The following is a 144,179-nucleotide window of genomic DNA, read 5'->3' as shown; positions in this document are numbered from 1 at the left end:
AGAAACCATGTTCATCTGGTTGCATCAGCACCATGGACAGCTACGCAACTTTTCACTGAGTTTTTAAGTAAATTATCTTCCTCGTTTAAAAGTCGGACAGATTTAAACAGGAATAGTTTTATCTAACGCTGCAAATTAGGCAGAAATTTGAGCTTTTTCATGTGATCTTTCTTTGGTTTTAATTCACTTTTCTGTTACAGCTAATGATCTTCAGCAGCTCCCCTAATAACGCTTATTAAAGTAAACTTGCAACATTTTTAATTCATAATTTGGTTATCATAATGCGTAGGTGGATTTTGTAACAAGTAATGAGTAAGGCTCTGTTTCCTTGCAGTTTAAGTATAAATGAATTAGAGACCCATTTCTCTTAGACGCTCCTCAAAATGGGAAAGACGAGAAACCATCCTATTCTAGAAAGGCAGTTGTCGGTGACAAGCCAAACAATTTCTGAAAAACAAATGAAGCTAAAGCACTTCTAATGTAAACTGTGTACTTTATAAAGGTGACAGATTGGGTGTATTTCTCTAAGCTGCTCTTTAAAAGGGGAAAGACAGGAGAACATATCTTTCAAACAAATAAAACACCTGATCCACTCCTGACAATTCCTACAAAATGAATTTGAATAAAAGTTTTAAAGTTGACTCTTCAGAAGTGGAAACACAAGCGAACATGACGGTAAAGTAAGGCGTTTTGAAGTCATAATTTACTTATCTACTCTTCAAAACGGAAAAGACAAGAAAACTCACCATTCAAGTAAATGTGTAAAACGGAATTTGTAGCACTTAATAATAGGATAAATGTTAACAAAGCACTTATTACATACTGTTTTAAATTGACACAAAGGACAAACTTCCTCAGCATTCAAAATAGGAAGCAGAGAGAACATGGCGCTCAAATAAAACATCTTAATTCAGGGATTGGTTGTTTATCTGGTAAAAAAAAAGAAAAAAAAGGGTAGAAAAAAAATGTCCAAACTCTTAAAACATTTATTTATTACCAGGCTTTTTTACTCATTCTTACCAGCAGCGTCAGTGAACACAGAGAACGGTGTAAACTCTTCAGTTTTGGTGACTGCCGAACCCAAAACGGACAAATAAGCTGGAGAAAATGGCTTCATTACGGCGGAGAAACCAAAGCAGCAGTGTTTTACAAGTGGCACACACTGATGCTCAGCCAGACAGATTGTTGACGAAGCAGAGGGCTCTCCTGGTTACACCACGACTCCTTAAAAAACAAAAGTCCCCCGACGAAGCTCCAGCTCGGAGCTGCCGTGGCGTAGGGGGCCGGGGTCACCGGTTCATCCGTCAGAGAAGCTCGGCGCTGATGGATGGCACTCAAAGCATCGCACGCTCAATCCGCTCTAGCCCTAACCGCTGAGAAAGGGCCTTTGCAGGCAGGGAAATAAATAAATAAACAGCAACATCAAAGGGATGTTCAAAAGAAAAACAAAGCTTGCACAGGTTCGTTTGCGAGCACACAGACACACACACACACACGCACGCACACACACACGCGGGCGCCGGCTCTCTTCCACACACACATCCGGAGAAAAGGGAGGCGGAGGGGAAAAATACAAAGGACTGAAAGCGTACACATAGTTTACTCTCCAATGACACTCAGCTCGAAGAAAACCCAGACAAACAAGGCAGAGTGGTGAAAATTGGAGTGTTTGATGGTTTGATATTCACGCTGAAGAGACTCGAAAACAAAGAGCGGGTCAAAAACTGAATAAAAAGTGAATTTTCATGTCGTTTTTGGCCTGATTCAAAACTGTGCCTCTGAACAGCCCTAATGACCTTCAATGCGTTGAAGCCGGAAACAGATCCCTTTACGTCTTAATATAGAGAGTTGGTTTACTTTGACAAAATCATCATTTACATATTAACTCAAATATCAACTGATGTTTCTGATTATTTTATTTGTTTCATGTTGTCAACACTTTCGCCGAAAAGTACCAGTTGTGTATCTGATTGACTTGAACTATTATTTTGGCGCTGGCCGTAAAACAGCCCAGACTCGCCCACATTTACAGGTTCAAAGGTTTTATAAACATCACTGATAGAAATCTGCAGGTCATCTGTCAGGTTCTCCAAGTCTCCATGACAACCATTAACAACATCTCAAACAGCAGGGTGTTTTGGAGTGAGGCAGAAAAAGACCTGCTTCTCTCCTACCATCACAAATGTGAAGCTGTGGTGTTTCCTATCTACTGTAGCTGTGTAGTTTGGGCAGCAGAGACTGAGATTTAGTTTTATGGCAAAAAGCAACATTTTTTGCCCCTGGTTGATGTCAAATCAGAGTTTTTTTGGTGTGGATGTTTGGATGTTCTCCCAGCACCTTCCCCGGTTCTCTCCAGGTACTCCAGAACCCTCCGTCACGTCACTTAGCTTTTACAAACTCTGTGTAGCAGTAACTGTGTATGAACACTGGAGTTGTTTATGTTGGGGCTTAAAATGTGGAACATGTCTTTCTCTGTAAATATAAACTGAGAGGGATTAATATTTTCTAGACTTTCTTAACTTCGACCTGCTTGTTTTCTTCCCAACTAAACTAAAAACAACCAGGCTTGGGATTGAAATGCCGAGAATTGGGGAAGAAAATGACTTGACTTAGTTATCAAGAATGTCTTTTTTATGAAAAAGGACCAAAGATTGATTTCACTGCTGCCTCTTCAACTTATAAATTATCAATTGTTTCCTAACTAAATTCCCAGATATTTAAATACACTGTATAAAAGGAGACAGTTTAGTCTCTCTTTGCTTTGGTTTCTTTCTATCTGACAAAGAATCAGAACAAATGTTTAGTTATGAATACCTAAAATATTTTTATTTGGTAGACTAAAGAAAAATTATGGTGATTTTTGCTTTCAAAATCAGAAGAATCAGAAGAAGTTATCAGATGTCTGATTTGGAAAACCCATTTGTCCCCACGTTTTAGCTGCTTGACTTCTTGACAGGTCGCTTCAATGTTTTGTCGTATTGTTCTTTTCTCACAAAACGATCAGCTTCGTAAAGTGCACCAGTCCCTCCAGCCGCAAAACGCCCACAGAGCTCAAAACTGACACCTCCGTACTTCACAGCTGACATGATGTTCTCATGCATTTTGTCCTCAAATTATATCCATTACGACCAGACACTTTCGTTTCAGTTTCATCAAATCACAAGATGTGTTTCTAGAATGTATGTTGATTATTGTTCCTGAGGGCTTTGTTGTTCAATGTTGTTTTTGTTTGTTTGTTCGTTGTTGTTTTTTGGCTTCTTCGTCTCTGAGCGGCATTTCAGCCCATGTTGGTGCAGAACTGGTTTCACTGTGAATAACGACGCTTCAACCAGCCCCTTCTCTTTTGCTTTTTTTCTCTGGTCGATTCACACTCTTCACAACAACAAAAAAACACAGAGACCCTGAAGCCTTCTTCTTCTTGAACAGTGTTATTTCTAACTTTTTACCAATTGAGCTTCACTTTCAAGGATCACCATCGGGGGGATAATTGAAACAACTTTGCGGAGGAAACCGTTAAAGAACTTTGCATGAGGTAACTTCATGCAATCAGCAGAAAGCAAGTTTTACTTGTAAAACTTCTCCCTGTGTCCGACCCAGAGGACGCTTCTATTTGTATTTACGGGCTGAGCGTTGTGAATTCTTTAAGCTTTCACTCACCACAACAAAAGAGAAAACTTTACGTCGTTTATATTTAACGGTATTTACCTTTGATTGGGTTTTTTTTTTTTTTTTTTTTCCTGCTCTTTGTATTTTTCAACCAATTCCTGGGAAGTGGAGCTAAATATTATTGTTTTCATGATGGTGGATATTGGCAGCTGGGAAGCAGATTGTGAACTCTCCGGCTGGTTAAGGGAGAACTGCTTGCATGGCCTTGAGTTAGTCAGCATGGGCCCAAGCCATGAAATATTGAGGAAGCTGCGAAGCCTCGTCTGGGGCCTCATGTAGGGTTTGCGTGTCTGCACGTGTGTGTGTGCGTGAGTGTGTATGTGGGGTGAAGAATGCATGATGGTGGAAACGGAAGATATTGTGTTTGCTCCCCGAAAACCGAAACAAACTCTTATAGCCTGTTAATGTGCTCCTGAAATGTGAAAAATCTGCTGCGATGCGTCTCGGCCTGAAAATATAGCATTCTGTCTCTTGTTTTCCCATCCAGCTCTCCCTGCTGCTCTCATCTGCCTCTTCTGCTCCCTCGAAGCAGCCGGGATCATGATGTCCGAGATTTAATCTCATCTTCATTCCCTTAATCTTTTTTGTTCATTTCCATACGCAAATCAGTTCTTCTCATCATGCTGGTTTTTCTCCTCTTTCTACTTTCTCACTTCTGTCTGTTTTTCAATCATCCGAGGGGGTTGTGCATATATATATATATATGTGTGTGTGTGTGTGTGCGTGTGTGTGTGTGTGTGTGTGTGTGTGTGTGTGTGTGTGTGTGTAGGTGTGTGTGTGCGTGTGTGTGTGTGTAGTCAGCCAGTGAGCTGAGCTACAGTACAGACAGTTTAGTACAGTTGAAAGAGCACATCAGACTCCTGCCCTGCTCTCTCTGAGGGCTGATAATATGGGCCCCTCTTACCTGTTAGGAGCTAGTGAGCCGCTGCTCCTCCCTTTAAATGAACTTCAGAGGGGGGGATCGGATTGACAGGAACACAGAGAGGGCTGCTCCGTTTGACTGGCGGTCCTGTCAAGGCGAGCCCAAGGCGCTCTCTCCGGCCCGCGCTGCTTTCTTTCCACCAGGCTGCTCCGCTTTGCTGATCAGGTCATAATAGTGCGATAATGACCCAAAAACAAACTCACACCCCAGTGCCGGCCGGAAGTTTACATACAATCATCATTCAGATTTGTGCGCTTGTGAAAATGTATTTTGAATGTGGGGGGGAATGTTCGTACAATTTGCAGTTTTATGGATTTCTATAATCAAGAGTTGGGCGCACAAGTTTAACGTTATTGTGAATCTTCTCTAAGGGTGAAAATGATCTGATTTGGGTTTATTTTAGCAACTTGCAGAGGAACCTTAAATGTTTTCTCATCAGAAACACATTTCTGCTATAGTTCTGACTGCTTATTTGATTATTTCTCTGATTCAAAATGGTAAATTTGATTAAAATTAGTGTGTTTCCTGGCTTCAATTCATCATTCAAAGACAGACTATTCAATTTGGAAACAAGTTGAGGTCAATTCTATTCCAGAAGCTTCATGCTAGCCTGCGTTATCCATTTCATAACCAAATTGTGTTGCAGTTTCAACGAGGAACCAGCGAGGCTCACACACGTCAAAAGCAGGAACATGCTAAAGATGATTTCGTGATCCGAAATGAAATTGTCAGCTGCAAAATTGGACCAGTCAAATGTTTTCTGCAGGAAATGGTCCGGTGAGGTAATGTTTGAGCTATGAAGAACCAGCTTTCAAGCATGGTGGTGACAGCGTCATGATGTGGTTGGATTTTTCTTCTGGTGGAGCTCACAAAGTGGGTAAAATATTTACAAAGGACTACTTTCAAATACTTCAACCTCATCTCAAATGAGCAGCTAGAAAAAACTCCCAGTGCCAACAGGATAATGGTCTGGAACAAAAAACTAACGCTGGTGTTTGAACGGGTAAAGTGAGCGAACACAGAGATACTCCTCAGTCCTGTTGAAGTAAAACAACCACTTTGAATAAATGTTAAATGTTTTGAAGATTGGTAGTTGAGTATCCAGCCAGAATTAAACCAGACGACTTCGGGTTGCTGACGGTTTCCTCACTATTTCCTGAAGCTCATTTTTACAAATATTATTGGGGTTGTATGTATAATTTTGACCCTGTGAGAATTTAATAAACTTTACAATAGAATAAAGCCTAATTTTCACACACATTTTGTGTTTTTAAAGCTGAAGCTTTATCTTGTCTCATCAGTTCACCCTGGGAAAAAAAATAAATAAAAGAAGAAAGCCTTTGTGCCTAAAATAAGTATATGTGAAATTCTGACAGGCATTGCAACCGTTTATGCTCCTAATGTCTCAGTCAATTGCATTTTAGCAAAAGATTACAGAACCCAAAAGCCAGCTAATTTAGCAAGTTAGCATCAACCAAGCCTTCCTATTAATCCCCTTTCCCCCCCAAAAGTGTATAAAGCTGAGTCTGGTAGCTGTTTTAGAAACCATTAAGGTCTCGTTTTCCTCCCTTGACAGATTCTGCATAGTAATAAAGTCGAAAGGAAGCTTCTCTTTAAGCCTCAGCACCGTAATAGCCCGTATGATGACACTTTATCTATAGTTTGTGCAGATAATCACCAAACTAAAGGGGGCGACCTCGGGGCTCGGGTTCACCCGCTGACACTTGACATCTTTATAATTAACTGGGAAGGTCTAATCTCTGTCTTCAAATGACGCGTGGCCACTCTCCATTTAATATGCTTATAAGCACTATGTATTATTCAAATATGCTGATGAGGCTCTGTTAGAAAACAGACTTTGTGACACAGGTTTTCTGCCCCTCTCCCGTGGCGGCCGGGGCGCAGGGGAGGCCGCTAATAGACCTGCAGGGATCGGAGATCAACAGCCCTCCTGAAATTTTTATTCCCCATGAAAGACGACAAAGTTTTCTCTCGCCGTTTTCTTTGTCTTTGTGCTGCTGCTGCTTCAGTTTGGCAAACTCAGGGAAGGACGGAGCGGATTTGTTTTAAGTGCAGAGACAACATATTTTTCTTTGGACCTTTTTGTCGGACCGTTTCGGCTTTGAGATGTTTGGAGAAACGAGCCATCTTTAGACTGAGTGAAGCAGCACAACTTTTCATATACGTGGGCTGGAGAGAAAAGAGCCTCTCATGTATACTTTTTTGGCTCGAGTTACGTTTGAGCGGCTGCTGGTCGCCGGGTCAGAGGCTTCAGTGAGCCGGTAACCGCTACACGAATCCCCCCTCCGTCCTCACCGGAGCCTCTCAGCTGCGGCGGCGCCTTGACACTTTCTCTCAACCTTCTCTCCTCTCAGTTTGAGGAGGGAGGAAAGTCAGACCCGTCTGCTGTGTGCTTTCTGTCTAAAACGAGGTTTTGTGCTTTCGCCTTTTTCCCTTCGATCCATATTCATGACTCGCTCGCAAATTACAAAATCAATACAGCGCCGTGATTACACTGTGGGGAGGTCATCCGGTCCTGCTATTTGGAAATCTTACATGCACATATCAACTTGGTTAAATAAACAAAGCATCACAAAAATATTGTAATGAATGCATTAGGGGGAGAGGATCATTAAAACAGGAATATTCATTCCATCTTCTGCCAGATTTTTGATAGCACAGTTTTACTTGTGCTGTTGATGATCTACAAACAGATCGCTTCATATTTGATAAAAATCCGTCTTTAATCTGCAGTGCTCTGGGTTTCTAAACCTGAAAACAGCACTGTGATGTTTCTGCTGTGAACTGTGAGCGTTGTTATCCTCTTTGTAAAGTAACTCAGCAATAGTTTCCGTCCGTACTGCACTCACTCCACCCCCATCTGCACGATTTAACATCTATGGGTGATAAGTAAGTAATATAATTCTGCATATGCCCTTTATTTCAGGTTCATCCTCGTGTTTGTTGATACCGAAATTGCCTAATCAACCTATTTGTTCCTTCAAGGTTATAAATGAGTGTTTGCATGTAGTGAATGCATTTTAGGTTTTCTTCCTGCCATCCATTGGGACTTATTGAGTGTTTTGGGGTTTTTTCTGTTGATCCCAGGCCTCCAAATCTTTGCTGCTGTCTCCTCTGCCTGGAGCCAGCCCCAAGCCTCTGCACCGCCTCCCACCGAGCTCCCTCCGTTTCTGGCCTCGTCTCCAGCTCCCTGCTTGTCCGGCTAACCGCTGCATCGCCCGTCTCCTGGAACTAAACTGTGGGATTTCCAGTTCCAATGAAACCTTTCTGTGCTTCTAATTAATTTTTATTTTGCCCTAAAATTTGCTGCATAACTTTTAAAGGAATTACCTAATGATGAGACAAAAGTGGAACTTTTTGGAAGGTGTTCCTTTTACAGCTAACGATTTTTTTTTTTTTTACAAAGTAATCATTCTAATAATCAAACATGGTGGTGGGAGTTTGCTGGTCTGGAGCTCATTTGCTTTTTCAGAACCTGCACACGTTCGTCATAGTTGATGGAACCATGATTCCTGCTCTTTGGTCATCACTTTATAACATTTTCTGAAGTAAATCAGATGGTCCGCCTTTGAATTGTTCATAAAAAACAAAAAACAAATCGAAGGTTTTAAAGTGGTCTCGTCAAAGTCTGGAATTAAATCGGATTAAAACGTTGCCATGGGACCTTAAACAGGCTAATTGAATTATAACAATGCTGCAAAGAAGACAAAAGTTTCTTCATGAAAGTTACATGAAAGATTTATTGTCAGTTTAGACAGTTAAGTAAATGTGTATAAGCTACAACAACAAGCAGATTGAGCTGACTGAGCAGCTGACAGTGTCAGCAGCCCACACTGAAATGAACTTGTTGTAATTTTGGTTGTTTTACTGGACAAAATGAACATTTTGTAGATATTAAGCACAGTGGAAGTACAAAACAACTTTATAGCCGATTCTTTACATTTACCAGTGCTTGGATGGAGTCTTAACCTACAGCTGTACACGCCATTTGAAAAGTCTGCTTGTATCTGTCCTGGTGAAACAAGTCCAAACAATGCTGTTGTTTTCATCAACAGATATGTAAAAAGGGATCAATTATTTTAAAAAAGTAAAACTGTCCAGTGCAGCTTAGATTTACACATTTACTGTAGCCTCTGTGTAAAAGTTGAGAAAGGCACAGATCTGAACTTTTTGTCCCTTTTTCTCTTTGTTCTGATGTGAAAGTTAAAAGCATCCACTGTTCTGTTTGGTGTGCCCGAAAGGAGTACAGTAGTTTACCTCTTATTATTATTATAATATTTTTTTTCTATTCTAAACTCCTTTTTGTTTTTTCAAAACTGAGGAATAAGTGACAATTTTATAGAAACATTTCTAGGGAACTTTGTAAATTGGAAAATGGATGATTTTGCAGCTTGTGTATTTTCACCTATTGTTAGACATCAATCGGTAGAAAACAACCCTGTTTCCTCTCATTATTCTCTGCTTTTTAGAGACAGCTTCGTCACATCTCACTCAACGAGGCTTTTCAATTCTGGTTCACCTACATCCTAGATGTGATCACATCTGAATAATATTTTAAACAGCTACGTGGTTTCACTGCGCTGGCTACGATGTCAATGCGCCTCTGCTTTGGTTGAGACAGCTTCACTTTTGCGGTGATCACTTTACAGAGCAGGATTATGTTGGGAAAAGAGAGAATCAGTATGAAGATGAGACACTCGGTGCTCTTCCATCTGTCCAGGTGAGCCTCCAGTAAAGCCAGCCACACTTTTTAAAGCCTTTATAACCGTTTAGTTGTTTTACGGTTAAATTAATGAGCATGACAGGTAGCCCCTACTCTACACCTGCTTTCAAGCTCTGACAGGTTGGATTTGGAGCGTCGGTTCACGGCAATTTTCACGTTTCTCTGGCGATTTTCAGTCACGTTCAGGTGTCGGCTCTCGTCAGGCCACTAAAGGAGGCTCATCCTGAAGTCACTCTGTTATTTTTCTTTGTGCAGAGAGTCATTGCACTGTTAGGAGACAAACCTTTGGCTAATTGTGAAGTCCAAAGTGTGCTGAAGTGGGTTCTAATCAAGGACTAGTCATCTATACTTAGAACCTGACTTGTTTCTGAAGTCAAAGTTCCAAAATTCAGCGTAAAGCTCCCACACTCGGCTTCGGTTGGGGCCTTTCTGCATGAAGAGGCCCCCAGTCCATCATCTAAGGACTAATCAACCTAACAGTTATGTTTTTGGACTGTGGGAGGAAGCCGGAGTACCTGGAAGGAACCCATGCATGCAAACTCAATGCAGGAACACCGGAGACTTAAAATGGAACCCAGAAACGTCCTGCTGCGCGGCAAACTGCACCACAAAATTCACAAAAGCGTAATGCGTTATTTCTATGCGTGAAGACGAACAACTTCTAGTCTAACAGAGAAAGTTGTGACAATCTTTCCATCTAAATCAATAAAAATGGAAACGAAATCAATATTACTCAGAGTGCAAGTGAAAAGAACTTAATGCCATCTCATCCTTATCTTCATGCTGTCTGCGAGTGACATTTGAAAAAGCCCTGTTTCACTCTGTGTCTATATTTATTGCATCCCATAGCACACGGCACCGTTGCCAATTATTGGTCCGTATAGACACGATCAACACGACTGAGAATCTGAATAAAAAGTGCCAGACAGCAATGATGTGCTGCACAAATATGCGTGGGACGTACAAGATGTCTTGTGCATCTGTTCAGAGTGTGTGTCCGCCAACCAGCCGTTTTTGCAGATGCATCAAGAAGAACTTTAAGAAAAGAAACAAAAGAGAAAGACCTCCAGGCCAACAGGCCTTTTGGCAGCCATATCTGCAGACTGATTTGTTACTTTTCTCACATCCACCTGTTGTTTGTCATGGGGCCTAATTAGAGGGCTGCCGTTTACGTCGTGATGCGACGTCACTCGTTCAAAGAGAAGGGGAAATATTTGTTGCTGTCGGCACCATAGGGTGTCATGCAAAACTTTGGTGCATTTAGGATAGTCTTATCTCACTTTATAATTTAACAAGCGAGCTATTTATGCCCTCCCTCCCCCACTCCCACCGACTCCTCTTTATCGCTTCCACACATCCACTTTCCCTCTCCAAATCTCCCCCCTTCTCTTTTCCGTTTCTAGGCCCGCGCAGATTGTCACTGTTATTTACCAAATATAGCCTGACAAAGAAGAAGTAGGATTTTTTACTGATTGAAGATCAAAGTGGTAAAGTCTCCTCCTCGAAGCCCGCCCCTTCTATTAGCCGCCCTTAAGAACAGAGGAAAACATCAATTTCTCACACATCAATGGCGGCTTCCTAATCAATTGAAAAAGACACTTGTATGGGGATGCAAATCTTATCTTTGTCTTATTAGGGCTTTCAGAAGATGCATGTCGGGATTTAATGTTACAAAATAAAAGGGGGTCGCTTTTTTTAATCTAAAGATGCAGAGGCGTTAGTAATGGTCCAAATCAAAGCCCAGAGACTGTGGTAATTACTGGAGGAGTTTGCCTATCCTTATTAATATTGATCAAATATTACTGTGATCTGATCCCCGGGCTTATGATGAATTTGGAAGGTGGTTAACGAGCACAAAGAGGAACACAGCATTCGTTTTCCACCCATCCACCAACGGCGAGTAAATGCCCGCTTTCCTCTGCTCATGACAGTAAATTTGAGGTGGGGGGGGGAAGCAGTCGTCTTGCGTCTGCCTCAAGTCCTAACAAGGTGATGCGTCCTCGACTGGGAAAAGACATCTGTGTCAAAGGGAATTCAAGGTTGCGTCTTTTTTATTGGTGCGACGATGATGACGATGATGTGTCGAGCTTTCAAATGGCCCTAAACAAGCATGGCGTCCGGAGGGCGAAAGGGTCGCACAGAACAGGCTGATTCATCCACCTACAGATGATCACAGACTGCTAAAAGATCCTCAGTTTGAAGTGTAAATAAGGCAAAGCTCAAAAGTGTTGCTGGTAGAGGCCGCGGCTCCTCCGTAATGCGTCCCCAGTTCTGGAGAGCTCGAGTAACACCTCAGCGGTAGTTAAGCACAAGATTTCATGCCCTGAAATATGTATCCGATAGCACGCGGGACGGTGGAAAGGTGGAAAACTCATTAATGTTTATTTCATTTGCAATTCATATATCGGAAAACCTCCAGCTATGAGCACATAAACAAAAGCGAGAGGGAGCGATGCAGTCACCCATGTGGAAAGCATTGATTCTTCCTCACTTGAAGCCTTCAGGAGCATATCGGACAGAAAACTTTAGGCCAATTGATTTTCCTGCATTAATTTCTCAATTAGGAGCTTCGAAGGAGACCATGAGGGCTCCAGCCAAAACACTGAAGCTTTGGGGTGTTCATTACACGACCGCAACGCATCTGATCTGCCTATAACACAGATCTGTCTGTGTGATTAGGATGATGTTTTTGGAATCAATTTTTGGGAAGAAAAGCAAATACCTAAGAGGTGATCAATATTTGAACCAAGTATGCCCTTAAACTTTTTACACTCCCACCCCTACATTGGTGGAGTGTTAGAACAAAAGGCTGATGGACCTTTGAGAGCAGCTGTGAGCAAAGAGTGTGTGTTGTATTGACAACAAAGAGCTTTACGGGCAAAAAGAAAAATTACACGGAAAATTTGTACTTTGTAGCATCTTTCTGCTTTTTGTTATTTGATTTCTTTGTCGTTTTTGTACAAAAATAAAATACAACTGTTGTCTCTAAGTTGTCTTAGAGCATCAAGTTGACAAGAAATTTGATATTTTCCTTTGGAAATGAATTCAGATAAAACAAAGTCACAGAGCATTTGGCTTAGAAAATGAAATACAGTTTTTACAAAAAGTTAAGAAGATTTTAAACTTTAAATCACTGGTTTGCATATTTGTAGTGCTTTTTCAGCTGATGAAATAGAGGCTGATTCTTATTTCATATGATATTAGTACAAAAAATGAAAACTCTTGTGCATCTAGCGGTGGCTAGTTTCTTGTTTCAGGAGGTTGAGTGACCAATGCAGATAAAAGAGGCTGGTCAGCCCCTGAACTACATTAGACGTAGCTTCTGCATTGTGCTAAGATGGTTTCCACTGTATTTATTAATGGATATTAAGTATTTATAGAGGTATTTGCAGGCGACTGTGGTCCCTAACTCTGGCACAGACTCTGGGTCCACTGGAATGAGCTAAACATAGATTTAAAGGATGGCTTTAGCGAAGGGCCAAGGGTGACTGTCAAATGGTTGGCGGTTCAATCTCCAATTTTCCATGTTAATATGCCAAAGTGATCTTAACCAAGTCAGTGAACTGCATTTTTCTCTGTGAGGTGTTTGTAGGATGGAGCAGCGTCTCGATTCCTCTACAAGAGCGTAACCTGACAGGCGGGGAGGGGACAGAAAACCAACAGGGTCGTGGTAACTTGTGAGCAACTAGATTGGCAGCAGACTTTATTTGTGGATATGCCCAATTTATGAACAACAAAATCTCAACCGCCGCTTTCAATCTGCATCAAGACCATAGTAGTTGGTGAGATGACTAGATGGACACCAGTAACTCCATGGTCCTTGATGCCCAAACCTATTTATTTATTGTGACAGAAGAGCAGATACAGCGTCTGCGTTGAACAGAGATTTTGGAGAAACTGGCCTCCCGAAGGTAGACACGCAAAATGACACCATCGGAGCATCGACCACTGCTCCCACATCCCCGTCCACATTCCTGCCCATTTTCACTCCCATATAGAGGAGACACAACCCTAGTTGGCTAGAACCGAACTAGACATTAACTGTCTAGAGTGACAATGGAGAAGCGGCTTGTCTCTGCTGATCGCCTTAAACATCCAATCCCCACTCTGAAACATGGTAGATGCAGCATTATTCTGTGGGGATGCTCTTCTTCAGCTGGGATAGGGAAGCTGGTTAGAGTTGATAGGAAGATGGACGGAGTTTAATGCAGGGCAGTCCTGGAAAGAAACCCTGATAGAAGCTGCAATAGACTTGAAAGGGTTCAGATCAAAGCATTTTCATGTGTAAAGACCCAAACAAGAACTGAGACATTTGTTCTCTTACCCAGGGCTGCACGAACAAACGGACATCATTCTGTTCTTGCAGCTCCTTCCTGACACATAATCTGGGCAGAGCTTTTTTCTCGTGTGGTATCTGACAACCACTATGTACGTATGTTGCAGTGGGTGGGACCTATCAGGACTTAAAAGGAGCTTTTTCACTTGATTGCTTGTGATGTATGAAATGTCATGCATTCTTGATCTTGATATCAACATACATTTCTCTGTTGTTCTTGCAGAGCGGTGCATTGGGCTTTGGAGATCAGCTCAAGTCCGGGCCTAAATCGAGCTGAGAGTCTGCGGTAGGTATGAAGAGTGTTTTTCATGGAAGAGTGATCTCTGGTCAGAACATTGAGCTTTTTGGCACTCCAGGTGAAGTTAGCCTTAAAACAAAGAGAAGAGTATGGTGTTTTGGGGCCTGGCTTTAAAGGCAGTTTTGGACACACCAGAGAATTTTAAATTAAAAAATGAAGAAAAGGATCTGAAATATTTGGCTAAATCAACACAGAAATGGTTCAGATAAGATAACACCAATATTCAAGTCCTAAATCTCAATCCTACAGAAAATCTGTGTTGTAAACTAAAGAGAAGAGAGATTTTGAAAAGAGGATTTCTTTCTCCATATGCTCTGACCTTGTGAAACATCATAGGGGAACCAATAAGTGTGGAACTGTGATGAAAAAACATACCTTTTGAAGGTTTTTTACACACAATCTGCAAACGAACGGATTCATACACACGTTACTGTGTCCTCTGGCTTTTTCAGCATTTTGCATTTAGATGCATGTATAGCAACATGTTACAGTTAGTTGACTGTGTTGTGCAAAGTGAAAACATATTGGTGTCTCTCACACTGAGGTCATTTTCTACATTTCTTCTATATTTTCTTTCGACAATCAACAAAATAAAAGCCTCGGTTTTACCGCATTGGTTCAACAAAACGGAGAAAGCCTCAATATTTCTGATATAATAGGAGAGTTTGCGTACAAGTGGATATATTTCACACACAGATCAAGTGACTGGATACCGTTTTCCTGCTTATGTTGTGAAAACATAATGACTGTAATGTGAGACGGCAGCGGGAAAGATCCTTTGCATCCACTCTAACCTGCTCTCAGCTTAACCTTGGATGATGTTTAGCTTCCTTTCGTCTCGTTTTGCACAAAAAAAAGTCTCATTAATGGGCTCATCTGCCATTATGTTAATAAAACCACGACCAAATGAACACGACGTTGCTTCGATTTACGCAGAGATGCGACTTGTTTGACTCAAGGTCACGGCTCGGTCGCGTCGCTCGGTAACAAGTGCAGATGTTAAAGATGCGATTGGTCCGTTCCAAGAACTTATACCGTTAAATGGAGACAAACTGTGCTTTATACGTGAGTAAATGAGCAGTAATGTCAAGTTCAAATGAGTAATTGCGTTTTATTTGTTTCTTTAGAACGACGGGGAGAAAATGTGAGTTTTCTAACTCATGTTGTTTACCTTGGAAATTCTACTGACAAATAGTCTCAAAACTTCTCAAAACCCAACTTAAACAGAAACTTTCAAGAAGACACAATGGACATAATGACTCTTCATTCGGAACAGCCCAAAAGGTCAACTTGCCTTCGCTGTGATTTTAATTAAATCCCCATTGTCAGAAAAATGAAGCAGACACATTTTGCCTCTTTCTCTGCTCTCACAATAGCAACTCCTGCTTCCTGTTTGAGGAAGTACCTTCTATAAGATGCTCTCAGCCTCTTAACCAAAAATCAGAAAAGGAGTTCCTCCCCATTAGCAGAGCATAGATGTGTATGGTCCACCTCACATGACCGCAAGAAAAGGAAAGTTAACCATTTTAGGGACACAAAGCAAGGGCCAGCAGGAAGCTTCATGTTTGTTCTCTAGTCTGCTTTTCAGTTTGGTTTGGCTCTGGGGAAGAGGTCGGAGATCGAGTTTGTTGTGTGAGTTTCCTTTTAGAAGGGCATGATTTGACACCTACAGCATCTCAAATTCATGAGGAACTCCCAACTGTGACTGATAGACTGACTGATGTTCAGAGCTCATGTCCATCGGTTAGACGGGAGGTCAAGCTCACGAAAAGAGCAGCAGAGGGATTAATAACGCATCATTTGGTTTAATTATATACTGTGACTGTAGAAGAATCTCTTGAAAAAACGATTGGCACTCTTTCAGGTTTAGGCATGTTGCTCGTAATTCTGAAATGGAAGGAAAAGGACACAAATCTGAAAAGTGTGGCATGTAATATGTCTCTTCCTGCTTTTTGGAACAGATTTGTATCATTTCTGTTCGTTACCTTTCGGTAACACTTTATTTGACGGGGTGTGCATAAGACTGACATTACACCGTCATAAACATGACATAACATCTGTTATGAACATGAAGGAGTCTTTATGAATGTCTATGACTGTTGTCATAAAGTGTGATTTGGTAAATAATGACATTTTTATTGCAAAGTTGCCCTAAAAGTTGCTTTAAAAGTCCATTAGAAGTGCTAACTTTGCATTGTTTTATACAACACTTTAACACTTTGACATGTATTTCACTTTGGATTTTTGCTTGAGTCATAAGTTATTTTTCTTTCAGTTTACAAGTATCAACAACTTTGTGTTGGTTAATTGCAAAATAACAGTAAAATAATGAAATACCTACGTTTTATTGACAAGCCAGCACCACAGCTTCCTTCCTGCATTAAGACATGAATCAGAGAATAAAAATCCCCTTTGGCAACCTGACGCCTGATGCCTTCATTGCAAAGCCGGTGTGAAAACATTTCTCAAACCAACAACCCATTGGCTTCCACAGCACTGACCTTTCAGTAACATTTAGCAGCTAGCCGGCAGCGGCTTGGCTCGCCTCTCCCTGCGAGATGCTGCCATGACGGACAGGTGAGTGTGTTTGTTGTGTGTCTGTGTGTTGGGTGTTGGCCTGCAGACCTGCAGCAGCAGAGCGTACATAAGTCGCCTCGTCTCTCAGGTGGATTCCACGTTTAGAGAGTCCGGGGCCGTGCCTGTGACCTTGATTAATGACTATCGCATCCGTTTCTGAAAAACGCTTGCCTGTTTGTTTTGGAGGCGGCGGGAGACAGCACACATAGCCGCCCGATACGTTTCCCACGATGCCGGGGAGGGAGGATCTGGAGACACTCAGCTCCGCCATGTTGGGTTATGAAAAAGCATGTTTGGCCTGCATTGATCAGAAGGTTTAAATATTGATTAATAAACTTTGAACCCAAAGAAAACCTGTGATTTTCTGACGGGTGCAGACACACGGCCTTCTTTATTGTGGTGTTGTGCTTCATCCTGATTGATAATCTGTTTATTTCTGTGCAATATGTCAGCAATAACTGACCACCAGCAGGAGAACACCGGCTACAACATTATGTGCGTTATTTTTGTTTGTCCAAGTAGTTTAAAGAGGAATCTATAAGCAACCTTTTATTTTTAAAGCACTATATTCTGTTGCGGGAATTGATTTTCTATTATAGTAACGAGAAGAAACATATATGATTATACAGCGCCTTAGCGTCAACGTGCAAAACGAGCGGGAACAACGATAAGTGGACAATTTGAGGAATACTGACATTTACATATATTCATCTTCTGATTTGTTTTTACTCTACCAATTATCTACAGCATGAAACATGCTGTCCATAATCAGATAATTCTGCTTTCCAATCCCTGTTTTAAAAGTAATGACAAGCACCATTAGTTTTGCAGTAATTGCAGCTAACTGCTGTATTATCCCACTGGTTAAATTTACATTAGCTGTTCTGTCAGCAAATGGCAAATATGTTATACAGCATGAGTCCCAACAATGGGGAACATTTACACTCGACTAAAAGCAGCTGAGGTTAAACAGAGAGTTCCACTTAGGGAGGGAAAAAAAACCTGCAGTAATAAACATGTTACATAAAACAAGCTAAGTTTGTGTGTGTGTGTCTGTGTGGAAAAAAAAAAAAAAAGACAGAAAATGTCCAGCAGTAAAATGTTAATCAACTAATGAGGGACCTTTTTACTGGCCATGGCTGGCACCATGGATGCTTGATAGATAATTAACAGTTTGGGAGAGAAATGTGCTGCTGATGCTCGAGGTAAAAGTTAGTTAGACACAAATGTTTTTTGTTTTTTTTTGTTTTTGTTTCGTGCTGCAAATTTGAAAGAACGCAATTTCCGTTGCCTGCGTGGTAGTTGTGAACGAATTAGCCATGTTGGAAAGTGAAAATGTTTACAAATACTTATTTAACCCTCCTGTTGTCCTCATTTTCTGTGTATAGGGAAAACACATACAAATCTCGGTCATTTTGACCCGAGAACAACGCAAAACTTATGTTTTATACTCGGAGAACTATTTGGATACAGTCGATTTAAACAACCTCATAGCTTCAAAATCTGTAGTTGTAATACAATCAGAGAATGAATTAAAGTGCAAACCCATCCTCTAAAAATCAGGAATTTGCCTCAGAAGTTCTTTAATTATGATTTCAGCATTTCACTGCAACCTAGGCTTGGTAAGCATGTATAAAAACCTTTGAAATGAATCCATGTTTTGCTGCAGTAGCCTAATCTCACAATGAAATGAATGCTACAGTTCTTTAATATTCTATTTTACCTCTTTCGCCATACTGCTCAATGCGACGAGATAAACTTAGGACAACTTTGCGGTTGTTTAAAATGTTTTAATTAATGCTCTGACAAGTTTAGGCAAGAAGTTATTCTCTTGTAGCCATTTCTGGAATAATGAGCATCATTACACCGCTGCTTTACGTATACAACATGTGCTCTTATCTTTTCAATTTTAAAAAATGGGTAAAACAAAGAATATTGCGATTTACGTCATACTGCAGAGAAACAGGAAGCCCAGGATCACTACTTACTAAGTTGATATTTTTAAATGTCTGTACAGTTAGAGATAGTCAACAGAAGTTTAACTTCCATTGGAAATGATTGCTATTATTTTACTTTGTTGAGATTTATTGTTTTATTCCACTCTTTATTCAGCTGTTTAGACTACTTTATGTGGATTATTGCTGCTTTAAATGATCAGTCTGCTTTAGAAAAAAAAACTTTTACTTGACTTGAAATGTGCAAGGAGAAAACATTTGATCTGTAAGAAAAACATCAATTCCAATCTGAAGTTGGCCTGGAAGAACATAGACCAAGACCAGGACAAACAAGTCTAAAATTAAATTACTTATTGCTGCTTTAAATGATCAGTCTGCTTTAGAAAAAAAACAAACTTTTACTTGACTTGAAATGTGCAAGGAGAAAACATTTGATCTGTAAGAAAAACATTAATTCCAATCTGAAGTTGGCCTGGAAGAACATAGACAAAGACCAGGACAAACAAGTCTAAAATTAAATTACTTATACATCAGAACAGAGGACTTGTTTGACATAAACCAAATGCAGCATTCAAGAAAAGAAACTCATTCCAACTGTGAAGCCTGGAGACCTAAGTATCGTGCTTTTGGGCCCTTTTTATGCAGCAACACCTGACCGGCTAAACTACACAGACTATCTGAGGGCTGCTGAGAAAAATATGAGAACATCTGCAAACATAAATAAACAAGATTCAGCTAAAGCACCAGGCGCTGCATCATGGCTATGGCTCAAAACGTGTCAGTAAATCCGTCAATGACAGGCTGAGAATTAAGAACAGGAAACTAGCGGTTGTTTCCCAGCCCAATAAATATGATTAACTTAACACTTAGAGGTTGGGTTTTCAATGCAAGATTATAGAACTGCAAAAAGAAAAAAGAAAAAAAGATGAATTTATTTCAAGAATTTTACTCAAATGTGTGCCACAGCTGCAAAACAAGGCTGATTTAAATAAAACAGGGCTGATTAAATGTGGAGAGTGCTGATGGAATGAAAGTTATCACATTTTAGGAATGAGGAAAAAGGAAAATGGTTAAAAAAAAAACTTTTATAATGTACAAAACAACACATAAAACAGGAAGAACAAAGTTATATATATACATAATGATTTAAATTTGACATGCAGGTTGCGGAGCATTTTGTAATGTTTTTATTTCTCTCAACATTGTTGAAAAGTTATTTACCTAAAGAAAAACACATGCACTGAGGAAAAAAACAATTATGGCTCAAATATATTCTCTTTGACGCTTCAGAAGGACAAAGAGAACAAAAATCCCTTCAAAGTTTTCAGTGAGGTCACACAGTTAGATAGGGTGCATATGTTTTACATTTTATAACCTAAAAATTAGATTTTTTTTTTCTTTTCTTTTGACAGAAGAAGTGATGGCTTCACTGGGAATCAATAAATTCATGATCAGGGCTGTCAAGGGATCAGACGCCGGTGTTGCCTCTTGAGATGAGAGTGACGGCTCTTTGGTTTTTTACCAAGCAGCCGCCACCAGGGGCAGAGGTGAACACGCAAAAGCCACAGCAAACATAAATAACACCAACGGACGCCGAGCATGCGTCTGCTCCCTCATCCTGAGCCGTGGGGGCAGCAGCAGCAGCAGCAGCAGCAGCAAAGCCTATCATCTTGTTATTAAAGGGTCCTGTAGATTAGAATCACTGGGGCGGCATCAGAGGCAGGTGTCTCCACGGCACGCGTGATAACACGCTGCCAGCCCCACCAGTAAACTCTCCGGTACCTGCTGAGGCAATCCGGGTGGAGGCCAGCTTGGAGCCCCCTCTGCTTTGGTCTGGGATGCGCGGGGTCCAGATTTCGAGGGCCCCTTAACAGCAGGGTGCCTCTTCTTCCTCCATCAGCTGCCTGAACACAGACAAGACTGGATGAGAACCGGTGCCTGCAGCCCCTCTCTCTTTTCCCCTCACGCCCTCCCCATACGTCGCTGTCTGGGCTGCAGCCAGCCAACACAAGCGCTGCTTTCACCTCATCCAGATAAAGCACATCAGCGATCACTGAGCGCAGTCGTCTGCTTTTATGGGAGCTGCCTGGCCTGGGCGCGTCTGGGAGCAGACTCCCAGCGTTTTGCTGCTGCATGCGTGCACAATGATTCCCCATCGGTGCTCCCTGACAACCCCGCTGACAGCAGATACAGAGGAATTAGTGTCATAATATTTAGTTTTCGCGCGTCTTACAGCATGAAGGCATCAGACAATATTTCTTCATCAACAATTCTGTGTTCTTGTTTTGATCTTGCTCTGCTTGATTTTGCAAGACTGCAAGTGTCACCTGCATGGATGTTTTAGCTCAATTTCTTGTAGCTAGAGCTGAATTAATTGATGTTTTTTTTTGTTGTTGCTGTTGTTGTTGTTGTTGGTGTGTGTGTGTGTGATTGCAGCATCAAATTTCTGGCAGATACCAGAAGCTGCATTTTCCCCACTGATCTGATAAGGTAACTGAGTCACAGCTGCTGAGCTCATCACTGATATGTACCTCCAGCTAACAGGGTTAGCAGGCATGGACTCTGCTATTAATTTTAACATATATTTCGGATGACGATAAGGTGTTTTTAAAATGGCTATTTAATCATTTTTTCTGCTTTTTATATAATTGTGTCGTACCAGTTTATTATTTGATACATAAAATATAAACTGATCTGGCTTCAATTAATGAGATGTCCTGTTTTTTTTTTAAATAACCAATAGAAAACATAGTTCTATTAGTTGTAACCATTCAGTTAAAAATCCCTTTTTTGTATCTTTTTAAAGGTTCAGCTAGACTAAAATAAGACGTGGAAATGGAGCATCCAATTCAGAATCTGTTATTTGTGTCCAGTCTGGCTGCTGCTGAGAGAGGAAAAAAAAAGGAAAAATAAAATAAATAAATAAATAAATAAAAACAGCTCAGTCTTCTTCTGCCAGTGAGGAATTCAGGTGCGTCCCAGAGGACATCACACCTGTCAAGAAAGTAGGATGCAATAACACCCTCCATCCCAAAAAATAGATCTAAGGAAACATTAGCCAATATAATGAAAAATAGATCTAAGGAGCTGACAAAGCAGATAAAATGATAATGCTAAAAACAGCTCAGAGTAATTCTGCTTCTGATACAGGCCTTGAGTATTTAGTTGGCGTAAGAAAAAGGAAAGAAGGGGGAAAACAGAATGGATTTGGGGGAGAAAAATAATTAACATTTAGATGTAATATTTAGTTCATTTGGTGCGTGTATGACAGACTAGATGGGAATAAACTGCAAAAGACCTGTCGAAGGTATTGAGTGCCAAAGGTGTCACAATATCATCTATCATCCCTAAAAGCATTAACAAATAATTATTGAGATGTAATGAAATATGTAATGACTAAAATAAAATTATGAATAATGAAATACTAATAGCTAAAAGCCATTAATCAAGCATTTTTTAGTTGTATATTAAAGCCACATATAATTATTTCCTTTTCAGTTCTTGACGCAGTGGACTAAGCAATAATTTAAATTAATTTTAAGATCAGTTGTAATATTTGGAGCATTTATAGCCCTGACTGCTAAATCTGATAGGTGAAACTCAACCAGGGCCGGATTGAGGAAAATTTGGGGGCTTGGGCTAGAATCAATTTTGGTGCCTCACCCATGCAAAAAAAACAAACAAAAAAGACATATTGATAGTTAAATACACATCAACAACCATTGTTTACATGAATACAGTTTTTATTCACTGATATGATCTTTGTATTTCTCTTTTCTAGCAAGTTCCTTACAAACAAACAAACAAACATTCTAGAAATTACTTCACCTAAAAAAATATTACAAAATGCTGCAGTAGCTATGTCATACCGGTCTGTTGTGGTGTAACATGGTCACTGAGATACAGTAGAAATTAAGAGAGAGAATTAGGAGAATATATTTTAAGCTTGATCTTATATCTGGCATGGACATGTAATAAAAAAGGACCTGAGGTTACTGTAGGTACTTAACATAAAAAAACATAAAACATCAGATAGAAGATGATAAAATAACAAAAACAACTTTCATGATATATATGGGGTTATAGTTATGTTTTTAATATATAAATTAAACATTTATTAATAAAAAAAACAACAAAAAAACAAAAACATACTGCCCCTGTAAGCATTATTACACACAACTGTGAATGAATTTACCATGTTAAATATATGACTTTGTTATTTGCATTTTTCCCCCCAAAATAAATAATCCGGGAATTATTTATTCTGATTGTGCCATGATGGGCTTTAACCTTCTGACCCACATGCAAATCAACAAGTCCGAAATAAAGGTAAGGAGTTTTATTTCCTTGCAATAACAGAAAAGTAGTTCTCCTTGATCCTTCCAGGAGCGATTGAGTGGTGCGGAGGGAGCAGCGGGCAGGCAGACTTGCAGGTGATCCACACGAGAGGAGACAGCAATGGAACAGATCCCGTAGGTGAATCCAGAACTGATCTAGAAACGGAAACACAAGGACTTTAAACCACTGGAAAAATATCAAAGAGACAGATCAAAAACAAGTACTATGGACTACAGGAGAGGGCTGAGAGACTACCGGTGCACGTTAATCATCCAGCACTGAGTGAAGGTTCTGCTGCTCCTTTATCCCCACCACTGATGGGGCTGATGAGGTCCACCTGTGTAGGCTGCCCAGGTTCCTCACCAAGATCTTCGCTGGAAAGATGCATCACTCACACTCACACACACACACACACACGGGAACCCTGACACTACCCCCCTTTTAAAGACCGCCTCCAGGCGGTCCGGATGAAGATGACCGATGCGAATCTTCAAAATCCCTAATAAGATCAGGGTCCAGAATGAAGGAACGTGGGACCCATGACCGTTCCTCAGGTCCATAACCCTGCCAATCCACAAGATACTGGAACCCCCTTCCCCGGCGACGAATAGCCAGAATCCTCGTGACGTCATATGCAGGGTGACCATCAACCTCCCGGGCGGGTGGTGGGGGTCTGGAAGGAGGGCAGAAAGGGCTGGAACGGGTCGGTTTAATAAGAGAAACGTGAAACACAGGGTGGATCTTTAACCCATCAGGAAGCCTGAGGCGTACGGCTGAAGGACTGAGAACAGAGGTTATTTCAAAGGGACCAATAAAGCGAGGGGAAAGCTTACGATTGGATGATTTGAGATTGATGTCACGAGTGGAGAGCCAAACCTCTTGTCCAGGAGAATATGACGGTGCCGGGGTTCTCTTACGGTCTGCCCATCTGCGGTTGTCCTCGGCTGTCCGGTTGAGAGCCGCATTGGTCTGTGTCCAGATGTGTCTACAACGGCGGATGTGATGGCGAACAGAAGTGACGGATGCTTGTAGCTCATCTGAAGGAAACAGAGGGGGCTGATAACCAAGAGAGGACTCAAAAGGTGATAGGCCCGTGGCTGTTGAGGTGTGGCTGTTGTGGGCATACTCCACCCAAGGCAAGTGCACACTCCAGGATGAAGGGTGCGACGAACAGAGACAACGAAGGGTAGCTTCAAGCTCCTGATTCAGACGCTCAGTCTGACCATTAGTCTGGGGATGAAACCCAGAAGTGAGGGCAACCTTAGCTCCTAGAGCGGTGCCAAACTCCTTCCAAACTCTTGAAACAAACTGTGGACCCCTGTCTGACAGAATCTCAGAGGGGATACCATGCAGACGAAACACATGTTTAGTTAGAAGATGGGCAGTTTGCATGGCAGTAGGAAGTTTACGTAAGGGAACCAGATGGCAAGCCTTAGAGAAGCGGTCAATGATTGTTAGAATGGTGGTGAAACCCTTTGAAGGTGGTAGCCCAGTAACAAAATCCAAAGCTATGTGCGACCAGGGACGTTTGGGAACTGGAAGAGGTTGAAGCAACCCACTGGGGGGTTGATTGCGGGTCTTATTGCGAGCGCAGATGGGACAGGCAAGCACATAGTCCTTGACATCTCTATACAACGACGGCCACCAAAAGTTTCGTCTGATCAGAGAGATTGTTCTGTTAATGCCAGGATGGCAAGAAAATTTTGCAGTATGGGCCCAATGAATGAGACGAGCTCTGACAGATGAAGGAACGTACAAACGGTTGGGTGGTCTATTTATGGGACCGGGTTCAGTCTGTTGAGCAGCCAGTACCTGGTCTCTAATCTGCCAAGAAAGAGTTCCAACAACACATGATGGTGAAATAACAGTGGTTTCAGGCATGTCATGATCAGGGGAGAACTGTCTCGAAAGTGCATCTGGCTTGGTGTTTTTGGATCCAGGTCTATAAGAGATAGTAAAGTTGAACCTGGAGAAAAAGAGGGACCAGCGAGACTGTCTGGGATTTAATCTCTTGGCCTGTTGAAGGTAGGCTAGATTCTTGTGATCTGTCCAGACAACAATGGGATGCTCCGCCCCTCTAACCAGTGACGCCATTCATCAAAAGCCATCTTTATTGCCAGGAGTTCTCTATCACCCACATCATAGTTTTTCTCCGCTGGTGAGAGACGACGGGAGAAAAATGCACAGGGGTGCAGTTTGTCATCACTAGAAGAAATCTGTGACAGGACCGCCCCTACCCCAGAATCAGAGGCATCCACCTCTACAACAAACTGTTTCAATGGGTCTGGTTGAATGAGGATGGGTACATTGGCAAACCTCCTCTTCAAATCTAAGAAACTTTGCTCAGCTTCCGGTGACCAACTGAAATTAACCTTGGTGGAAGTGAGACGGGTAAGGGGAAGAACAGTTTGGCTATAGTTTTTAATGAACCGACGGTAGAAATTAGCAAACCCCAGAAAACGTTGAAGCTGCTTGCGGGATGTGGGAGTCGGCCAGTGCAAGACCGCTTGAACCTTTGCTGGGTCCGTCTTCACCTGCCCGCTCCCCAAAACATAACCCAGAAATGTCACTGATGAGGCATGAAACTCGCATTTCTCCGCCTTGACGAACAGCCGATTCTCCAAAAGACGCTGAAGAACCAGGCGGACATGTCTCTTGTGTTCCTCTAAAGATCTTGAAAAAATGAGAATGTCGTCAAGATAAACAAAGACAAACTGATTAAGGTAGTCCCTGAGGACATCATTGACTAATGATTGGAACACTGCTGGTGCGTTCATGAGGCCAAAGGGCATAACTAAATACTCAAAATGGCCAAGTGGTGTCCTGAACGCTGTTTTCCACTCGTCTCCCTCCCTCATTCTGATCAAGTGGTAAGCATTACGGAGGTCGAGTTTGGTAAAAATGGTGGCTCCCTGAACGAGTTCAAAAGCAGAGGCAAGTAATGGCAGTGGATATTTATTCTTTGCGGTGATTTGGTTTAAAGCCCTGTAGTCAATACATGGTCTGACTGTTCCGTCCTTCTTACCAACGAAGAAAAACCCGGCTCCCACAGGTGAGGTTGATGAACGAATGATGCCAGCAGCAAGGGACTCACTGATGTATCTCTCCATGCTCTCCCTCTCTGGTTTGGATATGCTGTACAAACGGCTGGTGGGTAGTGGTGCTCCTGGAAGTAGGTCAATGGTACAATCGTATGGACGGTGAGGAGGGAGAGAGAGAGCTTTAGACTTACTGAAAACCATGCGAAGGTCATGGTATTCAGACGGAACACTGGTCAGGTCAGCAGGAGAGGGTTCATCTGCAGGATGAGAAACAACTAAAGGGAGAGCAGAGTGAAGACACGATGATAAACAGTATGTGCTCCAAGACTCTACCTGGCCACTCCTCCAATTAAGGTGTGGATTATGACTGAGAAGCCATGGATAACCTAAAACCACTGGGGACTGAGGTGAAGGGAATACAAAAAAGGTTATTGTCTCACGATGATTTCCTGAAACTAAAAGCTCAATGGGTACTGTGCGATGGGTAATGACAGGTAGGGCTTTACCATTCAGTGCAGAAACCAAGACTGGGACTTGAAGAGGAACGGTGGGTACCTGGAGTTGATTAACCAGGTTACCGTCAATAAGGTTTTGTTCACAACCAGAATCTATTAAAACAGATGTCTGAAAGGACCGATTACTAGTTATCAGGGAACATGGTAGAGTTAAACGGGAAGCCTTCCTTGAGTTGCCCACCACTTCTCCCGTGGCTAATGATGGGCTCTGTCTTTTGGCAGGTTCTTACAGTCAGCAATGTAATGCCCTGTTTGACCACAGTAGAGGCAGGCACCTGTCCTCATGCGTCGCTGCCGTTCTTCGGGAGTTAGTCTGGTTCTTCCTATTTGCATAGGTTCCTCAGGGGTTTGATCTTGATTAGTGGGGGTAACGTTAAATTCCACTCTGTTTGGGCAAATATTCAGTTCTCTCTTGGATCGGGTTCTGTCTCTGACCCTATTGTCGATCTTAATAGCCATTGAGATTAGATCCTCTAATGAGGCTGGGTCATCTCGGTAAGCTACTTCATCCTTTATGTTCTCGTTCAGAGCTTGTAGAAAGGCTCCCTTCAATGCCTCCGTGTTCCAACCAGACGAGGCTGCCAGGGTTCTAAAGTCAATAGCAAAATCCGCTACTGCTTGACGACCCTGCTTTAAATTCCACAGCTTGCGGGTAATGTCAGAACGTGATTCTGTATACCCAAATGTTTGTTTAAATGCGGACACAAACGAATCATAAGTCCCCTGAAAAAAGACTTGTTGTCCAAACTTAGCCTCCGCCCATCTTAGCGCTCTTCCCCTTAACAAGCCAATTACATACGAGATCTTTGCAGCATCTGTCTGAAAACTTTGGGGCGAAAAAGAAAAAACTAAAGAACATTGTAATAAAAATCCCCCACATTTACCTATCTCACCTGAATAGGGCTCAGGCGTGGGTGGGGAGACCTCTCTGAGACGCACGGACACTGGAGGTGTCTGTGCAGGGCTGGCGGAGGCGCTGGCTTGAGAAGGGAGTGGATCTGCAGCAGGAGGTGGCCCCAAAGCAGGGGATGGGCCAGCAGAAACTAGCTTTTGGTGAAGATCTTTCAACATTCCAGCAAATTGATCTAAACGCTGGTTGGTAATAGTTTGTTGATCGTATAACGAGTGCAGCATAGTGTCATGACGGACCAGTACAGCATGATCTTGTTGTGGGTCGGGAGTTGATTCTGCTGGGTCAAGTTGGCTGGATGATTCTGCCATGATGGGCTTTAACCTTCTGACCCACATGCAAATCAACAAGTCCGAAATAAAGGTAAGGAGTTTTATTTCCTTGCAATAACAGAAAAGTAGTTCTCCTTGATCCTTCCAGGAGCGATTGAGTGGTGCGGAGGGAGCAGCGGGCAGGCAGACTTGCAGGTGATCCACACGAGAGGAGACAGCAATGGAACAGATCCCGTAGGTGAATCCAGAACTGATCTAGAAACGGAAACACAAGGACTTTAAACCACTGGAAAAATATCAAAGAGACAGATCAAAAACAAGTACTATGGACTACAGGAGAGGGCTGAGAGACTACCGGTGCACGTTAATCATCCAGCACTGAGTGAAGGTTCTGCTGCTCCTTTATCCCCACCACTGATGGGGCTGATGAGGTCCACCTGTGTAGGCTGCCCAGGTTCCTCACCAAGATCTTCGCTGGAAAGATGCATCACTCACACTCACACACACACACACACACGGGAACCCTGACAGATTGGATTGTTCCATTTTTGGAGCGCCTTGTTTTATTTGATAACCATCAAATCAATAAACATGCAATAACCACACATTATTCTCAAAATAAAATACATGTTTTTCCAATCAAAATATGTACTGCATTATGTACTTTTAATAAATTATCTATTTTGTTAAATGATTAATTGCATATTAAGATAGTCAGAGATTTATTTATCTTAAATTTGTGGAACCTTTGAATGTATATATTGTTATTGTCCAGTTTCTTCTGGATTTAAATCACATACCAGTTATAGTGTCGTAAGTAGAAAATATTTTCTTACAGTGTAAACAAAGGGGGATCCACAACTTTCTTGTGATCAAAAAATTGGGGCATTTCCTTCATATCGGTTTTATGTAGAACTATGAAAATTTACACGTAAATCTTGGCAGGTCAAAGGAAAAAAAAAATCTCTTGAATTCTTACCCTAAATCCAACAGGAAGTCAGCCATGTTTTTTTTATTTATCAGAGCTGCAAATAAAAAAAGTCTTGCTAACTCTTCCTGTGTATCTTGATGACTTGAGTCAATGTTTCTTTCATAACATTCCTTCAAAGTCATTAAAAGCCTAAGTTTTTGTCAATGGGGTTGACTGTTGTTGCTTTAAGTTCTGGGGAGGGAAGGCAGGCTTTGTGCCGCCCCTCATGGCATACCACCCTGCGTGGTGAGCCATCTTGTCCATTTCAAAAACTGACATGTCAGGAATAAATCTTTTATTTATTCTTTCGCCTTATATAATTATGGCACTTTTGGAGCTCCATAAAAAGTGCCTTCTTTTCATTGCTTCCTTTTTTTTCGCGCTGAGAGACCGCCCATATGTGCGTTTAATCCACATTTGCAAGCAACTCCTATATCTTCCTGCTATTTTACCATTACTGTCCTACTCCCAAACTGGCATTTTCACTCCTCACATGCTTTTTCGCTGCAGCCGGCTTCCTCCAACCAGCACTCCCTCTCCCTCTCCCTCTCTCTCTCTCTCTCCCTCTTTTTTTTCCTCCTATTTATGAAAACGTCACTTCAAGTCCCTCCCTGTTTGAATCTCATTAGTTTCTTGTGTGTTTCTCCCTGTCAATAATCCCGAATCCAGACTCTCTCTATTTCCATCCCTCTCTATCTGTCAATCAGCGCCGCCTTTGAACTGAAAACCACTCCGACCAACTTCAACTCACTCAATCCGAGCGGCTCGGCTCCTTCTCCGGCTTCCCCATTTTTCTGCCAACATTTTTCCCCCTTCTTTTTTCCCCCCCTTGTGTTTTTGAGTTTTATATACCAGAGCTTTTGGAAAACGCCAATACGAAGACCCTCTCTTTTAAAAAGAAAACCCCCCAAAAACTTCAACTCTCGGACTTTCGAGCTCGCAGAGATCAAGGGTTTGAAACTTTTTGGTGGTTTTTTTCGACCCGAGAACGATTCTTCTGCTCGGGGGAAAAATGCCGCAGCTCAACGGCGGTGGAGGGGACGATCTGGGCGCAAACGATGAGATGATTTCGTTCAAAGACGAAGGGGAGCAGGAGGAGAAAATCTCGGAGAACTCCTCGGCAGAAAGGGATTTAGCAGACGTCAAATCTTCGCTCGTAAACGAGTCGGAAACGAATCAGAACAGCTCTTCGGACTCGGAGGTAAGTTCGGATCGATCGGCTCCGTTAAGTTCGCATTACATGTTTGAGGGGGTGGCCTACATTTCTTAGCACACTTTGATAGAGTTCACCATGAAAGCCCCCTATAACTTTTAACGCAATCCTTGTGTTTCGTTGCATTTCAAGGCGGAAAGACGGCCTCCGCCTAGATCTGAAACTTTCAGAGACAAAACAAGGGAAAGTTTAGAAGAGGGTGAGTTTCTTGCTTTAATCTCCTATCTTTGTTTTTTGTTTTTTCCCTCAACCATGACATTATGTGTTTTAAACAGAGGAAGGAGTCTCCTGCAGCCTTCTTCCTCAAATACAATTTCCAACGATTAAAAAAAAACCACATTCCAAGGCCAGTTTATTAAAAGTTTTCCTCTTCTCCCCTCCACCCCCCGCCATGTTAGCTGCGAAAAGGCAAGATGGAGGGCTGTTCAAGAGCCCACCGTACCCGGGCTATCCGTTTATAATGATCCCCGATCTCACCAGCCCCTACCTCCCCAACGGATCACTTTCTCCAACAGCACGCACAGTAAGTTCACTTATTTTACCAGCTGGATATCTGCACACACACTCTTCCTCTCACACACTCTCTCTCTCTCTCTCTCTCTCACTCACACACACACCGAGGCTCCAAAGCAGTGTTGTCACCCAGAAAAAGCTGAAAAAAGGGGGGGAAAAAAATTGTGGAAGCCAAGTTTTCCAACTCCTCCTGAAGTGTACAGCACCGCGCTCTTGAACATGGAAGCTAACATGCTAACTGTGCTAATGAATTCAAAAAATAAATTGAAATCATAAATGGCAGGGGAAATTGAGTGAAAATTTTTGTTCAATTAAATATATTGTATTTTTCTATTTATTTTTAATAGCAATATTTGGCCGTGTTGTATTAAAATTAGGTTAAAAGTGCGTGAACCCCCCACCCCCTTCCTCCTAAATAATGCAACTGATTTGTGTTTGCATGGCCTCATCAAAAATGCCCTTTTTTTATTTCCCCACTAACACTACAGGGAGCTGCACTTTTACACCGGCTCTCTAACACACTGAACAGTGTTTTTTAAAAAAGCAACACATATGCAAATAAGCTTTTGAAAGGGATTTGCATGGATATTTTTTTTTAAGTTGCATGCTTGCTTTTTGCAAAAAGAAAAATAAAAAAAATCAATGTGTAATGTATTGGTATTAAATGCAAACTTACTGTTTAGGCTGTGATTTATTTAACATGAGTGATTGCTCCGTTTTGCATGCTACCGCTTTTGCTTCCCGAAAGGAATCTGCTGCCTTTTTTCTTTTCCATTTTTTTTTAACCCAAAATCATTTAAAGCTCTGTTACCAAACAAATTCATGTTATTTATTTTGACACAATCAGCCCTGTTGTAATTATGCACCCTCACTCATTTAGCTCAGCTGGTCCCATGGGGCCAAAGACAAGCCATGAGCAGCATAATTTCTTCTTCTCTTATTTATTACATTTTTTTTTTTTGAAGCGTGGCTGTGTTTTAGGAACCTGTCATCTCTTTCTACAAGGTTAAGGCAAACCCCAGGCTCTAGGAAATTTGACCCACAACTGCTCAACTGATATTCGTTACCTCCATGTTTTTGGTTTTTGTTGTGCACGCCTTGAAAAATGAACTCGCACCTTGGCACATAATGCTTTCTTTTGTGCTTGACACAATTTCTGCCCGTGGTCTCACGTGAGGCTGCCCACTATGTCTTCATATCTCTTTATGTGATGGTGTGTGTGCATGCGTGTGTGTGTGTGTGTGTGTGTCTTCCGCACAGGAGAGCACATTTTGTCAGCCTCGATAATGCTGCCGGCTGGTATGTGGAATTAGTCACTCGTTACTCTCATCATCAGGCTCTGACACAAACTCGCATTCACAGCGTCGAGGCTGATTTTAAAGTGAAGGACTTCCTTGTTTCAATAGAGCAGCTTTTTTTGTTGTTGTTTTTCTTTATGAATATTACAGCAATGTGTCCTGCAGCCTGGCGAGCGCTTGCTGCCATCATGCAACAGTTAGATAAAACAGCACATTTTGCAATGCGTCTAAAGAGATGCTCCTCTGAGACGCGGTCCACCTTTGCTCTGCTCATCCTGCCCATGAATCTCCCATTTTCACACCGATCTGACAAAAGGAAGGGTGTGTTTGTTTTTGTTTTTGTTTTAAATTGTGCGCTGTGATTTATTACCCGTGTCATCATAGCAAAACTAAGACGAGGAGTTGCTTATTTGCACGCAGCGACACGACATTAAAGCCGATAATCACAACGAACGCACCTGAATATTATTATTATTATTATTATTTTTATTTTTTATTTTTTTTCGGGCTCCTACTGTACCACCTCGCCCCGGCCCCCCCCCCTCCGTCTGCGGCGCCCTGTGTGTCCGAGCTGCTGGAGCTTTTGAAGTCGGCGGTGGCTGTAATATAAATCTATTAAATTTAAAGCCGGGATAAATAATTCACCTGGACATTGATTAGCTGTCTTCCTCCCTAACATGTCACGTTAGGTTCCGAATATGACTGCTGCCGGTGTTATTAGAATGAGACTGTCTTGTCATACGAAGCCTTTGATTCTCGGATTTTTCCTCCACATCTGTTCCCTTTCGGTTTCCTCGGCGATGTGTGTCTGCTGAATATAATTGAGACGATTTAAACAGATGTCTAAATTGGAAATAGAAAATATTTCCTCCTCCACATCCATCAGGATGCATTTCTCCTAATCTGTTTGGACATCTCAAATTGTTTGTGTTATTTCTGTGTTTGCGGGACCCAAGAGGTGGGGAAAAAAAAACGATTCCTGCCTGACCTCTGGGAGCCATAACCGGCGAGAATTTGTTTTTCCTACCACCTAAATCCGAGGAGGCTCACAATTTAGTATCATTTAAGCAATTTGACATGAAGCTGTGCCCGGGCTTTAAAAGCTCTCCTCCTCTCGTCTCCTAAGCCCAGTGGTCTGCCCCCTCCTCCCTAAAACCCCCCACACAAAGGCCTGCTGAATCACTGGGTGCAGGTTGAATTGGGGAAGTGGCCTGCCAAGTTCAACCCCCGGTTTTCCATCTCCTTTTGCGTTCACCTTTTGTTTCCTGCCGTTGCTAACGCAGGGGCTTCTAGGGGAGAACATAAAAAAAAAAAAAAAAAAAAAGAGGAAGAAGCTGGCGGGTTAACTCCGGTGCTGTGGGCTAACATCACACCTCAACAGGTCTGGAGACGCTGAGGCCGAGGGAGGGAAGAATTGGGGGGGATCTGGGCGGCCAGCTCTCCTGCTTCGAGCCGTAAATCCGCCCCACATTTTTATTTTTTTTTAGTGCCTCTTGGACTTGTGAATGTTAAGATATTTAACGCCACTCCTGGCCCTCCGTATTTCTCCGTGCCCGCTGAGACATTTGGCGGGGGTTTTGAGTTTCGACATGTAATTACGATTAGTTTATAAAAGAACAAGTAGGAGGTTGGGTAGACTTGTGGGAGAGGGGGGATGAAAACGCTACCTGAAATGAAAAAAAAAAAGACTCTTGCTGAAGGTGGTAAAAAGGCTTCCTTTGCTTTGTTTCTTTTTTCCTTTCTTTCTTGTTTTTTTTTTTACTAAATCCACTCCAACTCACCCTCACTAATTTTCATCCAATAGGAAATAACATAATTCTAAGTGAATGCAACACCTCCTTTTTGTGCCAGACCGTATTGGTGTGGCCTTATCTGTAATAAAGTGACAGCAGACCGTATCTTTCCAACAACACGTGAGCAACATAAGCATAACAATGGCATATCATATGGATTATGTGTGTTTGGCTGGTGTGAATGGAATTTTTGGCTGCGACGAGGAGGAAAAGATGGGTTTTAATGCGGATTTGAGGGGATAGGGCCCACACCTTATCAAATTGGCTTTACATGTTAATCGGGCCTAATTGGTGTCCGCGGGGCTGTTTTTAAAAAAAAAAAAAAATTTTATGGCACAACATTGCTGCTGGGGTTTTTTTTCTCCCTCCCCTCCGAGCTGCAGAATTTACTCGGAAGGTTGCGCTCCTTTTGTCTTGCAAATCACTTTTGTTTACAAAGTATGGCGGAAGCAGCTCCCGCTCTCCGATTCACCCCCACCTCCCCACTCTCTCTCTCTGTCTCTCTCTCTCCTCCTCTCTCTGTCTCTTTCTCTCTTCATTCTGTGCGAGCATAAGAGGAAAAATAAAAAAAAGGTCCTTATTTTTTATTTATTTTCTTCGACTTAATAAACACCCATAAAAAAGTACAATCTGCTTTGGATTTAAGGAGTTAAGTTGGAGAGCTGGAAGTGGGAGGGAGCTGGGAAGCAAAGTTTGGCACCATTAAACTGAAATTGGGGTCTGCTTGACATTAGCGGTGTGCAGCAACATTCTCGGAGCTTAATTAGTCCAAACTGTAATTGTTCATGGTCTGCCAATAGGAGTAAGGCTCTGGAATATATATATATATATATATATATATAAAAAAAGAAGTGGTGTTGCTCTAAATCGGCCAGGGTTTTTATTTTATTTTTTTATTTTTTTGAAAAACAATAAATCATTCGCATATTTGCGCCGTGATTCAGTTCGAGGCTCGACCTCTCCCATCTCGACATGTGGTAAATTGTAAAGTCAATGAATCGCAGATGTAGGGACGGCGAGGAGGGGTGGAGCGGGGCAGGAGGAGGGGAGTGGGGGGGGGTCAGTACAGTGAGGTTTTGTTAGCGCCTGGTGAATGAATGGAAAAAAAAAATATTTGTGCTGTAAATATTTACAGAGGACGTGTGTGTGTGTGTGGAAAATATAAAATATAAGTGGGGCTTTAATTGTCTAATGCCGATGATGTCAGCACATCGTTGATCTGTCTCGCTGCTCAAAACAACACGGAGGCAAAAAAAAAAAAAAAAACCTGGCGGGGTGTGTTTCTCATCAGATTTTAAACTAGTGCGAAGGGAGCAGTGGCTCCCTGGTGGCACTGCGAGCCGGGTTTGGGTGTAGCAGCTGCACTCAAGTCTGGTTTGAACCTCCTGGTTTTTTTTGTGTGTTTTTTTTTCCTTTTCTTTTAAATTAAATCACTGACTTCAGGGTTTTTAATGCAATAGCTGCTAATCTGAGGCCTAATTTTGACTGCGGTGTGACAGATTACGCCTGTTACTCATTAACACAGAGAGCAGGCCGGTCAAACGAATTATTCTTTAAATGAACAAATCCATTTTCACCTTTTTGTATCTCTCCTTGTTTCTGTCAGTGAGCCTGCTCTGCTTTTCTGTATCTGAGTGAGGGAGGAAGGAGGGGGGGGGGGGGGAGTGGAAGGCATTAGTTAGTTAAGCAGCTGTGCACTGGGGTCTCTCCCCCCCCCACCCCCCGGTAAGAGTGAGCGTAACCCTCTTCCTCTTCTGCTTTCTCCTTTGCCTCTTCGGTGAATTTCTATAGAGCGAAACACAAAGATAGCACTGTACATCTGGAATGCAACTTGTGTCATCTGTTAAATATAGGGTAGCATTACCGTGGCCCTCGGCGCTCGGGGTGGGGGTCGAGTGGGGGGTGTGTGTGCTCCATCGAACATGGAAATGAAGCGATTCTGTGTGCCTACGTGAGCATGTAGCGACCGGCTAAATCTGTGTACAGGTGTTGTGTTTATTATTTACCGCTTCTCGTTAGTCAGCAGTTCCAACTCGCTTTATTTGTGTTGCACCGAATTACAACAGATGTTGAGTCAAATTATTTCACATCATGCCCAATTCGTATCCAGATGCATGGGGTCTAAAACAATCCCAACACGTTTACATCCAAGAGTGCAGAAGCTTTGACAGCACATCTATCTTTAGTTTTATTTTTTGCCTCAAGAAAATGTGTGTTTTGAATAAATGGTGAAGGTGGTCTTTACAAATCGTACATACTTGGAGGACTGTGAATTGTTATTAGGAGGCCCTGATACCTGTGCAGGTGTTGCCAGTCCTTTCAAATCATCTTCTTAAGCAATGCCTTAAAAAATACAAACCAGACATGTGCGCTTTACCTCATCCAGAGTAGGTCATCTTACGTCTTTTTATAGATTATCTCTGAATGAAAAATAAGCAGAAATTAGTGTCGTATAGGAGTAAATAGAGTGAAGAGAATATAGAAACGTTTAGGATCAAAGAGCAGAGAGAGAAGGGCAAGCGTCATATCCCCTACTTCAACGTCTCTCTGATCGGCTTTCTAACCAAACGGTCAGATAGAGATTGAAAGAGGAGTGGCAAAAGCAGATGAGGTGGATTAGCAGAGCTAGCCAATAACTGATGGTTTCATCCAGGACATGTTACTGTGGAATATGAACTCTGCTGTCCTCATATTGAGCTGTTAGCATGTCAGGACAGTCATGGGGTTGTCATATAGCAGCTGTCTTCAATCAGAGGCCTCTTTAAGTTTGTTGTAAGACTGACTGCTACATTTTATAAGGCATTACTGAACTGGACTGAATCAAAAGTAAGTTTTCATTGGAACAAGATTGTTCCCTAATGGTTACCTGTGTCGTTTAGGTTCACAGGTGAATTAAGTTGTTCAAAAACCTGTTTTTACAAGAATAACATGTACAAACTACCAGTATTCTTCAAATGTTGTTGTGTTAGCTACATTTTTTGAAAGTTTTTTTTTTTTTTTTTTAAGAAATTCGGCTGAAAACAATAATGCCAATTCCCCTGTTGATCCCAGTGCTTCTGAGATTTTTCACATTAAGCTCACGTCACTTCTGAAGCAAATTTCCCAGTGGCTCATCCCACATCGGGATTCCAAAAAAATGTAGGTCATTTTAAATTTTAGCTACAGAAAAGAATTATGAATTTCCAATATAAAAAAAAAAAAAAGTGCCAAAACTATCACCTCTATCCTTCGGATTTCCTTTCTCAGCATAAAAAAAACCAACGTGTAGTCGGAACTGCACTTTGCTGAAACGTAAAAAATAAAATAGATTGATCCATCAGTGTTTGTCCCCCCCCCCCAAAAAAGAAAACGCCAAAACAACTGTGCTGCTAATTTTACTGGTGCAAAACATTTAAAGAGATTCTGTTTTTCAGCTCAATCTGGGTTGTTTTTATTGCTCCCTGAGCGCTGCAGCTCCTACAACCAGGTATCCACCCTCATGTCTCTGCTTATCTTTTCATGTCTCTCTCCTCATCAAACATAGCGTCACATGGAGTCGTTCATACGTCTTTATTACTCAGACAAGTCCTGCTCCTCCTCCTGTCGGAAAACAACAGTTTTTAAACACCAATATTTTAATTCCTCAGCACTTTTATATAATGATTTTTTTAACTTTGGCATCTGCGTAGCAAGATTTTTCGCTGACTTATAAGAATGGTCGTCGACGGCTGATGTAAAATTTTAAACGTATTTGGCTTTATTAGGCACCAATCAGCCTAACCTTTTGCAAACTTGCAGAAAACGGCGATAAGATGAACTGAAGTGATTGTTGAAGATTTTATATTTTTTATTGGCACTGCAGCAGCACTCCGTCTACAGAAAAGATAAAGGTAATGACTATTGATTTACTTCTTTTAGATAGAAAGGTTATGGGAGGGGTTTGGGTTAGACCTGGTTTCGGGAGATTATCACCCTGACTTTTCTGTATATATATATATATATATATATATTTTTTTTTCCACAGAAAAGAAAAATGCTGTTTTTCAGAAAGCGTGCATCTGACTTCGTGTTTACAGCTTTCAAGTGAAGCATTCTTTCAGCTCAGACACGAGTCCAGAAATACTTTCGCTATGTGCGTTCTTTTGCCTGCCTGAATGGTTCTGTAAGTTCATTCATAATGGGTCCAGTAGCCAAATGAGTTCACCAGCAGAGGAGTGGGAGGGAGCGGAGAAAAGCGGGAAATGTGTGTTAGGCCTCTGCGTGTGTGAGTGAAGGGCCCACGGTTGGGGATGGAGGGGGGGGTGGGTTCGGGGGTCGGCCGCACAAAAGCCGCCTGAATAGACCGCATAATTGCTGTTAATGCCAGGGCAATGAGAGCAGCGACAGTTCCTGGTTAGATGTCCAAACAATAGTGCCCCTGGGCTTCACATTTATCTTCCTGTGTGTGAAGGAGAAGAAAACGGGAAAGAGGAGGGATTGGAACAGGAGAGTTCAGTTTTCAATCATCGCTTGACGACTGAGCATGTGTTCATGTGTGTGGCTTCTGCCTTTGAATGCACTCCCCCCCCCACCTCCTTACCGGCCCTCCTGCACTTCCCGCTTTGCTTCCACGTTTCTGTTTCCCACCGCCGTCATCGTCAGAATAAACGCAACCTTAAAAGCTGTGGGGGGTTGGGGGGTCCGCTGCGATGCTGGAGGAATTCCGGTAGCGTAGGCCTTCTGTTTGGACTGCAGAGTGTGTTTGGAAGGGGTCAAAGTGCACCGGCACTGACATGAATTTCACTGAGAAAGGAAGCCCCCCCACCTTTTCCCTTCCTCCTCCTCGTAACTATTTTTATTACAACAACTGATAAAGAATCCTCGAGTCTCCTTTGGAGATTTTCTTTTTTTTTTCCCCCAGATTATGCATGTGTCTGCGCACACGGGGAGGAGGTGCCACGCTGCCATCTCAGCTCTTAATGATCACATTGGGCCAGATAATGACTAGCTGTGCCAGTGTGCAGGGAACACCTGTGGTACACCAGCCTGTTATGGATGCGGTAAAAATGCCCTGGAACATAATATCGAGGAGGAAGAATCTCACTCATGCTTATTTCATCTTTTAATACCCTCACCACTTGTTTTTATCTGCTGTTTTTTTTTTGGCTCTGTGAAGCATAATTACCCTCTTACCTTACAAACTAATAAGAATTTGTACATAAAATTGGAAGCAATTTTAACTAATAACTTTGGAATTGTTTGTTGCAAACAAAATCTTACATTAATTGTATGTGGTGGACCGGCACAAACAAGCAGATAGAAAATTGTTCAAAATCTGAAAAGTGTGGCGTGTATTTATATTCATTCTCCCTTCGTCCTGCTACCGATAAAGGTGCTACACTTTTCCTTCAGATGTTACCTTGCAGCTCGCCAAAAGCCATGTGGAGGACATCGAGAAAAAGTGATCAAGTCAAATTGACAGTGAAAGATGGTTGTGGAAGCATCATTCTGTGGGGGGAATAGAAACTGACCTGTGGCCTAAGGTTGTAGTTGATGATGGTCGTAGTTGGTTGGACAATAATGGAAGAAAACTCTTTAGGCAACGAAATATTGAAGACAACTATTGTGCAATTACAATGTTGTGGTTTAAAAGGGTTAGCGTCAAAATGTGAGATCCTACAAAGTAGTCGGAGTGCACAGCACTGACTTACAGTGGTTGAATGCAAATCATGCCACACTTTTCAGATTTGTATGGTAAAAATGTGAAAGCCATGTTTTTTTTTCTTCCTCTTTTTTTCACAATTGTACACCACATTGTGCAGATCTATCACATAAAGTCTAGTAAAATGCCTGGAGATTTGTGGTTGTAACATGACAAATGTGAAAAAAATTCAAGGGCTGTGAATAGTTTAGCAAGCCATTGTGTTTATTCACCGTCTCTTCGGCCGCACAGGGTCTGCAACATATTATGAAAACTGTTTTCTTTTGTATCCAGTTTATATCTCTGCTCTTAAAGCAGCCAGGGGATTTTCAGCATGCAGATAATCTGCTCACAAATGGCTCAGATGGGGAAGGAGGCAAAAGCGTGTGCTAAACACATAATGGCCAGAGTTTAAGGTGATAAAATTCCAGTCGATGTATTTTTAATCTCACTAATTAAACTTTTAATTGTGGCCAGATAAGCTCCGAGGAGCGAGAGCGCGGTTGCGTACGTGGGGTTTTTGGAAGGAAGAGGGGAGTCTGCTAATGAGGTGAGCGTCCGCTTGTTTAGCTGTGGTATTATTTTTATTTAAAAAAAAAAAAAAGTTGTGGATCTGGTGCTGGCTGCAAAAGGTGAGGGTAAAGCTTTAAGGGTGCAAGCAGAAATAATTTCATCTACTAATCTGGGGATTATGTCAGGATTTGGAACAGAAAAAATGTTGGCAAGATTACTTGAAAATGCACAAGGCTAATAAAATGAACCCCCCTTTACCCTAGCAATGTGGAACTGCGCTGGATTTCTCTTCTCAGCCCCCCCTTTCTGGTTGATGAACCAATTCCAATGGAAAACAGATTAAGAGTAAATTCCCATGTGAGCTCTTTAACCAGCTGTTAGAAACCTATTTACACACAATAATAAAGCGCCTCTTATAAAGAGACAGCTGTCAACTTGTGTACAGCACTAAATAACATGTCATGTGAAGAGGCTGTCACGTCCGCACATGCTGAGTTTGGTTTGTTGGGTTTTAGAACGCAGCATTGAGCAAGGCGACTGCTAATAACATTTTAAACCATTTCATTCAATTTATTTCCTCTCCTTTCATGCCCACTTTTGAAGTCTTACTTTGGAATATAATTATATAATTTAGATTTTTACCATGGCTGTTGTCACCCGCTCATTGTGTATTCAGTCCTCCGCGGTTAGAGGCCAGCGTGACAGCAGCGCTCAGGGTCAACTCCGAAAGTGAACAAATTGACTCGTGGAAGTGAATTGTCAATTGTCATTCTCCCCCGAGGGGTCAGGAGTGAAAGGAGCGTCTTGTTTGGACAACTGTCCCGAGGTGAGATGAGTGGCCCTTGCCGTCCGGCCTGAAGGGACGGACAGAGATGGACTCGCAGGTGGAAAACCAACCAAGTGGACTGGCAGACAAACACATAGGCAACAGGGGATGTGGCATTGCTGAGGCGGAAAACAATGGAATCTGGCCACCCTGAAATTGCTGTTTGATTGGAATAATGACCCGCAGTCGGCAGCTCAGCCTGTGTCCAGAATGAGGAAAACTGCGATTGGAGCCATCCCATAATAAAAAAACACAAGCCTGAATGAATGACAGCTGATTCACTAGATCTCTGTGTTAAACATTAAACACAGATTGGTCCAGCACATGTTTCCAGAACTTAAATTTACATGCTTTGGCTCAGGCGAACGTCAGAGTGAATGTTTTACATTCTGGTTTCTGGAAGATGAGTCCTGATCCTGAGTGGAATAAAAGTCTTATTCCAGCAGGTTCCCCACTAACTGTCCCTTTATTAAAACCTCAGGTTTGGCATGAAAAACACCAAAGTAACCAATGGGGATCTCTGAATATTGGGATCTACAAGAAGTCTAACACCCTCCGGAGTCCCTGATGATAATGTTTATATACATTTTAAAATACATTTTAACAGTGGTGGTAGGCAGACTAACGCTAATAGCGGAGCTAATATTTTTTTGTTCAGTGCTTTACCATTTTTGCTAACTTTGAAGACTGAGTTTTGGTGTAATGCTTTAGCGTTACTGGAACTGATAGTTGTGCTTAGTGGTTGGGTCAACATACTTTTCATATATTATTTATTTATTTATTATTATCAAGTTGCCTTGCCTTGTTTATCACAGTTCTGGTTATTATAAGCTTTTGCTGTAGATATGGCCACGTCTAAGATCAACACGTTCCTGATTTACTTGAATGACACGTTCTGTCATCTTTCACATTTTGAAGAATGGCTAAGCAAAACTTGCCTCTAGCTTCAAATATACACGCCAGCAAAACTGAGATCCATATGCCACTTATTAAAGTCACGATTTTAGTATAAATTACAAAGCCATATTTATTTAACTGGAAATGGTATGGGTGCAAGTAATTGTGGGGCTTGTGATTTACTAAAAAAATAATATCCTTAGTTCAGGTGAAATTTTCAGTGAAACTGTCCTGATGCAGTTTTTCCACATTTTTGGTGCCAAGAAGTGTGCAGGGGGTGCAAATGAGAAACAAAAATAAAACATATTGGTTGTTTGATCAGTTTAGATTTTTAGATTTGAGTTTTTTTTTTTTTTTTTTTTTCAGCTCTTTTAAAAATTCTAAAGTAGTCCGTTTTATTGTTTTCATTTTAGTCCCTTTATGAATCCGCTTTCTTGCATAAAGGTGTTTACTGTCCCTTGGTAAGTAAGCCAAAGGTCAAGTTCCGTGCAGCAGTTATAATGAAAGTTTAGGGTGGAGACTAGCATCGCTAAACAGACATGGCCTTTGTGTCATGTGATGCACGTCACCATGCACTTTAGAACCAGGAGGCTTTTTTATCTCCTCTTTACTGCTTCCTCTATCTTTATTGTCTGCCTTGCTTTGCATATTTCAAATAACAATAAAGATAAATTTCCAGCTTTGTCATTATATACGGAATCAAGCAGTTTCAGGAAGGATCCTTCAGGGTTGGGATGATTTTCACTAATCTCTCTTCCTTGGGAGGTCCACCGGACCGTATCGGTCAGCAATTACCAGCAGTTAGCGTCCCAGGCCCTCGGGAGCGTTTTCCAGGAGATGAATCTAGGCTTGGATGTGTATAAAAGCTCTTTGTTTGTTGTGGATGACCCTTGCCGGTGTAAGGCCTGTGTCTGTCTCTGCTCAGGCGGGCGGGCCAGCCTGCAGTTAGGATGCAGCAGCTGGCCGGGGCCCAGGCACAGGAATGCTGTGTGTGCTATTTGAACAGTGACTTGTCTCAGTGCAAGGCCTGAAGGACTGGAGGGAAGGAAGTTGCTGCATGTTTACATAGCTGAATTGTCCATTGCCCCCTTACCCCCTCTTCCAGTGTCTAATGCACTTCTGTTCAAACACTCACAAGTGTGGAGATGACCCCCACTGATGCTCACAGCTCTGCTTCTTCTGGTCTGAATCAGTCTGTGAATAACTGGACCTTTTAGCTGCTACTTTCTTCCCTGCTGTGGGTGTTTGCTGTTTTAACCTGGAGGCTTGGATGGTAGATAAAAGAAGTATTACAGGGCTCTGTTCGTCACTCTGAGACAGATGAGGAAGGTAACCCATAGACAAATGAAGAGATGGAAAGCATCTTATTGCTCTTAGCGAGGGCCTGTCCAGCAAGGGTCCAGACATTGACGTACGGTGGCGGTGTCAGGCTAATTGTTGTTTGAATTACCTGTTATGATCCAATGACAAATCTCTCACACTCTTGCCACCAGAGCGGAAAATGTATCCGGGGGATTGGCATGATCTTTGTGCGGGTGTGTAAACTTGGCTTCAACAAGATGGATAAATGCAATTATTGGACAGACCTGGAAAGGAGAAAATCAATTTAAAGCCCGTAAAGCTAAGCAGGGGCCGTGGTTAATTCATTTGGCCAATTTACGGGTGATGTACGAGTGTCAGGGCACATTAGTCAGGCAGGGGAATGGATGAGTGTGTGTTGGACCAGTAAGACAGAGAGGAGGAGGGGGCTTCAAGCGAAGATGCTCTCAGGATGCGGAGCAGTCTCCTTGAGACCCGGCTGCACTCTCTTCCCAACTCCATGATGCTTGGCGTCTCAGCGGACAAGGCCAATGGAGCTTGCTTGTAGAAATGACAAAAAGATTCACTGAGCGCACCGAGTGGGAGGGAAGCGGAATTGCTTTGCAAATGAGGTGCGGAAACGTGGCTGTGGTCTGCTGGGCAGCAGACTGAGTGCCAGAGTGTTTTGCCATACCAAGAGCTCAATCAGGTCCTGTCAGCAACCTCCCATCTCACCACCATCACCACCACCCCAAGTTAAATGAGTGCTTTTCCTCTATGCAGCAGGTGTACCCATGCTAGACCCAAGCAATTTCAGCTTCCAGCTTTGATTCACTAAGTAGTAAATAACACTGACATCGAGTGCCCTAAATTTGATTCTTAATGCTTTGAGTGGTTTTGCCTAGGGTTCCTTGTATCTGTTAAAGATCGCGGCACACTGACATTAGATCGCTTTAGCCTGCCTGGTCTGTTAAACAGCCATTGTTTTGGTGGTACAAAACCCACTGAATGGTTACACAAGCTGAGTGGTATGCAAAAACAGTGGTTAGAGCGTAGCCGGGCGGGTGCGAGGCGTTGAGGGAAGCTTTGGTTTACAGCTTCAAGCCGCAGCCTGAATCGTAGGCAGGGTTTCTCTATCAGACAGAAAGTGGGAGAGAGAGAGAGAAGTGAGAGAATATGACCTCCCTCGCTGCAAAGCCAAAGCTGTTTAAGTGGCTGCCATCGTGCTCGAGTGCCTCTCTGTTTAGTTGGTCGGATTGTGATCCGTGTCAGGGAAAGTGCACGTTAGCATGTGTCACCTGACTGCGAAGCAGTCGTCCTCAAGAAACCGGAGTCGGAGTGAATGCCAAGGCTTTTTAAAGACAGGTGCCACCCATGCCTGCCGCACAGCAGCTGGGGGAGAAGACTGCACGGTCCACGGTTATGTGTGGGCCACTGGCAAACGGCATCAACAAGAATCCTTGGACAGAAGGAATTCAATAAAACACATTCATTCATCTGTCTCTGCATTGACAAACTGCAGTCAATGACCCTACTTTTTGTCACTGCAGTGATATAAATCTCTCAGTATTTACGTGTAAGCATCTAAAATATGTGTTTCATTGCATTAGATTGTTTTTTTTCCATTCTGATCAAAAGCACAACTGATCAATGGAGCAGGAAACCAGTGTTCTTCTCTCTGTTTAAAGGTGATATAGTTTGGAAGTTCTTCTCATACAAGATTCACGACTTTCCCCCCCACCACCTTTTTTAGATAAACATAAATTCTTCAAAATCCAAGATCTTGAGCTGCAAATTTGCAGGTCTTGGCATCGTATTCTCCAGATTTGCCTAGGAGTTTCTTCCCAAGTGCTTACTGCCGCCCCTCTCCCTCCCCATGGGAGAACAACTGCTGTCTACCATCTATTAGCCAGTGGAATTCCTCACCCTGACTCAGACAGGGGGAAAAAATCTTGGAAGTGCTCTCAGTGATCCTGGATATCATTTTACAATTGGGAAAACGGGCCTCTAAACTGTTCCCAGTCAGAAGAGGTCTTTCAGATTTGTTATAATCAGCAGTTCTACAAGATAAACGCAACAGGTTTTTACCCCTTTGCTTCAGTCAGCTTTGAAAAATTTCCCACCTGTACATAAGTAGCAGGGATATTGTGATAGAATTTCAGGTATTGAGTCGAGACATTCCGATTGGGATCAAGGCATATTACATGATCTGCATCTGTGTTCCTGATAGGAATGAACTCCCAACTCTTCGCTCCCATGCAGCGGAAATTTTCAAAGCTAATTTTAAGCAACCATGGACTACTTTTATTTGCATGTCTTTGAAAACTGTGTTTTGCAACATTCATTTGTTGATCTAGTATTTCTGACAACTGACGATTGTCAGAGAAATACTAGCTAGTCGTCTCCCATTCAGAGATCATTTTGACATTTACGAGTCGAGTCAGCACACTCATTTTGCCGTCATTTAGGTCTGTGGCTGTGGTAAATCATAAACAGGCCGGCAGACGCCCCGCTGAACGTCAGACCTGAACTTGAGGGGGAATCTTGTCTCTCGCTGTGAGCCAGCTGAGCTTCCTGGCCAGAGATAGCGATGCTGCGGTCATAAACGCTGGGAAACTCAACCTCTAATTGTTCACAGAAACCGTTGGCAGGATGAGCGAAAAAACGATGAGCGAAGAGGAAGGCATCTACAGGGAACTGGGGTGGATGTAGAGATGAGACTGCTCGCACTTGCCGATCATGGCTTTTCAGGAAAAGAGGCGAGCCTGCAGGGTTTCTTTCCCAACGTTGAACCGGTCGCCCTTAAGAGGAAAAGAAAACTCTGGAAAACCAGAACCCTGCCTTTTTGTCTCTTTCTCTCCCTCTCTTCTTTTCCTGACCCTCTTTTAAGAAACAGACACTTTCCTAACATTTTAAATTGCCCTTGTCATGCGGTTTCCTCAGCGGAGCTGCCGGGAGCCGGCTGTTTCCACATGGGCCGATGTTCTGTACCAGTTCTGGTTTTCAGAAAAGAGAAGATCTGTTTTTTCTGGCACTCAGCACCGCTGCATTAAACTTCCAATTTTTCCCAAAAGCTAACAGAGTCACGCTTGTAGTCTTCACGCTTTTTGATCCGAGTCACAGTTGCTTGGGAAGTACATCTGCCTCTCTGTCCCAACCCTCCCCCCCCCTGCCTGACGCATCCCAAATCCCGTTTTTGCGGTGTTTTTCACTGTGCCACATTTTGGTAAATAACGTAAGTAATGATTCAATTGAGCATAAAGTAATTGAGCTGCGGCCTGCTTGCCATCTGTCTGGTGAGATTACCACTTTCTGTGTAATTAATCGTGTGACCTTGTGGCCAGTGGGCAGCCGCTGCCAAAGAGCCAGGCTGTCTTGCTTGAAGTGAGGGGAACTCTGGCTCGGTGGGAGGTGGGGTGAGAGTTGTTGTGCCGTTTTAAAAGTTTAACCCCAGCTGCTAAAGATAGCACAGGCTGATGTGAGCTGAGCTTAAGTGGCAGAATGGTTGTCTCCTGCATGCATACACACACCAACGAGCCCACGTCAAAGCCCAAGTCGCCAAGCCTCGCTCAATTTGGTAACTCCAGAGTCTCCCCGCTTAGGTCGGCATGATCCCTGTGTGCAGGCACTGTAACCGGGAGAGTATAGACTTGGGTCAAAGAGTGTGTGTTTGTGTGTTTCTGTGTGTGCTGCTGGGGTCATGGTAGGCTGGATAGAGACTGCTGATTTTATGTGTGGTTTGCTGAGCTCCTGAGGTTTGGTTTCTCTTGGACAGAGTCCAGAGACTCCAGGGCCTGTTTCTCCTCAGCTCTCACGTGAGCCTGACATGATTGGATTTCGGTCCCGATCTGGTTGTTTTGCGCTGTGCACAGGACATTAAAGACAAGGGGAAGATAGGGGAGCTAATGAGTCTTTGAGTCAGCGTGTGTTGAACTCGGTGGATGTTGATGTGCGGTTTTTGTGCTTTATCCTCTACGTAACCTAATGCGGTTTCACACACACCATGCTGAGAAGAGGAAGTAAAACCTCTGTAGTACCGCGATGACGTGCAGTCTACACACACACACGCACACACGCACACACACACGCACACACACACACACACACACACACACACACACACACACACACACACACACACACACACACACACACACACACACACACACACACACACACACACAGACTATGCAACTGAACTGTAGTGATTCTTGCTTGAATGGCACTCTCTGTGAGCCCTTTCTGATATAACAACTCCCAATAAATGCACCGCATCTTTTCCTAACGTAAATCTGTTAATAATCCAGTGGAGTTGTGGTTGTTTTTGTCCTGCAGAACATAAACCATTTCAATACTTGAAATATTACTTCAATTGATGGATTTACTCCCTCTTTTCACACATCAGCGATTTATTCTCTATCTCACAACTAAAAGTAACAGAAAAATTGAACCAGTTCACAATATGTAGCACTTTCCTTTCATGACACTTCATTCAAAAGTTCCTGATACATGCTGCCTTCCTTACACGGTGTTTACTGGAGGATACAGATTTAGCTTGGCAATTTGTTTTTATTCCTGTAAATGCATTGGAAATACTGTAAGTAACAGCTCCAGAAAACTGCCCAGGTTCCTGGAAATGATTCTTGTTGCTCAAACACACACAGAGTCTGTAATCAATAATTTGGCTCAGCCTTGACCACTATAGTCAAAATGCCCTTTTTTTTTTTTTTTAGATATTTTATCAAAAACAGTTTTAAGCAATCTTTGTTCTTTGTATTTTAGAGTTTTGCTAGAGATTAAATGTTGTCCAAATTTCTTAAAGAAATTGAAATAGTGGTGTAATTCAAAGATGACTTTAAAGTTGTGAATTAGATACCACCATACTGTCATTGGCCACCAACAGTGTTCAGCTACTGACACTCATTCTTCCGCATAGCTAAACATGCAAAAAGCAATAGAAAATTTGTTTGATGGCAACTGACAGACATTTGCTTTTTTGTTTTGATTTCTTTGGGTCAACTGCTCCTAAGCTGTGCCGCCCTGGGCAATGAGCCGTATCGACCATACAAAAAAATCCCAATGCACCTGAAAGAGAGACATCAACATGATTTACTCTGTGAAGCCTGGATGTTTTTTTTTTTTTGCAGTACTCTCTAGCTTACAGCTCAGAAGGGGGAAAAAAATCCTCCTTTTTTTTTCTTTCCCCCACCAGACAAAAATAAGCAATTTAATTACTATGGTTTACATTGGTGCCGCCACAGTACGACTGGTAGGACCCAGCTAGGGTGGCACTGGCCGCTGGGGATGGGGACGAGGTCTGGGCTGGCCTCCAGGGAAATTATAGGGTGGCGTTGAGGGCGGGATGGGGGACTGAATCCGTCTTCCACTCCCAGCTAGGACAGCTTCTGTTTGCAAGTTTCTGTTTCACTTTCAAAGCAGGTCGATGAACTGAGTTCAGCTGGGTAAACACTTTGTTTGCAGTTATTCAAAGCTCTGCTTATCTGCTCATTATCCAGAAAAATAGATAATTTTCTGCCATATATCAATGCACATCTGTTTTTTTTTTTTTTTTAGCCTCTTCAGCCAGCTCTTGTCTTCCTTTCTTTTTCCACTTCCCTCTGGCCAGCCATCCCTCCCCTCTGCCTTTTTCTCCCTCTCAGTATGTGCTCTGATTACCTCTCCAAACTGGCAATAAGTTGATTGCTTTACAGAGATGATGTAAGCCTCTGCCCTAGGGTACATCAGGTTGGATTTCTCTCGCTTTATCTTGTAAAGCCTAAATTAACAGCTGGTTTGGTTGGAGTTCTCCTGGATCTGACTAAAGGATTAGGCTTGGTTCTCATGCGAGTCAATCTGGTTTGATTTATTGCGGGTCTATCAAAAAAGATCAATGGGAGTCCTTTTGAAAGTAAATCCTTAATCGCTCTTTGCACTTACGTGTCATCATTGTGAATTTTCTTCCCCCCGTCTTGTGTCTCTTGCGCTCTGCTTTCTACATTTCTCACTCCCTAATTCTTATTCTGTCCTTATGCTGCTGCCCTGTCTGTTTTTATTTCTTTTTCTTACCTCCTATACCATTCCAAACCCCATCTGAGGCAGCAATACGCCCTTGTCAGTGGTATTTCTTGCGGTTTTTCTGTACTTACTAGCCAAACATCCAAGTTTTGGATCTTCTGGGTGTAATCAGTCCAAGTACAACCTTGCTGGTTCCCAACTTACCTTTTATTTTAAGCAAATAAAGCCTGCCGTTTACTCTGGCTCTTAAAGTGTTATAGAAGGTGAGGAGTTTTTCATTTGTGGATCTATTAATCTCGGATTTCCCTGTCAGTATAAGTGGACACAACCGTTGGGACCGAGATGCCTCGACTGGTGAGAGTGAATATGAGATGTTCTGATATTTTTAGTTTGGAAATTCTACACACTAAAATACGAGGGTCCCTGCGAGTCACTAAATCAACTGAGCAGCTTTGGCTTTCACCTGCCAGCAGCATTTGGTTTTTCAGATTTTCAGTCTCCCACCTCCCACTGCAAACGTTGGCTTATAAAGCGAGTTTATGGAAATAAGTCACTCATGTAGTAAAGTTGTTTGGTGTTCACTTCCCTATTGGTCTTCTGTTTGCTCCCTGTGTTAATTGATGCAAAAAACAGTTTTGTCTTGCAAAAGTACACATATGCCTTGAGCTTTTATGCTATAACCTTAAACTTTAATGTTTTTTTTTTTATTATAGTTATATGTGATGGATCGAGATGATGCAGGACATAATTGTAAAGTGGCAGTAAAATAATGTACAGTGAATCTCTGCCTATTACTGGTTCAGCATTTGCGAATTTTTTTCTGAGAAACCTTACTCCAGATATTTCACAGATTTTGTAGTGTATATCTAAGCTATTTGACAGAAAATGCAACCTGGATAACTGAAGTAACTTGCATACTTGATAACGATCTTTGTGTATCTGTTAGCCATTCAATTTCCTTGGTGATTGGCTGTCCCCGCAAGAGCAGAAATAAGGAACACTGTGGACTTTAGTCTCTGTGATTGTGCTAAGATGGTTCTGACTGTGCGTAATAATGCATAATAAGGCATATTTGGTGTTTGGGCAGATATAAATGCTTCTAAATGGAGTCAAGTATTTAGCTATTTGCGGCAGCTGTGGTTCCTAACCCCTGCAAATTCTGGAAGTCCTTCATATTGCTTTTAATTATTCTCTTCTATATAAACATCTGAAGCGCAGTTGTATCCAGCCCCCTTTATTGTGATGCCCTTTATTAAATTTTAGTGCAACCAATAGCTTTTAGTAAATCCTTAGTATTCTGTGTAAGCTAAGCTCAGTGCAAGTGTGTGAAGAGCTCAGGGATTCGTTAGAGAATCGTGAAGACAAAGGGTTAAAGGTTGAAGCAGAGTTACCAAAGAGATGGAGATTTGTCGCTATATTTAGCTGCTTTTCAGAAAAAGAAAAAAAAAAAAGGTACTTGCCAAAATCAGAATTGGCAGGTCAGGGTTTTAAAAAGATTGGTAATCAGCCAGAAAGCTTTACCTCTAGTTAGACGGTCTAGAGCTAAGTCCAATTGAGAAACAGTTGCAAGAAATTAAAACAATGCTTTCCATTCAATTTGTTTGCAATGGTTGAACATGCACTGAAACACCAACTGATAGACATTTTCACCTATGTGCTCGAGGAAAACTTCGGCTAAAAAGTGGCATGTTCTGGTGTGTCCAGCTGCCATGTTGTTAGGTCTGCAGGTTGACCGGGGTTACGGGGTATGGGAGGGAGGCTGAGGGTGTGTGTGTGTGTGTACGAGAGCGCGGGCGAGCGAGAGAGAGAGAGAGAGAGAGACAAGAGGGGGGAGCGAGATCGACGTGATACGTGGGAAGGAAGGGCTTGCTGTCAGCCAGCTGGACCTCTTAATCCCACAGCCTTGGGGAAAGGGTGTGTTTGTGTGTGTGTGTGTTTGTGTGGAGTGTGTTTGTCTCGTGGAGGTTTGTCAGTTTCAACACACCTCTGCTCTACTCTTTGGCCCAGCTGAGCCCACGGTGTGTGTCTCCGCTCCAGTGAGACACAATCGGGGTTTCATGTGCTCTGTGTGTTTACTGTAGTCGTCGCTTTAACGGCGCACCTTACAGTACATTCATGTCAAGACGACACAGTCCCTCAACCTCTTGATGTCGGAGAGTAGCCGGGGGTTGGGTGTAAAGTGGAACGTCGGGGTGGTGGTGGTGGTGTTGGGGCGTTTGTGTGTGTTGTAAAGGTGCAACAAACACTCCCAACACCCACTGCTCCACCCAGTTTCTCTAAAATTTGTGTGTGTGCACTTTATTCCCGTCTACGTCATGACTGTAACGAGCTGCCGGATTGCGTCACCGTCGTGTCATTCATTAGACACAAAACGCAGCATTAGCCACATTCCATGCAAGCTTCCTGCACCTCGTGTTCTACGTCTCTTCCTCTTTGCCAGACTCCCTCTCTTTTGGCGTAGACTTTTGCATATATAACAGGCTGGCAGGCTAAGAGCTTGGGACTTCCCCACGCCACACTCCAAGCCTTTGATCCTTTGCTTTGGAGGTAACATCAAAAGGAGAGGCATAGAAAGGCAGCTACTACTGTGAAGTTCAATGTTCAACTTGATGGCTTGGCTGAGGGCTTTTTTTTTTTTTCCTCCTCTCTTCTCCTCCCCCCATACCTCACCTCCCTCCTCCCGTTGCTCCCTCGATCCCTTCGCTGCATCCCTCAGCTGACAAAAACACACAGTTTGTAGCCGAGGGTTTTTTTTTTTTTTTTTTTTTTTGTTACTCTGACCTCGCTTCCATAGCTATCCGACATAAAACAAGATCCCAACCCCATAAAAATTCAGGTGGACCAATGGTGTACACAAAATACTCAGATGTGTCTTCTTTTAGGGAAAGCGCGCCCCTTCTGTGTGGCTATCATGCAGGATTAGCAGCTTGTTGCATTCATGCAGAGCCAGTTATCTTGCTGGAGCAAAGGTGTAAAGGTCAGCAAAGGGTAACTGCTTTAAGGCACAGATTTCTGTTTGGCTTCGTTGTTGGACGTTGTTTTTACCCCGGATGTTTGGGCTGTTTGATTTTCATGTCTGATAATTGGATCTTAGAAAATCCCTAACCTTTATTCTGTTGGAAGTCTATTAGCATCCTGTAACTTACGTCCACTCCGTATTAAACAAGGACTCGACTCAGAAAGCAAACCTGTTTCACAAGGTAGTTTAGAGTGTGGGAGGTCTTAAGAGACCTGCACAAAATCACACGTTAGGAGTCAATCCTCGGACAAATCGCTGTCGAATGCGGACTTGTCCGCAGCCCAGTTGTTATCCTGAGAATAATGAGAGTTAGTCGTTCTTTTTCAGCCTTTCTCTCAGGTTAATTCGGTTGAATAAAGGGTCCTATTCAGCTATTCTTACTCAAGATTACCTAAACGGTGAGCTTAGGCTTTTAGAGAGAGGCATACAGCGTCTACCACACGTACTGGCATCCCGATAAAGGTGCATACGTTTTAGAAATGCACCGAGCAAAGATTTATGGTAGACTTCTGACCTGCCGATACCGTGCTTTGCTGATTCCAACATATCCTTAAGAATGTTCATTCAGATCGGTCATTATTTATTTGTTTTAGGAGCAGAGGCAACATCACGCTTTGCATTAAAGAGCTGTCGCCATAAAACAGGGTTTTACTAATTAATCCCTGAGTCTCGGTCTGTGTTGTCGCTGCATGAATTAATAGTCAGCATGTCTCTCCAGAAAAAATACCATGTGTACCTTGTGTACACTTTGTGAACACGAGTTGTACCTCAAAAAATGGTGTCGTTAGCGCAACCATAACCATGTTGCTTTTTGTGTGTTTCTGAGCTTCTGATCAACGAAACTGGGCTGGTCAAGCTGGAAATCATCAGATTTTGATTGTGTGCAAGAGCCCTAAAATATTTTGCCCTAATGGAGATTTGCTGACCCCAAGATGCCACCCTTTGCTGCAGTTCACACACGCCTCCCTTACCGTCCTCCTTACTCAGCGTTGTGACAGGAGAAGCTCCTGGTTCGGCCTGCTGTCGTTAAATGTGACAGAGTTTAGGGAAGCAACCCTTTTTCGGCAGCCATATCCTGACTTATAAAGGTCAACATACTATGAAATGTCCTGAATGGCATGTTCTCTTGTGTTCTCCATTTTGAAAAGTGACAATTAGAAATTGACCTTTGTGTGGCCGTATTGATTCTCCCCAGGAACAACAAGAAATGGATTACTGATAGAAAGTTTCTAGGTTTTTATCATCCTAAAACAGGAGAGTATTAAAAGAAATAGTTGTGCTACAATTGTCATAAGAATTAAGAAGTGCAAAAGTGGTTGCATCTTGAATATATTTAACTTTTTTAACAGTTATGTGTCAATGTGGGTCTTTATCCTGCTGCTACATGAATGTACTTAAATTGAAGGTGGCATTTTTTTTTAGATGTCAATATTGTGTAGCTGGAATAAATAATATGTGCTAAAAGTACATGCACTAAACAGAAACTGGCATTTGAAAGTGAATATCCCTATAAGCTCAATGGATTTTTGACAAAGAGCATCGATAATTGGACCTTTAAACTCCGCTTTATGGATAAATGTTCCAAGGTGGTACATTCGTAGAAGAGCTGGGGGTTAGTTCTGTGGCTTTTTCCAGCTGCTGTGATGCTGTTTTGACATATAACGCTTGCAATGAGGAAAAACAAACGATTTTCATAATGAACAACTCAGCCGACTTCCTCTTACCGACTCTCTAAATGAAGAAAGTGAGACGAAGCTGAGGAATTCAGGTCAAAGCCGTGTTTTTCTGAGGATGTTATCAACTGTATTTAAATGACACCGACTTGATGAGGTGATCTAGAAAGCCGAGGTACGCCACTAAATGTTTTTTTTTTCTTGTATCCTTCATGATCGTCGCCGTCTGACTGTGCCAATTAGCAAAGGCGTGTGGCCTGTCTTTCTTCTCGTCTTTTCTCCTCTCTTCCCCCCCCCCACTCCTTCTCTCTCTCTCTCTCTCTCTCTCTATAGATAGGCAGACACCGCTGCACGCACCCCGAGCACACATTCGGCGTATCATTAGCTTAGTGTGCGGGGAGGCGTGCGAGCCCGGGCTCTCTCCTGCCTTATCTCCATGTCAATCACAGCGTGTGTGTGAACATCAGTTGTAATGATCTCCATCCAGCCTGTCGGTGCGTGTTAGCGCCCGGCTTCCCTCGCCCCCGGAGCAAGCCGTTCCCCAGCTAATAGATGCAAAATTAAGCTGATCAATAGATGGCCTCGGCTCATTATTGACACGTTATCGCGGCGTGGGATTTTTGTCTGAGTTTTTTTTTTTTTTTTTATATATAGACCTAGCCGGGCGATGCAAGAGAGCAGGGAGCACTTTTTTGAAAGAAAAAAAAAAAGGGGGGTGTGGGGGGGGGAAAGAAGTTAGCTGTCTTCTACAAATGATGCAGACCACTTTATTCCAGACTCGCAATGATGCTGCGGATAATCTGTTCTCACTCAATATTTTTAGCGTAATGCGCGAGACGCCAAAGCCTCTCCTGGATGCGTAATCGTCTGCTTAGTGGAAGGAAATGAGATGTAGACTTTGCAAAACGGCATATTAAAGATTCATCAATAATTGGCATGTGTGCTGCTGTTTGTGTTGAGGCAGGAGGGAGGAGGGGGGGGGGATCTTATGGCCGGATCACCACGTGATTGAGCTAAGTGGTAATTAGCTATGAGAGGTGCGTGTGTGTTTCTGAGTATGTGGTTGCAGCTGTGTGTGTGCAGATTCATGAAGATGTGCAAAACAGCCACTGAGTTGATTTGGAGGTGAGAGCGGGGGCCTTCGTGGTCAGGTCATCTATGGGTTGGGTGGGTTTTGGTGGTGGCGGGGGTGACCTAGCCCTAGTTGCACCACCACCCTCACCTGACCCTCTTCAGGTCTTTTTTTTTCGTCTTGGGAGCATCAGCCATTTTAATGAGCTCCAATAACCAAGTCCTTATTACTTATTTATTCATTAAGCTGTCGTGGCAAAGCAGCGCTACCCTACTGTGTGAGTGAGCATGTAATTGCTTCTGTGGGATCTTTTTGCAGCATCACTGTAAATACCCTAACAAGCTAATCCGACAGAAAACAGATAGCTTGAAGACGAATTATCCCAGTTGTTTGGTTTGGGTTGGTTTTGTTGGGTTGAAACCATTAAAATCTCGGGTTGTACGTATGCTGAGGGAGTGGGCCTCATGAATATGGAGGCTGAACTGCTTCAAGGCGTACATGCACACATGAACGAGGCTAAAAAAAAACCCCAGCTGTTTCGTATGATTCTCCTCTTCATATTAATTGTCTGCTGGTATATGCGTGTGATTCCTTCGACGTGCTGCTTTCTGATTGATGAATTCGCGTAGGTGGAATTGTGTGATAGCGCGCAGTGCTCTCAGAATATCGGAAGTCTTTGTTAAGCCTACCACTGTGTGTGTACACATTCTCTCCCTCTGAGGCATGTTTCGTAGCTTCCTTATATCCAGTCTGCCGTTTAACTAATTCATTGTGAACTCTCGCGGAACAAAACCAGACACCCAACATCAAGGGCAGCGTTCAGCTCTCCTCTAGCACAATAGCAAACGCAGCGCTCTCTGGCAGAATGTGGGCGCTGCAGTCGGCTTTACTCCTTCTCCTTCAGCACAGCTCAACTGCTGTTCGCAATTTTTTAGTTCTCCTCTGTACACCCCTGAGCCTTTTTCTTGCAAACAAAGGTAAGTGTGTAGTAAGTGTATGGGTTTCCCAATCTTTTTTCTTCCCAATCACCATTCCTCGGGGGGGTCTCTGACACACCTTGGGCTGTAAACACTCCTGTTCACCTCAATATTGGTCTTCACTGTGTAGAGGGCTCGATCTCAGAAGGGTTTCACTGGTGTTATTGGCACGCAGGCATTAGTTGATTACGTTTGGGATGTAGTAGTCATAGTAGTGGAATAGTTTTGGGAAATAATAGCAGAAATGCATGGAGAAGTTGACTGGTGACCCAAATCAGACAATTTTCAGCTCGATCACACCTGACCGATTGGAAATGCCAAAATTCTAAATTTTTCTTTGTAGTAATCCAAACAAAACTTTGATGTTTAGTTGGACTCACTCTTTGGCGGTGATGTTGATTGAATAATTCTCAATGTTAGCTAAGAACAAGATTTAAGAAGCTATTTAAATGGACGCCATATTTAGTTCATGATGCGTTTTGTGAGAGAGTGAACATTTCTGTGTTCTGTTTCTTTCTGACCTATCTGGAGTCAAACGTCCAGATAGGGGATGCAATAAGTGGTAATTGGCCAGTAACTGAAATTGGTTAGTTTTCCCTCTTGACTGGCTCCGACTGGTGATCATCAGATCAATTGTGGCTATAAATTGAAGCATTGTCGATATGCAACGTCCCATGAAAGACTGGTTGGAAATTTACTACGCCAATTATGATCCCTGAAACAAATTTTTGCTATGCTCAAACAAAGATTGTATCAGATTTGGCAAATCCAGAACAAAAACAGGAAATTGTCATCAACAGTAAAAAACGTCTCTATTCCATCATTTTTGTCGAGTGAAGTTAATCCCTTCCACAGAGGATGTGGCTCTTGGACTCATTAATCATACTGTTTTTTTAAAGGTGGCCCTTAAATAGACGAAAATAAGCTCTTCACAAAAATACTTGATATGGACCCATCAACTCTGTTACTTCACTTCGATTACCACCTTAAGCATTTTAAGACAACTCGGTTAAAGAGTATGTTTGGCCATTTGTTGTCCCAACCATCGTGGAAGCTATTGAAAGCACCACAGAGCTCAGCCTTTATTAGTATCTGTGGCACTCAGAACAGATCTGTGACTGTAACTCTGGGTAACAAGAGAAACACCTGAAGGAAATGTCATTCTGCTGCAGCTCATGATGCTTCAGTCTGACTGTTCATTAGCAAGACTGGTGGAAGACCAACCAACTCCTGCTGGCCTTTACCAGCCCCCCACAGACCTCCAGCCCCCACCGCCCATGCCATTATTTATAGAGCAACCAAGAGGAACTCTTAATGACTCTGGACAGTTGTAAAGACAGAGCAGTGCAAAAGTCAGACATAGAATCCTGTTTTCTTTCCGAACCTGTTGGGAAGTTGGTGCATTCTGGGGTTTTATGTCCTTTATGCTTAAATGCATCTAATGTCAAAAAAGAGCAAGAGGCCATTTTTGGTAAACATTTGTCGTAAAGAAGTGTGTCGCCTTGCCTTGTGCAATCCTTTGAAACGTCTCGGTCAATCAGCTGGTGTTTGAACAGCACATTTGCCCACACCTGCTAAGTAAACAGTGTCAGAGTGGAGCCTTGCTTATCACATGGACCGGTGTTCAAGAGAGCAAAACTAACTACCAGAACAGGCTTGATAAAAGTCAAGTGTCCATGGAAACATGTTAAAAGGACAACACAGAGACATATAAGCTAAAAACTAAGTACTTCTGTTTTTCCTCAAAGGCTGCACAACGCTCTGAGGTATTTTTAACAATAGCAGTTGCACAAACCTGCGTACAGCTTCATTTTAGAGGGCATGCAAACTCTGGGTCTGGTGGAAGGGAAAAGAAAGGTCACATGCCCCCACCACCCCGCCTACCCACCCTCGCGGAAAGACATGCTTCTATGAAAGCATCAGGATCGTTTTTTTCTGTTTGGGAAAAAAAAAAGAAGAAGAGAAAGGGAGTTTGGGGTTGAGATGGAGATTGCCGGCAAAGAAGGTTGGAGGTGAGGTTTCGGTTCAGGTCGGCGGCCCCAGCACTGCCAGAGCCGGTGGAACCCCCAAGCGGTTCTGGCTTTGGAGTAAATACGGACCCAGCGGACCCCCTTCCCGCCCCAGGGCAAGCAAACCCCAGGCCTTCCCACATTTCACTTTTATTTTCCTGGTTGCAAAATGCCTCTGGCTATCAGAGCAGGTGGGGCAGTTTTTTTTTTCCCCCTTTAATATTTACTCATAAAATGTGCATTAGTAGAACCAAAGGATCCGTGATGGGCCCTCTAGTGTTGGCTAACTTTCTTTCAGTTTTATCAAGGAATTCTTTCACTGCTTTTATTTGGTTCACTCCTGTAAAGACAAAGCCTGTATGAGACCCAACTGTGTGTTCATACCCCTTGAACTCTTGTGGTCATGTTACAACCACAAACTTTGATATATTTTATAGGTTTTCTTGTAACAGAGCAACACGAAGTAGTGCAGAATTATGAAGTAGATGGAAAATGTTCCAATGTTTTTCACATTGTTTACAAACAAAAATCTGAAAAGTGTGGGATCTGTGTATATTTAGCCCATTTAAGTTAATACTTTGCAGAACCACATTTGGCTCTAATTACAGCTGCAAGTGTTTATTGTTCGTTGAACTTTTTAACAATTTCTTTTTGCCAAACAGCTTTCGGCCAGGTAGATTAGATGGAGAGTGTTTGTAAACATAAACACTCTCCATGTGCCAAGACACTTTCATGTCTTGGCACAGATTTTTAATTGAATTTATGTCTGGTCTTTGGCTGAGCCATTGTGATTTATGAATTTGGTACAATCTGAGACACTCCATTGTACCACTGGTTGCATATTTCGGATCGCTGTCTGTGTTTCTATTTAGGGGTATTAGAAGGTACGGGGCTGAGTACAAATCCATGTCTTACCTTTTCAGGGTTTTTTAAAATTTATTTTGTACAACATCGTGAAAGTAAAGCATCGTTTTCCTTCCACTTCACAATTATTCGTTAGTTTGTGTCTGTTACATAAATTCCCATATCGAGTTTGTGATTGGCGTGTGACAAACTGCATAAAAGTTGACGGGCTGGTCATACTTTTGCAACACATTCAAACGTTTAACAAAAAGGATTCTCTACCTCATTTGAAAAATAATTACTTTCACCTTCTTCTGTTTACTTTATTTGCTTAAGAATGCTTCTGCTTATTCAGTTGCACCTGTGCGTGACAACAAAGTCCATGAGCATTATCTGCTGCAGATCGAGACAATATGCTCGGCTCTCATTTTTCAAGGGATAAAATTGTAGTCAAACTGGATAGGCTAATCTTTTAAGCTTTTAGCTGTTTACTTACTGAGCTTTTGAATGGGCTCATCTTACAAGCCTTGATCATTTCCAGACTTAAATAAAGCTCTTTATAGTAGCAGTTTGATTGGTGTAATCTGCAAGCTGTCAATCCAATCTCTATGGGGCTCTCCAGCTGGGCCATTTGGCCAGGAGTTTGTCAAATATGGGTGCGTTCTGTTGTTCAGGTGTGAGTAAGTAAATGTGCATGTCGAGTGTGTTAGGGTGGAGATGAAGGGGGGTTATTCTGAATGTATAAAGCTATGTTGTGTGAATGACATGGATGGGGGAGCCACAGATGGCCAGAAGATCCGCTGGCCTCTCTGGAGCAACACCCAGCATCCATATGCTGACTCTAAACCAAAGCTGCTGTCTGCTTTTTCTATAACTCTCTCCGCTCCATTCTCACACAACTGGGAGTCCCCACTGGTGCTCATCGTTCGTCCACTGGTCGCCCGCTGGAGAGGAGACCAGTGTTTGCGAGCCACATTGGAACATAAGGACCTCAGTTTGTTTGATTGGTCTGAAGCCCTCTTTGCTCCTAATCCAAAACAAAAGCGAACAAGCCATGCAGCGGCTGCCGCTCCTGCCCGTCAGGCAGCATGTGATAAGCACATCGAATGGGGGGCTTGATTGGAAAGAAGCTGGTTGGTGACAACAAACAGGCTGAGAGATGATCTTGCGGCCACTGCATTCGCCAGAAATCAGAAAACTGGGTGTGAACGTTTTTACTCCCTCAGCTTTAATCTGTGATCGGCGGGTTCAGGACTGGAAAAGTAGTTGTGATTTTATCAGATTGCCTACTATTAAAACGCGTAGCAATTTAAGTCTGCCGATGCTTTCACCAAAAGCAAGTACTTTAAATTGAATAGTTGACATCTGGAAATACCTGAGACCGCCTTTAAAAAGGCTTAGAGCTTTCTGTTTTAAAAGTTAGAACACTGCAGTCTTTTTACAAATTCATTCACTTCAACATGTGACATGAGCACTACAATATTTAAAATACAGGCCTTATGTTAATGGATGAGCATGATTACATGCTCATTCACATTATGAATGACTGAGTACTGAATTTTGCACAGAGATCGGTTGTGATAAACTTTGGTTATTTTTCGAAAAAGAGGTGTTAGCTCTTATATTGTATTTTTATCCAGAAATTGTAGCAGAGAATTATTGTCAGACACAGACAGACAAATACTTTAGGAGGTAATTGAATTGCTTCAGTGCCAGCTTAAGCTACACAGTTTAGTGATACAAACTGGTATGTGTATAGGTGAAGTGATGGCCTTGCTTTGCTCCCTGTCCAGCCACCCCCTCTGCTAGCAACCAGGACAAGAGGCCTGGCTTGTTTTCACTGTGATGCCAGTCAGTGTGGGTCTGAGTTAACACACTGTGGCTCATAACACACCAGTGGCAGTGAGCTATAGATGGGTGACTAGTCTGGCATGAAAAGGAAATCTGGTGAAACATAAATTCCAAGTTCAACAAAGCTGCACTGACTGTAGAAAGAATTGATTCTCCAGAAAAGTCTTTTTGAGCTTGACCTTTTGTTTGAGGCCGTGTTGGGAAGAGCATTCATTTGGGTTTGGGTCAAAGACAAGACGAGGAGTTGTGAGTTTTATTAAATATGCCTTTAACTGAAAATGATGGGAGAACTGGGACGGTGGGGGTGAGTTCATCCCTGTGTAAGGATTTAAAGGACTTCGTTGTCTTTCACTTCATAAGAGACAATTGAGTCATTCAGCTCCCATTGTGAGGCTGGCCAGGCAAGGAGGGGCTGCAGGACACGGGCGAAAGAGAACAACCTCGGGAGGCAAGTCTGAAAAGGAGAGGGGAGAAGGAAGAAGCGGCGCTGTGAAAGCATAGCTACTGGTTGGCTCTCGTTGGGTGGGGAGTTCTGTAAGGGGGGAAGATTGGGTTTGGGCTGGTTAGCGTCTGTGTATGGGTGGAGTTGGGGGCGGGGAGAGAGAGAGAGAGTTATCCTGGAACTCCGGAGCAATTTGTCACTTTGGAATGGCTCTTGAGTTACATGGGGGGCCCCCCTCTCATAGCAGGAGAATTTTCAGGTCGCTGAGTGGGGAAGCAGAGGGAGGGGGTCAGAGGTCGTGGCCTTACTCGAGCCCAGCCAGTGTGTCCGTTAGCAGGCCAGACGGGTGGGTGGGTGGGAGCCAAGAGGGGGTTGATCTGGAAGCGCACAGTGCTTGCCAAGGCTCCGTCTTCCTCGACATGCCTATAAAACCCAAGCGTGTGAGAACATTTGCAATATTAAGGCTGAGGTGGAGCCACTGACGTGGGCTCCGACATCCTTCGTCTCACTTATTAATTGGTCTAACACTGAGGAGGTGTGGGGGTCACCTTCACACTCCTTCCTCACCTCTTCTCCCGGGTGGAGCAGTGTTTCAGGATCTGCGTCTGTCAGCACATGTTAACATGACATTGCAAAACTTTTGCTACATGTGAATTATGGAGTTGCACTGATCAGAGATGTGGTTTGTTTGTTGTCAGGGATTTCTTAAAGCTCTGACTTCCTAATATTGATTTTAGTCAAAATATTTATGTAAAATAAGGAGATTCCAGACATGAGAGAGAGCAGTTTGTATTACGCAACTCCTCAGTTGAGCTGGACTTCAAAACAAGGACAAAATTATTACAAGAGTTGAGGCTTTTATCTGTTTTTAGCATCTTGTATTGGTGTCTGGCATGGTTAGCGTGGCTAGCTGGGTTAGCTTTATAAATCTATGCTTTTAAGATGTCCAAAAGATTTCTAGCATTTTGTATTGAGGATGTTCCACAGCATGTAGTTAGACTCAAGTCTTCCTGAAGATTAACCAGAGAAACTTTGCTGTAGTGCTTCCCGGATGAGCCCCCAATTTGTTGAAACTGGCTTAGGGTCCTAACAAAAACAGGAGACCATGCCTTGGTTAAAGGTGCAGAAAGTGAATATTTAATAAGGATAATAATATTAAGAAAAACTACAATGGAAGGTGGGTGACAGTATAAGTGGTGTAATGCAAATGCTTGGATGTGTTGTGTGCATGCAGATGGGAGTTGTGAGTTGCGAAAACAAAGGTAAAATGTGCATGATGAGAGGAGATGAGGTCTGGGAGCACACGCGTCAGGAGTCCTTAAATACTGTGCTCTGGATCAGCAGATCAGTAACACCTGCACAGAGGAAGAGCCTCATAAGGCCTAGGACCATAACAACTCTAGAAAATAACTTTCCTGTCTTGAAATGTATGTGCGCTACATATGTAATTATCTCAGTGAATGTAAAACGGCTAACTCCGAGTCTCCTTCTCAGTAACACTAGCTCGATTACTGAATGTAAAAAAAAAAAAAAAAAAAAATGATGAAGACTTTCAAATTCCTAATCGACCAATCACTGATCAGTTCTGGCTAAGTGTAAAAATCGTCTGATTGGGTGAGAGGGTGATATGTCAGTGCATCTCTGCCGTCCTGAATTACCTCATATATAACAACCTTGTCGTTCTCCTCCTGTTCTTTTTTTTTTTTTTGCAGTAAAAAAGTCACCCCCCCTCTTTTACTCTTAGCAATTATTACCTAGTGTGGGTAAAGGGGGGAGTGGTTCATGAAAAACCCACAGGAGCTTTTACAAGTTTTCCTTTTTCCACTCATACAGACATACAAACAAGCATAAACAGTTCTGGTGCAGTAAAAGTCGTCTTTGGGTCATAAACGATGCTGGAGAGCGACCCGGCAGCAGGCAGTTTTCTCCGCGCCAGGGCTGTAACTGAGGACACGCAGTCAATAACTCCCTCCAGCGTCTTCCACTGGCAGGCACCCCACAGTGAACTCTTGGCTAATTACCACTGATTTAAACACAGTCTCAGAAAGGGTCGTGACACACTCGCTCTCCAGCCAGCTCTGACACACACACACACGCAAAGTGGAACACACTCGTATAAACTAGTGACCACCTTTGCAGAGATGGCAACACAAAGAAACCAAATGTCCCCGGATAATTAAGCCCTGCTTCCCCCTTGCACCTCATTGATCGCATGAGGAATGGACGACAATTTGTTAAACTTTTTCGTCGCCGAGTGCCAACATGTGATCCCGGGTTACAATAATTATGGAGAAATGTAACAGAAGCTACTCAAGTCATTACCGCAACACCTTGGCAAGTCACAAAATGGTTTTTGAAATGATAGGAAGAGAAGAAAGAACCCTTCAGATATTTTTTTGATCATATCCAAAAGTTTGTGTCTGACCAGCGTTACAGACGCAACTCAGAGTTCAGGCCTGTCACAGCTCTTTAGTTGCATTGTCTTGAAATTTTTTAATGAGTATCCGTGGCACAGAGGTTACAACACCGGCCTGCTGCCCTACTGCATTAATTACCTGTTTCTTCATTTGGTTGCTAATGACCTTAATCTTATTCTCTTTTCTACCAGCATACTCTGAATTCTAAAAATGAGTCAGCGCTTTACTTTAATACAGTTCTGGCTTGAATATTCATTTTGGACTATCGTTGATTTATTTAATTTTTGTGTTTTTGCAAAATGGGAATGATTAGACTACATGAATAATAACATTAAAGAATTGCGGATTTTCTCCAATCAAAATCATCATAATGAATATGTTCACTCAAATAAACATGCATTCAGTTAAATCTTTTAGTAAGAAGTGCTGGAGGTAATGTTTTTATCTTTACTTTTAATAATGTTTATATCTTTTTATCTGTTTTAATCTTTTTCAATATCTCTTTCTCTTTTTCACAGTTTATTCTGTTTTTATTTTTTATTTTAATTATATTAAGCACTTTGAAATGCGTTGCTGCTGAAATGTGCTATACAAATAAAATTTGATTGATTGAGGTATTTCTTACAACATGCAAAGGTTGATTAACTTCTTAGTAATCATGATTTACTGCAACTGCCAGTTTCTCTGTCCCAGCATGAAATTCATTTTTTTGCCAACACTCATTGGTTTAACAGGTACGGTGGACCAACGCCTATTTGCAGTTCAGTATTCACAGATTTATCTGTGGAGCATAGCTCTAAATTATTCTTGGATCATTTTGTAGGCCACATGTAATGTTTTCGAAAGAAAATGCAAGTTGGGAAGCTGAAATACCTTGGCACAATCATACCTCATACGCAGTTAGCTGGTGTTTGCAAGATAGCCGATCCACGTTTCCATCCATTTTTCTTAGTGCTGATTGGCTGTACCACCCAAGAGTGAAGATAAGGAAAGCTCTTAATGTTAGCTTCTGTAGTAGTGTGGTAGTTTAATGCATATTAAAGTGTATTTGTTGTTTTAACTGTTAAAATATGTGGTTTCAGAGGAGGGTCTCAATTATTTACGGATTCCGCCTAATTGCGGATGTTTATGGCCCATAACTTCAGTTATTGTATTTCTGAATGGGCGTCCATTCTACTTAAAACAAAGGGAAAGTCTGAGGAACTCATTAAAGATCTAAAATGAAATTTGGATACATAAATTGGACAAACACTTTTGAGCTATTTTTAACCAAAGACTGCTTCCAATTCGGTGTCATTATCCACAATAAACCAAGCATTACAACGCCACAGATTGAAACGGTGTTGACCAAGAAAGAAGCAACTGCTCTAAAATCAACTCCTTCTAGTTCAACTAAAATCTTAAGTTGTCCTACGTGGAGACTCTAAATTCATAACGGAGAAAAATAATACGGGTTAGATGAGACAATTTTGATCTGTTTAGCCTCGGTGACGGGAACGATGTCAAAGGTGACTGGTTGAAACTCATTCCGGATGGATACTTCCCGATTTGGGGCTGTTTTGCAGCTGGTGCATTGCTGTTGATAGAAAATGGATGGCAATTTATTTTTCCATTCAGAGTAACAGCAAAAGCTTTCTTATTGTCTAAAAATGCACGTTGTTGAGGTGCATCTTCCCCACTAATTTCAAACAGTGAAATCGACATTTTGTACCTTTTTTAAGTTTGTTTAAGTTTTTTTTCACACGTTTTTTGTGCTGGGTCAAATAAATAATTAAAAGATCTAAATATTTGTTATTTTTGCCCCAGGCATCTTGTTTCTCTGTAGCTTTTTTTTACACGGTCACTTTGACCTTTTTACCTCAGGTTAGGTGGCTGTGCCATTGAAAAGCAAAGTTTGACTCATCATGTTGTAGCAAAGTCAACACCAGGCCTTCGTTGGCTAAAAATCAATTCAGATTACTTCAGTGTGAGAAATAACATTTCATTTCAATAAACATTCATATTCAATTAAAAGGTACAATCAGCTGTAGATTGTTCTAGCAGTTATTACTACAGACAGATGTTTCTCCTGACCCTTGTTCCTGCTTATCTGTGTTTCGTTTCATTTTATTTCCTCCCTTGGTGTAGGCGTCTTTAGAGAAACAGGGTGGGGAGGGGCGATGGCAGACATTCTGACTTCAGATAGAGGCCAGGTCAATCATTTATGGGGGCAGTCAGGTGGTTCAGCCTCACAGGAGCGTGGTGAGGGACCACGCTTTGCCTCGTTTTATGATTTTCAGTAAAACCCGTCACACTGATGACATGAGGTCACCACAAAGGCGTGGAAAAGAAACCAAAAGACGTTGCTTTAATTTAGCTCAGAGTGACTCAGACATACTTAAACTCACCAGTCTGCCACTTAGGTGTAAATGATTTTTTTTTTTTGTTTTTCTACACTTTTTCTCTGTAAAAGTATGTGCTTTGTATTTCTGAAAGAAAATGATATACATTATTTAGTCTACGGAGCTTCTGTGTGCACTCCTGCTCGACTCTTAGATGCATGCTTCAGGCCATTCTCATCGCCTCCATCTGCCTTAAAGTTTTTATTTGCGTCTCCATATTTTTGAGTTTTCACACCCCTGTGCACTTGTCGAGAAATGTCTCCCCCTTTTGTTTTGTCCTACTACTTTTTGGTTTTGCCTCCCCCTTTCCCCTCTTCCGCTCCCCCTTTTTTTGCATTGTTAACATGTTTTGTTTTCTTTCTTTCCATTCTGTTTCCTTTCTGCCATTCAGTACCTACAGATGAAATGGCCCCTTCTAGATGTTCAACCAGGAGGTCTTCAGAGTAGACAAGCACTTAAAGATGCCAGGTCCCCGTCACCTGCACACATTGTCGTAAGTAAATCCTCCGCTCGGTCCTTTTTCACCATCTAAGAAAAAGCTTCCCCCTCCCTCCTTCTTCGTCTGTTTTTGACTGGACACTTGTGTTTGTTTCGCCTAAATCACAGCCACTAACACACCCAAGCCACACTAATTCTCCTAAAAGTGCACATGTGGACACTGAAAGGCTTTGTGGTTGTGGACTGGTTGATCACGAGGTGAGTTGCAGCGGCGGAGACTCCGTGGCGGACGCACCTGTTGTTCTTTGAACCAGCCATGTCGTCTGTAATCTCTTGGAATGATAACTCTCGGGTCAGGATTGCAATTAGCTGGATTTTTATGGACAATTGATTGCGGTTTAATAGGAATAAACAAATGCTGGGCTGCTAAACACTTGTCTGTGAGGGAAGCGGGGGCGTTGCTTTGCTCCATCATCGATCACGCTGTGCATGGCATTGGAGGGTTGCCCTGACGATACATGCAAATAACAGCATGTACCTCAGGCATGTCGATATCTGCCAACTCTAAAATCGGCAGCTTAGTTTAAGGCTGAAAGTTTACAAGAGGTCGGTAGAAAAGTTTCAACGTAAGGAGGGCATACGTTTGTGGTCACGTGGTTGGCGAGAGCGAGGAAAATCAATACGTGTGGGGATAGAGAAGTGGATCTGATGTGACCATTAATGCCTCGGAGCAATTTTTTGTGTGTGTTATTTTGTTTTTGTGTAAGAAAATGAAAATTTCCACGGCACAGAACTTGTCAAAGCGCCCCAGATGCGGTAACCCGTGACCCTTTCTTCGTCCAGCGTGCCGTTGATTTGTCGTTACTGCTCTGGAGCTGCATGCTGGAGGATGTGGTGGTTTTTTATCGCACAGATTACACTATTGAGACACGCTGTCCCCTCTGAGTCACATTTGACATTCGATCATTACAGCTTCTTTTATGGGCTGTTATAAATTCCTTCTCGAAAAGCCGGCAAAGCGAGGCCTCTGTTGGTATTTCGCCTGCTATTTAAGGAAGCACGTCTTAAAATAGGGAAACGACGCGTACTTGAAACAGAAATGTTGTCAAAAGTTGTGTTTAAAGATGAGAAGGAGATGGCGATGACAGTGTTATTCAAGGAGAAGGAAGAGGAACTCAGAAAAAGCGTCTTGTTATTCTTCTCTGTGTTGTTGCTGGTGGTTTTATACCTTTTACCCTTGTTATTTCTGGAGATGTTCGGAAAAAACCCCCACCCACAAAAGTCCCAGCTCACATGATGATGTCATTAAATCTGTTTTATACCATTGCTCTGACTTTTAGGATATGTGATGTGTTCATTTCATCCTCATTCTGCTTTCAAAAAATTAGTGCAGCCATATTTATAATGAGCTTATATGCGCAGAAAGTTTCAGGAAGGAAATTTCTGGTTATCTTTCTGTGGATTCAGATCTTTCCCTTTAATGGTAAGAAAACTTCCTTGGTGGTAATTTTGAAACCAACAGATAACACACAAACCCCAAGGTCACTGCTAAAGAAGATAGCTTTTCTGGATGTTGCATCCAAGCGCATTAATGGAAAGTTGAGTGGAAGGAAAAACTGCTTGATGTTAAATTGGCATCTTTTCTTCTTCTCTTCAGTAGAAACTCTTCTGTTTGGCCTTACTACCAAACAGACATAAACAAATCAAAAGCAGTGAAACAGATAACCCTGAATAAATAATGACACTGATCAATACCAAAAAAAAAAAAAACTATTGTAATGTCTGCACTCCTATTACCCACTTCTGTGCGATGCGTTTGATGCGCAGGCTGGTTAAGATCAGAGGCGTTGCCGCTGCGCTGTACAGGCGGCGCGCAACTGCCTGTTAGTAGAAGTGATGAAACCGAATGTGAAATGCTGCCCGTATTGTTGGCGGCTCCTCCCGAGCTGCTCCAGCATCCACCTCTGGCTGAGGCGAGAAGTGGGGTTCAATGTTTCCCTCGTTTGCATCATGCATGCTGTCGTACATATAGAAAAGGAAAGATTAGCTGCAGGACAGCTGCCGTGAATCGTAATGACAACCTCATGTTGAATCCTGCAGGTGTCACTCAAAAAAAAAAAAAAAGTCTCACTGTTCGGGGTGCATGATGCTCTTATCTGTGAATTTGGCCACCAACAGTAGCTTCATTTTGTTTGCGAATGCAGCGAATCGTTCAGGTGCCTTGACCTCCGTCTGCCTGAAGCATGAGCAGCTGCACAGGTGGTGATAAGACAGTTGGAACATTAATAAACAGAAGCGAAGGCGGACGTGGACGTAGAGGAGGAGCAAATGTGAAGTCAGATGTTTTCATTTCTGTGTGGAAAGCTCAGTTTTGGGAACGATGGAGGATCAGCTGAGGGAGAGAGAGAGAGAGAGAGGAGGAAGTGACCTCATCATGGCTGTTCTCCCCGAGGGCACGCTGGATGCCCCGGCTTGCCGTGCCCCTCAGAGGAGGCCGAGCTGGATCCTTTTTGAAGTGCGCGACCGCCCTGCAGGCAGCCTTAAGACCTGCCGCTGCTGAACTTTTGTGCCATTGGCTGAAAATCATTCAATATTTTATCCACCTACTGATGTGCAGGTTTGGAGGGTGAGCCCGCAAAACAATTTTTGTGCGTCATGCAGCTCCTACGGGGAAAGATCAACAGTGCTGAGTATTTATTCATGCGTTGACACGACACTGTACACCAGTAAACCCTTTTTAGATGCGTTTGAAACATAAATTAGGCCGATAAATGTTGAAAACGGCACCAGCTTTTCATATTTAGTCCAAAGGAAAGCTTAATAATTCACAAAAGTATTCATACTCCTTAATAGTTTTCACATTTTCTCTCATTTTTACCAAACACTTGATTTAATGTGATAGAAACAACACAGAGTGGAGCATAGCTGTGAAAACAAATGGAAGTGATATTTTCACTTTACTCCGATACCCCTAAAGAGAGGGGGACTGATTGCACCAAGTATTAAATAATCCTCACCTGTATCTAATTTAATTAATATAAATGCAGCTGTTCTTTTATATCCTCTGAGGTTTAGTTCTTTTAAAAAAATATAACGCTGGACTCAATCCACATTGTGAAATCTGAAAAGTGTGGCATACATTTGTTGTACGTATTTTATAGAACCACCTTCTGGTGCAGTTAGTCTTTTGGGGTGTGTCTGTTTTGGGCTGTGAAGTAGCTGGTTGCTTAAGGTTAGGCTATCTCTGCAAAAGACGATGCTGCCACCACCATCTGCTACTATTTCCAACAATGGTTCATCTTGCCAGATTTGTGGAGAGTATAAATAACAAATGTCATTGTGGTGTTTTTTGGGGAAAATACTGATAATGATCCTGTGCGGATTGTGGGTATGTTTAGCTGAAGTAAAGAATAATGCCAGAGTTGTGGTCATTTGAAAGAGTAGGGAAATATACTTTGTATGATATAATATTGGCAGTATTTCTACCGGCGTTGGCCTGAATTTTACTTTTGGAGCATCCACGGCTCAATGAGAGGATCCAAGATTAGGATATTGTTCTAGAATCTAATTCTGCTTCTCAACAACTTCATCCCTGAACCTACTTGATGTGTTCATGGTGTTCATGATGCCGTTTCTCTACAGGGCGTCTGCGCATCCTTAAAAACTAAAATTAAGAGCTTGAAGTGTCTTAAATTTATTTTAAAAACGTATGTTGACCTTAAATACATTTATCACGGGTATTACATTTTATCAGACATTTTCTGTGGCTTGATGTGGTTGAAGCTATTGATAGTAGCTAGCTACCTCTTTTTTGCGCCAAATTTATCTCCATTTGGCTGGACAATGTTCACTTTCGCCACTGTTGCCGTGCCATACGGGACTTGGTGCAAAATAAAAATAAATGTTTTGTTAAGTTTGGCACTGTCAGGGTTAAGGCTGTAGAGAAGAGCCGCTGCCAAGGGCCACAAACACATCCCAGAAATTTCTGTTTTTGCTTTGCTTGATTGTGTTACAGCAGGATCTCTCAAACATCTCGTGCATTTATATATTTTTTTTGTCTTAAATTTCATTCAAGAGGGCATTAAAAAAGGTCTTTAAAAGTCTTAAATTTGGTTTGCTGAGACATGCAGACACCATGCTGTAATAAACCTGTGAGGCCAGAAACAAAACAGCTAGATTTATGCAGACAGAAAGGCCTGAAGACAAAGGCATGTAATGCTGTTCTATCACATGAAATCATAATAAAGGACATTATTCTGCAGTTCAGAATGCGGAAAAGTCCAAGACGGTGTGAATACTTTTGCAGGGAGGTGAGTCTGTATAGCATGAACTCAGTGAGACAATGAGCCAAATCAGAGTGTTTAGTAAATCTACCAACTTGGGCTGCGTGTGTTGATATCATCAACAATAACACAGCGGCAGCCTCAGCAGGAGTCCAGGCTTGTGTTGGTGATGTCATGTGACTGGGGGGCAGGAGGGTGGAGGTGGAGGTGGAGGTGAAGGAGGATCTCGTCTCAGTCATGTGATCAAAGTTGGTTTGAATTTTTAGATCCTGTCTTAGCTTAAAGAAAAGGTATGAAAGCAACTTAATTCGTATCTTAAGCTTTGAGAGGGAAAGACATCCCCTGCTTTAAGAGGATACACACTGATTTCTCTCTCTCCTACACACACACGCGCGCGCGCACACACACGCACAGCCTTGGAGTCTAGAGTCTAGCCCTGGCCAAACAATGTCTCCATTGTTTTGTGGGCTTTCACTGGCAGCAGGGGACGGCTGGAGTGTTAACCATTTCCCAACTGCACCTTACTGTGTGTGTCATTGTGTGCGTGTGTGTCAGAGGTAGTGAAGCATAGGCTTTGGAGGGATGAAGAGAGAGAGGGAGAGAGGGAGGGCATTTGCTCGAAGGGTATCGTAATTAGTATGGAGGAAGTGATGGAATCCGTTCGTTTTTACGGTGTGCCGGACCTCCCGCCTGAGCCTCGACAACCTTCACTTTATTTCCATTCAGACAAACCTGTTTTCCTGAGGAATGCGTGCACACTGCAAAAACACAAAATCTTACCAAGTGTTTTTGGTCTTGTGTGTGTCTCCTTCCAAGTATACTAACTTACAAGTAACTTTTCAGCAAGATAAAGGAGCTTGTTTTATGTAAATGATTCCTTCCTCTAGTAGATCATTTCACTTGGGGAAATGATGGGAAAAATGTCTTGTTAATTGTAAAGTAATATAACAGTGGAAATACTTCTTTTCTAAATTACTGTTAAGGTATTATTTACTTAAAACAAGCTTCTATATCTTGCTAAAAAGTCACTTATAAGCTAGTTTTTTCTCAAGCGAAATAAGATATTTGCACAGGAAACAAGACAAGAAATCCTTGGTGAGATTTTGTGTTTTCTTGCAGTGCAGGAGAGAGAGGCTGAAAAACAGAGCAGCGTCCTGGTTAAACATTCAGAATAGACTCATCACAATGACTGTGGATTCCTGTAGCGGGTCAAAGAACTCCGACTCTGGGAGGGGAAAAAAAAGGAAAAAAAACAGGCAGGATCACATTCACCTTCTGGGACCACTTCTCTATCCATCCTTGAGTAGCAGGGGATGAAAAGGGGGGCTTCCTGTGGTCTGAATACCCCATACACCTGGGCTGGCCAGACAATTGCAAGGGACTCTGGGAGGCCCAGCCTTCGCTGTTGTTAATGAGCGACCCCCATGGTCAACAGGCGCCACCCACGCACCGTCCCGACTCCGCCGTCTTTACCTTAGAGGCTCTTTCTGTCCCTAACTTCGGCTGACCTTTTAGCTGTTCTTTCCTGCTGCATTTTAAGCCTTCGTCCAAATAACCACCTCCCTCCTTTTTTGTCTTCTGTTTGTGCATGCATCCCTCCATCCATCCCCTGCTGCACAAGAAGCCTCACATCCCACGCATTTATTTACGGTTGTCTCCAATTTTGAAACCAGAAATACTCTTAGCATGCAGGATTACGTGATGATAGAGGTTTTTTTTTGTGTGTGTGCGCATTTTATATAACATTTTTATTCTTATCGACCATTTTGTTTTGGCGTTGTTGCCTCCTCCGGCTTCGGGCGCTTGTTGGAGAGGGCCACGCTTGCGTCATCGGCCTGGACGAGACGTGCCGTCAGCCCCGGGAACCGTGACAATGAGAATGAGAGCACCTCGGTCATTGTATCTGTCCAGTAGTCTGGATAGCGGCTCGTTCCCACAGACAATCCGCTCAGTGTTGGCTCACTTTGCAGCAATCCCACAACAACCGACTGCAGATTGTTTTTTTTTTCTTCTCCTTTGACTTTAAAGAGCATCTTAGGATATTCTAAAATGCTCGACAGATAGTATCCGTACTGTTTATATTTTTTACATTTTGTCGCCAACCCATTTACTGTATATGACAGAACAGACCAAAGTGTTGCATTATGGTGAATGGGAGGAAAATAATGTGTTCCCACTTTGTTTACAAATAAGAATTGGAAAAATGTGGCATGCATGTGTTTTAAGATAGCTCTAGGGTTCAGTTGAAGTAAACTCTGGTGCTGTTCGAATGTATATATTGCCAAGCGGACTGGAAACTACTCAAAAAGCAGAAAGTTAACAATAACGCAGGGCATTCTGGGTAAATACAACCAAAACAAATGGCAAGTCTAGGATTAGCGGGAAAAATGGCTCATCTGCCAAAGAGAAAAGACAAATTGCTAATATCTGATGGTGCTCCTTAGTTGTCTACCAGATTATCAGGTGTGAAAACGCCCTTTTTTAGGCTTCAGAGATAAAGATTTACTTCAACTGCATCTCCGACTGCCCAACCAAGAAAGACTTGGGGTCTGTTTTGGTCGAAAGTGCGTGGCAAGTTGACCGCAGGTCCTGTTCTGAGACAGGAAGTGAGACAAACTAAAACCTATTGCTAGCCTAAAGAGCAGTGAACTTGCCCCTGATAGGAGCTCAGAAATACAAAAAAAAGGAAAAAGTGATCTTGCTTGAGCAACTTTTAATTCCGGTGGGATTTCCGGAACATACCTGAATGCTCAATCTCACGAGTCCGGTGGTCCTGTGATGGACAGTCGAGTCGGAGTCCGTATGTCTGGGAAAAATCGGATCGTAGCGCGAAGAGCCGGACGCAAGCCTTGTGTGTTAGCCTGTAGTTTCTCCATGCCATGTCCCAAAGTTAATTTGTGTGAGGAGTTGTAGTTTTATTGTTGTTGTTTCTCCTTGCTGACTGCTAAATAACCCCCCATGAACTTAAGCTAACCCTTGCTGAGGGGAGGGCATGTGGGAGTCTGTGTTGGACACACTTTAACGGCATAATGGATATTTGCTCGCTTGCGCGCGCTGCGCCAGTAAACTGCAGTGTTTACTGACTAGCTTTTATGAGGAGCTATCTCGCTGGCCTGAGGGTCAACACGAGTAGAAGGAAAACCCAGTGATCTGAGTGCACAGTAGCTGTTGGGTACCAGAGCCCTTCAGTAAACTAAAAAGCCCCGTTGCTTCCCTTTGCATGTTGTTTGACTTTCACTAGTTTATCCCTTCTTTTGTTTTCAGTCTCAACCTTCTTTTCCTCCTCTTCTGTCCCCTGTCATTTGTTTGTAATTTCATCTTTTGCTTTTAGCTACAGGACAGTTAAAGCTCAGATATCCCTCTGCTAAATTGAAATATCTATTTCTTTTATGCATGTTCTGAATTGGTATGTGAAAAGTCATCATGCAATTGGGATTAAAGAAGCTCTGACATTATAACTTGTGCCACTGAGGCAGAATCTGACCAGCTAGTGCAGCTGAGGCATCCTTGTTCACAGCGAGGAGGTGAAGTGTTTAAGCAAAGCGCAGCGTTGTTTTAACAACCAGGCAACTGTAAAACCAGTTGAGAGCCAGCACACTCCCGTTTTCCCTGTGTAAAACCAGTTCTAACGGAGCCCATCGAGAGCTGAGCCAGCATGGGCGAGGTGGTAGCTTAAATTAGTAAAACAGCCAGGGGATGCAGCTTTTTTTTTTTTTTTCCCAATGCGAACATGTTTCTTTTTGCATAAAACCTTCTGCTGTGGTTGTATGCAGAGCTGTGTGTGTGCGCCTGTGTGTATGTGTGTTTGCGTGTGTGTGTGTGTGTGTGTGTGTGTGTGTGCGTGTGTGTGTGTGTGTGTGTGTGTGTGTGTGAGAGAGAAAGAGATTGAGAGAGAAATAAAAAGGAGAGATGGAGAGCTGATATAATTGTGTGACTTGGGAACGTCCATCTTTGCCTTTCAGGGGCCCTTCTGCTGGGAATTCCCCGGACAGTCAGATCTGAGCCTTCACCAATTTCATTTGGTGAGAGACCTTTGAATTCCAAAAATAATATGCTTTTTTTTTTTTTTTCATTTGACTGATTATGCACTCAAATTACCAACTGATTATTTATTGATTATTTAAAATGGCAAAAGTAGTGAATGAAAAAAAAAACCTTAAATCGTGATAATGACAATCATAATCATTCATTGCTGCTGATTTGCTGTTTATATGCTACTGAATGTCTGCAATGCCTTATTATGTGAAATCAGAACTCAAATGTATGATGAATGGTGCTGATAATGCATTTATTAATGTATATAACTGTATTAATGTTTTGTTGGATGTTTAGGCATTTTCTTGCTTTATTTGGCCTTTCAAAGGTATTTTTTTTACCATTTGAACTTTTCCACTTTTTGTCACATAACTTCATTGAATTTAATTGGGATTTTTTTAGACCAACACACAAAAAAGTGCGTCATAGTTTTATTTTGCCCCTTTCACTTTGATACCTTAAAATAAGAACCGGTGGAAACAATTGGACCAAATAAGACACTAAACGTGCTCAGCTGTGTGTAATTGAATCTGTTCTGAGAAGGCCTCGGTTGTTTTTCCAGAGAACATTAGTGAACAAACATCATTACGAAGGAACACAGACTGCAGAAGACTGGAGACTTGAGCGGACGATTAGCCAAAGTTGCTATGAGATGGTGTAGATCAAAGCATATACTTATGTTAGTGTGGCCCAGTCAAAGTCCAGATCTAAATCAGGTTGAAAATCTGTTTCAAGATGCTCTCTGTCCAATCTGATTGAACTTGACCTCATTGGACCCGAGAGCTGTCCTTACAGTGAACGGTGAATCTGTAAAGCCTTGACTTTTTTCCAAAAAGTTAACGATACATCCCATTGACTTTAATACACAACGTGGCCTGTCATGGTCACAAATTTCACTGGGCAATAAATTATCCCAGAAGTTATTGCAACAAACGATATTGTTGTGTTGAGAACATTTTCAAGCAATGAAATGGAAATAATGATGATGATATAATTGGTATAATGACGGGACAGTAATGCAGTAAACCCTGCCAGATATTATTAAACTTTAATTTCTAGTGAATGCTTAACACTATAAGTGGAAGACATTTTAAATCCACAAAATAAATATAAAAAAAAACAAACAAACAGCTGAAGCAATAAATAAAACAGATTCTGAAGTCTGCAAATAAAATTGTCCTTCAAAAAAGGGGCTTGTCCTTTGTCATCCGGTCTGTGGTAGAAACAGAGACATGAGAAAAACAATCATGGAAATAGTAATTATCAAGCTTATTTCATTTATCATGTGATTACTTGATTCATGCACCAGCTTTTGTTGGTCTGTCTCGTAAAATCCCAGTGGAATGCGCTGAAGTCTGTGGCTGTAATGTGACAGCAGGTGGAAAACAAACTGTTTTTGTCTTTGTTTGGTTTCTATCATGTCTTAACTGTTTCTTATTGACATCCTTTTATAGGACAAAGCTTTTTACAAAAACCTGATTTTTTTTTTTTTTTTTTTTCAAAAACGGCCCTGTATCCTCACACAAACTGGCTAACGGAGTTTTCCTCACAAAGACGCAGTAAACTGGAGTGTTTACATTCACTGGTTGAAGATTTAGAGTCCAGATAACCGTGTTGGACTCTGAATGTCCCTCTCTGGTTCCTGTTTTTCCTGCATCTATTTAAAACCCCTCAAAGTAATCAAAAAGCGGGGCCCCAAGGTAAGGTTAGCTGTTGTTTTTAGTGCCGCCGCGCTGACATGCTGAGGGACTTCAGTAAGCCTTGTTTGGATTCGCCTCAGTCAGGCACTGTGAAGCCAGAAATAGGCCGGGCATTACCAAAACCCAGAAGAGAGGAGGCTTAATCTCCTCTGAGGCCACTGCGGCCTTCTGGAGGGCTCACTGCAATTGTTTGACTAATCAATTGCTTGTTGATTATGCACACTCTCCCGGGGCCTTTGTCGCCTGTAAATAACACTAAATAAATGAAAGAAAAGCCAGTCAAGAAAGACGGTAAATCACGTTTGATAGACAGAAAAAAACAATCTTTTCCTCGTGTCGACTTGATGCCTCGGTTCCCTCCCTCCGTCTCTGCTAAAACTTGTTTGACAAGGTCTGGCAAGATCAACTTTGGGTGCGCCGGTCTGTCTTTCGGCATGTGTGTGTATGTGTATGTGTGTGTGTCTTACAAACACACCTTTGTCTGCGCCGGTGTGGACGCAGCGTCCTTGAGCCTAAGGTGTGACTCGAGTCTTGGATGACGGCTTGTCAGGGTGAAGCGAGACGATGATGTTTCCCTTTTAACAAAGAGGGCTGACCTGTGGAGGCTTTGAAAACAAACAAACAAAACAAAAAAAAAGAAAACCCATCGGTCTTAGTAAGATTTTTCTAATTGCTGTCTTGCACAAAGAACCAGGATCAAGAGTCAGATACACTGCTGATGATTAATCTTTATTCCTAGCGAACCACTCCCACCGTCGACTGTCAGAGCGTGCTCATCTCTGACAAATTCCCCCGGACGGCTTGATCTGCATTCTGCAGGGCGACAGCAGACTGTGCAGCTCGGAGGCCGTTTGCGCAGGGGAACTTGTTTTGACAGAGCTCCAGGTGCCTCATTGTTGGAGATGGCATGGTTCAACAGATTTACCAATTAGCACCGGGCCAAGGGCACGGGAAAGGGTGGGGTAAAACTGGGGGGGAGCTGCAGTGATGGAATGAAGTTTTGAGTGAGGGAGAGAGGAGGGAGGTTAGAGTATAAGGAGTAAGATGATCCTTGACCTCATTTCCCCCTCCCACACCCCTTTTTCTTCCCAGCTGTAGCATGTAAAGGGATGAGGGGGTGGGAGGTTGAGGTGGAGCCACAAAGAGGAGGGGAATTACGTAGCAGAAGGAGGAGATTCCAGCTGGAAGTTGCGGAGCGAATTTAAAATCCTGCTGTTTGTCAAAGCCGTTTTTTTTTTTTTTTTCTGTCCCGTTCGAGTGACTAACCCTCCCTGTTACTCATCAGAAAAAATCTGCCTTTTTTTTTTTTTTTCCAGGAAGTTCGGGAGGGAACAGGTTGAACTGATTCTCCAGCTGTGCTCCGAGGGTTTTAGGGAGTTTCTGGCTGCAGATTCGTACATTGGTGTTCCGCGTGTTTCGGGCCGTAGATGCATTGAATCCAGTCTGCTTTATTGAGTCAAACAAAGGATTTCAAATTAGTTCACAGGTCCGTGTTTGCTGTTGAACAGCTTTCACTGCGAATAAGAGAAGTTTGCAGCCACTGTTTGAAATAAGCAATAGGAAATAACACAAGAAGGATGACCTTCAGTAAAAATTCTAAACAAAAATGTAGAACATGATAGAACTTTATTTTTATTCATAAGAGAAAAACTGTTATTTATACTGTTGCAAACAGTATAGTTTACAAAATATAATCCAAACATTTATTTATTTTAATTTTAATATAGACTTAATTAAAAATATGTTGCATGCAGCTGATATTTGCTGCTTAGTTAGTAGGGCTATCTGCTCTGGCCGCCACCCAGCAATCAGCTACTTAATGTCAACATCCATAGCTCTCCATCTGTAGACTTCAGATGGCTTTAATTAAATGCTGACTGGAAATCAGTGTTTTTCTTTCAGGTGGGTGAAAAGTTGAACAGCCTTCCTCAGCCAGCTGACCTGCAGGGTGCAGCACAATGTGGCAGACCGAATCTGACATCTCAGTAAAAGGAGATGTCAGAGGGAAAATCTTCTTTATACCTTAATGCCAAATATCAGTTTGTGAGTAGCTGGTAGCAGTTAGGCCCTTTAATAATTTAGCATATCCTTCCAGGAAATCTGGAAACTTGAAGCGCATTATTAAACACTTTAACTGTCCCGATTTAGTATTCAATTTAAGTAAAACTATCTTTTAATAATCAATTTAAGAAACACTTCCCAGCTTTCTTGGCAAAACTCGCCTTATCTCCTGCGTGGGAAATGCCAAGTCTTGACCTGAACATTTTAAATTGGAAGTATAAAGTCTGTTCCTTCCTGCTTTCCTTCTTCCCTCCCTATCTTCCTTTAACAAGCACATGGGACCCTGGAGATTTGACTTTGGAAAAGTATGGAATTTGGCAACTATAAATGTTCCAGACCCCTAAAAATTATTCCCGACTAACCTTTCCCATGCACTACGTTATTAGTCAGTTAAACGACTCACATGAAGCCCAGGCCAGACAAGTAGCAGACCTCTTCCTTTGCAAGTTTCAGATCCGTGCGCTTCTTCGTGGCTACCTCTGACTGAAGCCTTTGGAAAAGCGTCTGTTTTTTGCATACGGACAAGCTGCTTGTGATTGAGAGTGACGGAGACAGCTTTTTGGAACTGGAAGAGCACGCTGGGACTACAGCGGGGTAAAAAGATGGGAGGGAAAACACGGAGCCCCGCCAAAATTCCCCAAAGGACAATTTACTGTTATGGATGGATACGCCGTCGCAGTCAAATTTCTGCTCTACAGACCGGACCGGGAAGGGAGAGGAATGCTGAGTGATTCCAGAGAGCACTTAAGCCGCCTCGAATTCAGGTTTTCTGTCCCCACCAGCCTGATGATAAGACAGGGTCTTTTCTTTGGAGTTTGTGGGGGTAAACATGGGGTGTCTGCTTTCTGAGTCGTTAAGCGCCGTCCTTGTGTATTCCAAACAGTTTGTCGGTTTGGAGAAGTCGGGAACGGCTGCAGCTTCCCGGTTTATTTGATTTCCCTCTTTAGTATATAAGCAAAGACTTTTCTGAACTTTACCTGGATTTGGTTGACTGTGTTTTTGACGTTTGTGTTGTCGTCTCAGTAGTCTGTGCAGTCCAGAGTGCTTGGACTGTTTCTTATTTCAAGTGTTGGTCCAAGAAAGGAATTGGATATGATCCTTGTTTTCTAACCCAGACAGTTTCTTGGAGCGACTTTCCCCTCCTCCTGTTTTGTTTTTTGGGACACTTCCTTGACTTTTCTCGCGTACCACTGCAGGTGCACACATGCCTCAGTGTTATTGTTAAGCCGGCTTTTTTATAAATACAAGGCATTGCAAAAGAATCTGTTAGCATCAATCTTCAAGTCTTGCTACAGATTCTCAATTGGATTTAGGTCAAGAAGACTTTGACTGGACCACCCCAACACATGATTGTTGCAGCCATTGCAGCTCTGACTCGGTTTGAGGTCGGAGCCTTGCTGGACGGTGAACCTCCAACCGTGTCTCAGGTTTTTTCTTTTCCTTCTTCTCATTTAGAAATTATGATCACTGGAAAACCATGTTGAATTTTTTTGTTTCCCTCACATCATACAGCTGTAATTTGTCTGAAAGTTCTTCACCACCATGTTCTTTGGTCTTAGTGATGATCTCTAGGAAAACCTTCACAGACCTACTGTTTTTAAATAATACACTTTTTGAGATGGATGGCGGGCTGCACAGTGGCGCAGTTGGTAGAGCTGTTGCCTTGCAGCAAGAAGGTTCTGGGTTCGATTCCTGGCCCGGGTTTTTCTGCATGTAGTTTGCATGTTCTTCCTGTGCATGTGTGGGTTTTCTCCGGGTACTCCGGTTTCCTCCCACAGTCCAAAATCATGACTGTCAGGTTAATTGGCCTCTCCAAATTGCCCCTACGTGTGTGTGTGGTTGTTTGTCCTGTCTGTCTCTGTGTTGCCCTGCGACAGACTGGCGACCTGTCCAGGGTGAACCTTCCTCTCGCCCGGAACGTTAGCTGGAGATGGGCACCAGCAACCCTCCCGACCCCACTAAGGGACAAGGGTGTAAAGAAAATGGATGGATGGAGATGGATGGCTGGACTGGACTGGATTTTACTAAAGGGTGTAAGTGTAAAGGGGCTGAAGGGGCAAATTCAGTTTTAGATTTTTATAAGCAATGTATTGAATAGGGACAGAAAAGTGGAATCAGTCATGAAACAAAACAAGGAAAAGCACGACTGTAGAGATGAAGGTTCATGCTGGAGAATGGCTCAGCAGTGACAGCATATGAGCCTAGAAAAGTCTAAATTTGTCAGAGCACTGTGTTTTTTTTCTTAACTTCCCTCATCAGCAAAATGTGCCATAGACGCCCGCATCTACGGCCACGCATCGCCTGGGAAATCTGCCGCCAAGAAAGGGAATAAACAAGCCTGTCATCAAACTTCGGGGGATAAGGAATCCTGAATGCAGCACGACTGTCACAAAGCAGCTTCCATTTCATGCATTATTAACATTACCTAAACACATTATTTGTGTATTTTATTCATTCATTTGTCTTGTTAACATCCTCCTGGAGTGAGATAAACAGCACGGCCAGACCGGCTGCGTGACAGCCGCTTGTGAGATTTGAAGAAAAGAAGAGAGACAGCGGCGGGATTCTGTGGACGCCGCACTTCCTCCTCCTCCTCTCCGGCTCATTAAACGACGGCCAGGCGATGAATCGGCGCGCGCACTTTATCGACCCAGCCGATAAAGTTTTTTTTTGAAGGGGAATGGCGTCGCCTTTCCATCTGAAACATGCCCCGTTTCTCCATAACAAGGCGCCCTGTCTTACATCCACACACTTTCCTCTTACTTATTTAGTTAGTGCAGACAGAAGCAGCTCCTAAGTATGAGGCTTGTCCGCAGAATTTTGGCAGCTTTTGTTGTGTTTTCTCCTACGCCATTCCTTTTTTTTTTTTTCCTGTGCAGACTTCACAAACGGATATTTTAATTGGAACTTTTTGGCGCTGTCTCCATCTTGCGATAGAGTGGCAGACGAGTGAGCGAGTGAGTGAGTGAGTGAGTGAGTGAGTGGCTGGCTGGCTGGCGAGGCCGGGGCTGGGGCTGATTGGTGTGTAGCGAGGCATGCCTAAATCAACTGGCGGCATGAATAGCTCGCTTGAGTCTCACTGGCATTCACTGGAATCCATGGCATTTTTTTTATCCTTTCTCTGGAAAAAGTGTGGAATAACCAGCAAGATAGAAGGGAGAGAGAGGGAGAGACCACCTCCCACTCTGTTGAAGCATGACTTCCCTCTTTTTTTTGTTTTGTTGGTGCAATTTACTTGCCTTGGTGCCATCTCGCGCCTCCGTCTCTTTGTGCTTTTGTCAGAAGAAAGAGGCTCACCCTTGTTGTTGCCGTGCTCCAGCCTTACATTCACTCATTCAAAAACATCAATGCCCTTATGAAGTAGTCTTGGTTTTGTCCTCCTGCAGCTAACTGACTTAAAAGAAGTTGTAAATGAAGTTATAATGAGAGCCGATAAAATCAGCTCTGTAGATAATGCGCGATCTGTGCTTTTTAAAGTGATAGTCAGCCTTCAGACTGGGCTGCAGAGTCGGTCACGATTCTTTTATGTACTTTTGTGTTTGGACGTCTTAAGTGCTTTACAAGATTACTGAAAGAGAAGCGAAGATCATTGCGTGCCTTCACGTTTACCTTGGACAAATTAAAGGAATTATGTTCAACGTTGGGGGATACAAGTGCTTAAACGCTGCTGAGTCAGCGCGTGTTTAAACCTGCAATTGTCAATAAAACAGAAAACACTTGACTCACCGTTTCCTTTCACTGCAGATTATAGAAGCAGCAGCAACCTGCGGCTGCTCTGATGGTTCTGTCTGTCCGTCCGTCCGTTTGTCCATCCATCCATCCATCCATCCATCCATCCATCCATCCATCCATCCATCCATCCATCCATCCATCCATCCATCCATCCATCCATCCATCCATCCATCCATCCATCCATCCATCCATCCATCCATCCACCCAGCCACCCAGCCAATGGTTGGTTTACCCATCCAACGATTTGTTCATTTATCATTTCATCCACCCTTCCAGTGATTGGTTTATCAGTGGATGGGTGACGGGTTTGTCACCCATCCATTGCTGGGTTGATGCATCCATCCATCCATTCAGTTTGTCTTATATCTCTAAGCTAATCTGTGTCTCATCAGAAATATCTGCATTGACTTTGTCCTGTAAAATGGGGTCTGCATTATCTGGGAGATCGTGAAATTTGGTCATGAAACACGTGAAAGTATTCCGATTCGAGGAAATGTCCACTTCCCGACTGGAGGGGATTCAGCAGCGAGTCGATTGCTAATCCGGAATGACACTTTGGACTCGACTCCCGCTCCAGAGGGAAAGCTTTGCTTCGGGCTGCAGCAGCGGCAGGAACTAATGCAGACCACATGTTGGAGCTGCGCATCTGCATAAGTTACACACCTGTTCAATCTGTGGCCGGTGTCGCTCTACTCAAACGCTGACCTCTGGTGCCAGAGGCAGAGCCGCCATGCGGGTCCGGGTCGGTTTGGAATCACTGTAATCCTGCCTGGTGTAATGTAACCGTTGTTTAAAATTAAGTGTGTGTGCAGGTGTAGCTGTATACTCAGTGAATGCACATAATTGATGGGTGGGGAGGAGGGGGGTTTGTGCAAATGTGAACGATAGCGGGCCTTTCTCCTTGGATTCTTAAGACAGTGCTGTGTAATTACCTGGCCTGCTGCCACCGAGCCCCACCGGAGCAGAGCCAGAAAGAGGAGCTTTGTCTTTGCACAACAACACACAGCAGCCCCCATCGGATCCCAGGGCCCTGAGTTTGTTCAGCTTAGAGTCAGGAGACGAAATGTTGGCTCCCGGCATGCAGGCCAAGTCGGGGGAAATTTCTGAACATTATCTGAGCGCAAAATGTAACTTTCGTCTGTCCTTTCCCGCTCATCCCAACAGAAAACTCGCACTAATACGTCTCTGTTTCTGCATTCTCAAGCACTCAAACCCCTGGCGGATAATGAGAATTGTTAACTAGTCAAGTCTGACTTATTTATACTAACCGCTGAAGTTAAATCCAGGGCCAGAGGCCAGGCGGAGTTGTGAAATACTGCACTGCTGCTCCAGATTTAAAAGCTCGTAACTGACAGACGCAGACAGAAACGTGTCCAGCCAATCAGAAGCCAGGCGTGTACGCCGAGACAGATTTACGGCTTTGGCATAAAAATACATCTAAACGTGCGTGTCACTGGCCCTGCCACCCCAGGGACCGGAGTCGAGGCAGGCGCATGCATGAAGCGCGGAGTCAGCCCGCCGCTCCACATACTTTAATTGTTTTATCGCCTCAGCCTCGATATGGGGGGGGGGACAAGCTTCTGCAAAAACTTGGCACTTCAAAGGCTTACCTCCCCAAGTCTTACAAGTTGCCTGTCTCTTCCGAGGAGCCCGGGCTTTTGGAGGGTGAGAGAAAGGGGATTGGAGAGGTGGTGTGGAATGAGTTTGATGGGCTAATTGTAGCCCCCAGTGGACGCAGGCACGCATCACAGTGGGGGTGAGTGGGTGGCTGGTAGAGCAAAGGCTGCACAGGCTGGAAAATATTCCCTGAAACTCCCTGGAATATCGAGTCCCGTCAAGAATAAACGGATGCCTTTAAATACTCCTATCGTATATCACTCCACAGTATATGGGGTTTTTTTATGCCAGGAGGCTTTATGTATGAAACAGATCTGAAAAAGGCATGCAGAGTGGCCTGCTGAAGTATCCCCACAAGTATTTGAACCTTTTTATGTTTTCTCACACATTTAAATTGGGATTTTATTATTACTGAAATGATTAATCGGATTAATCACGATGAATCGATTCTTGAAATAAACAAATTTTGTAATTTATTAATCGTTAATTGGAGTATGCAGACTCATGAAATGGCAATTTGCTGAAAAAACAACACACTCATGTCAAAAATATACAAAAACTACACACTTTAATCATTTAAAATAAAATAAAAAAGATGTTTTCTTTGAATATGTCCTACCCATAACTATTGGATCATATTCTTAAAAAAAAAAATCTCCTATTTGTACCTGTAGACAAAATTTAAATAGATAATTTTTATATATTTATTACAAAGTTAATCTAAAAAATAATAACCTGATTTGTCCTGCAGTATAATGATAAGTCAAACAGAAAGGGCTGTGATTTCCACATCTGGATGTTTGAAGATTTTTATTATTTTTTTAAATACGCAGAGGCGTTCTTTTTTCTACAAATGATCAATCATTCATTAAAGGAAAGCAGTTTTTGCAATGCAGGCAATTTTGATGTTTATTTAGTTCTTTTGTTTTTTTAATTATTGAAATTATGGACATCTTTTAAAGTTTTTCTGATATTGTATATAAAAGGATGAAAATTCTGCACATTGTTCTAGTTTTTTTATTTGATATTTAATCAATAAATCGTCATAATAATCGATTACTAAAATAATTGCTAGTTGCAGCCCTAGATTTTATGTTGCAGACATTAAAGTCTGATGCGTGGTTCTCAAAGCCCGCTACTAAACCCCCCCCCCAAAAAAGCTGAAAAGTGTGGTGTGCATTTGCATTTAGCCCCTTTTAAACTGATACAAGTAAATAAAGTCTTGTGTGTGATTTAAGCTCACACACAAGACTTTAGCTGTTTATTAGAGGATATTATTACATTGATGAAGCGAGTTAATCAGGAAAGCAGCCATATTAACTCTGGAGGTTCTGCAGCTCAGGTGGGAGAAACTTTTTAGCCTAAATGCAAACCGCTAAGTGTGACACAAATCTCTAAAGTGGTAAATAGTTCCTGATGCATTCTTCTCATCAACATTACCACTTGATTCAACAGGGTTCCAGCAGCTTTTAGGTTTTATCCTCATTATCTGCATCAAAAAAAAAAAAAAAAAAGCCAAATCGGTATCAAAAACGTTTGAGCGTTTGTGTCAGTTTTTCTGACTTCACTCACCACTGCCAGTCTGGCAGGTGTACAGCGAGCCACAGGAGTAAAACGCAGTTAAAAGCAGAGAGGCACAAGGAGATGACACCGCAGAGGAAGCAGCTCGTGTAGGGTAGGGCCTCGGCTGGGAGAAAATCAATGGGAGGGAGCACTTCCATACACGGAAACAGCACAATGGGAGGGAGAAGAGGGAGTAAAGATTTTTCTCTTTTTTTTTTCTTTTTTTTGAAACTGGAAAATGATGCATTTGTTTTACCCAGGGAGAGCAAAAAGCAAAGACGAGGGGAGAGAAAAAACACTCTTCAGAACATCTTTTGAAAAAAAAAAATCTGGTTCTTTGGTGAGGTTGAGTTGTGTGGTTAAGGTTTGTTTTATCCAACTGTGCGGAAGCGTGTGTAGCTGTCTTTCAGGTCTCTTTTTAGTCGAGGCGCAGAAAGACTACTCATGGCATGTTCAAGGGCACTCGGTGGACACGGATGCCCTGCAGGAGGCGGAATTATGAATACAACATGAGTAAACAGACACCTACATATACAGCTAAAATAGTACGCATAGTACTTGGCAAGACAACCGTCTTTTAGAAGCAATTTGAGCCGGTCCGCAGCAGCTCGGCCTTCCCCCCTTCTTCTCCTTGCGAGGGTCATTGATAAAGTCTTGCGGGAGAGAGAGAAAAAAAATCGGCTCTAATTTGCCTGATAGTGGAATAATTTGCACATTGGTGGTAATGTATTCCTCTGTGCATTCCACCAGTACAACCGTTTTAGTATTCATTTTAGTGATAAAGGATTTTTTTTTTCCTTTCCTTCCCCTACACAGCAGCTGTGAACAAAGGATACAATAGCGCACAAACTTGAAACACAATTCCGAGCCGCAGCTTTGAATGGCATTCAGGCTTCACTGCGACTGAGCGAGCCCCATTCAGCGAGAGCGCGCGGCGGTTTGAAGAGATGGTATCGAGTTGCCTGCAGATGGAGGTCAGTGTGACTGGCACAGTTGGCACCTTGGCACGGCGGCGGCGGCGGTGCTCACATTCGGGAAGGATGCGACGGCTGGCGGCGGCTGGCGTTGAGGGTGGATGGGGGTGGTGGTTGTGGTGGGGGGGTGGAGAGAGAGAGAGAGAGAGAGAGAGAGCAAAGCATTCTCCTCACTTCTTCTCCTTTTTATTTTTTATATTGTCTGCGCTTCCTGTTTTGAAAGCCATTAAGGAGCAAATTTCCTCACAGCGAGCGGGGAGATGAAAAGGGCCCGGGCTTTTGAAACGTGTCCAAGCGCAAATGTGAAAACGAGGGGGCGAATGATAGCTATCTGTAAACATCCCTGTCGAGGGGTCGACGGAAAAGGAATTGTGAGGAGAGTGGGGTTGGGGGGGGGAAATGATACATTCATTTGCGTGTTTTTTTTTTTTTTCTTCTTTTTTCTTTTTCTGATTCGCTGATGAAAGCGATGCTGCCGTTTTTTTGTTCCCAGCCAGCTGTATTGCTCTTTTCACTAACACACTGATGTGTCAGGGCAGAATCGCATAACTACCACTAAGCCCCCCCCACCCCCTCCGCGCTTCCCCCCAACCGGTCCCCTTCCGAAAATGCTTTGTGACATCTGCATCCACACATGTCTGCATTCACTGTAGCCGCAGAGTATTTATGGACGAGCTGCTGTTGTCATCCATTCATCCCCACACGATCTCTGATCACGAAAAGTGTTTTTCTCATCGTGCCATCATCAGGGTTACCTGCTCAACCCGACTCCATTCAGGTTTAACATCTGATTGGTTGGCTTAAAGTTTATTTACTTGCCTAGTTCCTCTACAGCAGCAGCAGTACATCGGTGCTGCAGACTCTCCTCCCCCCCCTCTCTCTTCCTCCTTCGCTCCCTCCTCTACCCCACACTGCCCCCAAGCCTGGCCAGTCTGTGCCTCTTAATAAAACCGACAGCCTCTAATTGGGCTTAATTGCACCCTTCGGGCGTCGTCAAAAGGAGTGTTGCTAAACAAACTGCAGGGTCTGCAAGCGGGCCTGGCAGTTTTCTGCGGCACGTTGGCCGCCGAGCCCATGCCTGCAAGTTTCTGCAGGAAAACTGTAAAGATCTGCAGCGCACGTAGCCTGCCCAACATATATGCAAACTGGGCAGCAGTTGTAGAAATATAAAGAAAAGCCTTTTTAATTTGGAAGTTATGCTAACAGAGTAATATTTCAATCATTTTATTGCTTTTTTTTTTGTTTTTTACAATATTTCATGCACACTGTGGTTTTCTTTTTTACTCATGATTTCCTGTGAGCAGAGCCTTAAACCTCACCACTTCTCACTGACTCCCCAAAGTCTGTAGGACTGATGGAAGGGAGGACCTGCATGACATTCTTAGGGTCAAATCAAAGATGGAACCTCAGGTTTGTGACCTAGACTCAAGTTATATTTAGGTCATGAGATTTTGCTGGACAGAATGGCCTATGAACCCGTCTGGACCAAACACAAATAGAGATCCACCGACCGTCCTGGTTTGGATTATTTCTAGTTTTCTCTGAGGTGTGACATGCTCGATTTACATTTGACCGATTCTGAATGTTTTTTTCTCTAAGGACTGTAACAGATAAATGAGGAAAAATACGTTGTGGGCTGTTTGATAGGGGTAGTAGCTTTGAATCCAACGGAAAACAAAAAAGTATTGAGATTATCCATATGTATACACCCACCGATACGCCCCTAATCTCTGTCTGATTGTTGTTAGACTAAAAAGTATGTCAGTAGATCTGAATAGCAAAATATCATTTATTTTAGCAATTCAGTTTAAGCAAACGCTTATTTCTGTTAACTTTGTTGATTAACTGATGAAAACCCACAATTCAGTTAATCAGAAAATTACAATATTTCGTAAGGCGAAAAAAGTATGTCAAGTGGAATTTAAGCACTTTTTTCCTAATACTTGCAACATGGTCAATATCTTCCAAACTTGAGAGTGTGCTTCACAATCCAAGGTCGTTGCTGCTTTTTTTTTTTTTTTTTTTTTTTTTTACATTTATTTTTCCTTGCACTAAACTTTCCATTGCTACATTTTCTTCTTAAGCGATGACATTTTATTTCCAGTGATGAATCTTCGTCATGATTATGAAGGACAGAACAAAACTTTAGTGTTTAAAAACTCTTTTTTTCTGTCCTTTTTTGTGTATTTTATGTCCGAAATGAACAGAAATGAATGACTGTGGGTCTAGATCATTTTCACTTTGATAAATTAAATTAGTAAAATCTTTCATGACATTCTTTTTTTTTTCTTTTGCATCTTGCTTATACATGCTGAAGAGTATTTTTGACCTACAGATGCATCAACCAGAGTTCTTAAAATTAGGATATAATTTTTTTTTTTACATTATCTGAATCTTGGCAATTAAGGCTGATGAGATGAAAATTGGACGATTCCCATCCGTGGCCGATTGATTGATTGATTGAGTCTCTAAATAAATACAATGTCAAGCCATCCTTGGCAGCATACGACAGAGCATAACCACTCATTGGGAAGGTGCTTCTTTACCAGAGGCACCATCTTCTAAATGAAATCTGCTGAATCTACTCAGACTGGAAAACAGAGCGTCTTTTCTAGGAAGCATCTACAACTCTCGGTGTCAGAGGAGCCTTTTAAATCCCAGTTATTATTTCATCTCCACCAAACACATCTCTTTTCTGCTTTTCAGCTGCCTAAGAAAAAAAAAAAAAAAAGATGGTGCTACTTCATCCCAGTAGCACCACCTCCTGGTTGACGGGTGGGGGGCAACAGTGACAGTGGCTCTCTTTGAAAGCCTGGTGGAGCAGGCTGCCGCCACATGGGCCTTTGCCGGGTCGCCGACCGCAATCGATTCAAACAAGATTAGGCCGAACCTGTGAAACGGCGCCACTCTGAAATCCCCCTTCTTCTTTTTTTTTTAAACTTCTACTCCCATATGTGTGTTCCCTATTTCCTCGTTTTATAGGCCCGGTTTGTTCCGGAGACAATTTCGATGCAGAAAATGTCCCAAACTGTATAATTTCCATGCAGGGAAATGCTCATAAGAATAAGTCATACTGTGTGTTTTCGTCTGGAGTTTAAAAATCATGTAATGATCCAGCAGGGCCTCCAAAAGACTGGAAGGGCCTGTTCTTTTAGGAGCACATAATTAAGACACAGAGGCTGAATATATAGACTGAAAATATAGAGGAGCAAGCCAGTCAGCCTCAGTCCCAGCCTGTGGTTTTGTGTTTTGCTGCCCTAGACTTGTGTTTGTGTCTGTCTGCGTGTGTTTGCGTGTGTGTGTCTGTGTGTGTGTCAGCAGAGCGAGCAGCATGCTATAAAAGGCTGCTGAGTTGAGCCGTAGCCTCTCTGTGTGTCGGGGTCACGGCGAGCCAAACTGCTTGTGCGCATTCAGATAGTCGGTGTGTCTTTGTGTGAAGGATGCCGACCCGCTGCCCGACCCAAACTTTCTCCCCCCTCCTCATCCTCGTTCCGACCTCTGCTGCCTCCGTGTAAACCACCGCTACTGTTCATCCACCGAAAACACACACACACACACACACACACACCCTGCTCGTTTCAGTGCTTTGTCACTCTCTAATGATAACTATCCATCAATGGCGAGGGGGGCGTTGCTGTTGGAAATGAAGATGGATTGAATTAGCGTCGAGCGTGCCGGCCGCTGCGTTGTGGCGGCAACCCATAATTACACTGTCAGGACCATTGAACCTCCCCCCTCTACCCCCCCCCCGCCGTACGAGACGTTGAACTTAACACATTTACACCATTGTTGATTACAAGGTCTTTTAGTCGGAGCAGCTCCACATCATGTAGCTCCTAATGGCAAGTGGAAGGCCCAGTCGTTTGCAGATGATCAGTGCGCGGGGGAAGTGGAGCGGTCGCCTGCAGGGAGCTGATTGAGAGGCTGCAGCAAAATTCACACCAGACAATGGTTTGGCACATTGGTGTAAAATAAAATCAACTAGAAGAATCAGGTTTGTATTAGGGGAATCAGTTTAAAGCAAAAGAAAAATATTCATCTGTGTCTTGACTTTTAAAAAAAGTGTAAGCACTTTATGAAACATTTTTTGTTGCAGAAAAAACTTATATACGGTTGCGTCAAAAATAATGTTGCATATCGATTCATTGCAGTTGGATAATGTTATCTATAACGTTTATAGATATTGTGATTTTGATATGAAGACTTAGGTGAAAATATAGTACAAAAACCTGTTTTGCTAGAAAAACACACGTGTACCAAGCTAATGTTGGCTTATTAATTATCAGGGCTGTCTGTTCGGAGGGCCATCCAGCGAATAAGAATAGTCTCTCCTAGATTACCAGTTTTACTTTTAAAACAGTCAACGTGACTATTTTTTGCAACAGGAATCATTTAAAAGTCATGTTTGTCTTTCTTATAACCTACAGAAACATGTACTAAGAGGATGAGAAAGGATCACAATGAGAGGATTTGAACTTCCTGCTTCTCTCTCTCTGCTGTTTGGTCTTTCACTGAATCCATGAAACCTCCTTTTCAGCTCCTCTGATATTTGGGGTCAAAGTTCAGATACTGTTTCAACTTTTGAGATGCTAACCACAGTGGCTAATTTCTCGTTGATCGCCTCTGATCAGTCATAAGGTGGTCAAGTAATAAAACAATGTTTTTTTTTTGTGACACACTAAATGCATCTAAGCTGAAACCTTTTATCAGTGTGTAAATGCATCAACATAAAGAGAAGTTCTGTGAAAGCACTTTTTCTTTATAGTTTTTCTGTTCACATTTAATCAGGACTAAAATCAGGAAAGTGATCATGATCAGAATCAGCAAAGTCAGAAATCTGTCCGGTAACCTGATTGATTTGTCTCGACTAACTTTTTTCTTTTTTTTTCTTCCTGTAATTAAATTTAAAAGACTCATTTTAAAATTAGCATCGGAAATGCTGAATGACAGCAAAGAGCTAAACGTACAGTTCAGGCAAAACCATCCTTTGCTGCTTCTCCCCTTTCGTCTCTGAACGGAAATTGGGCTGAAGTGTTTGTTAATAAACACGTCCAGCCAAACTCAGGGAAACAGACCTAATTTTCCTATAGAAGCACACAACTCGCTGGATCTTAAGCGAACCAATTAACCTCACCTCAGCTCATTAAAAGCTCTCCTTTCATGGCCAGAAGCAGTAACTCATCTGCCTACACGGGACATGAAAGCGCAAATTTGTCCATCCGAAACTCTTAAAAGTAATTGGAAAAGGTAGATATGAAGGGCCAGTAATCCGGGAACACAGCCCCAACTTGTGTGAAGTTGAAAGCCGATGTGATTATAGGGAACAGCGGCACGAGCGGAAAGATCACGCAGACATTGTCATGTAATTTGGAATGTATAATCAGCTCTGGTTTGTATGCAGCGGCTCCTAAAGTCAAACTGCAAAATTGGGACAGTTGAACTCAAGGTCACAACGTGAATGAGAGGAATCTGAAGTTCTCTACAGATTTTCTGGTCAAGGGAAACTTTCTTTTTGTTGTTGTTGTTCGGAAACTCCGAGGAATATTTGCTGTGGCTACAGTGTCTTCTTGGAAGCTTTGGAATTGGGACAAGAGGGAGGATGAAAAAATGATTTCTTTTCTGCCACCAAACGTGCAGCGCTGGTGTATTTGGCATGTGAGAGCCCAGCTCATCACATCCAGTTGTTGCCTTCAGGTTTTCACTTTGAGTCTCATTGAAAGTCCATTTCTGTCACCCCCATATATGAGCATCAGTATTAGCCATAACATAAGGATTACAGCAGAGTAATTTCATGTGCACAAACGTCTTTTTGTTTTTTTGTTGTTGTTTTACCCTGCACATTTCTTCCAGGCCTTTGTTGAAGCCATCTAATGGATTAATGGTGTCGAGGGGGCAATTCATTCAGCTCTTTCCGTTGCAGACGTGTGCGGCTCACACTGTGCGCGCGCTCGTCCGGCCAGCCAATCTCTGTCATCTGCATCAAAATAATTACAGAGAGATAAATGCACCATTTGACCGTTTTCACAGCGATCTAATCTGAAGCGGGGCAGCGAAAGCGCACGGGAGGGGAGATGATCAAATCCTCGTTTAATGGAACTGATCGCTGCTGTGTGTTCCACGTTCAGCCGACAGCAGCGTTACAGATGCAGCGCCTCATCTTTTCGTGCATTTAGCGTTGCCCCGATTTGTCCCTTCTGGATTTTCTGCTCAGATGAGAAATTAGACCAAAAACTCTATATGGTTTTTGCTTGCTAGACCTGTTTTTTTTTTCCTCTTTTTTTTTTTTTGCACAAAGCAGCTCAGATGTAAGACTACAAGTGTGGGGCCTTTTGTGTCGAGGTCAGGGTGGGGATGAACCAGAAGTGTATTGGTTACAGCCATAACGCTCTGCACGTTTCCATCTCCTTTTAGCTTGAAGGCAAAAGCCGAAATCTGATTAGCCCCCATTATAAAGAGTGATATTTTCATCCCGCCGATTCTCGGCACTGCGTCAGAGCATTCGGCTGCTTTTAATGCCGGGAAAAGCCTGCTCCTTTGACAGATAGTAGATATCCCCGACATCGCTTGTTTGGACATTTCTGTCTTTTGTGACATGGACTACAAGACGCGCAAGAAAATAAAAAGCAACTAAATAATGTCAAAAGATCAGAAATCAATGGGCCGGAGGAATGTGATCCTCGCTGTTCTGTGTTCGACTGCACCCCCCCCCACCTCCCTCTCTCTCCACTTGCCCCCAGTTGCATTACGAGTGTCTTTCCACCAGCCGCTAAAGTTTCCTTTTGTTCGCCGCCTTTCGGAGCTGTAACTCAAGCACGAGGAAGCCGTCTGACAATGTTTGGATATCGGCAGAAAATAGCCCTTTTACTTAAAGGTTACCGGTCGAGGTTTATTGAGTTACATGTTCATCAAAAAGAGGTGAACCATGAGAGAGCTTCATTAATGCGTAGGTTTGTGTTTCACGTTTTGATGCAACAGCGATGGAGAGCAGCAGGAAATGATCAATGACTCTGTGAATATTTTATTTTTTTTTAAACAAAAAAGTAAATCCCAATATATGATTAAGAAACACATGTATAACGGAAGCAAAAAATGTATATGTAACCTATTTAAATTGTATTATTTCATTTTAAATTAACATGATAACGTTCGTAATGAGTAAATTATCAAATCACCGAACTGATCATAATTAATCAGTGTAATCCACCAGTTGTTCGGAAAATAAACAAAATCTAATAATGCGTTTAAAATATTCCATAAGTCTTCTATATCTTCAAATAGACATGGGGGGGGGGCCTTTAAAGTATTTTATTGCTTTAATCTGATAATAGCTCCCCTCATTGGGTAAAAACAGACACTACATTTATCAGTGTCTGGTATTTCTGTTAAAACCAGAGGTCACAGGAGCGCTACTTTATCGCACTCTTTTCTTCTTTGCTAAAGAAAATGTTGGGACTCCCTTTTAAAATAATTTTTCTGGGTTACACTAGAGGTTACCGTATAGGGTTTCAACTTCTGTGGGAGTTGTGATCTGTTCTAATGAGAAAAGGAAAATGCAGCACCATAATGCTTTGTGTCGCCCACTGTGGCTGAGAGATAGACACGGGATTTAAAAAAAAAAAAAAAAAAAAAACATAAAGAAAGAAATGGGAAAAAACAATTTCTGGACATTTCTGGGAGATAAATTAAATTTCTTTGCTATTTGGAGGTCTCCTTTGAAAAAACGCAATTGTAATGAACACATTCAAAACTGGAGAATAGATTTACCCTCGGCTTCAAATGAGCCAGCGTTATCGGACTCCGTCATTCGCTCTTTCCCATTTTCGAGCTGCTAATTGATGTTTTTGATGTCGCCGAGAAAATTGAAGAAAATGTCATGTGTGAACTGGCGCGGAAGTTAATAAGATTGACTTCGTCGACTGAATTCACAATGAGCGAAAGGAGAGGCGTATAAACGGGGGGGGGGGGAACCGCTGCGAATTCGCCCGTTCCATCTGCCGAGGGATGAAATCGACACCGGGGTACGAACGGGGCCCCGTAGAGGGTGATACCCAGGGACGGCGCGTTCACAAATGCTCCAAAAAAAATGTTTTCTCGTCCTTCGAAGCAGTCGAGTTTTGTTTTTCTTTTCCTAGTGATTGGAGTGCATGAGCAGCTGTTTTTCCAGAGGGCTCCCGCCTCGGCTTGGGTCCGGCTTTTCTGTGGAGGCTTCTCCTGGGGCAGCCTCTTCCCCACGGATCCAAACAATACTTGTTTTTTATGCTGTTTTGAGTCTGAAAAGCTGCCCAAGCTTTATAGAGGTTAGATTAAGATGAGGCTAAAAGATGCACCGATATCAGTTAGGGTCATTGCATATGCTTGGCCAATGTGTAGCCGAGCCTGAACTTAAATCCCCTTAAATAAAAGGATAGAAGCGCCACCGAGGTCGCGCCATCTTGAGCCATTTATCGGATGTTGGCTGAGAGCCAGATGCACATGGTTTATCACCTTATTAGCCAAAATATATTAAGGTTTGATAAAACTATCCCTCATTTTCTAATATTTATATATCGGTTTATATTAATCTTTGGCGTCATTATTTTTCGCCGATATTTAATTGGGAAATGGATTAGTTGACTTTGGTTCAGTGCTTCTGATTATTTCTCCCCTACATAAAGGGGACTGAGCTAAACCCTCCACCCTCCAAACCCCCCCAATACGTCCAGCACCCCTAAGCGCTCTTCTTTTTGAAGACGCCAAACAAAAAAAAAAAACAACAGAAAAAAAGTGCCCTTTGCTAGCGTACGGCCCTCCGAGGATCACGGCTAAGGGACATTATTCTCGGAATAGGCAATTAATTCCACTGGCAACGATCGGTTCGAGCGTCTTTCCCCGCCGCCCCTCCAGATGCCCTCCACTCCACCCTCCGCTCGCCATTTGAAATGCTAACACGATGAAAAAAAAAAAAAAAAACGTTCTATTGGTCCGTGTCCCTCGGCTAAGCCAGCCGCCGCGGGCGAAGAATTTCATCGACTGATGAGACCACAGGCGTGCCCGATAAAAAGGTTAACCGTACGTGACACGCTCTCCAAGTAGCCCGCAGTACCTTGAACTCTCAAGTTCTGTAACTTTTATTTGACTTTTTTATTGTTGCCGAGTCTGAGCTTGTTTAGCCGCTAGAGCAGTTCGCTGTTCGTGTGTTGAGGACAATCACGTTTAACGTGACTCTTCTTTTATTTGTCTGTTTTCTTTTCTTCTCTGTAATAATAAGGACTTTATTATTATTACCGTTGTTTTTCAGGCCTCGCTATTTAGCAATGAATTTTCATTTCTGTTTATTTTCCAGCTTTTAATTATTTAATAGATTATATTTTAATCAAAAGCACTTCTTTTTGAAGAGTCAGGTGGCATAAGCTGACAATGAATAAAGTCTGCAATAATAATGATATCAATAATAATATTACTAATACTAATAATACTAATAAGTAGTTAATAGCGTTAACTATTATTATTAATAATGGCTAACTATGTCTTTCTAATTATATTAATGTTTATAATAACCGATATTGATTAAAAATGCCACTATGCCATTACTACTATTGCTACTTCTACCAATATAGTATTATTATTATTAATCATAGTTATACTAATACCATTTTACCACTACTACTGTTACTACTAATAATAATAATAACAATCTCTACTACTACTTTTAAGTAGTAGTATTATTAACAATAAAATTATTATACTGCTAACAATAATGGTAATGCTGCTGATGATGAAGACATTAATGACACCACTACTACTACTACCAATAAAAAACTCTACTACTAATGGTAAATAATACTACTAATACTACTCCTTCCATTTCTACTGATCATAATAGTGAGTATGATGATAGTTATATTATTAAAGTACTGCTACTACTTATAATAATAGTAGTAATACTATAAAAAATCAGTATGATACAGTTATTACTACTTGTAAGTAGTACTGCTCATCCTACTGGCAGTAATAGTATTGATGATTATGCTTCTACCTTTACTGCCATCATCCCCATAATAACAATGATTACATGAGTAACACTAATTAAGACTGTTAAACTGCTGCAGACGTTCCAGTTAGCATACATGATGTTATCACTGTGTTGGGTTTTACTGCAGCGCAGCTCTGCTGAGTGAGAATAAAGAACAATCCAAGATGGCACATTTCTCTTCCGCCTTCAGGAGAATCCGAGGTAGACTGCCAGAGAGTGGGAGGAGGATTCCAGGCTCTTCTCAAATTGTTAGTAAAAGATATATGGGCACAGAATAGGTATGGCTGCTGCAAGAGCTCCAACCCCATCTTCCCATGCATGTAAACACACATGCGCGTACGAGCACACGCGCACACACCTATGCACATGCAGCGAGTGCTGCGCGAGGAGGACTGAGGCAGGTGGCTCCCCATGGCTGCAGCTTCATGACAACATGCCATTAGAAATAGCAGGCCTGTTGATCAATCCTGCCGACATGACAGCTTCGCCGCGAGGCCTGGCTCTTTGAGTGCCGACGCCGCGGCAGCTCCCTCTCCCGTTTCTCCCCACTAATTGGTGAAGGTTTCTCTTATATATGCTTTTGGCACAGGGCTTTTCTCTCTCTCTCTCTCTCTCTCTCTCTCTCTCTCTCTCTCTCTCTCTCTCTCTCTCTCTCTCTTTCTCTCTCTCGCTCTCCACCAGCTCTTCCTCCTCCTTTTCTTCTTTTTCTTCCCTCTGTCTGTTTTTTGCTTTTTTACTTTTAGCTTCACCTCCTCCCCAGCCCCTCTTCTAATCTGACCATATTTAGCTCTTTTTCTCCCCTCTCATTGTAAATATGCCGCAGACACACGCTGATTTTACACAACTATACGAAATGAAATTATCTTGTTTGCGTTTCAATCCAACACCGTCACGTTGGAAGCCATAACTTTGGGGGAGCTATTGCAAGCGGGTTGAGTAAAGGGAATGTGTGCGCCGCGGGCGCTGTTCATTCGCAATTTTTTTTTTTTTTTTTGTGGGACTTTTGGAGCTGAGATTTGACATTGACTCTAGGCAATGTGCATCAGCGCGAGATACACAACGGGGATCAAGCAGAAAAAACATAAAGTCTTCGTCATGTGAAATGAAGAAGAAACAAGGCCCTTTGATAGATTTTAATTTTTTTAATTCACACACTAAAATAAAACACAATCTGCTTAAAATTATGTAAAACAGAAATATACAATGACTTTTAAGCTGTTTTTTTAATCTAATTACTTTTTTTTTTTTATGCTGTTAAACTGAAAAACGTCAAATCATTTGTCAGGATGCGGCTGCTCCCTGACTTCTGCGGCGTCTTAATTCCACCCTTCAGCGCCACCCACTCTGAATCGCTCCCAACTAAATAAATGAAGAAGTTAAAGGGAAGGGGGGGGGAGTGAGATAAGCACACATTAAATGTTTAACTGTCTCGCATTTATCATCTGTTTTACCCCCTCTTAATTAAACAGACGCAGCTTATCCTCGCCACTCTTCCTGCGCAGACACACGCACTCTTCCCTGCCTTTCAGCGCTGGAGCCTGAGCGCAAACACCGTCCTGCCGATGATTAATTTAGCCGTCCCTATTTGTTTTGTTTTTTTTCTTTTTCTTCTTCTTCTTTTTTTTTCCCTCCGTCCTGCAAAGTTAGCAGCTCAGTGGAGGGTAAAACCTGACTTTCTGCCTCTCTCTTCTGTCTGTGCTGGATGTTTAGTTGCAAAAAAAAAAAAACAAATTATGAATTGAATTGTCAAACCCATAATAATTTAAGTTGGTGTTGCTTTCTGTTGAAAATGACCTCCACCCAGTGGCGCTAAGACATTATATATAAATAAATAAATATATAGCACACAGCATTAAATGCAAAGTGAAGGTTTGCCTTAAGCAAAGGGGGGGATGCATTTATCACACAGTAGTGCTGCTATCTCCCACTCTGCATTGTCTGTCTCATCGCCTTATTACAAGCCGTATTTGGCATGAAGAAGCCCCATCTTATCGCCGGCTCATTGTTTTTTTTTTTGTTTGTTTTTTTTAACGCCAACAGGCGAAGCCCGTCGCCTCATGCTAGTATTTCCACATAGCGTTGCATTTTTTTTTTCCATGCAGGTGTGCTGGTTTCTTTTGTGTCCCTGTGAATCTGAAGCTGCACCCGACTTGCCGACGCTTTGCTCGGTTTCTTGGGGGGCATCGGGCAGGCGTGGTGGTGCTGCTGGTAGGGGGATAGGAGAAGAAGGAAGAAGAAGGTGGTGATGATGGTGGGGGAGCAGGGAGTCGGAGCCCGAGCTCGGAGGAAGGAAAAAGAAACAGGAGTGGAATTGGGGGGTTCCTCTGATGCTCCCTCTCCAGATCCGAGGAGCGGAGCGGGGATCAAAGTGGCTTGTTTTATGTGGTGGGTGCAAGACTTTGAAGTCCTCCGAATCACCTACAGCACTCACTTCATCAAGTTCACTAGTGTCTTAATAGCAGATCAATAAATTTCAAAGTCGGAGAGTTAATTTGATACCGGCGCTGATGTGATCACGCTGGGCCGCCGAGCTGCTCTGCTCTGCTCGCTCTCGTCTCCTCCTTCACCCACGCTGCAGCCGGCTCAGGCTCTCTGCTCAAAATAAAACACTCTGGGCTTTTTCTCTTCCCTATTTCTAAAACCACAAAAACAGTGAACAAACTTATATATATATATATATATATATATATATATATATATATATATATATATATATATATGTGTGTGTTTAAATAAAAAATGATTTGTAGGATTCATTTAGTGGAATTTTATTAGACAGCTCTGCACTTTAGTTTTTTTTTTATTCATTTATTTAAGGCAGTGTTTATCAATTTATTATAACTTTTTTTTTTTACAATTGAAGCAACAAACTTTTTAATTAAAAGTTACTTAATTGGTAGAATTTTCTGTTTTTATTTAAAGTGTAATTGTACATTTTTAAGTTTTCTCTAACAGCTTAAATGGTTAATTTGGCATCTCTAGATGTTTTTAGCTATAACCGTAAAACTAGAACAATTTGATGAACACCAAACTGATTTTTTCTTTTTTTTTTCTTTTTAAGTTTTAGCAAACAAACAATGGGGGAAAAAATAGAGCCGACGGCTTTTGACAATCAGAACAGTTTGTGAGAACGGAACAGTTTCTTTAAGAGCTTTTCATTTCAGTGAAGAAAAAAAACAACACATAAAGCAGCACCATCTGCATTCGATGCCGTGAAACCAGTGGCTGGCTGCGGCCAGACCCGCACCGTCAGAACAAAAGGCCAATTTAATATGTTCATCTAAGGGTTGCTAATGGTATTAAGGAGCCGGCAGGGTGGTCAGCAGGGTGGTCGGCAGGAGCCCGGCGCTCCGAGGTGAAGCCCGCAGCTTGACCTCCTCGCATTCGGGCCGGTTTATCGAGCTGCTGGCGTCGCTGTGCCCCACATCTGCTATTCCTTTGTATGTGTGCGCGCGATTCTGTTGGTGCTTTTTTTGTTTTTTGTTTGCTTTAAATTTAAGTTCGAGTTCTGTTCGAGAGCTGGAAACTGTAAACGAGTTTTTAAATTAACCGGAAATCAGGAAGCGGTGAAAAATAATCAGGGATTTTTTTTTTTTGGAGAGTGGAAAAAAACGAAAAGGTTCGGTTTAAGAAATGAAATTTAAAAAAAAAAACAATCAGGTGTTAGATTGCTGAAAAGCCTTTATGATTAAGGACTTGTGCACAGAGTGGGATGCGGGTTTGTTGGATTTTTCTGTCTTAAAAATGTCCTGGAAAATTGACAGATGTGATTTAGAAGCACTTTTAAATCCTGCTTTGTGGCGTGTTGGATGAGGCTTCGTGGAGCAGTAAAAGCGCCTTGTTTGACAGAGAGGATTCTCCGGGATGCAGCTCAAGTGCTGCTGTGCTGCTGCAGCGGATGCTGCTGATGCAGGCGCTGCCTCCGTGTGTGTGTGTGTGTGTGTGTGTGTGTGGTCCTCAGCGGTCGGCTCTCCGCTGGGCTCTGCCGAGACAGAGCGCCGGAGGTCCCGGGATTTTAATGAATGTTTCATGTTAAATTTAGCGCCGGCGATGTTCGCGGCGCAGCTCGCACTCGTACGTCTTATTCTTTTATTCATCTCCGTGCTCCGACAAAGGTGGGAAAAAAAAAAACCGATCCCAGATAAGGGATCTGCTCATTTTCCCCTAAAAGAGGAAGGGGGAAAAAAAGGGGAATCTTCTTTTTATGTTTGAAATTTAATCCAAAATTTGCTGTAATTTCAAAACATGCCCATCTTTTAAAATGAATAGAGTAGAGACAAAAAAAATGTAATAATCTCCTTTTTCTATTTTCTGGATGCTCCTGCTGTTCGTGCACCATGAAATCTCGCTTCATTAAAAGTGTATTAATCTTGTCTCGTCTCTTGGGAGGTACCTTAAGATGATGTTGTGTCTTTTTCTTTAAATTGTTGGAGGAGAAAAAGAAAAGAAGAAGGGAAAAAAAAAACTTGCAGATTTGGTCCCTGTCAGTCAGAAATAATTGTGTGCTTAATCTTGTCCCTGATGGATGACTTGGAGTTCAGCAATGGGCCAGCTCCAATGACAAATACAATATTAATATTCATTAACTGCTTTGACAATGCTAATTTTGATGCAGTAGTAAAGGGCCTTTCCGAAGTTGGCGGCCAAAGCATCAGAGCTGAGCAAGGTGGCAAGATAATTTGCGCTGCTTTGCTGAGCCGAAGGCTTTTAAAGTCTTAAGCAGGGGGGAAAAAAGGCTAGGTACCACAAACAAAATAAAAGAGAAAGGGAAAAAGTTCAGACGCATTGGAAACCAGGACTGTGGAAGTAATACGATCAAGAGGCTGCTGCAAAAAATCTGACACCGCCAATGCTGCATCTTTGAGCAAATATTTTTCCCTCTTTTTTTTTTTTTTTCTCCTTTTTTCCCCCCTACATTTAAACGAAAAACTCGGCAACTAAAAAAAGGGGAGCACAACATGGTAAGTCAGCGCAATCTCAATTTTTTTTTTCTTTTCTTTTTGTTTAATCTTTTTGATCTTTTCAATTATCGCCATTTGAAGATCAATAGTAATTTTTTTCTTGCTGTGGTTAAAAGGCTCACAGCGGTGGTATAGTGGATGGTCGGATCACGGCTTTAAGAGTGGGCTTCCTCTCTTCAAGCCATCATTTGGACCGGGTTGAATTTTCTTATGCCGGCTCTTCTTAAATCCGTGCTTCGGCTTCATCTGCTTATTTGTGCCTTTTGCTGTTATTTTAGCTGCTGTTGGTTCCCTTTTCGTCTGACTTTAGAGTCCGGAGGTGCAGGAGCTTCTCTTCCATCATCATCTTGTACGGACAAATGTTTTTTTGTTTTTTTTTTTGTGTGTGTTCTTTTTTTATATATACTTTTACTTGCTTCTTGAATAAAAAAAATTAAAAATCAGTCGCATTTATCACATTCGACGTCGCTTCAACTTCGCCCCGGATCGGGATGCTTTCTCTTCTCGGGGATACCTTTTTTTTTTTTTTTTTGCTGTTTGTGTTTTGTTTTTCTTTTTTCCTTATTTAGCATTTAATCCGGTGTGACTGGCGCTGAATGGAGCGTGGCTAGTTTTTTTTTTTGGGAGGATTAATGACATGACGAGAGACACCCCGCTGCTCGAGTTTAGCCAAGTTAGGGCAACTCCTATAGACCGGCACTCCAGCACCTTTATGTCTGCCGAGCCGCTGAGAGAAAAGCCCTTTTCTCTCGCTGCCTCTTTTTTTTTTTTGTTGTTGTTGTTGTGCTTTCAACTTATCAAAGAAAGCGAGATGGACACAAAAGAGCTTATTAGGGGGGGATATGAAGATGGGCGAGGGGGTGAGAGGGGAGTCCTGGTCAGACGCGGAGGAGAGCGCGTGTTTGAATGCATGGGGAGGCTGAGAGTGAGCAGCCGGCTCGGGGCCCCGGTCCCCTCTTCCACCGCTCTGGGACGGTCAGGAGCCGCTCCTGCGTGCCTCGGCTCTCGCCCCGGTTCCTCCGACCGCCGTCTTATCGGCGTAATCCATCGGGGCTTTAGCGAAGGGGGCTGCCGTAGATGAGGTGCTGCCCCCCAGTGGATTAGTGGCTGACATGGTGGTGGGAGTCTGCTTGAAGTCTGTGCACTACCATGAGTGCCAGCATGCTTGTTTTAACCAGGAACCGAGCAGCATCCCAAATACAGCTCTTTTAAATGGTAAGGCTTTTTAACATTTTAATCGCCGTGGTTTTTCACTTTCCGCCGCCTGTTTGACTTTAAATGTTATGTCCTGATTGGATTTTGCTTGCAAACTTATTTTTTTTCTGCCGTTTGTTTGGCAATTTATAACACTTATGCTGCTAAGTGACAGATTGACAATTTGGATAATGAAAGGCACTGTTTGATTGCTTTGTGCTGACAGCCTGACAGCGTATTATTGCAAGACATCAAAACTAAATCTCATTTATTTATTGTACTTTTTTTCTTAAATTAAACAGACACTAATTATTAATTTTATTGCTTACACTGAGGGACATTTCAGTTTGTATTATTTTAACATTTAAATGTACCATTTACTGCTCCATTCCTTTGCTTCTTTCGATATTAACCAATCAGACTGGATGTAATTTTGCAAGCTTTTCTTAAGTAATTCGTCTTTAAACGCATTGACAATTAATAGTTTTAAAAATGTAAATTTTTGTCAATTTTTATAGTAATTTACAAAATACAAAAGCATGGACTTTGATGTTGAATTTGTTTTGTTTTTTTTCTTATTTGCAAAAACGTGGATTTATTTCATAGTTGAGTCCATTTCCCAGCTTTTGCAAAACTTTCTTTTTAATGTTGCTTAACTCGTTTAAATTCCTAAAACCGCTTTTAGGAATGGAATCCGTTCTTTTTTCCCCTTCTTCTTCCCCGCTTTCTTTTTCTCTCTCTCTCTTTTTTTTTTAAATGTCCACGTTTCTCTCGCGCCGCGGCGTCAACGCCATTGTGGCCGAGTGATTGTGAGCTGTCCATCACTCGCCGGCGAGGTGGCAGTTTACTTTGGAGCGCGCACGTGGGACAAAAGGAGATGGCAGGAGCATGGCGGGGCGGCTGAATGGAGGGAGGGCAGGCAATTAGCCGCCGCCTTGTCGGAGCTCTTTTACTTGTCAAGCCGAAGCCCCGGCGCTATTGTCCGAGTTGTGTAAAGAACATTCTCGGGGGCTTTTGTTTTGGCTCCTGAGGGCCTCAGGACTGCTAGCTGCAGGCCAAGAGAAGCGCAGGGTCCTGACAGGGATGGAGAGGCTGCAGAAAAAGAGGGAAAAATGGAAGAAAGTGGGATTCAATTAGAGGAAAAAAAGTTTTCAGTTGTTTTAAGGTGCCAACTTTAAGCTAAGAATGCTATAGAAATGTAAACGTAGCCACAGTTAAACAGTTTATTGTATCAATTTTTTAGCATAACTTTTAATCAACACAGACCTTTCAATTATTTTAAAAACATATTAAAAGTTACTTGTGCTCAGGGGGGGAGAAATTACTTATTCAATAAATATTTAATTTGTTACGGTCATTATTTAGATTTAAGCTCTTAGAGGTTATTAAAGAGTGACAAGTGGAGATAACTGAATAATGTCAAAATTGCAATGAATTTAGCATTTATTAATATTATTTTGTCATTTTTAGTTAAAATAAATCATTGTAATCATGAAATTATTTATTTTTTATTTTTAGACAGTTTGCATAAATGTTCTTTAATTAAAATAGATATTTAAAGGGACGGCAATTAAATTTTTCTTTTTGTTGGCCATCTTTTTAAATCAAAAATAAAAAAGCAATTTTTATTTATTTGAAAACATTTTTATGTAAAAAAATAAATAAATAAAAAATCACCCTGACTTCTCCCAAAACTTTTCTTATTATTTCCTTTTCCACTGAATGTTTTGTAGCGGAGGAAGGAGAATGGGAAGAGGTGGACGGCGAGGAGGGGCTGGAGGCCTTGTTCACAGGAACCTTGAATGGAGTTTAGCGAGGGGGGCGTCTGAATGTTAACACAACAATTGCTCTCCACTCTAAGGTATTGTTTGTAAAACGGGGAGAGCGCAAAAGGAGAGAAAAACCTAAAACGAGTGCAATGAAAAGTGCCAGGTTGGTGTCAGAGTGAAGACTTGCTTCCCTCCTGAAAAGTGGGCATGAAGTCTGGACTGTCAGCATCACACAGACGAAGTGACTGTTGGCCACACTTTGCTGAGCCTGCCCTCCCTTTGTGGATGTTGTTGTGTCTTGTTCCTTTTTTTTTTTCTTTCCTCTCTCTTTCCTCTCTCCTGCTCCTTCCTCTTTGTTTCGATCTCTTGCTTTTGCTCGCTTTTCCTCGTAGCCAAAGCTGTTTCAAGCTGCCAGTTCGTCTCTGGGCATCCTGGAGGCGCCGCAGAGCCCACACACTAACTCACGCAGACACGGTCCTGAGACACGCAGACACACACCCGTCACACAGAGGGGATTAGTGTTAATTTTTTAATTTTTTTTTTTGCCGTTTCGTGAGTGAGTTTTTCCTGCTTGTGGAAACCTGACGTTACAGAGCGATTCCTTTTCCTCTCTGTCGTCATTTTTGTTTATTTATTTTTTTGTCGCCGGCATCAAAACTTACCCCGACAAAGAAGAAGAAGAAGAGACTGTCGGTTTCCGTGGTGGCTTTGAAACTTTGCGGAACCGAGGCCTTGCGTGGTTGAGATGCACACAGCCTGGTGTGCAAATCCGGGGCGTTCGCTGGTCAGCTGGCTGCGTCGCCAAACACAGCCGGGACTCTAAACACACGTGTGCAAACAGACAAAAGAAGAAGAAGAATAAAGCATCCAAAAGAGGAAAAAAGGAGGAGGAAGGGGGAGTCAAAGGAGGGGTGGGACAGAGGGGGTCATGTACCCGCGGGATGGAGTCAGGCCGGAGGAGGCGGGAGCCCAGGCAGGAGCGTTGGGCCCCGGGCTCTCGCTCCTGCAGCAGGTGGGCTGCTGGCACCTCAATCTGAGCAGCTGGGTGAGTAACGCGCCTCTGCTCCCCGGCTTCCTCACCGTCTCTGCTGTTTCTCAAGGCTCTGAGCGGCTTTTGGACAACTTTGCGCTGTTTGTGCGAGGGTCGGGGTCAAACAATCGTCTGTGCATAAATGACTGTGCGCCCCGTTCGCCCCCCCCCCCCTGTTTTTACTGGAAGCAGAAACATCCTTTGCTGCAGCAGCGTAACCTTACAGTGAAATATTTAGAGAGAAAAAAAAAAAAGCCAAACCTGTAACTAAAGTGCGTTTGTAGTGGGTGGGGAGAGAAAGTGTCTGTAAATAGGTCCCTGCTGAAAATGAAATTTGGATCTCAGCGGGGTTTACCTGGTTAAATAAAGGAAATTAAAAATAAATAAATAAATAAATATGACAGGAGCCAGAAGCCCGTTTCAATTATCCGCTCTTCAAAATGGGAAAGGCAAGGAAACATACCATTCAAGTCAGACGGCAAACAAAACAACTCATTGCCTTTTCCTTTTCTACAATCAAATACATAATTTAAACATTTAGAACACCTGGAACTGTGACGAGGAAGACAAGCAAAGACCAAGAAAGATTCAGTTCAGTTCAATTGAATCTACTTTATTATTATCTTTTGTTTAAATCCCTGGTACTATATTTATTGATGCCATGATGGTTCATATAAATTAAATTGAACTAAAACATTTTTTGAATAACTTTTATTTAAAGTTGATCAGACTTTTGAGGACTTCCTGTTTCCCCGGGACGTAAACATGACGCAGCACAGGCCCGTTTCCTCTCCACCGTTCTTCAGAATGGGAAACACAAGAAAACATGACGTCGAAATAAAACAGGAAATAAAAACAAATGAACTCCTCACCTGAAGCTGCGAACATCTACAGTCAGACTGGCCAACAATCATTTTAAAACAGTTTTAACTGTTATAAACAAATCGCCAAGGTTCATCTTACCACCATGTACACTGATGAGGATGTGAGGGAGGTAAAGAAAAAAAAAATCTCCAAATCTCTGTGAGATTTGTTCAGCTGTTATACAAAATACATTTATTTTAAGGCTTCCTGCTTATCCTCGCCATTAAATTGTGTTATTACTGTAAAAACATAAGTAGAATAGCAATAATTTCTTCTAAGGTTTGTTAATGTATCAAAAATCTACAGAAAGTTTTGAAAAGTTGCTGTTTCAGAACCACTAAATTGTTCCTATGGCTTACGGTCTTTTTGTTTGGACTAGAATCTTCTCCAGCTGCGTGGAGCAATGCCCTTCCCCCACTTGTTGCTGTGCACTGGCTGAAAGAAGGCTATCGCACTTTTGCCTCACTTATCAGAATGTCAAATTTGGCATTTGGAAATATATCCATAACATTCACATTTTTGCTGAAGCCAAAATGAAGATAACAATTAATTGTTATAATTGTAATAAAATATGCATTTTATTTTGCTAATAACAAATAAATGTAGTGTTTCTGTTTCAAATTAAAGCAAATAGATCATTTTATTCTAAATGTATTTTTACACTGTGAATCTCTGCATACAGCGGGGATCTCAGTCTGACTCTTGCTTATTTCTTGTTTAATTTTATAGGAACACCCAAATTCAAAAACAGTTTTGTCAAGATCAAACAAATATCGTAAAGAAGACATTTGGAGTAAACTAAAAGGTGCATCACCGAGACGTGATCATCTCAAAGGGAAACCATCTTTACTCGACAAAAAAAAAAAAAAAAATATTATTTGATCCAGCTCATGCCTTAACCATAAAATGTAAAGTAAGATTTCAATTTCCTCGCAGATTAACATATCCCTTTGTTAATGTCGCCTCCCAATTCAGATTTCTAATTGCTTGGCTTTCAGATGAAATTCTGAGGGGCTGATTGCATTTCAAAAGGCAGAATTCAGTCTGGCTCTTAACACCGTGATGCAACATCACCTCTTAGAGAAGCCCCCTTCAACTCAGGTATGGGGAGTTCAAGAGCCTGTTTACCCTGAAAGGGATGAGTGGGGGGGGGGGAGGAAGCTGCTTTAACACACATGCTTGTCTAAGAGGCGATTTGTCTTCACAGAATACAACAGTTCTGCCAAATAGCACTCCATATTTAAGCTATTTGATTTTATTTATCCCTGACATATCTGAGCATGTCCTTTCTGCGATTCTATTTGATGTGCCGACTATCAAAGATGGGAAGCGCAAATAAATGGTGACGAACGACTTGAAGTGCTGGCGGAGAGAGAGAGAGAGAGAGAGAAAGAGAGAGAGAGAGAGAGCAGGAGGAAAGGGGAGCAAAGGCTCTGGCCCACATAATATTTTTGTTCGGCTCTCTGATCAAGCAGTCGGCGTGTCACTGCAGCAAAGTGAATAGATTAACTTTTAAATATAACTGGTCTCCTGAGCTCCTTGGCCCTCTGAGATGCATCTTCCCTGCGAAAGAACTGATCAACTTCTTCGTATTTTTTCGGTCTTTTTAAACGTCCCGACGTAATAACAGTTACAGGTTCTGAATGTTGTGGAATAAAGACAGTCGGGTTGCGGTTTGGACACACGAGAAGTTGGCCAAAGGCTTTCATGTTCAGTTTTACTTTAAACCGGATTTCTGGGAGTTTGGAAAGTTTGGAAAAGGGTGAAATTTCTTACGTGTTTTCCAGGTCTCAATAAGTAATAGATAGTAGTAGTAAGAAAATATCCTGTTATTCTAAATCTTCCTTCCTTGACTTTTCCTGATGGATGCAGATTTCTGGTTTTCTTTGAGACTCAAAAGATGGACAAACATCTTCATGCTTCAAGATGTTTGATAAAGGTAGTAGATTTGATTCCAACAGCAAATCGGTGAACTACATTATATCCAATTTTGTCCAAAGCATATGTTTCTAATCTTCATTGGATTTTTACTAATTAAACAAAGTACATATTTCTCACTGTGAGCCAAAAATGATGCTAGTTGCTACTTTCGATTCATTCAATAAACAGCGATTTGACCTGCAGTTAAGATACTGACCAAGGGTTTATTGGGGCATCTCAATTGTATAATAAAAAATCCCCCTGAAAGTGAAGAGAACTCTGGGAATGTGCATTTGGAAAGTGTTCAGTTTTGACGTAAGTAATTTGTAGGAACACTGTTTACTACGTTGGCTTGTATCTGAGCCAAATCCTGAAGTACTTGTCTGTTTGTGCTTGTTGTCATGATATTGGGGGTGCAGGGCGTGTATTTGGAGATGAAGATCTGTTTCCGTGGAGGGGGGCTTTCTAAGCCTCCCAGAGGATAATAGTGATAACAGAAACTGACGATGAGTGAAAGCAGATGATTGCTGAGACTTCCTTTTACTTTTGCTTGAATCAACTTCAAGCTTGAAGAGATGCACTAAATTAAGCACTTTTCCTCAGTATTGCTTTTGTTTGTTTGTGTGTGTGTGTTTTTTTTACCGTGTTGTGTCACTTGGATCTGGGGAAAAGCACTGCAGACGTTTTTTTTTTGCTTGCTTTAGGAATTCAGAGGCTCTCTAATCCATCACATCGCTGTCATCCCCACATCTCTGTCCGCTCTTCCCTTCCCTTTCCCTGCCCTGGCCTCACTACAGCTCATTAGCGCCCCGCAAGCTGTTGTGACAACTCATCATATCATGACATAAAGCAGAAGGACAGGGGGCTCCAGACCCCCACAGGGGCTCACAAGGTCGCCACCTTCACATTTAGGGCTCAAATTGGCCCTGCGAGGTGCCACCAGGCGGAAATGCAAGGCCAACAGCTTTTTCCTGTCCGGCCTCCACCTCTTGTGCTCCCTCTCTTTGTCTTTCTCCGTCCTGCTGTCACTTTTTCTCCTCTATCTGCCTTGTTCTGCTCCCCCACTTTCACCCCCACAGAGGGAGAACTTGAAGCAGCTCATTTATTCGTCCACTTTCAAAAGGCTTTTCTCCGTTTCCTCTTTTCTCGTACACGAATGGGTGACATTGTTTGTTGATTCATGATGCTTTTCATGTGTGCAGATGCGTTTTGTTGTCATAAATTCAGTTAGTTGAAAAAAAGGATAAGCACCGTACCTTTAAAAAGTAGTTTTTGGACTTTTGAATCAAGTATCCTTTTTCTCAGGCTTGAAAATCTGTTTGTTTGTCATAAGAAGAGAGATGCTGGGAAGATGCGAGTCAGCAGGGGTGGCAGGAGCAGGAAGAGTTTTTATTTATTTATTTATTTATTTATTTTCCTCCTGGCTTTTGTGGAGCAAAAAGAAGAGTCCAGTCTCCCACGTCGCCTGCTTTTGTGTCCTTCTGTGCGAGATGAGCTTGTATATTGTCCTGCTGTGGTCGTGCAAGACAGGTGCTGGAGTTGCTGCTTCCCACAGCGACCGCTGGCTGCTAGAACAAAGTTTGTAGCAATAAATGCAGCTCATGATTTTAGCAATATTTTTGAGGAAAACCAAGAATCCCAATAAAAAAAAACAAAAAACAAAAGTTAAAATCGTTCAGGTTGTTTTTTGATCATATTGTGATTTTTATAATCATTGAAGTCTGAGTCAGTGGTGAAGCAATACTGAAAATGCTCCCTGTTAATGTTTTCACAAATGGATAAAAGTCTCCAACTGCGTTTTAAAAACACTTTTATATGAGCAAAGTTTGGATGTGAAGTGTGGTAGGCTATATTTTTTTAAGTTTCATGCTTTCAAAAACTGAATGCAAATAATGCGCAGCCCCTGATGTTGGCATGTAGATTATCACAAAGATAAAAGTAATAAAACACGTAGAAACAAAAACAAGAATAATACACTGTACAGTATGTACAAGATTGTAACACAAATACTGTGTCAGGGAGGAAAAGAGAGCAGAAAATGTGCCTTAGTCAAAGTGATATCATCAAATCAACATTGAACAATATTATTGCCATTAGGATTAGGCCCACTGAAAGAAAAAAAATCAGAATTCAGCTATTAAAGTCAGAATTATTACTCTTCTGAATTCTGAAAGAAAGTCAGAAATCTGATGAAAAGGTCTTTTACGAAAGCCTAAAATTAAAGTAATCTTTTTGGTAATCCTCTTCCGTATAAACCAGTTCAATTTTGATAAGTCTAAAAACATTCAATCATTAATGAAGGATAAACAAATGCAGTCTACATTAACTAAAACGGCATTAAATTGACCCTTTAGTTTAGTGAAAAGCTATGAAGCACAATGACGTTAGTGGCTAATGGTTAGCCGCTAATTCGCACTAAAGTTTCACACTTTTTCGTGGATGAAAATATTTCAGATTTTCATCTGAAGACTGTTAGAAAACTGCTAAATGACCCCTATGGTTCAGGGTGAACAGTTAGCTATAAAGAAGATGCTGGCATTAGCATAGTTAGGGGTTTATAGTTAGCCAATTGTTTTCTTGCAATAATTCATCGCTTCATGATTTTAAGATTTTAAAGAAGAGACATAATGCAATCCAAGGTTTCTAAAAACTGAAGTGGATGAGTTTACAATCAGTAGAAAGCTTGGGAGATGCAGCATAGTTAGTGGTTAATGACTAACTAGCTGCAGTATTCCTGCAATATTTAATCAGCCTATATTTTTTTAGATTTTAAACCAGATGTAATGCAGTCCAGGGTTGCTAAATACGGAAATACCTTTTTTTGTAGGGATTAGGGGGCAGGTGCTAGTTTTAGCATCATTTATTGTTCTTGGATTGTTTGATCACTCCAACTAAAGATGATAAAATGCAATCCTAGCTATAAAAACAAAAAAAAAAGGTGAAGTAACTAAAATTTTTGCTTCTACTGCAAGCAATGAAATGGGAGCTAATGTTAGCGTCATCAGGAACTGATGGTTAGCCAGTTATAATTCCAAATATATTATTTAAAAGTAGTGGAGGCTTTTTTACCACTTTCCTAGGAGTTTTGAAAGCCAGTCCGATAAGAAGCCTTCATCTTGCTTCATCAGAGAGAACCTCAAGAACTACTTTCAATCTTATTCCAAAATAAGTCTCAATAATGACACAACAAGGTGTCCAGGTGTAAGCACTGCTGTTATACACATTGCAAGATAAAAGTTGTGCTTGTAGCAACTGGACAGCTCTTTGTGAAACAGATTTCACTTTGACATGGAATACCTTAGCCGGTTTAATATTGCAACAGTCAGTCAAGTCAACACAGATGCAACAATTGATTTTTTTGACTGTTTTGTTGGAAACTTTTCTAAAAGCATTACACCCGACTTACCAAATTATCTCTGTATTGAAACTCTGCTTCGATTTCCAGCTGCTGACTGGAATATATTGGTTTTTGCATCATTCTCGGGGGGGAGGAAGGGGCTTACCTCAACTCTGTGAGCGACTGTGATGTAAATAGTGCGGCCTCCAGCTTCCCTTTCAGCCCCATCGCACACCCTCTAGACTTGCTCTCACTGGATGGCCATTTTGAACCCTCGCCTCAATGGCTGTTGTCACTGGACAAAGGGACTTGTATAAATGGCTACTAAAGCTTTTTAACGCAGAGCGTTAAGGAACTCACAACATTCTTTCACATCATTACTCGAGGTGGGGATTGGGGGGGAGGTGGAGGTTAGGAGGTGAGGGCTTGTGGGGAAGGAGCGTCTTCTTCCGTTGACCTGCTAACTCTTGAGCTGCGTCCTGATCGTTTCTTCACTTTTATTCCTTTTTTTTTGTCGTTGCTGTGAATGTACAGATCAGATTTGGGTTCCAAATGAGAGTCTTGGTTTCTTTTTAAGGAATCTCATTCCACCTATTCCTGCCCCCCCTCCCCGTCACCCCTCCTCGACACACAAACACATCCCTCCCGTCCGTCCTGCCTCCTCCCTCTCCCCTCCCTAGCCTTTTCAGCTCTGGGCTGTGAATGAGTCCCAGGAGTCTCTGTGCCTCCCTGGAGTTCTGCTGAGGTTCATTAATCTTTCATTGGGACCACGGCAATAGGGAAAAGCAACCACTGGCCCCCCTGTCTCTCTCCCCCCCCCACACTCCTCTATCATTGCCACTGTGGAAAGAAAGCTCTATACTATACTTGTTCTAGGCTGAACTACCAGGACAGAATTAGGAGTTTGGGTTTTGGATGGACTGTTGCTGTATTAGCGATGGCTCCCTCCTCAAATTGCCTGTGCGCATGAGTAGTTTTGCGGTGTTAAGCTCCGCACACATTTTTTTGTCCTGCCCTCGGCCCGCGAGCTCTTGCATTTTGTATTGTCGACGAGCGCCGGGGCAACCGCGCATCTTAAGCGTGTAGCACCCCCCCCCACCCCCCACCACCCCCCGCCGGCATCTAGACCCATTAATGTTTTTCAAAGTCTGGTGGAAATGTGCCACAGTTGAGCCTTCTTTCTCTCTTGCACGGTTTAAAGTCACTAATGAGGGTGTGTGGCCTGCGAGAGAAGAGACCGAACACACACGCACACACACACACATACACACACACTCAGAAGCTGCTTGGTGTCTTACTCCTCTCGCCCCTCCTGAACATATCATCCATGTTATGATAAGCCTGATTAGTGCTGCTTCTTTGGCTGCTGAGGGCAGGGTAAGGATGTGTGGGTAAAGAGGCGAGAGCTGCCTAATCTTGCGGCGCGGTTCTAATCTGGTTATCTCATGTTCAGGGGGACTGTGCGTGTCAGTCCCCGTCCCGTCCCGGCCCGACTGAGAGGGCCCGAGCTGCTGTTAACACCAGACCCCTAAAGCTCCACTGTAATCTATGTGTAATTGAAAAAAAAAAAAAAAAAAAAAAACGGGGGTCTGCTCCACTTAGGAGCACAAAGAGAAGATTACATAGCTAAAACTAATTTGGCAAAAAAAAAATTCAGAAATGGATTTTCAGCCCCACCTCTCTTCTATTTAGCCCCCTACCCTTATTACACTACTAACCGCACTCTCCAGGACTGAGACCCTCAGGGAGTAAATAAAGTAGAGGGGGGAGGGCATATTGGAGCTGGACTGGAGCTGCTAATGGCTGCAGATTTACTCCCGCTGCCTTGATTTTGTGGTTTACAGATGATCGATTACTTCGCTGCAGCGGTGGTTTAAAAGTGTTTCATCCAATATGACGCCCAAATAGGAACTGGCAAGCCCACAAACCTCTTAGATTGTGTTACCGAATTCCAGGGTTGATGCCGCAGAAGTGTTTTTAATTACAAACCATGCTATTTTTGCTGTGGTTTGGCGGTTTTGGCACCTTGAGAGTAACCAGAATTTGATCCGTTTTTGTTTTGTTCCCCCCCCCGCCCCGTCTTTCAGACCTCTTTAGCTGTCGCCCTCAGTTTTAAACCTAAATATTGACACCCCTCTCTCTTCTCTTTTCTCTCTCTCTTCTTTCTTTTTGTATTCCGGCACATCCTTCTTTCTGTCAGTCTAATAAGGTTCCAGTGGTACAGCACCCGCACCATGTGCACCCCCTCACGCCTCTGATCACCTACAGCAATGAGCACTTCACACCGGGGAACCCCCCTCCTCACCTACAGACAGACGTGGATCCCAAAACAGGTAAGCCCCCAGCTGGTGTTTCTTTCACTCTATAAATATTTACAGTGGGGGGGGGGGGCAAACAAAGTCAGAATCTCAAGTTAATTTTTTGGGGGAGATATTCGCACATCTTGATGTTTTTCTCACATTTGACCACCAATTGTGTGTTTAAATGTAAAGTTGTGCATAATTTTGAAGTTGGGGGGGAAAAAAACAACATGTCACTTTCAAATTATTCTACAAGTACAAATCTGAAAAGTGCGGCACGCACTATTTTCAGCTCCAAACCTGAATAAGATTCCGTATAAACGCAGTTGTTCTGATAAGAGTTAACATAATTCTGAGAAACAGCCTTTGGTTGCTCTGGAGGAGCTGCAGGGACACGCAGCTCCAGTGGGAGAATCTGTCAACGGGACACTAAACACAACTTTTTTTTGGGCCACTTGCCAGAATGCTAACGTCACCCTGAACACACCATAAAACATGTTAGCAGGTGTTTTATATCAGAGTAATGTAGGAACGCTCCTTTTGTTCTGGGGGAACCTGTTGGAGCCATTAACCCCAAACATGCAACCAGAGCTACATTTTTCCAGTGTTGTTATGGCATAATTAAAGTACAGATCTAAATCCAAAGCACAGGTTGACTATTTTATGAATTTGATGTCTTCTGATTAGATTTTATTCATGCTTATCAGAATAAACTGGATGGAATATACATTTCTGCCACTTCTCTATCTCAACTTCACTATTATGCACCGCATGTTTTCCTCTGAAGTAACAAATATGAAAAACGTTCAAGGTAGATGAATACTTTTGTAAAACTACATGTGCTGTGATTTCTGCTCAAAGCTCTACTAAAATTCAGCACAATGTGTTTGAAAAGTGTCTCGAGTAGCGAGTGAAACCCAGAGCATCTTCGAGGACAGAAATCTGCGTATAAACATTTAGAAAACAGTTCAGGTTCCTCTTTGTTCAGCTCCGTCTGTGTCTGACTGAGCTCCAGCGCTCGGTGGCTCGGTTTCGTCTCTTACTCGAGGACAACGACCTGAGCTGTGGCTCGTAAAGCGCCTCGTAAATCAGGGAATTCGGCAAACAGCCTCGAACTCGCATGACCGCAAATCCGATTGCTCAATGCGAGGCGGCCTCAGTGGCTTGAGCTCAGAAAAAAACAGAGACCTGCGATCTTCGAAGATTCCAGGAAGTTCAAGCGCTTTTTAACCCTTTTCCTCAAGCTTTCATCGATATAATCCAAGCCTGTTGGACTTCCTTTTTTTTTTTTTTTTTTTTTTTTTTTGATGCTTGACAGCCTGTTGATTCTGCAGATCAGGTGCTGAATTCAACGTTTTTTTCTGCACCGCTGTAGCATCTCCCACAAGCATCCAGAGCACATTTTTTAGGTAATTTCATTCATTTCCGAGAGCATCTTGACCCGGCACTTAATTCTGTTAACTATCATTCAGTCCATTCTTCTTGGTTAATGTGCTTTTCAATGCGGTGAATAATTTTGTGCTTTTTCTGTGGTCTCTGGCGGATTGGGCCCATGTTTTAGGTAATAATGTTCCCTTATTATGATTGCCCCCTTACAAAGGAGAAATAATGTGCCAGCTGCTGTTTAATGTAGTGGTTAATGGGGCAGCTTAATTGGCCGCAGTGTTTAATTAATTAATGAGTTAATATTGCTCAACGATGGGATAATGCTCTCTGGGTTTTTCCACTCAATGGGACTCGCCTTCGCTAAAATGGTATTCCTGGAAAGGTTTAGTCTCCCAGCCACATGCAAACTCATCACATTGTGCATCAGCAACAAAAGTGCAAAGTTTAAACAGAAACCTGCGCATAATCTGCAGCCACCTTGAATACCTGGAGCAACACCAGCTGTGTAGAAATGTCACACCGTCAGCCGCATAAATTTCCCCGTTTCTGATTTGCGCTTTTGCAGAACTCCAGTATTCTTCGATTGAAGTTTCTGCAAAGAGAGAGGAAGTTATTTTTACGCTCGGCTGTGCTCGGGACCTTTTCTCTTTTCCTTTTTCTTCTTATTATTTTGTTCGTTCAGGGCAGCTTGTCGATGCCGTTTCTTCCCCTGTCAGCTGCCACGGAAAAGTAAAAGGATGCTGAGATTGTTTCGGCAAGCCGTCCCGACAAAGAAAAAAAAAAAAAAAAAAAAATTGGACATCTTTGTCGGTGTTTGTCAGCGGGGAGGATGGCAAACGAAAATCAGCTGTTTTTCGGGGGGCATATCTGGGAGATCTTCAGGACGGCAGCGATGGTGACATAGGTAGCATCTAATCTAATGTCTGCTGTTGCGTTTCTGATGTATGCATCAGGTAGCAATCCATAAAGTCAGCTGGCTTTACCGTTATTGGCAGCTCTCTGATCACAGAGACAGCTTTTTAATTCCCTCTCTTTGTTTTGTTAACTTCTAAACCTCCATCATTTTATATCATTAATCTCCTGCTTTGCCAGACAAAATGTGACAAGAACCTCGTCGGTGTTTTCTCCTCACTCCTCTACACCCTTGCCTCTTCCAACACATTGTGCCGCCTCCCTCAAAGGCCTTTGATCAGCAAGTGTGATTTTTAGCGCTGTGTACACACGAGCAACAAGCCCCCTTCCTCCCTCTCTCTGCCTCCCTCCTCCTCGTCTTCCTCCCATCTTGCTCTGCTGTGATGTGAAACTCAACGAAGACTGAATTTGAGCACTGACAAAGATTTGGTTCTGTCTCCTTGTCCTCGTCTTGTCTGTCCACCTCCTCTCCCCTCCCTGTCATCTTCTCTTCCTTCCACAGGAATCCCGAGGCCTCCTCATCCTCCAGACATATCTCCTTATTACCCGTTGTCACCTGGCACCGTTGGCCAGATCCCCCATCCGCTAGGATGGTTAGTACCACAGTAAGCAACTCCTTTTATTATTACTCTTTCTTCTATCGCTCGTTTGAGTTTTGTGAAAGTCTAGAAGCGTTCACATCTTTATGATGGTTGACAAATTTGATGGCACCCCCAAATAAAATGTATTGAACTAGCATGATGTCACCCTAACCTTTAATTTGAGTACTTTTAATCCCATGTTTGGAAATCATTGTTTTAGTTAAGGTAGGGCACTTTTGTGTCCTGTGTGCTTATCTCCAGTTTCCTCTAGGTTTTAGTTTTTTAGGGTTGATTTTGTGCCTTGCAAACCATTTTTGTCCTAATTAGCCACTGCGTATTTGATAATTATGCAGATGAAAGACCTGGTGGTGATCCATTTACAGTGTTCTTGCAGAGCACAACAGATTTTTAGTTGAAATGTAAGGTTTCCAGAAAACTTGCTAAGCCCGGTGGTTGGGCGCTAGGGCAGTCAGTCATCCAGCAGCCATTGTGTTTTTGAGTTAAAAAATGTTTAAAGTTTGAAAATATCTCTTTATTGAAAGATTAACACCTGAGCAAAACTATAAAGTCTTAAAGTTGCAAACATTTTAAAAAGACTTTAAAAAAGTAAGCAATGCTTAGCCTGGTGGGGGCACAAATAAAGCCTGGTGACCTGCCAGGCTTATAATGCACTGGGGAAAACCCTGAAGTGAATAAGTGCAAATTTATTGCAAATTTAAATTATTTTGTGCATTTTTGGCACAATACAGGTTTTAAATTGCATTAATCATGGTCTTTACAAGTCTTAAATTTGGAAAAACCTGGACCTTTTCTGTAAAGTAGGGGAGTAATAGCACATTTGTAAAAGTTCGGCTCCTCCCCAGTGTTAATGTGCAGAGCTAAATTACAGAACTCTATGTTCCACCGCATGACTTTAAAAAGCTGCACCAAAATGAAACCATAGTTTGAGGACTTCTGCTTGAGAACGTTGTGGTTTGTCATTCAGCTGTGGTGGCAGTGAAGGACCAAAACAAAGTCTGTCAGCTGTTTTATTTGTAAGTTCAGACCAGTAGCTAGTCGTGTTTTCGTTGCACATCTGCTTTACTTGTGTACTATGTTTTCTTGCCTTTCCCATTTTGAGAAGTAGTATATTTTAACCCCAGGGAAGGAGAACATCTAGAATATATGATCAATTAAAAAAAAAAGTTTCAGCCACATTGGGGGTATTGTATTAAAAATTCCTTTAAATATTTTAAATATCAAAAAATTAGTTGGAATTAAAGGTTAAACTTTTTTAGTTGTCTCCTTTGATCAATTATCCAGTTATTTTAAGGCTTTTTACATATCATTATTTGGGGGGCAGCTTGTTTTTTCCCATCTGGCTTATGAGTTAACAGTACAGTACGCTGAAAACAATTAAATCCCTTATGATCATTACTGAAAGTGGTTTTCCTCTTTGAAACCCAGAGTTGATTTTCCAACCCAATCTCTCCTGGACCTGCTTCCTTAGACTCTCACCGAGCTCAACTTCCCACTTTTCCGTCAAATCCTATTTTGCATGTCTGCGTTTTCTCCAATTAGAGCAATGAGCTGTGATTGCCTGTGTTTTACCCACAATTCCTCACAGAGGCTCTCCCCTGGTAACTCTTGTCAACACTTGTTAATATGACAAAAGGCTACAAATTAAGCTCTGTTAATTTAATGTTTTCTCACCGCGATCTAAATACTGAGAGAAGCCCTGAGCGCAGTCGTGGCGCCCTTTGATTCGCTGCACTTTATTTTGGTATAAATTTACATTCATTATTGTTTGTCTTTGGATGTGTAGACCTCAATTAGCGTGATGGCTCCATTAAAGGGACCCGCGCTTCGTCTTTAATTATCACAACAAAACACCTAGTTCCAGCTCGGGGAGGAACGGGGCCCCACTCTGTCGACTCCAAGCAAAGGGTTATGAAATTTAATTAGCCACCGCTATCAAGATTTGTGGCATTCAAATTGTTCAGAGTTTTCCCTCGCTTTGATCTGCGCTCTGCAATCCCCTCGATTTTTGTCCTGATCAAATGAGAATAAAGAGGCCCGTGGTGGGGCTTTGGCGTCCCCTCTTCCATCAACCTTATTCCTTTACCTTATCCGCTTTCTTCTTCTCTTCCCCTCTTCCCAGGCAAGGTCAACCTGTTTATCCAATCACGACAGGGGGGTTCAGACACCCCTACCCAACTGCGCTCACTGTCAACGCATCCATGTCAAGGTGAGTTAGACACAAAGTGCGCCAGCACCTTCACACTCACTTCCTCCTCACTCATCTGTCTGCGTCTTATCTGCGCACGTCTTCCAGAAACGTCTCCCTTAAGGAGACGCTCGCGCTCGACATCGGCGTGTTCAAAAGGCCAATTCTCCAGTGCAGGAAAGGGGCTCCAGCTTGCATGCTCAAATATTAATTATATTTATCATTTTCTAATGAGGCCCCTGAAGAACGTTTACCCCCGCCGCATGTCAGGCAGAGCAGAAATGAAACGGAGGGGGCATGTCCTTGCTGCGAGTTGAAGCAGCCAAACAGATAAACAAACAGCAGCACTTTGAAGGTGACACCACCACGGGAAGCTCCGGTCGCCTCCGTCCGCCCCATTAGGGTCTAGTTCAAGTGCCGCTGTGGACATCAGGGCTCCCGCGAGAGGAGACGAGTTTGCGTCTGTGTGTGTGTGTGTGTGTTTGTCATCTTGAACACATGTGCTGGTGTTTTTACTGGTGAGGAATGCATCTCCTCTGCGTTGGGTTGGATTCTTCAGGCTCCTCTGGTCGCTGCTCCTCTGAAGCCGAGCTTGAGTTTAATTACAGCCTGATTGGAAAAGCAGCTCCTGAGGGGCGGCTTGTTTAGTCCTCTGTGACAGTGATGGATCATGTATGCAAAGAGCCAGCAGCTGAGAAAGCACGGCCTCTTTTAGGCAGGGGCCAGAATTAACATATACAGTTTTTTTTTTTTTTTGTAAAGCTACAGCTTGAAAAATCACAAAAATGATGAGTAAAACCATTCCTACTTTTTACTGAGATGCGGGTGAAAGTGCCGCAGTAACAGCGTCGCCCCTCCCCTCCTCCGCCTGTTGCTGCACACTGCAGCTGGCTTTTTACTCACAAGGTACACAAATAATGTCTTTATCTTTTCGGTGTAATTCAAAGTAAAAACAGCTGCCCCTCCCCAACTTGTTGCCGAACACAGAGGAAGGCTTCTGTACTTTTGTCCTGTGGTGTGTCTGATGCTGTGGGCAGGAAGAATCTCCAGTAGCAGACAGTGTTGCAACAAATCTGAAGAGGCCTCTGAGTGACAGTCTCCTGATGCTAACAGCTCGATTGTCTGGCCAGCAGAGATATTTCAAAGTAGCATTGTTAGCATGCACTGCTAATCCACCTCATTTGCTTTTGCCACTCCTCTTTAAATCTGTCTGGCCATGTGCTGAGGAAGCCAGCCAGTCCACTGATTTCCCTCTCAGTCTTCGTTGCCCAACAAGTTTCAGGTGCAGTCAGTCAGTCCGTCGGATGGCAAGCCTGGTCGGACGTTGGCATCTGGCAGCAGCATCCCGGCCAAGCCGAGCTTTAAGCGACTGCTAATTTGCTCCCTTAATGACAGCCCCTACTATGCGATCATCTTATTTCCAGTGCAGCTAATTGAATATACTGAGTGGGGGTGTGGGAGAGGGGGAGGGGGCCTGGCCATGGGGGAAGAGCTAATGCCCCTGTGATGAGGCCCCTAATTGAATTAGTATAACTGAATAGATGGAGAGCTCTGGGAGTTCTCTGCAGAAGGAGGGGAGGGGTTTAAAGCCCATCGCTCCACCCTTCCAAAAACGAAAAAAAAAAACAAAAAACTCCTCACCAGAGAAGAACAAAACATCCAAAACAATCGGCTTAATTGTATCAAACCTCCTTTCATACGTAGCCTTCAGCTAGTTGCTTGTGTTCAAAGCAAAGCAAAACGGTCAGCGTGTTGAGGCAGCTCAGTCTGTCTGCAGCGAGCTCCGCTGACTGGAAGCAGAGCGAAGATGAGCCAAAGCCCGGCTCTTCACAGGGTTCACACTGGTGCTGGAAGAACCTCAAAATGATTGAAGTTTTTAAGGTTTGGAAAGTGCCTGATTTCTGTATAAAGTTCTTGAAAGTGCTTGATATTCAAACATTTCTGTCACATTTGATTAAAAGCCTCTAACATTTGATTAAAAGCCTGAATTGGGTTATTTACAGATGAAACCAGATATTAAAACATAATAAAAATCCTGCAGTTTTCTTTTTTGTTGCGTTTTAGGTAAGTTAGAATCACCAAAATTATTTCTCTTTGCTAAGTGAAAGAAAACTCGGCGAGAATATTTCTTGCAGATATTTTTAGAACTTTCTCGGACTAGTCAGATGTGTAAGGTGTGTATAGGCGAGACGTTTCAAAACAAAATTCTCTCATATTTTAGTGGACCTTCTCCCTGCGGCATAATGTAGAATATTATCACAAGACATTATTAATAACAGTACTAAATAATATTGCATTATATGGAATTAAAACTCTCTGCTTTAGTTCATTAGCACTGCTTTTTTTCTCCAAAGTGCGGCGCTGGAAAATTTTGAAAATGTACATTTAGGCCTGCCACAGTAAGCAATAATTCAATTAGTTGCGTGATAAATTAAAACAAGCAAGATAATTTCACTTGCACGATTGTTTTTTCATGTGTCTGGACTGGATGACAACAGTCTTCAGTCTGGTGCTTTTGCTCAGATACTTCGGTATCCATTTTATTTGTTGTTTCAGTTGTCCTGCAGTTTAAGTGTTATATATGCGGTAGCTTATTGAACGTTGAGAGGATGTACTTGCTTTATTGTATCAATTGAAAATGGTCTCAAAATGACAGTATTACGGTTTATCGCAATACCTTCTGGGCCAATTTATCGCCTATCAAAAGTTGTTATTGTAATAGGCCTACTTACCTTAAAAATACCTTAAGAGTAATTGAATTTTACTGTGGGAAAAGTTTACGAACCCTGTTCGTTCAGTCAGGAGTTAGGATTGAAGGAACGGCGCTGATAAGTCGTCCTGTAAAACGATCCATTCTGGTTTGAAAGGAATCAGAGAAGTAGAGAGGAGCAAATCTGATGCATTATTTTGATAATGGGGTTGCAGCCAAAGCTTGTTCCCCCTCATTGTGTTGCTGTGTGTGTGTTTGCGTGTGTGTGCGTGTGTGTGTGTGTGTGTGTGTTGGATGTATGTGGGACAGGTGGGTGGATGTGAAGACCATTTCGTCCCTTGTGATCAAGCCTAGCCCTTTGATATGTCCTCCTGTCATGCCGCTTCCTTCCTCTCTTTCCCGCGGAACGGCCACATCATTATACATTAAACAAGCGCAGGGGGCTACCGGCAATTAAGCTAACGCTCGGCCTCACCGCGCCGGTGACCCAATCCCCCATTTGCCCCGCCTCCACCCCCTCTCCCGACAGCCATTCTTACCTTTTCAGATTGAGACGCAGAAGCCCAAGGGTTGCTGGGCAGGTGGGGGTCTCCACTGCCTCTATATGTTGCTTAAATTGGTCCAGGCTGCCGCTCGCTGCTGATGAGCCTCGATGATGATGACGACGACGATGATAATGCCCCGGACGCTTCAAAGGGACGGCCGTCATGTTTAAACCATAACCTGGGCCACGCGGTGGCTGCGGGGTGGAGGGGAGAAGGGTGGAGGCAGCGAGGGGACAAGGAGGAGTAGAGAAGAAGAACAGAGGAAATTTTAACAAGTGCACAGAGAGCGAAGGAGGGAGAGAAAGGAAAACGGAGGGAGCGGAGCAAACGCGGGCCCTAATGATGGGCGCTGTGCAGCCACCGCCGCCGCCGCCATGCTCCCCATCAGCCGATGACGCGGCACAAACACCGGCGTGTCAGGGATGAAGGGAGGAGAGGGGGAAAGGAGAAATGGAGGAAAAGAGTTTGATGGGAGGAGGAGGTGGGGTAGTAGCTGTGGTACTCCCCTGAGATGGCCTCCAACAGAAACTAGTTGTTCCTGGCGAGTTCATCCTCATCATTATATTCTGGCTCGGAGCCATGCAGCCAGACACAGTCGGATAATGAGCTGCTTTAACAAAAAAATAAAAGAGTTACTCCTTCGTTTTCTCCTTCATCCTTCTCTTAAATTTGTTTGGTCACGTGGAGGCCTTTAAACGTACACATGAAGATATAAATATATTTATATATATGTACATGCACACATGCTCAGATAATTAGCTCCACACACTCTCTGTGTGGCTGGATCCGGGCTGTTAAATCGCGTTAAATCGTTTCTTAAATAAGAGTTTCTGTGTGGTGGACCAGTTGGAGATTACGAAACCGTGATGGGAGAGTGAGGTAGATAAAGATGGCAGCGGTGCTGACGGGGCCGAATTTGCAGAAAGCAGATGGAGACCCAAAATCTGGAGCGATAACTAGAGCGTTTCTCCTACTCTGCAGGATTGGCTCGACAGGAGATAATCGCTACAGATTTGCCATCCAAAATTTAGGCTTTTCTTTTTCAGTACGGAGGTTTTTGTGCTTCTCGCACATTTCTACATTTTGTCCCGTTTCAACCACAAACTTCACGTCACCTCAGCAATCACAAACTTCAGTGTGGTTATTGGGATTTTATTGGATGGACCAACACAAAGCAGTGCGTAATCTGAAAAGTGCGGCACGCATTTGTAAACTCCCCAAAGTAATGTTTTTGGAGAATCAGCTCTGTATGAAATTACAGCTCCAAGTTTGTTTTTGTCTTGCACATCCACATACTTTTTGGCTGTTCTTCTTTGTCAGACTGGATTAGGAGCAATCCATTTCCAATTCTTAGCATGGATTGTTAATTGGACTTTGACTAGGCCATTCTAACACATGAAAAACGCTTGTTTTATTGTCCTGCTCAAGTCTTTCTGAGCACTCACGAGGTGTTTTTGCATGATTGCACTGAAGAAAATAAAAGAAAGCATTCCCACATCATGATGTGGCCATCGCTGTGCTTGATGGTGGCAATGGAGTCTTTTTTACTTCTAAAACATTTAAATGAGACTACATTTGACCTCTGGTTATTTATAATAAAGTTTGTTGATAGATCCTCCTCCCTGAGGGACTCCATCACTTCCATATGCAAAAACATTCTTCATTTTACTTCCCCTTCATAAATATACACCATTTTGTGTTGGTCAGTCATATAAAAACCTAACAATGTACATACATAAATGTTTTTTTTATTATTATTATTATTATTGAATTTTATTTAACTCGCTTTTAAAATGTCATTGTGTCTCTGTTGTCCTCTGTTCCATTTTAATGACAGTAACTAAACGCTGTGTAATCTTAAGATTAAAAACAAGTCCAGTTTTAGCCACATCTGCATTGTGCTGTTTGTGCTCCATCTCCTCATTTCATCCGTGTCCATTCTGACGATTTACACAGTCTTCTGTCCTCCAGATTCCCCCCACACATGGTGCCCCCCCACCACAGTTTGCACACCACGGGCATCCCTCACCCGGCCATCGTCACGCCCAACGTCAAGCAGGAATCCTCCCACAGCGACATTAGCTCACTCAACAGCTCGTGAGTAGCCCGCCCCGCGTCCTCGACTCTCCCCGCGTGGCGGCGCGCCCCGTCTCACTCCGCCCGTCCTCTTCTGTCCCCGCTTTTTAGGAAACAGTCGGACGCTAAAAAGGAGGAGGAGAAGAAGAAGCAGGTCCACATAAAGAAGCCTCTGAACGCCTTCATGCTCTACATGAAGGAGATGAGGGCCAAGGTGGTGGCGGAGTGCACACTGAAAGAAAGCGCTGCTATCAACCAGATCCTGGGGCGAAGGGTAAGTCTAGAAAACGTTCCGGCCTGGGGAATATGGTTAAGAAATGCGACTCAGTCGTACCTGAATCTTGAAGTGCGGACGGTAATAAAAAGTCCTGACATGTTTGTCAATGCGCAGTGGCACGCCCTATCGCGGGAGGAGCAGGCCAAGTACTACGAGCTGGCCAGGAAAGAGCGACAGCTCCACATGCAGCTGTACCCCGGCTGGTCAGCACGAGACAACTATGTAAGTTTTTAGGTTTACAAGTCGTAACGGCCTCTTCTTTCTCCCCTTTGATTTGTTTTGGTTTCGCAGGAAGAGTGTTTCTTTGCTTTTCCCTCTTACACACTTAGGACCTCAGATTCTTCTTCTGTGTTTCTAAAATGTGACAGACATATTAAAGTGCAGCCTGTTATTGCATGGTGGAGCTTAATTGTCAGCTGTGTGATAAATGTGCGAAATGTTCAGTGGGTTTTTCCTGTTGGTGAATCTTTTGGTCTGTTCTTAAGAACACCAGAGTTCTGACACAACCTGGAAAAAATTTAATTTAAGGATTTCCAAAGTGTGGATAAGTAAGAACTAGCACAAAAAAAATCTATTTCCATCCCTTTATATGGCATCTGTTTGTCCATCTGTCCATTTGTCCATCCATCCTTGATTAGTTTGTTCATTCATCATGGATTCTTTATTAGTCTTAGGCCTCGTCCACATGTGTCTGTGTATTTATACAAATGTCTCTGCCACATCTTTTAAAAAAAATAATAAAGAATCAGTTTCAGAAAATGTTCCCCGACAAATCCGCTCCAGAGCATTGTTTTAAACATGCCAAACCCATAGGGGGCAGCGTAGCACTAAGCTAAGACTTGTCAGCCAATCAGATTGCTTCAAAGCAGCCACAACTTCCTGTTCATTTGTGTGATATGTATGTTGAACTACTTTTAAACGGATTATTAGAATACAAAGTTAACATAACAAAGTCACCGTTGAACATCAGTTGGGAATCGTGTCAAATCAAGTGTGTAAATAAATTGGCGCATTATTTGCTGCAGACTGTAATGCGCTGGACCATACGTCTCCGTTTCCACACGCAAACGCAAATATGAAGTTTTCTCAAATCTCTACTTTGGTCAGAATTCTTATAAATAGCCATTTGTAGTGAAATAAACAGGTTTTCATGTGAATGAAAAGCCAAAATGCATAAAAATATATTTGTTTTACCAGATATCCAAGCATGTGTGACCTAGGCCTTAAATTTGTGTCAATATCTGCAGCAACTGATCATAAAGCTCCTGTTTTATAAAGTGGGATTAAATGGTGCAAGTTACTATAAGCTGCAATACATTTTATTTTTTTAGCCTCTACAGCTTTTATTGTGTTGTTTCTTCCCCATAGTGTCTCTAAAGTGAATTCTTATACCAACAACGAATGCATGTTTTGAGATTTAGTAACGTAAATGTCTTGTTTGCTGCTTGTTTGGAGCTTCGTGTAACTCCCTCAACTTGTCCCAACACCTCAGCTCATGAGAAACAAGACATTATGGTTTCCAGTAGGCTTTCACGCCGTCTCTAGGATATACTTCCTGTCTATTTTTATGTTGCTAAGGTGGATTTTATCGCCACCTACTGGTGTGGCATGCCCACTGATCAGAGTGGACGTGTGTTATAACTGAAGCATCTGAGGAAAGTTGGACTCAAATGTATCTCAAGCGTCTTTCTGAGTTTATAATCATGACCTGTTGTTATTTGCAGTCTGATTATTTTATTTATCAAAAAAACAAAAAACTAAGATATATTTTCGGGTCACAGTATGCAGTTAACAAAACTATGTGTTTGGATGAGCTTGACTATTTGACTATGGTGGATGTTTTGCAGCTTGGACATTTTGTTCTGACACATAAGTGCCAGATTATTCAGTTTCTGCATGCTGCTGACCAGGGCAATCTCCTTCCAGCAGCTGTAGAGAAATCTGTCTGGCTAAGCAGAAGCGTGTCAAAATGTCTAGCTTTTAACAGAAGAAAATCTGGAGGGAGGTGGGGGGAACAAGATTACAAGAAGAAAAGAGGAGAAACAGACAGCAAACAGAGAGAGGGGGAGATTTTTGTCTGGCCTGCAGTGGCTGTTACAAACCGGAGGGCAAAAACACAGCAGAGAGAGCAAGAAAGGGGAATAAACAGCAGAGAAAGAGTGAATGAATAAATAAGTAAACACAAAGATGAGTCCTATTCTCTGTTTCATGTTTTGGGCATTCTGCTATATAATAACTAAGGTTCCTGTCGGTGTCTATCTCTTTTTTTCTTTCTATTTTTTTGGCGGCTAACCAACAGGGGAAAAGGAAGAAGAGAAAAAGGGAAAAGCAGCAAGCAGAGAGCAATGGTAAGTGAGCTGCAATTATCTCTTATATTAGAAGAACCCCATCATGTGTCAGGCAGATGTGACATCTTGCAAGATAAAAGTCAAGCTTGTTTTTTTTCCTGTTATGTTTTTTTTTTATATATATATTGTGCCTGCCTTTTTTTTTTCTTTTTTCTCGGTATAGTTATGCTACCCAGTGCAATGTTTAAATGGTAGAGTTGCTTGTAAACCCCCTCCCTCCTCTTCCCCCCCATTTTCCCCAGCTCTCCCTAGCTAATAACAACTGAATATGCATGACCCCCTGTAGTCCCCCACTACACCCCCCTCACCCACCCTGCTTGGGCTCTTAGCCCCCTGGTATTTTGATATGTGTTTTTTAAGAACTTGAAGCATTTTGAAAGCCATTAACTTTGGCAGAGTTGTGTGCTTGGCCCTGTTTTTATAATTTTATATTGCCTTTGCCCTGCAGATCGACTGCACTACTGTGCCTTGTTGTCTGAGTGTGTGTGTGTGTGTGTGTGTGTGTGTGTGTGTGTGTGTGTGTGCGTGTGCGTGTGTATGTCCCAGAACCGTGCATGCGTGTGTGCTTCATGCTTGCTTCCATGCATGCTCTTCTTTTGAATAAAAACAAATCACTTACATCTTAAAATTAAGGAGGTTTGCTAATTCTGTTATTTATTTATTTATTTATTTATTTTTATATCCATCTCTACTCTTCTGATTCATATTGTGAGGACGCTGTGCCGACTTGTTATCAATGTATTTTGCGCTCGTTTTGGTGACGGATTTCTTCTTGAAGGCCTCTCTATCTGTTCTTTTTTTTTTCAGAACACAGAGAATATTTTCCAAACCCTTGCCTTTCACTCCCTCCGATTACAGGTGCTAATGTCATTTTAAGTATCAAATTACTAACTGTTTCTTTGATTATTTTCCTTTTTTAAAATCAATGTATGTGTATGGGACGGGTTTTACCTTAAATTCTTTATTCTGAAATATGCTCTTTTTTTTTTTTTGGCTTTGTTTGCTGCTTTCTTTTCCTAAAATGTCGATGTTCTTTAAGCTAGGCTGTATCTCCATATGTTTCTAATTTTTGGCTAAATCACAATGCAGTGTGCTTGAGGAAGTGATAGATTATTATTGTGAAGTAAGGGCTTGGGACATCAGGGTAAACCTCCTTAATCTATATGCTTTTGGTAGCTGCCTTTTTGCCTTTCTGACAGGCCAGCATGAGTTTGGCCATCTCCCTGTTTTTATAAGACGTATCCACTCAGACATGGCCTGGACTCAAACAGTGTTGTACTTCTACGACTCAGAAAGTTGGAAATGGGCTTGGACTTCTTATAGGCATCAAGTTTTTTAAAAAGTGCAGTTTTAGTTTTCCCAAATACTTCTGCATGTGTCAAACTCGAGGCCCGTGGGCCAAATCCAGCCCGCCGAAGCTTTTTATGTGGCCCTCTAGTTTCCAGACTAAACACTAAATGTGCTTAAATATTATGTTATCAATCAAATCAATGCAGTTTTTATCTGTTTACTGCCAAGTTATATCAATCAGTCCCTCCAGTTTCGTGAGAATTATCGTGGAAATTTATGCAAAATCAACAAATCCCCGCATTTCTTTTTTCCGCTAATAATTGTTAAAAACTTTCTTATTTGCACTAAACAACTGCCTCAGTCTTAATTGATGTCGAATTATAGCCCATAATCTATACAACGAGTAATAAAAAGTCGCATTTACCGTCATAAATAAGCGCAAGTATCGCAAATATTTCCAAATTAGTACCACAAACACAAAATCCTGGACGTCCAGGAAAAGAGAATCATCCAAAAACTCAAGCGCGTTCTCTCATTTGCACAAGAAACTACCTTTTTCAAAATAAATACTTAAAATTAAACCCCTATTGTAAGAAACACAAATTCAGCTGTTTGGAAATATTTCTGGTTGCAGACAACTCACCAGTTTTTAAAACTATTTCTGTGCAGGCTGGATACTTGTGTAAGCAGCTAAGCTAATTAATCCGCTAATGTCAGCTTGATGTGCTCACATTAATATGCAAGTAAAGAGCAGAATGACAAAAAGATTTAATATCCCAAAGGTATTTTAGTGATTATTTCTGCTTCAGTCTGTGCAGGATTATTATAATTGCAGTAACGAATGTATTATTTGGCAGTAGTAAGAAGGATTTTTGGGTTTTAGATCACTCCATGCCTGCTTTATGAATGGATAGAGCCTTTGTGACTTTGTGCTGCTTTTGCTTTTTTGAAGCCGGTCAAACTGTTTGACTCCAGGTCTAAAGATGAGCTTCCCTCTTGAAGATCCAGCCTGTTGTTAATCCTTCCCCTGGCTGGAGCCAAGTCTCACTGCTCCCACTGTCTAGTTTTGCCACCTGCAGATTAAAACTGGTAGCATCTAACAGCAAATTAATCCAACCTGCATTTATTTTTGTTTTTATCCTTTTTAATCTGTTAAGACCTATCCTAAAATCTGCTTTAACTTCCCTCAGAGTTTACAGAGAAGGGATTGCTTCTGTAATGTGTCTTGATAGCTTGCATGCTTTTGGGTTCTACTAATTTCTGGTACAATGTAATTGACTTTATGCATATTTGATAATGGCCTTGTGGGGTTTTGGAGCCACTGCTTAGCTTCACAGATTCACCGGTTTTCTGTCTTTTTTTTTTTTTTCTCCTTTCTCCTGACTCTCTTGTTTTACTGGTTTCGGTTCTCTTCCTCCTCCTCCTCCTCCTCCTCTGCTGGCTTCCCCTTCCCTGTTGTGGCATCAGACCTGAGCGCTCCTAAGAAGTGTCGAGCGCGCTTTGGGCTCGACCAACAGAATAACTGGTGTGGCCCGTGCAGGTGTGTATGGTGTGTGCTTGCACTGGCCAGGGCCAAGGTGAAGGCTGGGGACGTGTGAACGCTGGGAATGCCTCCTCTCGCTCTCTCGCTGCTCGTTTTATTTCCCTCTGCGCCTTCCTCCCTGTCTGTCCCGCCTGGCTATTGTGACCCACCCAGCTTCCTCCAGCCACGCCCTGCCGGTCTCTCTCTCTCTCAGGGTTCTTGCTTCCTGTTTGGGGGAATACGTGAGTGTTTGTTTCGGACGAATGACAGGTTTGCATGAAAGTACGAATAAATATGCAAGGGGAGGCGGGGAGGTTACTGCAGAATACTTTATAAGCCAAAAAACTGGCAGGTCGAGGCTTGGAGGATCTGAAGTCCAATAGTTTGGTCCAAATGGAGGTTATCCTAGTGTTGCCAGCCTAAATCTAAGCCCTGGCTGTGTTTTTTTTGTCTGTGTAATGACATGTACATTTTCTTTTTTTGTTCCTTTTTTTTTTTTTTTTTTTGTCTGTTTGTGTCTACCTCTTTGGCTAACAGATGCAAATACCCCAAAGAAGTGTCGTGCCTTGTTCGGGCTTGACCAGCTGAGTTTATGGTGCAAACCATGCAGGTATAACTGCTGTAGTCCAACCGGGAGGAAGACATCCACACTGAGCATCTTCCTCCTTCGTTAATTGGCTCCAATGTCTTCCTAAAACACGTGCTGACAGATGGAAATCTCTTTTTTTTCCCCCACCTGCTCCTATAAAATTCCTGCTCAGCTACTTTTTTCTTTTTTCTTTTTTTTTTCCTGTTGAACTCAGTTCAAGCCCAGCGGCAGAAAATGAATTTCACAACCGACTTTATCTGAACGCAGCATCAAGGATTTTTTTTTTTTTGTGTGTATAATTTGCGGTGATTCCATAAATTATGGTTGAAATTCATTTTCTGCCCAAGCATTTGATGACACCCTCCCTTCTTAACTGTCGTGTTTGTTCTAATTGGCAATGTAATGCTTACAAATTTAGCCCTGCTTTCCTCTGAGGGCCTGTTCAGTGACACTCTTTTCTGTGCCCTCTTCCTCCTCCTCCTCTTCCTCCTCCTCCTCCTTCTCCACCTCTTCTTCCTCCAAACTCCTCTTCAATAACCCTTACTTAGTCCCTACCTGTTGTCTTTCTGTTCTGACACAAGCAGTCTTTGAATTGGGGATATTTTCATGGTAGGTATTTGTTTCTGCTAAGTAACGACCCTTCTCTGTGTCTCCCCGCTTGCACCACGGTCATCGCAGTGTTTCATCCTCCTTGTTTTCCTCATTCGAACGGATGGGCTCGGGATTAAAATGGAGTCCGTGAAACAAAAGGCGAATTCTCCGGTTTTTTTTTTGCTCAAGCCTAGCCGTGAGCTTGTCGCCGCCACGCCGGGTTTTTAAAAATAAATGAATAAATGTTTCCATATGATCGAAAAAGGCCAGAGCTTAGAGCCCCTCCCTCACCTATTGCTGCGCTCTGCTGGTCAGCCGGCTAAAATGATGCGGGAAAATCCCTGGATCCTTTAGGCACGGGGAAAATTAACGGCATCAAGATTTTATTTGAAAAGCTACTTTTACAATCACTAAAATTATCAGTAATGTTGGAACACAACCCAGAGCTCTCCATTTCCCACCTGCTGCTGCACACTACTCATCAGCTGGCTGAAAAAAAAACTCTGTAGCTTACAAGAAAGGAAGGAACATTTTGAATGAGGTGAGATGGAATGGCACTAACAGATTTTCTTCTGCTGTAAGGCAGATAGATTAGCACGGTACCCCTCCCCTACCTGTTGCTGACAACTGCAGGTTAGCTAGCAGAAAAAAACACTCCTCCATTTTTTTACATTTTTGCTTGAAAAAATATATTGGAAATATTTTTGGATGTATTTTCACAGAGAAACATCTGGACTAGCTAATGAACCAGCTAATATAAGCTTGTAAATTCTTATATTATCGTAAGAACTGAACAAAAAGTAGCTATTCTTCACTATGAATGCTAAAAAATATCACTAAATTTAGCATGCTTTTTATATATATATATTTCTATATGTTAAAATATATGTTATTTTTACAAATATTTATTAAAAAAATAATAAACATTTTTATAAATATAAATCACAAAAAATATTTTTCTGATTATTTTTTTTGTGCAAATATTCTACACACAAAAAAAAAACACATAACTGCAATATTAAAATGTCATTGTTGCTTTTCTGTTTTAAAATAAATGAGACAGTGCACCCAAACCCAAGTTAGTCTTAGAAATGTATTCATGTACCTGTCTGTCCATGCATCCCACTCTCCCACCTCCATCCGCTCCCCTGGGCCGTTGTAATTCCCTTCAGTCCGACTCGCAGGTTATCAAACATCGGGCATTACTGTTGGAAGAGCAGCAGCAATCGCGAGGTCGAGGGATCGAGGAAGTGCTAGGATCCAGTCAGAGAGGTTAAAAGTTCTCTCTGGGCTCCATTTCCTAAAAGTTGCATCTCATGTAATTTCCCGAGAGACGAAGAGAATCAATAGCCTACACAGGAACATACTATAAATCAATACGTCTGTTAAAAAATGGATATTAGCTCATTTGTTGCAGTTTGACAGACAGTTACAGAGAGCGTCGTGTGCACGTAGGAGCAAAACGATACGTTTGTTTTTTGATTCGCGGTCGATGTTCTGCCCCATCTAGAGCTGCGGTTTCAGTGCGGACTGCTCCTAAAAGCCCATCCTCACCGTTTACTTGCATGCCTGTCTTTCACTCAGCATGTGGTCAAGGTTTCTGTGTGTAATCTTTTTTTTTTTTTGTTTTCATTCCCAGGGTTTGCTCTCTGCATTCATAAGAAAAAATATATATATTTCCTCCTCAGAATTACAAGATGTGATTTAAACAAACAAACGGCTGGATTTTAAAACACCTCGGCCTGTTTTTACCTTCTGTGTTGTTGCCGGTAAGACTTAAAAACGCCCCGTAGCTTCTGGGATAGAGATAAGAGCTGAGGGAGAGGGGTCACTGTCAGGGTCAGCGTAAAGATGAGGTGGGCTGAGATTCCCCCCCCCCACCCCCTGAACCAAATCTGAGCACAGTCTTCACAAGAGAGCCACCACAGATAAATACAGCAATCCAAACTCTCTCGACTCCCCCTCACTTCGGTGTTTTAGACATCGCTTTCCACGTAGCGGTACCGGCGTGGCCTCGGGACTCGGCATGCGAGGAGGCAGGGGGGGGGGGGGTTTCCCGACCTCAGGCAGGAATCTAAACACGATGTCTTGACCCCTAAACTCGTATTTGTGTCTGTAGGCCAGATTTAGGGCAGCGAGGATAGTGTCGACTTTTTTCGGTTGTTTCTTTGGTGAGTGGATCCTTTAAGACGAAGACTAGATAAGAGACTAGTCCAGCTTAAAGCTAAACCCAGGTTCCTGGTCTTACTCTCAACTGGCCATACAGAGTTTTTTGCTCACCAGAATGACCGTAGTTATCAAAATATTATAAAAAAAATTGTAAAGGAATATTAGATTTAAAAGATAATCAATCACTCATATGCATTTTATAACCCTCCATAACTGCTAATGTACTAACAGCAGAGCTAATTTTCTGTTTAGCGTTTTAGCGCTTTTGCTAACTTTGAAAACTGTAAGCACTTAGCTTTCTTTAAATGTATTTATTTTTTTGATAAATTCTTAAGCGCTAATTTATGTGGCTGTTTTGTATAAAATTCAACATCTGTGTTGAAATTTTGGACTTATGGACTTATTTGGACAAAATAAGTCCAACCACTTATTTTGTCCAATAAGTGGTTAGACAAAATAAGTGTCCAACCACTTATTTTGAAGTGGTTGGAGACCGTTTACTCAGCAGCTCTGTTTCCTCAAACAAGAAACAAACAGGAACAAAATAAAACACGGACAGGAGGAAACAAGTTGTAAACACAAATACCATGTCTAAGCATTATAGAATATGCAAATTATAATGTCAAAATTACATTGGTGCTAAATGGTTGTAGTCTTTAAAGGGCAGAGACGTTTTGAATTGAAGTTAGCGCCTTACCATTAGCTTCCGGTAGATACCATGTTGGTGTCGTGCCTTAGCATTTGTGGAACTGAAAACGTCCTGGAAATGTTTTTTTTCCCACCTTGTTCCTCTGGGGAGAACATAAGGTGAAGGCAGTCGTTCCTCTATGGACAGAAGCGTTAGCGTAGCTAACTTTTCCGTTAGCGGTGCCGCCACTGGATTACAGCAAACAATCCCTATATGTAATTGCCAACCAGCTTCATCCATTGTTTTTTTTTTAGTCTTAAGTCATAAAACATTTTACCCAAATTAAAAGATCACGTTCGATCTTGTTCTTGATTGTAAGGACACTGATGTGTAGTTTGGGGACTAGGTGACATAGGGTTTATGCTAAATTCAGGGAGCAAACCTGGTCACCTTTAATCTTCGTTCATCCTTCCTGTTTGTGTTTTTTACTTCCTTCCTGCTTCCTGCTATGTAATCTTTCCTAAATGTCTGTTTTCGATGGTGTAGTACTTCTACCACCTTTCCGTAGCTTAAAGTGTATGAAGCCACTCAAGTACACCACAGCATTAGTCGCATTTTACCAAACATGGTTTGGTTAACTGCTGGATGCTGAGGTGTATTTAAGTGAGCTTCAGTGCTAGAGGAACACAGAGTCCTACGGTCCTGAAAGTGTCTTTCTCTCACCTTGTCCCTCAGGAGAAAAAAAAAGTGCATTCGCTACATCCAAGGTGAAGGCAGCTGTGCCAGTCCTCCCTCTACGGACGGAAGCTTACTAGACTCCCCCCCATCCTCTCCCTCCTCCGTGGTTCCCTCCCCCTCTCCGAAAGAGTCCAAACCTCACACTGAACAAATGCAACCTCTCTCACTGACTATGAAACCGGCCCACCAGCCACTCCACCACCCGCACCTCCTGGCTGGGCCCCCACCGCCATCTTTGGTTCAGCTGGAAAATTCGGCGGCCGCCGCCAGCAAGACGCCCAGAGGCGCCTCCTCCCACAACGGCGCTCTGGAGCACAGTGACGTCTCGTCCTCGCGGCAGCCGGGCTCCTCCGTGGCGTCCGCCATGATCCGGCCGTCAGCTTCGCTGTGTCATTCCCACTCGCTCCTCCCCTCCACGGGCCCCCAGCCTCTGTCGCTAGTGACCAAGTCTATAGAATAATCTACCTTCCTTCTTCTCACACACACTTTCTAGGTTTTCTCTTTGCTCTATTTCACTTTCAGTCAATTTTCTCTTTGTTTCTTTGCCACCAAGGCTTTGAAAATTTATTTTTTGTTTGCTTTATTGAAGTTCATTGGTCAATATTTGACCCCTCATTATCAAAAAAATCTAATTATTATAAAGTACAATGAGCTGTAGTATAGCTTTGTGAATCTGCCAAAATTTTTATGAATTTTGTTTCTTTTGTCTGGGTTTTTTTTTTTTTGTAGCGATAAAACAGTGCAAACACGAAGAAAACTAATCTACTTCACTTTCGAAACGTTTTAAAGACAAATATAAAATAGGTAGGCTAGGTTATTCGACAAGCCCTTTTTCCTGAAAGAGTTGGTTCTTCTTCTTTATTTGTATTAAATACGAGCCTGCGAACCAATCATTCAACATCTGTTCGAACTCTCAGAGGGGTGCGGGGGCTAGCGGCTACGCCTCTCTGGGGAACAATTTTAATTGTGATGTTACTTGTTGTTTAAATGTACAGAATATCGGGGAGGGGAGGGGTGATTACTGTGTTAAATATGCATTCTTCCACTGCGTTGTCTTTTTTTTTTTTTTTTCTCGTTTACCTTTTGGGGCGGAGTCAGGCAAGTTTTGGCGGGTTCGACAGGAAGAGGGCGGGGATCGGGTGGGGAGGGGTCAAGGGTTATAAAATTCAAAAATGTCACAACGCTAGGACCAGTAGTATTTATTGCTTTAGAGATTGCTTGTTGTATCTTGTTGTGTCTCTTTTTGACCCTATTTTTTTGTTTCTTGATACATTGTACAAATGATTTTTTCTTAAGCTAAACAACTATATGAATGATCCATTTTTACAAGGAGGATTTAAAATGAGAAAAAAAAAAATACAAAGCTTTTGTTATGGTTTGTTTTTTTCCCCTCGCTGAAAGCACCCAGATTTCACTTGTTCTGTGTAGATCTCATAAACAAGAAGTATGCACAACTTCATTTCCAGAACCGCGTCTATATAAGCCATTTTACACGCAAAGGAAGAAAAGAAAACTTGAAATCAGGCAGTGGGTACCGTGTCTTCAGTGGAAAAAAGTGTTTTAAAGCCCTTCTTTTTTATTGCACAGTCACATCTCTCAGACTGTAGATTCGTGTACAGATTTTTCTGTGCCAAATTTTTTGTGATAATTTGCCCTCAGCCCCCACCTCCCCCAGTTTTAAAACAAAAAGGAAAAAAAAACACGCTGTAGGAATTTTTATTTTTTTTGTTTCGTTTCGTTGTTTGTTTTTATTTTAATTTTGATACCATTCTTTGCTGTGACGTTACATAGAATTGCTATGTATGTAGTATAAATGTTGCTATAACAAATGTGTTTGGTAGCAAATTGTCAAATATTAAAATTTAAACTTAATAAAAAGACGGACATCATACTGTACAAACCCACGAGGGCCAAAATTATGTATATTAGGAGGTTCATAAAAAACTATTAAATACAAAAAAATACACAAACTGCCACTTTTAAGTACACTACTACATATAGGTAGATAGAAAAAATAGGCATGTTGATGTTGCAAGAGGCTGTAAAAAAGCTACAAGAGAATCATCCACTCGGTGCCATTGTAGTTGACATGACGCGACTGTAATCTGTCGATTTCTTCTCTGGTTTATTAAGATGCTAATGATAAATAGTTTGAATGTTTCCTTAACGGCTGTGATGTTCCTGTTCTATTTTATGCTCTTATCTTTTTGTTTGTTTGTTTTTTTCCTGTTATTTTAAATGGTTCTAAAACCATGTTTTTTGTAATGAATAAATGTTTATGCTGTACAGTCTCTGTAGCATGCAGTTCTGTATTAATAAAAGCAACTTAGTATGTGCACACCTGCGTTTTCTTCTTATTCGTTCCCTCCATGGTCTTTGACCTGCCGGTCGTTGGGTGTCTGGTCCCAAACTTTAGCGGTTACTGGGTGGGCGGCCATGTTGGAGGATTTTCAAACTCTTTAAAGTAATGCAGCTGCATCTCACTCGTAGGGTTTAAGTCTTTGCAATTCAGAGATGGATTTGCTGGTGTGCTTAGGATCGTCATTCTGCTGCATAACCCAAGTGAACTTGAGCTTGACGTCACAAACTGGACATCTGGCTTCAGGATTTTCTGCTGGAGAGCAGAAGTCATAGTTCCAGCAATTACATCAGGACATCGAGGTACTAAGAGCAGCAATGCAGCCCGTCAGACGATCTCCGATGACTGTTTTCTGGAATACGTTTAGCTTTAAACCCGATGTAACTGGAAGAACACATTCCAAAATGTCGAGGGACCAAGACCAAGACCTCTTTGGCAAATTTGAGAAAGAGCTTTGTGTTTATACCTTGAAACTCTCCCATGGATGTTGTTTTTGCCAGTTACTCTCTTATTGCTGATGCTTGAACATGGACCACTGCAGTCCTTGAGATGTTTTGGGTTCGTTTGTGACTTCTTGGATAAGTGATCAATTTGCTAATGAGAGTAATTTTGGTAGATCATCTCAGGCACTCATGAGGTTCACCACTGCTCCATGTTTCTATGTTCTCTGTATCAGTGGCTAATGTCTCCCACTTTGGTTTCCCCTAATGACCATTTCCAGATTGATGTCAGAATCTTCTTCTTGAATTTCTTTAGATCAGGGGATGATGTTTAGCCCACTTAATTTTTTTTCACACAGGTTCTGTTTAAATGATTCCTTGTTTCTGAATGTCTGGCAGTAACTAGGCCATGGCTTCATTGTTTTGAATGGTATTTATGAACGTAATTTTTGTCTGATCATAAATTTTGTTTGATGATTGGTAACATTTAAGCGTGAGAAAAAAGAAAATCAAAAACAGAAGAAATCTTAAGCAGAAAGATTTTTAAAAAATATTAATTTTGAGTTTCCAACCAGTTGGTCACTTATTAACAACAATCTGTATCTGGAGTCTCTATTTGTATTAAGCTACTAACTCCAAGAATTTTACAAATTTGGCCCTCCAGCACAGGTGATTGATGCAGATCGAGACTTACCCACAAATTAAAATCTCCATCAATCCGTCGTCTCATCTGAGACTGGGTCAATGGGTCTTGGATGAAACTCCCATCAACGTCCTGCAGATTATTCTTAGGAATCCCAAAGTCAGACGGGTTTATAGTCCATCCATCGAGTTCTGGGACTTTCTCCAAGTGGGATGTGCCTGGAAAACCAAAGGAAGGAACCCAGCAGCCATCCTGCAGCACATTTCAGTAACTTCTATCAGGGATGTCGTTCTTTGGGTCTTGATCCACATCTCATGACCACAGGTGAGGGTCAGAACCTAGTTGGACCAGTAAATCGAGAGCTTCGATTTTTTTTGCTCAACTCTTTCTACACCACAACAGACCAGAGCAGCACTCATTTCACTGCAGATGAAACCCCAAGTCCTCTGTCCATCTCCCGCTTCATCCTGCCGTCACTCGTGAAAAATACACCCAAGATGCTTAAACTCCTTCACTTAAAGCAGAAACTGACCCCCAGGTTGGTTCTCAGCCTTTTTCTGGTTGAGAGCCAGAACCAAAACCTCAAACTAAGATGAGCTAAATCTCATACAGGCCGCTTCACACTCAGCTGTGGACACTGGTGGTTATCATTTTTAATTATAAAAAAATATATACTGCACAAAAAAATGTGTCTTTTAATAACCATGCTTTCTGCATTCTCTTTAATTTCATAGTGAATAGAACTACACCAGTCCAGTTTCATTTACTTAATGAATCTTTTTATTAAATTTGGCTAAATATAGCAAGAATTTTTGCAATGATTTACACAATCCCTCTTCTTAAAAAGCAAAAGACAGTCTCATTTTATTTATCTAAATTACTGCACGCTTAGGGTGCATTCACACGGCAGCCCTGCTAAGTTCACTTTAATCAAACTCCAGTTTGTTTTTTGAAAAAGTCCAACTTGCTTGGGGAGGTGTGAATGTGCAACTCCGATATGAACCAAAAAACTCAACTCTGGGCCGCCTTAAAAAACGTTGATCTCAGCTCTGGTTCTGTTCGCATACATATTTGAATGCTAAGCCTACAGGTGACCGCTCCAAAACCAGGAAGCAGACTACAGCACAGAGCATTCTGGGTAAATAGAACCAAAACAATTCTGTGAGTCTTGCACAAATGTGATTAATGGATCATGTTCTTTTGCCAAGACAAAAGTGAAATCTTACAACCGCTGAAATCTGACACTACCCCATTTTTGCTTGCATTTTGTGAGGAAATAAATTGTCTTCTTTATATGTCATTTCTCTTCAGTGGTTCTTGGTGCAGCGCCACCACAGGCGAGGAGGTGAACAGTTTCTTCATAGGTTTTGGTTTGACAGCGTAGTGTGAAAGTGAACCACGTCAACTGAAAATGTATCAGACGTCACTATTCTGCGTTCTGATACGTGCAAGCGTCAAGAAAAACAACAATCATGGCGGACTATAATGAGGATTAAGTTGTTAATTTGCTGGCTCCGGTCGGATAACAACTTCAAAATCAGAAACTATGCTGCACCGTTAGCGTCCATGTTTACTTCCGCAAACACTGAGCACGCTCTATGTGACGTCATTGCGCCCTCTACTGCGCATGCGGGACACTTTCAGGTCATTTGCAGTTCACACCGGAGAGCACAGAAGCGTTGAAGGATCACGGCATAAATAAATAAAATATGTTTTGACAAAAAAAATAAATAAAAATCAGAATTGAATCACTGCAGGCTGCAGTGTGAATGTAGCCTAATCTGTTAAGTTGCACATCTGTGTACATACTCTTCAGGATAGCGAGAAGTCCTAGTTTTGGCTGAATCATCAGTTTTTCCTGCTATTAAAGTTTTCAAGAAATGTAACTTTTTTTTTTAAAGCCATCCAAGTAAACAGGACAGAGACAGCTGGGAGTTTACCCAGCAAGACTTTAGCTGAGTGGTAAAACTTTGGAGGGGGATGTTGTCCTTTCTACAGAAGGAACATGAAGGCAGCATGTGTAATGAAAAAATGAACAAGGCCAAGAACGGACTGTTGCAGAACCAAACAGCTCAGGGGACCAGGGAGAAACCTTTACTCATAAAGTATGACTTCAACAAAAAGAATGTGTGGGATAAGTGCACACTGTGCCAGGTGACAGTTCAGCACTGTAGTACAGCAAGTTTCTCAACATTGCCACAGCAGAAGGTCTGGATTCAAATATTATTAAAGCTTGATTAAAAAGAGATTACCGGTATGTGCACAGTTGTATATATTTGTTAAATTAAATTGTGCGTTCCGACGCGTCTGTGACCCAAAAATCCCTTTTGAAGACGGCCTTTAATAAAACAAAAAATTCTTCTTATTAAACAAAAAAATGTAATAAAATGATTCAATATTCTGATTTTTAAAGCCCTCTGTGTAATTACTTTATATGTAGTTTTTCACTGAACTGAAGAAAGTTTTTAAATATATTTTGATTTACTGAATATCAGTGTGTATCTTAAACATTATCCTAAAATAACAATAAATCCCAATAAAATAAACTACAACAGAAGTAATAAAGTTTAAAGTATGCAGTGGAGCCTTGGTATTTTGTGTTAGGGACCACAAATACCAAACATTTTGAAATGCCTGGTTGCTGAAAGGTTCTATGCAAATAAAATTTGATTTGATTTTCATTTGAACTATCTGTGAATTGCTAAAATATACAAATATTTGAAACCCCCTCCAGAAACTGGATTATTTAATACTTTACACACCAAATATATCTTGATGTACATTAATACACACAGTGGAAACCATATTAGCGCTACCAGCAAAACTAACATCGACGCTCTTCTTTATTTCACTCCATGCAGAAACAGCCAATCAGTGCCAAGGAAAATTAATGTCTCTCCTGGATTGGCTGTTCCAAAAACACCAGCCAATAGCATGTCAAATAGCGTTATCCCAAAATATCTCAACTTCTAAGGTGACATTTGTTTCTGAATGTATTAGAAAAAGAATTCACGATTAGGCAAATTCTCTGTGAATATTTTGCAACGTGCTCCACAGAAAAATGCGTGAATACTTAACCGCAAATACACAGAGGTTCACTTTGCTAAACAACAATATGCATATTTTGTTTGACCATAGTCATGAGTTACAGAAAGAAGATCAAAAGTGTAAAATAAACCTAACCAGAAGTTCATTTGAAAGAATAAACACGATCATTTTTATGACGTTTTAATGTGTGCAGCACACACATTTAAAGTGCTGCATTTATCTCTAAACAATAAGTCACCTTATGAGGTTGTAGGGTGCAAGGTGGCTCTGTTATGTGGGGAGACTTTGCATACCTAAGAGAAGAAACGACATGCTTTGATGTCAGCCTGGCATGGAGGAACAACGTTGAAGGCCATGGCTTCAGGCAAAAATACAAATCAGAAAAACATTGCAAAACATTAAACACATCTCTCGGTTTACACGAAACAAGAAGCAAAAGATCTTGTTTTGGATGTTATTTAAAAACTGAGATGTGAGCCCCTGACCCAGATCACAGCGGAAGAAGAAAGGCTTGAAGAACAGGCTAAAGAACATGGCAAAAACTCCCTCCGTCTCAGCTAGTAAGGAACAAAATGAAACATTTACATGTGGCTCTACTGACACGGATGTACCTTTTCCATAATGAAGCCTGTCTTTTCTTCTCAATTAGGGTTTCACATAAAGTTAGAAGGGGGAAAAAATGGCGGTGCTGTTCAGTTTCTATGCTCAGATATGTGTCTTAAAGGTGCTTTTTAGTGTCGGCTATCTTTATGGGGAGAAAAAAAAGAGTCCTTATAAAGCTCCTGGCGGATAAAATTTAAAAAAAAGGCCCGAATTGGATGGTTAGTTCAAAAGAATATGCTGAAACCTATTCCAGTGCACTGCAGCCCTGCTGTGACCCTCATCAGGGAAGAGCAAATCTTCTTTCATTCCCCATGCACTTTAATACGCCGCTCTCTCAGGAAGCCTGAATTGAACACAGCAATAGAAATTAGTGGCTCTAAAAGCACTTGAGTAATTGTTTGGGAATGACTGCAGAGTCAGTGGCCTCTGTGCTGTTCTTGAACGTGTTTCTGAGGATGTAAATGTAATGTAAAGATGTTTTTCTACATTCATGGATCCCATAAATAAGTCCATAAACAGATCGGTTTATGTCTGTACTCTCTACTTGGTCAAAGTTTGCTCCAAGGATTCACATTGAGTCAACCTAGAAATTATACTTTTTTTCTTGTTAAAAAAAAACAAAGTAAAGACACATTCTCTATTTGCTGAATATGGCAGTACACTTACTTCCCATTCTGGTACAGTGAACGCCCCAGTATTTGCAGGGGTTAGGGATCACTGCCAGCCACAAGTAGCTAAAATCTGTGAAAACTTGAAACCTCCCTTTAAGTCCTAAACGGAGCGCGATCCAGGTAAATTTGCAGTACCATAATCCCGCCACACGTTGCGCTATCTGAAAAATTCCAACGGTTTCTGAAAGGAGAGACGTTGCGCTTTACAGCCAATATCGGGTTATTACGGTAATTTCACCCCCACCGTAGCAGGGAGTGAAATTGTAGTTATGGATAATTGGACAAATATATTTACAGGACATTTAAAGAACTGCGTACAATTAAAATAAGCAAAAATATCCAGGCGGACATTTAAATTTAGAACATTAAGGGTTAAAAACGCTTATAACTGACCATTTTAAAAGTTCAAACACCAAATATGCCGTCAAATGCGATAATATGCGCAGTGGAAACTGTCATGGCACAACTACGTATGTTAATTTATCCAGCCTGTCCTGTTTTCTCTCTTGGGAGAACATCCAATCAGCGTCTTGCAAAATAAATGGTGCTTTAAAAATACTAAGCCAATAGCAAGTGAAGTAGCATTTCCTGTATGTATTCCAGGTTTCCAAGCTACATTTTCATGGAATAATTTAGATGTACTCTGCTAAATAAAAATTCCCAGTAATAGATGAATTTTTTGCAAATAATTTGGAACAAAATTTCACAGAAATCTGGTGAATATTGAACCGCGTAAAGGCCGACCTGCCTTAAGTCCTCAAGGCACCTTTAACTTTATATTTTGCAACCATAATGGTATTTCCTAAAAATGTTACATTTCAATATTTTTTTTATATAATTGAATCTGTTCAGCTACTTAAACCCACATAATTCACCACAATAAGCAAGAAAGACCAGCAAGTAAACAGACTTAAAAACAAACATAGCACCTAATATAGTATTGAAAAACTCGCCAAAATAAATCCACTCCATTTTGTAGCTCAATGTACTCAACAGTGGATTTTTTTTTATTTCAATTTCACCTTCAGAAAATTCAAACTATCTGTAATCATTAATAGGAAATGTAACCTGAAAGAGTTTGTATAAAAATAAAATACTTTGCCAAAACAAGGGGGGAAACTTGTTGACTTCCAGAAAGCAAGAAAGAATAGTTTTAGAAATGTGTATTTTTGCACTTTCTGTTACTGTTTGAAACATCTGCTACTTAAAAAACAACAACATTTTTTTAGAAAAAAAACATCCTTCTGCTCTGACAGAAGTATCTGTTCTACAAAAGTAAAGAAGAAAACAATATGAACAAAAGGGTATTTTGAGAGATTTTCTCTTCTTTCAAAAAAAGTATATTTTTATCCAAATATAACCAGTGCATTTACACAAAGTATTCAGTACAATTTGATTCTTAAGGACTAATCCACAGTGTTTGGGTCAACAAGGTCACCTTTCATAGTAAAAACTTGGCTCCATTAAAGGTAAGAGCCAAATTATGACTGCTGCACTGCAAAAATATTCTGGTAAAAAAGAACCTTGAAATTACCACTAAGAAGAGAATAATTATATATAGAAATACATAGACATTCATCCACAATAGGATTTATACAGACACAACTTTACATGTTTGCTTAGCCTTCAAAAACTGAATGGAAATCAAAACAAGTACTGCACTCAGTGTGTATTAGGTAGACAGAAAGGCTACGTTCACACTGCAGCTTGAAGTGATCAAGTTACGAGTTTTCGTCAAATCAGATATTTTTATTTATTTATGTATTTATTTTTTGCCGTTCAAACTTCCAAATATAAGCGACTTGTACGTGATCACCTGTGTGGACCAACGACCTGACAAGTGTCCTGCATGCGCAGTAGAGGGCGCAATGACGTCACACATAGAGCGCCCAGCGTTTCGCCAACCGCCATAAAGAGGAAGTAGTGCTCAGTGTTAGCGGAAGTAAACATTGATGCTAACGGTGGAGCTTAGCTTACCATTTTGAAGTTGTTGTCCTACCAGAGCCAGCATATCATTAACTTAGTCCTTATTATCGTACGCCGTGGTTGTTGTTTTCCTTCCCACTTGGACGTATCAGGACGCAGAATAGTGACGTTTGTCGAGTATCAGTGACGTTCAGGTCGGATGAATTCGACCTGGACTTTCGGTCACATTTGAATCGGATACGTATCGATCGGATATCCACCTGACCTGGGTCGCATTAAAAAAATAATCCGACCTGTGTTGTTCAGACTGTCATAAAAAGATCAGATACAGGTCGTATTACACCAAATAAATCAGAATTGGGTCACTTCGGGCTGCAACGTGAACGTGGCCAAAATAGGAATATAGAGACATTTGAACTGAACTCCTCAGGAAAAGTACAGGGAGGAGTAAAATGATCATCAAACAGGACTTGATACATGACAGTCGACTAGCATGCAAAATAAGTCTAAAGCGATACAGAACTGAGAACTAAATTCATAAATCAAGCTGAAGTAGAGCTGTAACTGCAGCACGCAGCTCATAAAGTCCTTATTAAATACAGCGGAGTCTGTGGTGACATGACAAAACAAAAAAAAAAAAGGTCAAAAGGTAAGGTTTTTTTTTCCAAGTCACCGTGTAAGCAAATCACTGTTTTCTCCCTTCCCTGTTAAGATCTGAATTTCAGCTTCATATGCAGGGACTAAAAAGCAGAAATACTTTTGAGTCCAGGACAAACAGAAGTGCAGAGAGGAAGAGCCGCGTATTTACAGGTGTTGCGTTTGTGTGCTACTGCCTGAATGCAGGCTTGCGTTGCACCTTCCCAGCACAAGCTCCCTA

General features: G+C 42.1%; 1 protein-coding gene and 1 long non-coding RNA gene across 18 annotated transcripts; one reads left to right on the top strand and one right to left on the bottom strand.

Moving 5' to 3' along the window:
- The first annotated feature begins 28,761 nt into the window (after positions 1-28,761).
- On the top strand, positions 28,762-135,950 carry tcf7l2 (transcription factor 7 like 2). Of its 17 annotated transcripts, none has more exons than XM_081600977.1 (15): positions 28,762-29,745; positions 29,890-29,956; positions 30,156-30,280; positions 65,646-65,747; positions 73,938-73,997; positions 112,945-113,077; positions 115,845-115,947; positions 118,064-118,150; positions 123,341-123,481; positions 123,572-123,734; positions 123,852-123,960; positions 126,023-126,085; positions 126,893-126,943; positions 129,435-129,507; positions 133,610-135,950. In XM_081600977.1, exons 1-15 carry the CDS (start codon positions 29,557-29,559, stop codon positions 134,070-134,072), a joined length of 1,929 nt encoding a protein of 642 aa, XP_081457103.1. In that variant the 5' UTR covers positions 28,762-29,556; the 3' UTR covers positions 134,073-135,950. The 17 variants fall into 17 exon arrangements, with proteins under 17 accessions (XP_081457103.1, XP_081457097.1, XP_081457100.1 ...); XM_081600971.1 differs by lacking the exon at positions 129,435-129,507 and adding an exon at positions 128,843-128,915 and having other exon boundaries at positions 28,900-29,745; XM_081600972.1 differs by lacking the exon at positions 129,435-129,507 and adding an exon at positions 128,843-128,915 and having other exon boundaries at positions 28,901-29,745; positions 123,356-123,481.
- Positions 102,828-104,618, bottom strand: LOC145549172 (uncharacterized). Its single transcript, XR_014085152.1, has 3 exons — positions 104,528-104,618; positions 104,256-104,412; positions 102,828-102,916 (listed from the first exon to the last, which is right to left on the bottom strand). It is a non-coding gene; the product is annotated as an uncharacterized LOC145549172 (long non-coding RNA).
- Positions 135,951-144,179: the final 8,229 nt, after the last annotated feature.

The sequence above is a fragment of the Poecilia reticulata genome, chromosome 19 (genome assembly GCF_904066995.2).
Source record: "Poecilia reticulata chromosome 19, P_reticulata-male-v2, whole genome shotgun sequence".
Taxonomy (NCBI): Eukaryota; Metazoa; Chordata; class Actinopteri; order Cyprinodontiformes; family Poeciliidae; genus Poecilia; species Poecilia reticulata.
The sequence above is the reverse complement of the archived record's forward strand: the minus strand, read 5'-3'. Positions and strand labels throughout refer to the sequence as shown.

What these genes read in the sequence shown, in the direction of transcription:
- tcf7l2 (XM_081600977.1), top strand. Translation starts at nt 29,557, where the DNA reads ATGCCGCAGCTCAACGGCGGTGGAGGGGACGATCTGGGCGCAAACGAT. An exon ending in GCCTTCACCAATTTCATTTG is followed by an intron (nt 73,998 to 112,944) that starts GTGAGAGACCTT and finishes TCTTTCTGTCAG; the next exon opens with TCTAATAAGGTTCCAGTGGT. An exon ending in TTATGGTGCAAACCATGCAG is followed by an intron (nt 129,508 to 133,609) that starts GTATAACTGCTG and finishes CTTGTCCCTCAG; the next exon opens with GAGAAAAAAAAAGTGCATTC.